This window comes from Petromyzon marinus, chromosome 7, assembly GCF_048934315.1.
Source record: "Petromyzon marinus isolate PM22_M1 ecotype Great Lakes invasive population chromosome 7, UKy_Petmar_22M1.pri1.0, whole genome shotgun sequence".
Classification (NCBI taxonomy): Eukaryota; Metazoa; Chordata; class Hyperoartia; order Petromyzontiformes; family Petromyzontidae; genus Petromyzon; species Petromyzon marinus.
Genome location: NC_133673.1, coordinates 1619879 through 1764057, shown reverse-complemented (window position 1 = coordinate 1764057; position 144179 = coordinate 1619879). Strand labels below are relative to the sequence as shown.

General features: G+C 46.2%; 2 protein-coding genes and 1 long non-coding RNA gene across 3 annotated transcripts; all 3 read left to right on the top strand.

Moving 5' to 3' along the window:
• Window positions 1-29207: 29207 nt before the first annotated feature.
• Window positions 29208-62237, top strand: GTF2H3 (general transcription factor IIH subunit 3). Its single transcript, XM_076065204.1, has 13 exons — window positions 29208-29320; window positions 37569-37648; window positions 38068-38174; window positions 40206-40354; window positions 40522-40587; window positions 44916-44945; window positions 48638-48669; window positions 49258-49332; window positions 50124-50178; window positions 51110-51177; window positions 51454-51589; window positions 52156-52192; window positions 58590-62237. The coding sequence occupies exons 1-13, from the start codon at window positions 29311-29313 to the stop codon at window positions 58669-58671; spliced, it is 927 nt and encodes a 308-aa protein (XP_075921319.1). The 5' UTR covers window positions 29208-29310; the 3' UTR covers window positions 58672-62237.
• Window positions 62238-76787: 14550 nt separating this feature from the next.
• Window positions 76788-84728, top strand: LOC142924009 (uncharacterized). Its single transcript, XR_012941133.1, has 3 exons — window positions 76788-82665; window positions 83480-83630; window positions 84163-84728. It is a non-coding gene; the product is annotated as an uncharacterized LOC142924009 (long non-coding RNA).
• A 5664-nt stretch (window positions 84729-90392) lies between these two features.
• On the top strand, window positions 90393-137412 carry LOC116939825 (procollagen-lysine,2-oxoglutarate 5-dioxygenase 1-like). The gene is made up of 19 exons (XM_032948677.2): window positions 90393-90618; window positions 98200-98291; window positions 99361-99500; window positions 101017-101180; window positions 101699-101805; window positions 104381-104444; window positions 106723-106820; window positions 108753-108854; window positions 109310-109441; window positions 114797-114918; window positions 116936-117040; window positions 117163-117288; window positions 118606-118747; window positions 119986-120099; window positions 120943-121008; window positions 122112-122216; window positions 127259-127405; window positions 128891-129016; window positions 134743-137412. The coding sequence occupies exons 1-19, from the start codon at window positions 90492-90494 to the stop codon at window positions 134896-134898; spliced, it is 2235 nt and encodes a 744-aa protein (XP_032804568.1). The 5' UTR covers window positions 90393-90491; the 3' UTR covers window positions 134899-137412.
• The last annotated feature ends 6767 nt before the right edge of the window (window positions 137413-144179 follow it).

Genomic DNA, 144179 nt, shown 5'->3' with positions numbered 1-144179 from the left:
GGATTAATCTCTTACTACAGGTCGTATATACAAAACGTTTAAAGTTTTGCCAGTCCACTGTATGACTTGCTTTTAACAACACCTAGGCAATTTCAAAACAACAGAACAGTACAGGTGTAGTGAGTTCAACCGAGTCACAGACGTGGTCTTGGAGGCAACACATTTATTTAACACCAACACACGGGGTAACTGCCCCTTAACAGAATAACAACCTATGGTGGTGACCACCAGGCTCAGCGGAATATGCCGTGGGTGATGCACACAAGGACACACACTGACACACGTACGGAAACACACATACGGACAGATCATGACACAGCAAAATCAAAAGAAGCCCCACCTTGTGGGGGAGCCAAGGGGAGTGATTTTGACATGAAGTGAGACGCTCCAACAAGCGAATTCAGTTCGACCGGTGGGTCGGCTCATCAGAGAGTTCGACCTGCGGGTCAGCTCAGGAGCGAGCTGCGACCGGTGGGTCAGCTCGGCTCTGCTACGACCTCATCATCAGCAAGGGCTAAGAGCAGCTCGGCTCATCAGCCCAGAGGGGCTTCTACCAGCTCGGCATCTGCCAGTAGGGCAGAGCGCGCCGTCAGCCACAGAGCGCCGTCAGCCACAGAGCGCCGTCAACCACAGAGCACCGTCAGCAGCGCCCGCTATGAGCGTGCTGTGAGCGCCATCTACCGACATAAACTCGCAACTACAACAACGTGTCAACTTTTCAACCTGTCAACTTGTCAACTCATCAACCACTGTCAACTCGTCAACCTGTCAACCTGTGTGTGGGCCAAACCGAACCGACTACCTTGAAAGAATCAACATATACATATTACGCACATTGCCCCCCACTACACGACAAGTCAGGTGTCTGCATTGACATAGGAACTAATTCCAAACACTGACGACCCCAAGACAATTCATATCACTTACGCATACACGGGTCCTCGACCAAAAAGACAATATTCAAGTACATAGATCATCAGTTGCCGTGAGGGCACCACAGCGTTGCAGGGGTGAACACTCCATCGTTTATAAGTATATTCATAATTTTCCTCTTTAATATTTTGTTTTGGGCTGTACTTCTAATCGCATAAGTTACCAACCGATCCATCAATACGAATTTATCCTTGGCACCTTCGCCACGGAGCTACGCTCCCGGGGAGGAATCGTGCTAAACCGATTTTCTGATCATACAATCTTGTTCACGAATTAATTAATCTCCCGTGAGATAGCACGTCCCGCCGCACACCCTCACACTAAGCCATTTCGGTAATCCTATAATCTGTCCGGTGGATCTGTTGTTACATTTATGCCTTTGGAAATAATAACTGTTTGATCGTGTTTTATATGAATACCGTTGCATATTAATCAATCACCTGTGATACTGTGCTGACGATTTCAAGCATAATAATCGTTAATATTACAATGTATAAGCTTTTGTTTAGCATAGCATTTGCATGTTTTAACAACTTATAAAGTTAATGTTTAGTTAGAAAATAAAATGGATTAATACAGAAGCGATTGCGTGATTCTTTCTTGAAATCTAGGCATTAGAATTGTTCTGCGTTGAGATATGAACCTGGGGACCTAAAATATAAACACACTAATCCATACTCAATAAATGTTGAAGCGAGAATAATTGTATTATATTGATCGATAATACGAAGTTAGACACTAGCATAACTGCATACGATTGATTGTATTATCCCGATTTATAACCCCACCTCGTCAACGAGGCGGGGCCTGATTATCATAAAGGATATCATTAACATAACCACACCCACTCGTATAAATTAATACGATTTCCTCTCGAATTAGCAAAATTACGCAAATTAACATAATTTTATAATAATTATGCAAATTTCAACTTTCATTTAATTTTCATTATTTTCATCAATTTTCATAACACCCACATATACAACAAATTGGGGGCTCTTGTCCGGGATCTCTCGCAGACAGTTTATGCTTAAATTAAGGAAGGATCCACTGTTGTATTAACCGAGGTATTGTGAACAAACATTGCCCTGTGACTGTAACACGTGTAAAACAAACAAAAACGCACTCTGAAGGAAATACCAGAGTAACAGTGTATAACAAAGACAATTGGAGTAAGATTATTTGCTCGAGTCGAACCAACATATTCTGCGAGACAAATGTTTGATAGGCACTCTGAGGAGTAATAATGTTCGTATTAGGAGGATTTTTTGAGTGGATTGCTGGAAATTTGGAACTTGTATCAAAACGTGCAGGCCGTTCTGCTACAGAGCAAACAAATCAGAGAGACACATGGGAGGGGAGCCGTATTGGTGACATTCAGACACTACGTAAGGACGCGATAAAATGTAACAAAGCCGAACTGAATGTAAATATTGCAGAACTAGCAAGGTCAGACTCATATCTTCTCGCACAGACAGACAGACAGAGATTATGGAATGAGGAAAAATTTGAAAGGGAAAGAAAGGAGAAACTATCCCTAATAGAGGAGGTAGAGCGTCTGCACGCCCTCGTGAGAGAGAAAGAATCGGCGCTAGCTGCACCAGCAAAACCCCCAGACGTTGATACACATAACACATACGGGAGTAACAGTTTTCCACACTCCGAGCCACGCGGACGTAGCCCAGGGCCAGATCCCCCAAAAAGTATGACTACCATGCAAAGCAATTTTGATAAAGAAACCCCCTCGCAATTCGAGGGTAGGGAAGGAGAAATACTGATAAAAACAGGAAAACAGAAGGATGACCACCTCGAGGTTAGAGAGAGACAAAAACCCAAAACAAAATTGCCAGGGGACGCAGTACGAATAGTACCAAAGAGGGCGGAGCTGGGGTGAGACGAGCGACATGACAGAGACAGCTCACCAGAAAGGCACATTCTACGCAAGCACAACCGACGTGGAACCTACAGCAGGGGTCACTCTCCAGAGAGAGGCACATCACGCAAACATGACCAATCAGATACAGATAGCTCAGACAGCTCACCAGAGAGGTGCACGACACGTAGACATCACCAACGCAAAACCACCCGCACCACAGATGACAAACACAGGAATCCCGACAACCATGAAGCACGAGACAAACATAAACACAGCACATCACCTAGCAGGCACCACACACGTGGCAGACGGCGTGAAGGTCAAGGACAAAAACACTCACCACATAGACACAGCTCAAGGAGATCACGCATACCAACCCACAAGCATGGATCACAAGACCCACATAAGAGAAACAAGGGACACAAGCCACGGGACAGATATGAATCCTCGGACAGAGGGAGATCACGACACAGACACGGGAAACATGACAGTAGTGATAGCGAAGGCAGGGACAGCTCGAGTGAGCACTCAGGAACAGACGCCACTGACGACGATCAAAACACTTTCAATAGTAAAACCCTCAAACTAATGGCCAAGGCGCTCGTGAGGATGCCCTATTTAGAGCCACACAACAAAACCAGGGATATATACACCCACATAGCTACAGTAGGACAGGAGGCTAAGATCCGGGGTCTGGGTAAATCAGCAGAAAAGGCGTGTTTATTATCAAGGAGCCTACATGAATCTGCCAGACCATGGGTAACATCCCTGCCAAATAGGGTCAAGAGTGATTTCAAACAATTGAGCCGAGCAGTAGTTAAGAGATTTGGGGAATACTCCACATGATCCAAAGGATTGAATGCGGCAAAATTGATGACTCAGCGTGTAGACGAAGACCCACGAGATTATCTCCTACGCTTCAAGAGAGCATATTACGCAGGTGACGTGAACAACGCCCAGGAAGAAGGGAAAATATTAAAAGTTCTGTTCTTCGAATCACTAATACCTGAAATAATGAGAATAGTAGGAATGATACTGGACCCCGAGACTGCCTCCCTACGCCAGATCGAAAGCAAAGCTCACACGGCCTGGGTGAACGAATGGAGAACCACTAGCATAGCCAAAACACACATCATCACCAAAGATAAAGAACGCCTCGATCTGGAGGGAAGCCAATCACCTAGAAATAATAACACCACATGGGACGGACATGAAACCCCCAGGAGAGGGCGCCAAATCCACTAGAATCAACACCCATCAGAAACACGCTGAATAACGTTCCACGTGGGGAGAGAAGCGAGGCCAGAGGAACCTGGCATCTATGGCCGCCATAACCCTGGAATACAGAAGAGGGCGGATCTTGGAACTATGGAAGAGAGAGAAGCGAGGCCAGAGGAACTTGGCACCCATGGGCGCCACAGCCCTGGAATACAGAAGAGGGCGGATCTTGGAACTATGGAGGAGGGAGAGCGAGTGCCGGGTCATACCTACCCCGCGGTGGCCGACGCCCACCGAACCAATCACCATATTGTCTCCTACTATCGCCTCCACTAGCAATAGGGCATAGACCACAGTCAGCCAACAGGAGTCGATACGCCCACCACATTCGGATGGAAAGAGAACACCAAGAGAGTATGAAGACTCCTATGCAAACAGCAAAGGCAAGAATACCAACAGAACACACACAGGAAGAGGACGCACCCAACGCAAAAATAGCCCAAGTGAACATAAGAAACTCAAGAAACCCCAAAGCAGTCACCGAAGTGGTACCAGAGGGTAAAGGGTACCATCTGGGGTAATTAATTCCCGTAGGACCGGTCGGACGAGTCCACGTGGAAGTAATACTGCAAGACACCCTGACCAGCCAGGGCTTTTGTGATACTGGAGCAGAAATATCCATGATATCCAGAGACATATTTGATGAACTCCAGACTGCCCTCCAGAGGAAGAATGAAACACTACAGATGATGCCAAGTGGGCTTACCTACTCAGGATGCGAAGGGACCCACATGCGACCATTGGGCAAGGTCATGATGAAGCTCACGTTCAACGAAATCAACATGAGCCATCCTCTATATGTCGTACAGAACCCAGGAAAAGAGCTGATCATTGGGATAGTACTACTGAATCGCCTTAAACCCATTATGAACCTTGAATCCCGCCAAATATGGGCACAGTCAATGCCGGAGCAGCATAAGGATCCAGAAGATGAAGAAGTCGGAAAAGACTCTACGGGAATTCAAACGATAACACAAGAACCCAACGACCTGTCACAGACAATCAAGAACAAAACCAAACGTCCAGCAAAAATACAGACCACTCAACTACTGACCAACAGACTGGGAAAGGACCTTGAGGAAAACGACCTACGACCAGTAGTTCTGAAGGACTGTCCCCTCATGGAGTATATACCGCCCACTAGTGGCCACACAGGTGAACAGTGGACTGGTGAAGGAGAACCCAAGGCCAGGAGTATATTCCCCTCGGGTGAAGCAAAGACACATATTTACGAAAATCGCCACGTGTGGCAGCCAGGAGCAGAATCACGCCGATTCCCAATTCCACGGCAAGCACCCACGACCTACCAACATAATTACACCCACAGAGGACAGGGTAACCTTCCCACGAGGCAATGGCCCACAGGCTGGGAGCGATCATACTGTGCAGAGACACATATATATGGAAATCGCGGTATGTGGCGACCGAGAGCAGAGTCATGCCGGTTCACAATTCCACGACACACGGAAGCTCAAACACAATCTGCCCACTTCCGATCGATACCACCACCAGCAGGGAGTAGAGACACAGGAAATAAAGAAACAAAAATGGGCTTGGCTGTGACACAAAATATGACACGGGTACGTGATGAATCGCTCACAGGGGTTGAGAGGAAGCTTTCAGTGAGAGAGGTGTCCACTGAACTGCAAAAAAATCACAGCCCCGTTAAAGAAATTAAGCAGACTGCTGCTGACAAGGAAAATGAGGAGAGTGATGATTGGGAAAAACTAAATGCGTCGACTACCAATTATGATAATGTGGTAGAGAACGCAGGTATCGCTCCCGTAATTGACACACCTATCGAGCAGGAAAACATAACTGCATTAAAGTGTGATCCGAAAGGAGATGATAACCAACCGCAGGGAGGGGAAGTAAAACCTGATTGTCTGGAAAATGTAAAAGCCGCCCATTGTGTCGCGGAATTGCGTGAGTGTACTGTGGAGGAGGCAGAGGAATGCAGACATCAGCCTTTGGATGAGAAATTGTGCTCTGGCACACTAAGGAGGGATGGAGATCAGAGTGTTGAAGTGGAGGAGATGAGTATCCATGATGGATCGGGAATTGTGTTGAAACACAGCACACTCAGAGGCAGAGAATCGAATCCTGGCCCGGAGTCGAATCGTGTCACAAAATCGAATCGAGGCACGGAATCGAATCGTGGCCCAGAGTCGAATAGACTTCCGCAGTCAACAGAGGTGCGCAAAGCTGCGGAGAATGCAAATGACCCCAACAGTCGAGCACGGAAACTCGTGGCGTATGTTAATCCTGGTTACACACAGCATAACTTCACGCCACACAATCTCACATGGAAAGAGAGTGATAAAAAAACAAATTTATTACAGATACGAACCAGAAACCGTGCTCATTTGGCCAAAGCCATCACGACGATGAACCAGGATGATAATGTGATGTTGCATGGAAAGGTCATAGGTAACTCTAAAATACCTGGCTATGAGAAAAATGATTATACACTCTTCACCAAAGGTGGCAGTAAGGTTGCAAATAACTTGGTAAACATGAAACAAAGAGGTAATACAAGGAAAGCAGAGGTAGAAATAGTAAACACCTTCCGAAGCCACAAGTTTGAAATAAGCAACACTCTAATCTATTGAACAGTAAATAATTTCATTTGGTGAAATTAGCCATCAGCGAGTCGGAGATTAACGTAACAGATCTCACTTGGGCGGCTGAAGAGGCCGGATATCAGCGGAATCAACAGGTGGGACTGGAAATCACAGGGGCAATAGGAATGATCATACTAGCCATGGCTATCCTAACCCTAGCATACCATATGGCCAAAATGAATGCCAAACTTAAAAAAAACTAATCGCAGGCACAAGCCACGTACCATTCGAGCCCAGGAACAGAGGTAGAGTCAAGGCCTGACGATTCCACACCAGGATAACCATAAAAAATATATTTTTTATGACATCACCTATAACATGTAGTCAGTAGAACAATTTCTCCTTCCCTTATTGTTTTACCTTCCTTTTAGTATTTATTTTCTTATTTCAAATGTAATCATGCTTAGGTGTGACACGTACGCGCGCTTTGTAAGAAAAAGCAGCCAAAAATGGAGGACAATTGATGATTCATGATGGAAAAGGGCATATATTCTTTATTTTAAAAATAACCCGTGGCCAATTGACCAACGATCATTTTTAAAAGGGCGGATGTTGTATATATGCCCCCTTTTCCATCTTAATATTAACAAGTAATTTTCTGATACATATATACATATTTCTATTGTGTTTAAAAATATATATAATGAATAAAAACAACACCAACCCAGGCCTCAGCATGGCATGTGGAGATCATATTTACCATGACCTACTAACACGATTTTGACAGTTCACAAACTCCCAGGGTTAGAGGGAGCAGACAGAGAGCAGAGCACAGCGAATTGCAAGAGACTGACGTAAACACAAAGCCAGGGTCACTGAGAGTTTGCGCTAGCCGCAGACAGCCAAGCCAAACAGCCAACCATTTATCCTGCATTACTATTAAAGTAACGTAAAGTTCGAAATTCAACAACAGGGTAGGCTAGAGTTATTGATCTTCACACCCACTCCAATTAAACCAGGCCACAAGCTACATCATGTAACCATCACCCATCTATTAATTCAATATGAAATGTTATTTCCATATTTTAATAATTTCTATACAACTTGACCCGAAGCATATGACAATCAGAATTTTCCTAAGTCAAAATGAATTCTCTAACCTACAGCCATAAGCGAATAGTAAGCAGAGTTAATATAAGATTAGTGAGGGAAAAAAACAAGAGCACAGCCAAACTGCAAATGTAAGCAAAGAGCCTGGAAAAACCCAAGGGCGTGGAAAGAGAGGCAAATGAATGCCAGCTTGTGGAGCTGACATCAGGATGCTAGAGATAAGAGTGGAATGAATCAAACAACTCATTATCGCTGCCACCTGCACTCAACAAGGCTGAAAACGGCGATCACTAACACTCCCTCACCTACACGGAGTGACGGAAATTAATGAGGCCTTGAATTGGCGGCGTCAGCAAGACAGTGGCCACAACGGGTGAGTAGAGAGAGTGAGGGCGAAGGGTGGCGGACCCCGCGCGAGCAGGAATAAGGGCGAGCAGAGAAGAGATGCTTGGAATGGCAGCATGTCAGTAAAGAACCAGGCAGAGTTAAGGTAAAAGGAAAATTCACATTACATAATTTCATACATGACATTGGTGTTAACGCTATTCACCGTGAACTATACTACGCTTACACAAACATAAACTGCATGACTTGGGCGATGTTAAACCCAGGGTCAGAGAGAGAAAGAGATCCCGGCCGTCTTTGTCTCCCCACAGCGCGGGGTAGGAGTGTTGTATACGCTCGGGAAAACACCTTCCCTTGACAAGAGTCAAACACTACAATGGAAAGCCGACACAGACCTTGGGTTACATACCGAATCATAATTGTGGAACCGTGGTGAAATGAAAATGTTAACTTAAAACTTTTTAACCATTCCCTTGTGTGTCGGGGACATGACATGCAGGGAGGAAAGCTTGCCCTCCCTCTCACGCCGGCAGACAGAAAGGCAGACAGAGAGATGCCTCCTTCAAGACATTTGTAATGTCTGGTTGTTTTACTTTTTGATGGGTTATGGAAGGAGGAGGACAACGGAATATGCCGTGGGTGATGCAAACAAGGACACACACTGACACACGTATGGACACACACATACGGACAGATCATGACATAGCAAAATCAAAAGAAGCCCCATCTTATGGGGAGAGCCAAGGGGAGAGATTTTGACATAAAGTGAGACACTCCAACAAGCGAATTCAGTTCGACCGGTGGGTCGGCTCATCAGAGAGTTCGACCTGCGGGTCGGCTCAGGAGCGAGCTGCGACCGGCGGGTCAACTCGGCTCTGCTATGACCTCATCATCAGCAAGGGCTAAGAGCAGCTCGGCTCATCAGCCCAGAGGGGCTTCTACCAGCTCGGCATCTGCCAGCAGGGCAGAGCGCGCCGTCAGTCACAGAGCGCCGTCAGCCACAGAGCGCCGTCAACCACAGAGCGCCGTCAGCCACAGAGCGCCGTCAGCCACAGAACGCCATCAGCCACAGAGCGCCATCAGCCGCGCCCGCTAAGAGCGTGCTGTGAGCGCCATCTACTGACATAAACTCGCAACTACAACAACGTGTATCGCCAGCGCTCAGACGCGCCGCTATGAGCGTGCTGTGAGCGCCATCTACCGACATAAACTCGCAACTACAACAACGTGTCAACTTTTCAACCTGTGTCAACTTATATTCTTAGTTTTTTCGGTAAAGTCACGTTGAAGAGAAACAACAAAATAACAAAATATATAAAACAATAAAAAATTCTCACGACGTTTCGACCATTTGACCGTTTGAGTTATGGTCGAAACGTCATGAGAATTTTTTATTGTTTTATATATTTTGTTATTTTGTTGTTTCTCTTCAACGTGACTTTACCGAAAAAACTAAGAATATGAATTACTGCAGTCACGAAAGCTTTAAATCAAAATCTGTGTCAACTTGTCAACTCATCAATCTGTGTCAACTCGTCAACCTGTCAACCTGTGTGTTGGCCAAACCGAACTGACTACCTTGAAAGAATCAACGTATACATACGACGCACATTGCCCCCCACTACACGACAAGTCAGGTGTCTGCATTGACAATGGAATTAATTCCGAACACTGACGCCCCAAGGCAATTCATATCACTTACGCATACACGGGTCCTCGACCAAAAATCCAATAGTCAAGTCCGTAGATCATCAGTTGCCGTGAGGGCACCACAGCAGACAGCGGTGAACACTCCGTCATGTATAAGTATATTCATAATTTTCCTCTTTAATATTTTGTTTTGGGCTGTACTTCTAATCGCATAAGTTACCAACCGATCCATCAATACGAATTAATCCTTGACACCTTCGCCACGGAGCTACGCTCCCCGGGAGGAATCGTGCTAAACCGATTTTCTGATCATACAATCTTGTTCACGAATTAATTAATCTCCCGTGAGATAGCACGTCCCGCCGCATACCCTCACACTAAGCCATTTCGGTAATCCTATAATCTGCCCGGTGGATCTGTTGTTACATTTATGCCTTTGGAAATAATAACTGTTTGATCGTATTTTACATGAATACCGTTGCATGTTAATCAATCGCCTGTGATACTGTGCATAATAATCGTTAATATTACAATGTATAAGCTTTTATTTAGCATAGCATTTGAATGTTTTAACAACTTATAAAGTTATAATCTTAGCTTTTTCGGTAAAGTCACGTTGAAGGGAAACAATAAAATAATAACATATATAAAACAATAAAATTCTCACGACGTTTCGACCATAACACAAACGGTCATCATGAGGTGTGAAAACCAACGGCAAGAAACATTTGAAAGAAGTGGCGGTTTGTATTTATTTATTTTTAAACGATGTTTGCATTTATTTATTTTAAAAAAAAAACGTTGGCACCACGGGCAGCGATTTGGCAGTTTGTTTAGAAGGACGAGTCCATCTATGTTCTGAAAAGAGGAGGGGGGAGATGAAAAAAATTAATGCATGCTGTCTGAAAGCCACCGTAAGCGTGAACAATTAATTAAGACCTGAAATGGTTTATCAAATCCTTCCAATGATTGTTAAGCCAGAATCCATCTTCTCGGTTGAAATTGTCTCTGTGCTTGTATATGTGGATAACCTCATGAACGAATCTCTCATGGTAGCCAGATGGCTTACAAAGAACCTCTGTCTTGGAGAAGTCAATGTTATGTGAGCCTACTGAATTATAACAATGATCTGCCACGACCGAGGTGTTGGTCCTACCGTGTTTAAGGTCTGCTTTGTGTTCACGATTGCGGTCCGAGACATGGCTTTTGGTTTCTCCAATGTAACTACTACCACAGAGGCAACTTAGTTTGAAGACACCAGGGTACTGTTTGTCCGGAATCACATATTTTACAGATGGAACCAGATCACGGATTTTATGTAATGTGTTGAAACGGACCTGGAACTTGTGTTTATTCAAGATTTTGGAGATCTTTTTTTGTTATCCCCGCAATGTAGGGTAAAGTGATGGTTTTGAAAGGCTCCTCAAGAGGGTCCTTCATGGTTTGAGTGATAGCTTTGCGGATTGTATAGTTGGAGTAACCATTAGCCTTAAGAGCTTGGTGTACATGCTTGAGTTCACTGCCTATGTGTTCCTGGTCGGATATGCATTGGGCTCTATGGTACAGAGTCTTGATGAGAGAATTCTTCTGTGATGGATGGTGGTGGGAATCCGGTTTCAGATAAGCATCCGTATGGGTAGCTTTCCTGTAGACAGAGTGGCTCATTGAACCATCAGGTCTCTTTTTTATTAGGACATCCAAAAAAGGTATCTTGCCATCTTTTTCGACTTCCATGGTAAATCTGATGGCTGGGTGTATGGAATTGATGTGGTCGAAAAATTGGTCTAGAACAAGCCGGTCATGTGGCCAGATGACAAAAGTGTCACCCACGTACCTCTTCCATAAGGTTGGGCGCAGAGGGGCAGTCTGGATGGCGTCAGTCTCAAATTTCTCCATGAAAATGTTAGCTATAACCGGAGATAGGGGGGAGTCCATTGGGGTGCCCTCAGTTTGTTTGTAGAAAGTTCCATTCCAAGTGAAGTATGTATTGGTTAAACAATGTCTCACCAGGGGGGATGCCTCAGTGTTTAGTCCTTGATGAACCAAGTCTTCAATAATTGCGATGGTGTCAGGTACAGGAACTTTGGTGAATAAGGAAACTACATCAAAACTGACAAGCAGGTCGTCTGGGGACAGGGAAATACCCTTGATTGTCGATACCAGGTGAGTAGAATTTTGTACCGCAGAGGTGGTTTTTCCAGTGAAAGGACGCAGGATTTCAGACAAAATACGCGCAAGTTTGTAGGTGGGGGAGTTGATAGTAGAGACGATGGGACGAAGGGGTGTATTTACTTTATGTATCTTTGGTAAGCCATATAATCTTGGTGGCCTGGTAGCAGAAGGTTTCAATGAAAACTGTTTAGATTTATCAATTAATGCGGTTGAATCAGAAATGTGTTGGTTTGCGTGACGAGGCTGTTGGTGGGATCTCTTTTTATTTTTGTATAGCTACCATCGGCGAGTAATTCTTTAATTTTGTTGTTATATTCTATTTTATCCATGATGACAGTAGCATTGCCCTTGTCAGCTGAGAGGACTACAATGTCATCCCTCTTTTTTAATTTATATTATTCAAAACGCTCATCTTTGCTGAGGTTGCTAGCTGGCATCTTCGCGTTTTTGAGGGTTGCAGTGATTTCAGATCTTGCTACGTCTGCAGCGATGTGACCCAGGCCCCTGAGAGCAACGTCTACTTGGGCAATGATATAATTAACTGGTATGTGTTTGGGTGTGACTGCAAAGTTTAGACCTTTAGCTTAAACGGATTTCAGACCATAAGAAATAGAACTGTTACTGCGATTTATTACAAGTTTGTTAACGTCTAGCTTTTTGGTGTGTGGGTCCGGTCTTTTGTTGAAGAGGAGGTTAAATTTGGAAATCAGGTTGTCCTTACATTTGGTCGACATAGTAGCAGATGAAGAGGCAGTCATATTGTCTACATGTTCCCAATCCGATGTGGACATTGTTGCCGTCAATGATAAGTGTGATTTGTAGAGTGTCTTGTCTAACTGATCTCGTTCGGTGCATATAAGTCTGATTTTTTCTGAGATAAGAGCTAAGCTAGTTTTGAAAAGAATTCGTTTCGCATTAGAAGAAGTTACAGCAGCAAAGGTCAGTGTAAATGTGATTGGTATTACTCCAGAGTCGTGGTATCTCTTCAGAAAGGTGAGAGACTCAATCAGCTGAGGCTTCTTATCCTGGAGTTTATTGAAGGATCTTAATGTTTAGTTAGAAAATAAAATTGATTAATTCAGAAGCGATTGCATGATTCTTTCTTGAAATCTAGGCATAAGAATTGTTCTGCGTTGAGATATGAACCTGGGAACCTAAAACATAAACACACTAATCCACTCAATAAACGTTAAAGTGAGAATAATTGCATTACACTGATCGATAATACGAGGGGAGACAACGAAGCCGAGTTGATACTAGCATAACTGCATACGATTGATTGCATTATCCCGATTGATAACCCCACCTCGTCAACGAGGCGGGGCCTGATTATCATAAAGGCTATCATTAACATAACCACACCAACTTGTATATATTAATACGATTACTTCTCGAATTAGCATAATTTTACGCATAATTACCAAATTAACATAACTTCAGATAAATTATGCAGATTTCAAATTTAATTTAATTTTCATTATTTTTCATCAAATTTTCACACACCCACATATACAAAAGCCTGCAACAGTGGGACAGCTCAGAAAGATGCTGGGATTCATCTCTTACTACAGGTCGTATATACAAAACTTTTCAAGTTTTGCCAGGCCACTGTAGGTGTTTAACAACACCTAGGCAATTTCAAAACAACAGAACAGTACAGGTGTAGTGAGTTCAACTGAGTGACAGACGTGGTCTTGGAGACAACACATTTATTTAACACCAACACATGGGGTAACTGCCCCTTAACAGAAGAGCAACCTATGGTGGTGACCAGCAGGCTAACTACACTAATTACAACGTAACTAGCTACTACGGACCGGACCACAGCTCGGGTCCAGGAGACTTGGTAGAACGTAGACGAAAGTTTCTTCAGGATGAACAACAACGCCAGTCCCTCTGGGGTACCCGGCTTATATTCTCTGCAGCGTGGCTGGCTCCGCTCTTGTCCACGACCACCTTCCAGAATCCTCAAGCAGGATTTGGACCCCGACCAGGTGATCACCCCTAGCCCCCACTTGGGGCCCCTTTGTTGACTTAACCGGTTACATGTCCTCTCGGGTCAACCAGAGTGCCATGGCCTCTAATAACCTCATTCCTACAGCCGGCACTTTCACACCCTATCCTGTAGGGCTGGCACTGCACGCCGAGCGTGGTGCCATCCAGCGCTATCAATCAGGACCGAGCCCCTCTAGGGCCGGTACTACTCCCACACCATAGTGGTATCCGCGATGTCAATACACCACACGCCGTGCCTCCCTAAGGCCGGCACTACACAGTGGCATCCCGCGATGGCACTACACAGGGAACAAAACCAGGCCAACTGCTTAGCAGAACACCAATAACATGGACAGATTCCCACCAAAAGGGTGCTGATACAGTTGGTTGATCACCTATCCATTCCACCGATATTGGCATACCCAAATTTTAATCAACCATTCGTCTTACATTGCGATGACTTACACGAAGGCCTGGGAGCTCATTATTCCATCTTGCCAGAGGCAAGATGGAATAATGAAAGTCATGGCATATGGGTCCAGAGCTCTCATTCCACCAGAGAAAAATTACCACCTTCACTCAGGCAAGCTGGAATTTCTGGCACTGAAGTGGGAAGTTTGTGAACGTTTCAAAGATTATCTGCATCATGCCCCTTCGTTTGTAGTATAGATCGCAGAAATATATAAATGTGTCATTAAAACCCACCACCACCCGACACAGCCAAGTAGTAAGGGTTGTCACGTAAACAGAACATGCCAATTCATCACGAGTTCAGCACACTGGTGTGTTGGAGAGCCATGCCACACAATTTACAAAATGAGTATGACATTTCACCAGTAATTACAACTTGCATCATCAGGCGACAGCCAGATTTGTGTAGAAGTTAGATCCTTCAACAAACTCCGGGATAAGAAGGCTCAACTAATCGAGTCTCTCACCTTTCTGAAGAGATGCCGCGACTATAAGGTAATACCAACCGCATTTATACTGACCTCTGCTGCTGTAACGTCTTTTAATGCAAAACGAATTCTAGCTAAAACTAGCTTAGCCCTTATCTCAGAAAAAATCAGACTTACGCGCACCGAACTAGATCAGTTAGACATGACACTCTACAAATCACACTTATCATTGACGGCAACAATGTCCACATAAGATTGGAAACAGGTAGATAATATGACTACCTCTTCAGCTACCACTATGTCGACCAAATGTAAGGACAATTTGATTTCCAAATTCAACCGCCCTTCCAACAAGAAATCGGACCCACACACCGAAAAGCTAGACGTCAACAAAGTCGTAATTAATCGCAGTAACAGCTCTATCTCTGATGGTCTGAAATCCGTTTTAGCTAAAGGGCTAAATTTTGCAGTCACACCTAAACACATACCAGTTAATGATATCATTGCCCATGTCGACGTGGTCATATCGCTGCAGACGTAGCAAGATCTGAAATCGCTGCAACCCTCAAAAACGCTAAGATGACACCTAGCAACATCAGCAAAGATGAGCGCTTTGAATGATCTCAATTAAAAAAGAGAGATGACATTGTCATCCTCTCAGCCGACAAGGGCAATGCCACTGTCATCATGGACAAAATAGAATATAACAACAAAATTCAGGAACTAGTCAACGATGGCAGCTATACAAAAATAAAAAGAGACCCCACCAACAGCCTGGTTACTAAAACCAACAAAACCATTTCTGAATCAACAGCATTAATTGATAAAACCAAACAATTCTCGTTGAAACCTTCTGCGGCCAGACCACCAAGATTATATGGCCTTCCAAAGCTACATAAAGAAGATACACGCCTTTGTCCCATCGTCTCCACGACCTTTCACTGGAAAAAACACCTCTGCAGTACTAAACTCTACTCACCTGGTATCGACAATCAAGGGTATTTCCCTGTCCCCAGACGACCTGCTTGTCAGTTTTGATGTGGTTTCCTTATTCACCAAAGTTCCTGTACCTGACACCATCGCAATCATTGAAGACTTGGTTCATCAAGGACTAAACACTGAGGTACCCCCCCCCCCCTGGTGAGACACTGCTTAATCAACACATACTTCACCTGGAATGGAACTTTCTACAAACAAACTGAGGGCACCCCAATGGACTCCCCCCCTATCTCTGGTGGGAGCCAACGTGTTCATGGAGAAATTTGAAAGTGACGCCATCCAGACTGCCACTCTACGCCCGACCTTGTGGAAGAGGTACGTGGATGACACTTTTGTCATCTGGCCATATGGCCAGCCTGCTCTAGACCAATTCCTCGACCACATCAATTCCATACACCCAGCCATCAGATTTACTATGGAAGTCGAAAAAGATGGCAAGCTACCCTTTTTGGATATACTAATTAAAAGGAGACCTGATGGTTCAATGAGCCATTCTGTCTACAGGAAAGCTACCCATACGGATGCTTACTTAAAACCGGATTCCCACCACCATTCATCCCAAAAGAACTCCCTCATCAAGACTCTATACCATAGAGCCCAATGCATTTCCGACCAGGAATACATTGCCAGTGAACTCAAGCACGTACAACCAAGCTCTCAAGGCTAATGGTTACTCCGACTACACAATACGCAAAGCCATCACCCCAGTCATGAAGAAGGATCCTCTTGAGGAGCCATTCAAAACCATCACCTTACCCTACATTGCGGGAGTCACAAAAAAGATCTCCAAAATCCTGAATAAACACAAGATCCAGGTGTGATTCAACACAGTACATAAAATCCGTGATCTGGTTCCGTCTGTAAAAGATGTGGTTCCAGACATACAGTACCCGGGCGTTTACAAACTAAGTTGCCTCTATGGTAGCAGCTACATTGGAGAAACCAAACGACATATCTCGGACCGCATCTGTGAACATAAAACAGACTTGAAACACGGTAGGACTAACTCCTCAGCCGTGGCAGATCACTGTTATAATTCAGTGGGCTCACATGACATTGACTTCTCCAAGACGGAGGTTCTTTGCAAGCCATCCAGTTACCATGAGAGATTCGTTCATGAGGCCATCCACATATACAAACACAGAGACAATTTCAACCGAGAAGATGGATTCTGGCTTAGTAACCATTGGAAAGATGTTATAAACCATTTCGGTTCTTAACTGATTGTATTTTACGGTGACCTTCAGACTGCAGTCCATTCGCTGGCAATGCCTCTTAATACCTTTCACACGTCGGTCAATGGTATGGTTTATAGCATGTGGTATAACATTGTAATGTTTAAAATAATTAATAAGGCAATATTTTGTATCGTAATTGTATAGTGAATATACAGCATTGTGGTATATAGTAGGGTTGATAAAATAAGACAGTGTAATGTTACAAGTCTAATACTTTATAGTCTAAAGTATCGGGTAGTGTATAGTAACGCATTGTATAATTCAAAGGTGGAATTTTGTCTATGGATATGATATTATGCCATGTAGTTTAGATTGGAAGGTATAATATTGTACTGCATAGTAGTCCAGTTTATAACAGAGTTACAACGCAACACAGGACACAGCAGTGCACCTTGGCTGCTCTTTTACCTTCCCTTTCTTTCCGCCCACCCTCCATCCTCCCCCGATCCGGTGGTAGTGCTGGGTAAAATACTAATTCATCTGTTAATTCCTTCCACACAGCTTAAAAAGACGCGATCCATGCTTAGCAATGTTCATTCGAGCGCTGTCTTCTGAACAGTCCTGTTCATTCACCTGAAGAAGGCTACTTGTGTTGTGGCTGAAACGTCGTGAGAATTTTATTTTATTATGTTGTTTTTTTATTATCTTTATTATTATTTTGTTTCCACTCTACGTGACTTTACCGAAAGAACCAAGAAGAGAAGTCTTACTGTTTCGTTCCTTATATAGAGGCGTAGATGTGTTGACCACCCTTCTGCGCTCTTGCACAATGATGGAGGGGGGGGGGGCAGGATTCCTGAGGCAACGTACATTATGCGAGCCCTTTGAACTTGTCCTTCCTGTCTATTGTGTTTATTAAAATATCCCTACCAACGGTAATCCCTATTGAAGCACGCTGCCCTTTGTATGCATGCATTTAAATAATGTATTATTTTATGATTCGCTTCCATGCAGCACTAAGACCGTAGCTATCCGAACGGTTAAAGTTATTTTGCTTTCTTTGAATTTCGATAGATTCTCTAATTAGTCTTGGCTAGCTTTACACAAAACTTCAACATTATAAAAATGTATTGAGTGTCCTTGTTGGCACGCGTGTTTTGCTACTGCTGATAGTTGCATTTGGGAGAATTTAATATTTCTCTGATGTTCTTTTAGTCTCGTTCTGATCATTCGTCCTGTTTGCCCAACATAACATTTACCACACGTGCAGTTAATCCTGTCTACACCTGTTGATAGCTTCAGTAATATATATTTTGTACCAGATATTAAATTCTGTATGTAACGTGCCAAATCTGACTCAGATGTTTTATTTTTCCAAACATCTGGCTAGTTTATCAGTTACTCCCGCAATGTATGGTATTTTGATCGTTTTAATTACTTAGGCAGTTTTAATGCTCTTGTTATTTGATTTGGTTTTGGTATTCAATGTCCTGTTGATTTGTGCATCATTGTCAACGTTCATTTGCAGCACTTCTTTAACATGTTGAATGTCACTCATAATAAAGGTTTTTGGGTTAGATCGCGTTTATTTATAAATGTGTCGTAACCCTCCACCACCCGACACGGCCAATCAGCAAAGAAAAGTGTCACGTTGACAAAAGACAAATAATTCACTACTTCAGCCCACCGGTGTGTTGAAGAGTTAATCCACATTTACAGTTTGAGTACGACGTTTCGCTGGTAAATACTTCCAGCATCATCGGGCAATTCGCCAGAATGGTAAAGCCCTCGCTTGCTCCCGGTTTTATATAGAGCAGAAGAGTGACGTCATCACTTAACTCATCAGGTGCAGTGATTAGAGGCGGAGGGGGGGGGGGGTAATGTAATTATATAATTATTATATAATTACATTACCCCCCCCCCCTCCGCCTCTAATCACTGCACCTGATGAGTTAAGTGATGACGTCACTCTTCTGCTCTATATAAAACCGGGAGCAAGCGAGGGCTTTACCATTCTGGCGAATTGCCCGATGATGCTGGAAGTATTTACCAGCGAAACGTCGTACTCAAACTGTAAATGTGGATTAACTCTTCAACACACCGGTGGGCTGAAGTAGTGAATTATTTGTCTTTTGTCAACGTGACACTTTTCTTTGCTGATTGGCCGTGTCGGGTGGTGGAGGGTTACGACACATTTATAAATAAACGCGATCTAACCCAAAAACCTTTATTATGAATAATATTGGTCGCGAAAGCCTACGTGTTAAAATGTTGAATGTCACTTCTCAGACTGTCACTATCCGACACATTCATATATTTACGCGATATAACCCCAAAAAGCTCTATTATGGATGATATTGGTCGCAAAAGCCTACGTGTTAAATAATACCCTCATCCATGTCCTTACCACTGCCAAACTCAATGCAACTGGACAAAGATGGGTTGCCGAATTGGCCGACTTTGATTTCACAATGAAGTACCGCCCCGGGTAGAACCAATGCAGATGCTGATGGACTGTCAAGGATGCCACTGGACATTGATGGATTTATAGCTCAGTGCACTGAAAAAGTCAGCCCAGAGGTGATTAGTGTAACAATTCATGGAGTCACCATTCAACATGAGGAATCAACAGTCTGGTCCAGATTGATAACACTCCATGTCTTTGAAATACAGGAGGATTGTGACTCACTAGCTTGCTCGGTGCAACCAATCCCAAGGGGTGAACTCAGACAAGTCCAGCAAAGAGACCCAGTAATTGTCAAAGTATTGGAGTACAAAGGCGAAAATCAAAGGCCCACGGTAAAAGCAAGCCAGACAGAAAACCGAGACGTGAGGGCATTATTAAAAGAATGGGCAAAGCTTCACATCAGTAGGAAGGGAATTTTGTACCGGAAAACCAATACCAGGTCTCAGCTGCCTAAACTGTATCACCCATTGGTCTATAAAGAAATGCATCAGGAAATGGGCCATCTTGGCGTGGAAAGGACATTGTTGAATTCCACCCACACAAGACAGAAGGTGAACAACAGTTATTGGCAGCAGCCGAGGAATATTTATCACCAACTGGTACAGAGAGCAGGGAGAGAGATACAGAGAGTGAATATCAGTTAACTGAAGCAACTGAAGGACAGATCTTGCCCAAGGGATCAGCATACAATGAGACCGATTTATCTATAAATAATGAAGGAGAATAGTTGAGTGCAGCAAGTGAATCTGCAAGAGACATGGGACAGAGTAATGAAGAGGATGAGAGTAGCCATCACAACAAGAGACTCCACCCTCAAAGAGAAAGGAGACAACCAAAGACAATCACCTATGACAAGTTGGGTGAACCTACCATTGTGAGAAGGAGCCCGGTAGCACAAGGGATAACTATTGGTTGCTACTGGAGATCATGGTGAAACAAGGGACTGACTACAAAATGGGTGATCAAGACAAACTATAAGCTCCGGTCATATGGTTGTTAAGTTGTTTAAGATGCTTTTTTTTTTAAAGTGTTGTGTTTAATATGTTAAGAAGGGGTTATTGCTTAAGATGAAAAAAAATTGCGAGGAAAAGGTTTCAAGTATGTTGGTAGGCCGATAAGCAAATACCTAAGAGCTAAATTCCACAGGGCCTTAACAAGCTGCAAAGGATTATATCTTGACAGGTACTTGTAAAAGAATCTTAACCATTTTTAGTCAGTAAAATGTGAAGCATGGTTTAATAATACCAGAGTGTCTGGTAATTCCAAAAGCATAATACAATGCTGGCTCCTGTCTCTTCGTGCACAAAGAGTTGAAGCTCACCCAAATAAAGAGCTTATGGAGTGGCTCTATCTTGAAAGGGATTATCCCTAGAGATGTTGGTTTAACGATTTCATAAACTCCTTTCATGACCAGTTTAAGGGAAAAGACTGCAAAAGGTTTGCAAGGGGGAAATTGAGTGTCTGTGGGGGAGAGTGTGGCAGGTTAGGAATGGACCACTCTTTTCATTATTTCCTCGTGCAGCAAGGGAGTAAAGTGTGGTTTTGTGAAAATCCTTATGTGCTGTGCAGTACATCAATGCACGTGTGTACACCAGCATGCGATAACTGAGTTGGGCCTGTGGGTGGCTGGCAGGGTTATTCATTAACCGGACTTGTACACCAGTCACGTGGTTAATGGCGACTCGGTTGAGGATTGCTCTGTGTGTGACACACGTGCTGTTGCATGTTACAGGTAAAGGACCCAACGATTGTTTTTGATCAAAATATAAATATTCTAGACATGTTCTAGACTTCAAGCTTGGTTTTGAAATGTTAGTTTGTGATATATTCAATAGGAGGGGTTTTAGCACTGTGCACTGTAAAGGATGACGTACTGTAGTTAATACTTGTAATTTTCTAACCCTACTCTTTGGTTCTTTCGGTAAAGTCACGTAGATAGAAAAAATAACTAATAAATCAAACAAGCCATCGTCTTCAGGTGAAACAACACAGCAGGCGGATTGCTGAGGAGTAAATGTAGCGAGAGAGCTACTGCAACCAGAGGTTATATACGTTTGTGGTGGGTACAACCCAACGGTAAGTGGGCGGGACTAGGGATGGAATTTGCAAGTAAATGTAATCGCAGAGAGGGTAGGTGTAGGTGACCTCGGCTAATCCGAGGAGGGGGGAGGGGGGGCTGCCGCAACGGGCGAGTGGGTGGGGGTGAAATTTACAGAGGGAAACAGGTGATAGAGAGAAAAAAGAAAAAATATATATCAAACTTCGCAAACTTAGAAATGTAATGCAACTCAGAGAGTCGGTAAACAAAACAGTTAACATTGTACCTGGTTGATCAACGTCCTTCCAAATATTGCTACATTTTGCATCCATCTTCTCAGTTGAAGTCATGTCTTGAGTTGTGTGGAAATCCTCCCCATAGAGGTGGTTCAATCTTGATTTGAAGCTTTCGTGACTACAGGAATTCATACTCTTTGGTTCGTTCGGTAAAGTCACGTTGATAGAAAAAATAACTAATAAATCACGATGTTTCGATATCAACACAAGCCATCATCTTCAGGTGAAATAATACAGCAGGCGGACTGCTGAGGAGGAAATGTAGCGAGAGAGCTACTGCATATTCTTTGATTCTTTCGGTAAAGTCACGTAGGTATAAAATAAAATAAATCACGACGTTTCGATCGCAACACAAGCGGAAAAAATATTATCCAGCAGTGGAACTGCTGAACCAGCGAGAGAGCAGTTACAACAAGGTTATATATATGGCGATGGGCAAGCAAGCGGGGTCTGAGCTGGAAAGTAATTCCATCCACGGACGCATGCACGTCAATTGTGTTAATGGGGGAGATTAGGGAGAGAGGGATTAGGGAGGGAGATTAGCATGAATGAGCTTCCGTCGCCGCATAAGAGTATCATGCCCGCATATGCGCACAACAGCAGTGTTAATGAGAGATTAGCACCATGAGAGTGCAATCCAAAGGACGTGAAAATAAGAGTGCAATCCAAATGGCATTTGAGCCTGAGAGATGCAATCCAAATTACATGTGAGAGATCTAAGAGAGAGGCATAGAGAGAGAGAGACAAAAAGAGTCGGAAATAACAGCTGACATAGGCAGGTAGGATGGAAACATCACAGTCAGTTAAGACGTTACCTGGTTAATAACGTCCTTCCAATGATGGCTCAGTTTGTACCCATCTTCTCGATTGAAGTTGTGTCTGTGTTTATATATCTGGATGGCTTCATTAACAAATCTCTGAAAGTAGCCGGTAGGTTTGCAGAGTACCTCCGTCTACTGCAACCAAAGGTTATATACGTTTGTGGTGGGTACAACCCGAGGGTAAGTGGGCGGGACTAGGGATGGAATTTGCAAGTGAATGTAATCACAGAGAGGGTAGGGGTGGGTGACCTCGGCTAATCCGAGGAGGGGGGAGGGAGGGCTGTCGCAACGGGCGAGAGGGTGGGAGTGAAATTTACAGAGGGGAAAAAGGTGGTAGAGAGAAAAAAGAAGAATGATATCAAACTTAGCAAACTTGGAAATGTAATACAACTCAGAGAGTCGGCCCGTTGTGGCAGCCCCTGCAGGAATTCACATTCTTTGGGTCTTTCGGTAAAGTCACGTAGATAGGTTGAAATAAAATTAAAAAAGCTACGATGTTTCGATCACAACACAAGCTTGTGTTATGATCCGCGGCCGGACATGTCGTCTATCACCTGCTACAATTGCGGCCTACGGAGACACGTGTCATCTGGCTGCCGGGCCCCACGTCGCCGCATCCCCAGACCACGATCCTCGGCTCCACGATGGACTCAGGCAAGTCGTGGCACCTCACACTCTCGGCTCCCACTCACCGCCCGCACATACCATCACTTTCCTCATGATTTTTATGCGTCGGTCGGTGGGGAACAGGGTAATTGTAACACCGATCGGGCACTTGGACCGGGTCAGTGGTCCGAGTTGGCCCACAGAGTTGTTGCCGCAGCTGCAGGTTCTTCCGCAATCGTGGGTTTCATTGAAGGGGTCGAGGTCCGGATGCTGGTCGACACTGGCACATCAGCGACCATCATCTTGAACCTCATTTTTAACATTCTACCCAGAAACTGTCGTTCATTGCGGACAGTTGATGTACTGTGTTTCGCCGCTAACGGGGTTTCTTTGGGCATAATTGGCCGGATCGATGCACAGATACGTATTGGCAACGTCAAATTGAATGGTCCCATTCTGGTTTCTTCAACCCTTGCTGTTCCTTGTCTGCTTGGAACGGACATTTGGGGAAGATACCCATTAAAATTTTAATCAATCAGGGTTGCATCGAGCTCCCCTCCGGCCGACACATGTCCTTCTTGCCCTCACCCTCTCGGTTGCGTACCGTCCAGGCATTGGCGTCGCGCACTATTTGTATTGTGCCCGGGTCTCAAATGTTGGTTCCCCTTCGCCTTCGGAAACCCCTTGACTCGGATGCGATAGCTGCAGGGGTTTTGTTAGGACCCTCGAACACGGCAGTACGTGTGTTGGATCTGGTTGCTGCACAGACGCTCATTCCTGGTGACAAAGATCCGTTGATCCAGGTCCTAAATGCAGGGTTGCTTACCACCGTCATCCCCCAGGGTACTGTGCTCGCTCATGCGACACCAGCACTCCTGGGTGACCCAGTGGTGGGCCACGTAGGGGACACTCCCGCATCCCAACTGCATTCGATCGACTCCGTTTGTTCGGACAGTGCTGACCAGCAGGGAAAACTGCGCGCGTTGCTATGCTAATTTTCAGTTGTCTTTAGTAAAAGCAAATTTGACATTGGTTGTACCGATTTGATAAGTCACCACATCGATACACGTTACGCCGCCCCATTTCGGCAAAACCCATTCTGCCTCAGCCTTGCTGAAAAAGAGCATGTCAGAGTTGCCGTTAATGACATGCTGGCAGCGGATATCATTTCTCCATCGACCAGCCCATGGGGAGCACCAATTGTCCTCGATAAAAAACACGACGGCAGCCTTCGATTTTGCGTGGATTTTCGGCGGCTAAATAAAATCTCCGTGGCCAACGCATATCCGCTCCCCAGGATGGACGAGTCGCTCGATGCCCTGGAACTTTTGTCAGGATTCTGGGAATTGCCTCTTAACAAAGCGTCCAAGCCTGAGACGGCCTTCCTCACACCGCAGGGCCTCTTCAAATTTAACCGGCTTCCTATGGGTCTTCACTCGGCCCCAGCGACGTTCCAGCGCCTGATGGAGCTGGTCCTCGCTGAACTCCAGTGGGATGCTTGCCTGATCTATCTCGACGATATTATTGTCTTTACCCGTACTTTCGACGAGCACCTTGATCGATTAAGGGCCGTTTTTGGTAAAATGCGGGCGGCACGGCTCAAATTCAAGCCGCAGAAGTTCCACCTCCTGCGAAATTCCGTTCGCCATCTCGGACACATTGTTAGCCAGTCGGGTATCGCCACGGACCCCGAGAAGACGAGTTGCGTCCGCTCACGATCGACCCTCACATCCGTCAGTGATGTGCGGAGTTTTATCGGCTTCGCCTCTTATTATCGGCGGTTTGTGGCAGGATTTGCGTTCATTGCAAAGCGCCTTCACGCACTGATGGGTAAGGGTGCTAAATTCCACTGGGGAGAGGTGGAGCAAGCCGCATTTGACGCTATTCGTGATAGACTGGTCAATGCCCCTCCCTTGTGTTACCCAAATTTCTCTGTACCGTTCCACTTGGATACGGATGCCAGCAACACTGGAATAGGGGGAGTATTGTCATAGGTTGTTGACGGTGTGGAATGCGTGGTTGCATATGGCAGTCGGGTGTTGTCCCCTGCGGAGCAACGATATTGTGTTACCCCTCGCAAACTGCTGGCCATCGTCTTCTTTGTTCAGCAGTACAGGTCCTACCTGTATGGTAGACACTTTCCCGTATGTTCCGACTATGCAGCACTCCAATATGCCCTGAGAGTTGACCAACCATCAGGCCAATTATCTTGCTGGCTCGAGGTCCTCCAGGACTATTCTTTCACAGTCATCTATCGTAAGGGTGTCCGAAATAGCAACGCTGACGCATTGTCACGACTGCCTAACTCTGAGAGATGTGCATGCTTCATGGGATCGGGCCGCTGCAAGCAACCCGCTGACAGCATGGCCCCCTCCCTCGCTGCGGCAGCCAATTTTGGGGTGGATTCCCCTAAAGCGTCAGACGCGCCCACCGCACGGGATGCACTGTTGGGCCTCTACCTGGATGATTGGGGACGTCTCCAGGTGTAATACGCTTCCCTACATAAATTGCGCCGTCGCACTGATGAGGCACACGAGGGTAGAAGTCACGGGAGCCCGATTTCCTTTGTCGTGTGGGACGGCCTCCTCATGAAATGGGACAGCTGTGCATTGAGGTACAAGCTGGTGGTACCCACTTCCCTATGGGGGAAGGCTGTGTGGGCTGCTCATGAGCACCTCCTGCATCTGGGGACACAAAAGACCCTTGCCATGCTCCAGCTGGAATCCTTCTGGCCGGGCATGGCAAGGGACGTCGCCGAATTGCTCTAAGGTTGTAACTAGTGAGCTCGATGGAGACCTCTCTCTAAACCGTCGTGTCCGCCCCTACAATCCATTCACGTGTCTCATGTGAATGAACTTGTTGCACTTGACATCTTGGAGCCCTTCCCTGCCACTCCCCGGGGTAATAAGTACCTGTTGGTTGTGGTTGAATACTTCACCAATCGGCAGCAGCCATCATGGGGGCCTTTCTCCAGGGCTATGTCCTGGATAACGGTGCTCCAGAACGCTGCTGACTGATCAAGGGAAACATTTTTTGTCAACTTTGCTACGGGATGTGTGCAACCTGCTCGGCACACATAAAATTCGCACATCTCAATACCACCCACAGACTGACGGGATGGACGAGCGGCTCCACAGAACACTTACCTCAATGCTAAATTATATGCTAATTCCTTTGTCAAGGCGCTTTGTTCCTCTCACACAGCTTAAAGGCCGTGATCTGAACGTGGCTCTTTCACTCCAGCGCTGTCCTACCAGACAGTCTCGCCCCTTCACCTGATGAAGGCCGCTTGTGTTGTGGCCGAAACGTCGTGAGAATATTATTGTGTTATTTTATTTTATCAATTTATTATTTTATTCTCATTCTACGTGACTTTACCGAAAGAACCAAAGAAGAAGACCAGCTAGGTTAGGACCCTGGGAACCCCCAGACCCGCTGTCTTTCTAAGGGCTGGGGCTGTGGTGGGCCAGTGGTCGACCCTGGCAACCCCCGGAACCCGACGTCCTTCTAAGAATCCGAAACCGAGTGGGCCAGTGGTCAGGACCCGAGGACCTTGGCTTGGTCGGGTCAGATAGCCTCCCCCTAGGTCCCCTTAGCCGGAGGAATGTGAGTGTAGTCCCAGTGATTAGGACACGGTAGCCCAGCGGCTATACCTCCTTGGGTATTGGGTAGAGGGGCCGCTCCCCTCTGTGTTAGGGACCCGTGTATCCCGCAGTTATATTGAATAAACGTGTTGCCTCAAGCGCTTTGTCTCCGGTCTCGCTGGAACCCACTACACATATATTTTTAGAGTATGTTTTTGTTTGCATTCTGACCACAAGTATTGTGGTTAATGCAGATTATTATCACACTTCTACGGGGAAATTACCGTTGTAATTATGTGTAAGATGTGCCCTTTTTTAAGCTGCCGTTTTGTATTTACAAGAGGTGGTCCTTTTTTGAGCTGCCGTTTTGTATGTGTAAGATGTGCGTGTTTGAGCTGCCGCTCTCGCTCTGGCCCCTCCCCCCCTCTAACCGTATTTCCAATTTAAGCTTCTGTTCATCGCTCCGCCCCCCCCCCTCTCTCTATCTGCCTCCCTGTCCGTCTTTCCTTCCTCCTTACCTCTTGGTGGACTTGTATATGTATATGTATTTCTACTGACCGTGTACCTCGTATTTTTCATTCTATCTATGCTGGTATGTGCAATACAAAGGTTGATCACGAAATTTAACACTTCTGAAATTCGTGGTCCGCCAGGAAATGTCTAACTGTGTTGTTTGCTGACTGGATGTGCTTCACATAATGTTTTTTCAGGTTTGTTGAATTCTCGTCTCTCATCTTTTTGTTGTATTTACCTCCGTGATTTGTTCTTGACACCTGATGAAGATCGCTTGCGTTGTGATCGAAACGTCGTGATTTGTTCTTGACACCTGATGAAGATCGCTTGCGTTGTGATCGAAACGTCGTGATTGTTTTTTGTTTTCATATAATTTTATTGTATTTCTACATACGTGACTTTACCGAAAAAAACAATGAGTAAATAGACTTATTTTTTAAATAAATGTTTTCTCCTACAACATCAGAGTGCAGCGCCATATTGAATACGCACTACAATGACAATAGTTTAAAGCGATTCGAAGCATGTTTATTTTTCAAAATGGAAATATGGTTTGGGGGGGGGGGAAGCTTTGTCACGTCATATTTGAGGGGGGGTCTAACTTTTTATGACGCCATGTGACGAGGGGGGGGGGGGGTCAAAAATCGTCCAAAATCGCGTGACACAAAAGTATTGGAAATTAAACACATCTATAAGAGGTTTTTTTGGGTTAGATCGCGTAAATATATCAATGTATTGTTAAAACCCGCCACCACTAGACACAGCCAACGAGTGAGAATAGGTTTCCCTTTTTTTCTGGCAACAAACCAGGTGTTGAAGTTTAAACACCAAACTGAAACCATTTACAAGGATTTAAAGTAATAATAGGGTTTTTCCCCTTTTTTCTGGCAACAAAACTGAAACCTTTTTTACAAGGATTCATGTCTGCATTAACCACAATACCTGCAGTCAAAATGCAAACAAAAACATACTATGAGAATATATGCATTGTCCTTGAAACTGATTGGTCCACACCAAGGGACGGCTTTCTTTTGAGCCTCGACCCAATTGGTGCTCGACCACATGACGCCAGAAGGCGTACAGCTCAAAGACAATGCACTATAAAAGTAATGAGGGCTCGGGGGGAGCATCTACATCATTAGACCTCCTTTGCCAGTACCAAAATGTAATAATAGGGTTTTTCCCCTTTTTTCTGGCAACAAAACTGAAACCTTTTTTTACAAGGATTCATGTCTGCATTAACCACAATACCTGCAGTCAAAATGCAAACAAAAAACATACTATGATAATATATGCATTGTCCTTGAAACTGATATATTATCATAGTATGTTTTTGTTTGCATTTTGACTGCAGGTGTTGTGGTTAATGCAGACATGAATCCTCGTAAAAAAAGGTTTCAGTTTTGTTGCCAGAAAAAAGGGGAAAAACCCTATTATTACATTTTGGTACTGGCAAAGGAGGTCTAATGATGAAGGATTTAAAGCTTTCGTGACTGCAGGGATTCATATTCTTGGTTCTTTCGGTAAAGTCACGTAGAAGGGAAGCAATAATTGTATTATTTTATTGTTTCCCTTCTACGTGACTTTACCGAAAGAACCAAGAATATACATTTACAAGGAATCATGTCGACATTAACCACAATGCTCGTGGTCAGAATGCAACCAAAAAACATACTCTGATAATATATGCATTCAATCTTGATTTGAAGCTTTCGTGACTGCAGAAATCCATACTCGTTGGTTCTTTTGAAGTCACAAACGGTGCTCGTCCAGAGGACGCCAAAAGGGTCCTTTAAAGAAACGCATACCTCGCCCAAACATCCCGTAACCACGCCTCCCCTGCGTGACCCTCCCCTGCCTGACCACGCCCCTACTCGTGACCACGCCTACTGCCCCGCCCCCTTTGATTGACCACGCCCTTGTCCCCCGCGTGCATCACGTGGAACCCCCCCCCCCCCCCGGACGTCGCGCGCTGGTGGAGGCGACATGGCCACAGGTACAGTGGTGTGTACAGTGCGGCACTGTGCTGCTGTGCTGCACGCGGGTGAAGTGTGCGGTGTTGGTGCAGCGCTGTGCGGTGTTGGTGCAGCGCTGTGCGGTGTTGGTGCAGCGCTGTGCGGTGTTGGTGCAGCGCTGTGCGGTGTTGGTGCAGCGCTGTGCGGTGTTGGTGCAGCGCTGTGCGGTGTTGGTGCAGCGCTGTGCGGTGTTGGTGCAGCGCTGTGCGGTGTTGGTGCAGCGCTGTGCGGTGTTGGTGCAGCGCTGTGCGGTGTTGGTGCAGCGCTGTGCGGTGTTGGTGCAGCGCTGTGCGGTGTTGGTGCAGCGCTGTGCGGTGTTGGTGCAGCGCTGTGCGGTGTTGGTGCAGCGCTGTGCGGTGTTGGTGCAGCGCTGTGCGGTGTTGGTGCAGCGCTGTGCGGTGTTGGTGCAGCGCTGTGCGGTGTTGGTGCAGCGCTGTGCGGTGTTGGTGCAGCGCTGTGCGGTGTTGGTGCAGCGCTGTGCGGTGTTGGTGCAGCGCTGTGCGGCGCTGTGCAGTGTTGGTGCCGTGTTGGTGCCGTGTTTGTGCAGCACTTTGCAGTGTTGTGCAGTGTGGTGCAGCGCTGTGCAGTGTTGTGCAGCGTTGCAGTGTTTGTGCAGCGTTGCAGTGTTTGTGCAGTGTTGGTGCAGCATTGGTCCAGCGCTGTGCCGTGTTGGTGCAGTGTTAGTCCAGCGCCGTGCAGTGTTGGTGCAGTGTTAGTGCATCGCTGTGCAGTGTTGGTGCAGTGTTAGTCCAGCGTAGTGCAGTGTTGGTGCTGTGTTGTGCAGCACTTTGCCGTGTTGGTGCAGTAGCCGGGGGCACAGTGAGGGGTGCCGCTGGCGAGTGAGGAGTGGCGCGCTCGTGCGGCGAGGCCCATGGTAACACTGAGCTAGTGGTAACAGTGTTAACACTGTGACAGTGGTAACAGTAAGATAGTGTTAACACTGAGCTAGTGGTAACAGTAAGATAGTGTTAACACTGAGCTAGTGGTAACAGATAGTGTTAACACTGAGCTAGTGTTAACAGATAGTGTTAACACTGAGCTAGTGGTAACAGATAGTGTTAACACTGTGACAGTGGTAACAGTAAGATAGTGTTAACACTGAGCTAGTGATAACAGTAAGATAGTGTTAACACTGAGCTAGTGGTAACAGTTAGATAGTGTTAACACTGAGCTAGTGGTAGCAGATAGTGTTAACACTGAGCTAGTGGTAACAGGTAGTGTTAACACTGAGACAGTGGTAACAGTTAGATAGTATTAACACTGGGGCAGTGGTAACAGTTAGATAGTGTTAACACTGTGACAGTGGTAATAGATAGTGTTAACACTGTGACAGTGGTAACAGATAGTGTTAACACTGAGACAGTGGTAATAGTTAGATAGTGTTAACACTGAGCTAGTGGTAACAGTAAGATAGTGTTAACCCTGAGACAGTGGTAACAGTAAGATAGTGTTAACACTGAGACAGTGGTAACAGTAAGATAGTGTTAACACTGAGTCAGTGGTAACAGTTATATAGTGTTAACACTGTGACAGTGGTAACAGATAGTGTTAACACTGAGACAGTGGTAACAGTTAGATAGTGTTAACACTGTGCTAGTGGTAATAGTTAGATAGTGTTAACACTGAGACAGTGGTAAGAGTAAGATAGTGTTAGCACTGAGCTAGTGGTAACATTAGATAGTGTTAACACTGAGCTAGTGGTAACAGATAGTGTTAGCACTGAGCTAGTGGTAAAAGTTAGATAGTGTTAACACTGAGACAGTGGTAACAGTTAGATAGTGTTAACACTGAGCTCGTGGTAAGTTAGATAGTGTTAACACTGAGCTAGTGGTAACATTAGATAGTGTTAACACTGAGACAGTGGTAACAGTTAGATAGTGTTAACACTGTGCTAGTGGTAATAGTTAGATAGTGTTAACACTGAGACAGTGGTAATAGTTAGATAGTGTTAACACTGAGCTAGTGTTAACACTGAGCTAGTGGTAACAGTAAGATAGTGTGTTATGGTCGAAACGTCGTGAGAATTTTTATTGTTTTATATATATTATTATTTTATTGTTTCCCTTCAACGCGACTTTACCGAAAGAGCTAAGAATATGAACTAGTGGTAACAGATAGTGTTAACACTGAGACAGTGGTAACAGATAGTGTTAACACTGAGACAGTGGTAACAGTAAGATAGTGTTAACACTGGGCGAGTGGTAACATTAGATAGTGTTAACACTGAGAAAGTGGTAACAGTTAGATAGTGTTAACACTGGAACAGTGGTAACATTAGATAGTGTCAACACTGGGCTAGTGGTAACAGTTAGATAGTGTTAACACTGGGACAGTGGTAACATTAGATAGTGTTAACACTGGGATAGTGGTAACAGATAGTGTTAACATTGTGACAGTGGTAACAGTTAGATAGTGTTAACACTGAGCTAGTGGTAACATTAGTGTTAACACTGTGACAGTGGTAACAGTTAGATAGTGTTAACACTGGGCGAGTGGTAACATTAGATAGTGTTAACACTGAGACAGTGGTAACAGTTAGATAGTGTTAACACTGGGACAGTGGTAACAGTTAGATAGTGTTAACACTGAGCTAGTGGTAACAGTAAGATAGTGTTAACACTGAGACAGTGGTAACAGTTAGATAGTGTTAACACTGAGACAGTGGTAATAGTTAGATAGTGTTAACACTGAGCTAGTGGTAATAGATAGTGTTAACACTGAGCTAGTGGTAACAGGTAGTGTTAACACTGGGCGAGTGGTAACAGTAAGATAGTGTTAACACTGAGACAGTGGTAACAGTTAGCACTAAGCTAGTGGTAACAGGTAATGTTAACACTGAGACAGTGGTAACAGTAAGATAGTGTTAACACTGAGACAGTGGTAACAGTTAGTGTTAACACGGTGACAGTGGTAACAGTTAGATAGTGTTAACACTGTGACAGTGGTAACAGTTAGATAGTGTTAACACTGAGCTAGTGGTAACAGTTAGTGTTAACACTGGTCTAGTGGTAACAGTTAGATAGTGTTAACACTGAGCTAGTGGTAACAGATAGTGTTAACACTGAGACAGTGGTAACAGTTAGATAGTGTTAACACTGTGACAGTGGTAACAGTTAGATAGTGTTAACACTGAGACAGTGGTAACAGTTAGATAGTGTTAACACTGTGACAGTGGTAACAGTAAGATAGTGTTAACACTGTGACAGTGGTAACAGTAAGATAGTGTTAACACTTGGACAGTGGTAACAGTTAGATAGTGTTAACACTGTGACAGTGGTAACAGTTAGATAGTGTTAACACTGAGACAGTGGTAACAGTTAGATAGTGTTAACACTGAGACAGTGGTAACAGTTAGATAGTGTTAACACTGAGCTAGTGGTAACAAATTTTGATTTAAATGCTAAGATGCCAGCTAGCAGCCTCAGCAAAGATGAGCGTTTTGAATTATATAAATTAAAAAAGAGGGATGATATTGTAGTCCTTTCAGCTGACAAGGGCAATGCTACTGTCATCATGGATAAAATAGAATACAACAACAAAATTAAAGAATTACTCGACGATGGTAGTTATACAAAAATAAAAAGAGATCCCACCAACAGCCTCGTCACACAAACCAACAAAATAATTTCTGATTCAACCGCATTAATTGATCAATCTAAACAGTTTTCGTTGAAACCTTCTGCTACCAGGCCACCAAGATTATACTGCTTACCAAAAATACATAAAGTAGATACACCCCTTCGTCCCATCGTCTCTACTATCAACTCCCCTACCTACAAACTGGCTCGTTTTTTGGCTGAAATCCTGCGTCCTTTCACTGGAAAAACCACCTCTGCGGTGCAAAATTCTACTCACCTGGTATCGACAATCAGGGGTGTTTCCCTGTCCCCAGACGACCTGCTTGTCAGTTTTGATGTAGTTTCCTTATTCACCAAGGTTCCTGTACCTGACACCATCGCAATCATTGAAGACTTGGTTCATCAAGGACTAAACACTGAGGTACCCCCCCTGGTGAGACACTGTTTAATCAATACATACTTCACTTGGAATGGAACTTTCTACAAACAAACTGAGGGAACCCCAATGGGCTCCCCCCTATCTCCGGTTATAGCTAACATTTTCATGGAGAAATTTGAGACTGACGCCATCCAGACTGCCACCCTGCGCCCAACCTTATGGAAGAGGTACGTGGATGACACTTTTGCCATCTGGCCACATGGCCGGCCTGCTCTAGACCAATTCTTCGACCACATCAATTCCATACACACAGCCATCAGATTTACCATGGAAGTCGAAAAAGATGGCAAGCTACCTTTTTTGGATGTCCTAATAAAAAAGAGACCTGATGGTTCAATGAGCCACTCTGTCTACAGGAAAGCTACCCATATGGATGCTTGTCTGAAACCGGATTCCCACCACCATGCATCACAGAAGAATTCTCTCATCAAGACTCTGTATTATAGACCCCAATGCATATCCGACCAGGAACACATAGGCAGTGGACTCAAACACGTACACCAAGCTCTTAAGGCTAATGGTTACTCCGACTATACAATCCGCAAAGCTATCACTCAAACCATGAAGAAGGACCCTCTTGAGGAGCCTTTAAAAAACATCACTTTACCCTACATTGCGGGGATCACAAAAAAAGATCTCCAAAATCTTGAATAAACACAAGATCCAGGTCCGTTTCAACACATTACATAAAATCCGTGATCTGGTTCTGTCTGTAAAAGATGTGATTCCGGACATACAGTACCCTGGTGTCTACAAGCTAAGTTGCCTCTGTGGTAGTAGTTACATTGGAGAAGCCAAACGCCATGTCTCGGACCGCGTTCGTGAACACAAAGCGGACCTTAAACACGGTAGGACCAACACTTCGGCCGTGGCAGATCATTGTTATAATTCAGTAGGCTCACATGACATTGACTTCTCCAAGACAGAGGTTCTTTGCAAGACATCTGGCTACCATGAGAGATTCGTTCATGAGGCTATCCACATATACAAACACAGAGACAATTTCAACCGAGAAGATGGATTCTGGCTTTGCAATCATTGGAAAGATTTTATAAACCATTTCAGGTCTTAATTGATTGTTCACGCTTACAGTGGCTTTCAGACAGCATACATTAATTTTTCGTCTCCCCCCTCCTCTTTTCAGAACATAGATGGACTAGTCCTTCTAAATAAACTGCCAAATCGCTGCGCATGGCGCTGACGTTATTTATAAATAAATAAACACACCGTTTAAAAATAAATAAATTTATGCAAACCGACACACCTGATGACGACCGTTTGTGTTATGGTCGAAACGTTGTGAGAATTTTTATTGTTTTATATATATATTATTATTTTATTGTTTCCCTTCAACGCGACTTCACCGAAAGAGCTAAGAATATGAACTAGTGGTAACAGATAGTGTTAACACTGAGACAGTGGTAACAGTAAGATTGTGTTCACACTTGGACAGTGGTAACAGTTAGATAGTGTTAACACTGGGCTAGTGGTAACAGTGTTAACACTGGGCTAGTGGTAACAGTTAGATAGTATTAACACTGAGACAGTGGTAACAGATAGTATTAACACTGAGACAGTGGTAACAGATAGGGTTTACACTGAGACAGTGGTAACAGTTAGATAGTTAACACTGAGACAGTGGTAACATTAGATAGTGTTAACACTGAGACAGTGGTAACAGTAAGATAGTGTCAACACTGAGATAGTGGTAACAGTTAGATAGTGTTAACACTGGGCTATTGGTAACAGATAGTGTTAACACTGAACTAGTGGTAACAGATAGTGTTAACACTGAGCTAGTGGTAACAGTTAGATAGTGTTAACACTGATCTAGTGGTAACAGTTAGTGTTAACACTGAGACAGTGGTAACAGTTAAATAGTATTAACACTGTGACAGTGGTAACAGTTAGATAGTGTTAACACTGAGCTAGTGGTAACAGTTAGATAGTGTTAACACTGTGACAGTGGTAACAGATAGTGTTAACACTGAGCTAGTGGTAACAGATAGTGTTAACACTGAGACAGTGGTAACAGTTAGATAGTGTTAACACTGAGCTAGTGGTAACAATTAGATAGTGTTAACACTGAGCTAGTGGTAACAGATAGTGTTAACACTGAGCTAGTGCTAACAGTTAGATAGTGTTAACACTGGGCTAGTGGTAACAGTGTTAACACTGGGCTAGTGGTAACAGTTAGATAGTATTAACACTGAGACAGTGGTAACAGATAGGGTTTACACTGAGACAGTGGTAACAGATAGTTAACACTGAGACAGTGGTAACATTAGATAGTGTTAACACTGAGACTGGTAACAGTAAGGTAGTGTCAACACTGAGATAGTGGTAACAGTTAGATAGTGTTAACACTGGGCTATTGGTAACAGATAGTGTTAACACTGAGCTAGTGGTAACAGATAGTGTTAACACTGAGCTAGTGGTAACAGTTAGATAGTGTTAACACTGATCTAGTGGTAACAGATAGTTTTGATTTAAAGCTTTCGTGACTGCAAGGATTCATCTTCTTTGGTTCTTTCGGTAAAGTCGCGTAGAATGAGAATAAAATAATAAATTTATTGCTGATATACTGCGACCTTTCACTGGAAAAACCACCTCTGCGGTACTAAATTCTACTCACCTGGTATCGACAAAGACATTTCCCTGTCCCCAGACGACCTACTTGTCAGTTTTGATGTGTCCTTGTTCACCAAAGTCCCGGTACCTGACACCATCGCTATCATTGAAGACCTGGTTCATCAAGGACTGCATACTGATGTACCCCCCCTGGTGAGACATTGCTTAACCAACACATACTTCTTCACCTGGAATGGAACTTTCTACAAACAAACCGAGGGCACCCCAATGGGCTCCCCTCTATCTCCGGTTGTAGCCAACGTATTCATGGAAAAATTTGAAACTGACGCCATCCAGACTGCCACTCTACGCCTGACCTTATGGAAGACACTTTTGTCATCTTGCCACATGGCCAGCCTGCTCTAGACCAATTCCGCGACCACATCAATTTCATACACCCAGCCATCAGATTTACCATGGAGGTCGAAAAAGATGGCAAACTACCCTTTTTGGATGTCTTAATGAAAAGGAGACATGATGGTTCAATGAGCCACTCTGTCTACAGGAAAGCTACCCATACAGATGCTTACTTGAAACCGGATTCCCACCACCATCCATCCCAGAAGAACTCCCTCATCAAGACTCTATACCATAGAGCCCAATGCATTTCCGACCAGGAACACATTACCAGTGAACTCAAGCACGTACACCAGGCTCTCAGGGCTAATGGTTACTCCGACTACACAATCCGCAAAGCCATCACTCCAGTCATGAAGAAGGATCCTCTTGTAGAGCCACTCTAAACCATCACCTTACCCTACATTGCAGGGGTCACTAAAAATGTCTCCAAAATCCTGAATAAACACAAGATCCAGGTCCGATTCAACACAGTACATAAAATCCGTGATCTGGTTCCATCTACAGTCTCACAGGCTACACGGGGGATCTTTGTCTTTATCCTGTATGTGTGGGAGGGGCAGCAACTGCGTAGCGATTCGCGCGCTGCGCTACGAACCCGGCGACCCGAGTTGCATTCCCGCTCACGGCCACAGTGTTTGAACCGGTCCTGGGCCTCCCCTAGGTCGACTCAGCCTCAAACGAGTAACTGGTGTGGTGTGTGAACATCGCCACTGGGGAGACAAATGCGGCCAGGCGTGGTGAATCCAAGTCCCGGGCGAAGCTCGATAGTAAAGATAGTCTTCTATATATATTAAAGGGAAATTTGTGAATGTGTCTGCTCGAAATGTTAAGCATACTTCCCGACATGCAACAAACTTGAAATTTGGCATGTGTGTAGTTTCCAGACTGTACACTATGAAAAAAGTATAAAAAATTACTTTTGTATATATTTTTTTTGGGGGGGGGGGCGCAATGATTGATATATTTTGCACGGCAAGTGAGCTGTGACGTCACATCTGCGATGTTACCCACACGCGGCAGCGTTACGCAGTGTACTTGCTGACATCACCCCCCCCCCCCAACCCTCCGCGTAGGCCGTGTATTAATTCAAGACAAGAATCCAAGTCTCGGGCGAAGCCGGATAGTAAAGCTAGTCACAAATAGATTAAACGAAAATAACAAATATGAATCAATATTGGCTACACAAACCTACGTTTTAAGTGATTTGACTCTCTTTAACAGAAGAGGACATTAACCTGCTGGTGATCGTGTTGGATGTGAATCCCATATGGTGGGGAACAAGAAAACTCCAAAACCTGGAGGTATCTGATTCAACTTTAAACATGTGTGAGTGTCTATTAGTAACATACATCCTGATAACTAACAGAATTTGCTCTGGTATTTTATAACTCTTAATTATGGAATGTTTACCTCATATTTTTATGGGTAGTCGTGGTTGAGTGATCATTGCACTGCACTAGGTTTTCATTGACCTGTGTTCAATTCCTTTCTATGTTCGCAATCACTGGCAAAATGTGCATTTGGCCGAGCCTTCTCCTAAATGGGCCGGGGAGAAAGACAGCTGGATGTTGTTGACCATATGTGGCATCGTTAATAGTTGCTTTTTGACTGGACAGTTCTGTCATTTTCACTGGCTCTCATCGTGTGGTGCTGGCATGTAATGCCTCTATTTCGAAATAAATGTATATTTTACAATTATAACTCGTTTTTTTTTACCTAGTTTACACTGCCACGTTGTGTGGATGCTGTGATGGTCTTCGCCAACTCCCATCTGGCAATGAGCAGGAACCATCGGCTTGCAGTCATCGCAAGCCACAACCAAGAGAGGTGAGATCATTTGTGCTGGGGATTTTATGAGCGTGCGTGTGTGCGCTTGCCTGTGATTTTCCATGCGAGAAGTTGCATCTCCTGGCGTGAGCAACGCATTTGCCTGTTTTCATGTGGACCTCATCTTATCAGATCTCATCAACATATGCCATGGTTGCACGCTTGCTTCATTGCAGCCACAGCCATGCTGGGATCTGAGCCAAACCAAAACCACAATTATCACGATTGGCTACGTATGGTGCAAAAGAAGTTCAACATACAAAGACATACATACAAGCCAGGCCGAGTCATGATCCCCACGAATAGTGCCGTGGGCTCATCCCATTCCATTTCCCCTCCGTGCCAAACGCTTTTTAATTTCAAACAATTATTACAACTGTACCAAGTGCAAATTTGGCTGAAGTTTGAATGCTATTCTCATATCTGGAGTGGAGCACTCAGGCCTACCTCACAGTACTCAATAGTCTTTGTTTTTTTTTCGGTAAAGTCACGTATAAATAAGAAATAATAAAATAACATAATAGCGTACGTCGTTTCGGTTGCAACACAAGCAGCCATCATCAGGTACAGAAGGGCTAAATTTACGAGAGAGGGGAAACACATAACCTCAGATGTATATGCAGACAACCAAGTAGGGGAAACTAACACAGATACAACAGGGGACACAGAGAGAGAAGCATACCAGACAAACAGGGTTTAGCAAAATTTTGGAAACCATATAAAGCAACACAGACGGTCGGTCAAAACACAAATAACGCATAGTCCGGTTGATCACGTTATTTCAAAGATTGCTAAATTGCAAGTATGAAACTCAAAATACAGACCGCGCACACACACAGACATCCAAGTAGAGCGAACCAGCACAGAGACAAGCACACAGTGAAGTCGCTTTAAATAGGCAGAGAAGGTAAGGCTGAGAGACAATGGGACAATTAGCATGAGGTATGCATGGAGCAAAGTGGGGCGCGGCAGCACACAATGGGACAAATCAGCATTGGGTATGCATGGAGCAAAGTGGGGCGCGGCAGCACCCACTCGTAAGCAACAAGGCCCACACACAGGCAGAGACAGCACAGAGACAAATCCAAGCCAAGACACAAAGGCAGATACACAAGCAGAGACAACACAAAGACACATACCTCATACCTCCCCGAAGAGGTGGTTCAGACTTGATTTGAAGCTTTCATGACTGCAGGAATTACACTTTGGTTTTTTCGGTAAAGTCACATATAAATAAGAAATAATAAAATAACATAATAGCGTACGACGTTTCGGTTGCAACACAAGCAGCCATCATCAGGTACAGAAGAGCTAAATTTACGAGAGAGGGGAAACACATAACCTCAGATGTATATAATTTCACACTTAACTTGCAATTTAGCAATCTTTGATATAGCGTAATCAATCAGACCATGCGTTAATTGTGTTTTGACCGACCGTCTGTGTTGCGTTATATGGTTTCCAAATTTTGCTAAACCTTGTTTGATTTAGTGTGCTCCCCCCGTCTATCTCTCTCTGTATCCCCTGTTGTATCTGTGTCTGTATATATATCTGCGGCTATGTGTCTCTTCTCTCTCATAAATTTAGCTCTTCTGTACCTGATGATGATTGCTTGTGTTGCAATCGAAACGTCGTACGCTATTATGTAATTTTATTATTTCTTATTTCTTCGTGCCTTTACCGAAAAAAACAAAGAATAATTCGTACTGTGTTCAGCTACCACACTGCAGGTCACAACAACACACCCACTCACCCTCCCACCACACTGCGGGTCACAACACACCCACTCACCTACCCACCACACTGCAGGTCACAACAACACACCCACTCACCCACCCTCCACACTGCAGGTCATAACAACACACCCACCCACCTACCACATTGCTGGTCATTTCTTTTCCCAAGCTCTTATGACTGCTCAATTCAAGGTACATGTGAACTCTTTATCTGTTACGACTTTGATGGTGCTGTTTTGTTGCTGGGCCTGTGCTCGTGTGACTGATGCTTCTTTTTCCACCTACGTGTGCACAGTCGGTTCCTGTACCCGGCGAGTGGGACAGCCACGGAACAGCAGGCGAGTGATGCGGGGGATTCGGCTGGCCCACGTGACGGCCGCTGTGAGCTGCTGGCGACCGCCAACCACGCCATCGCCACCCAGATCACGGCATTGCTTGCCAACAGTAGGCTTCTCCCACTTCCCCACTTCACTTTTTACGTTGTAGTGGTGTTACCACTTGTCCGGTGTAAGCTTTGGGAGAGGAATGGAAGGAGGTTCAGGAGTGGGACTACTTAATGATGATGATATTGTTATAAAGCTCTCACAATGCCTTCTGTTTGTTTTTTTCAGCTGAAGTGACAGCAGATATGAGGTCTGATTCACTTTTGGCTGGATCTTTGGCAAAGGCGCTGTGTTGTATCCTTTTGTTCAATTCAGGGTCCGCTATTCTGTCTTATTTGGAATATATGTGCTCTGCATTTTTGCATCAGGTTAAACCACTTTGTGTTGAGGTAAAGCAACTACAGAAGAACTCCTCTCATCTGCAGTGATATGGGGGACCGATATCTCAGATCCTACCATCCGTGGGGTTATATGTGATTTTACTTATCTAAGGGGTACATTTTTTTAAAATAACTAATGGATATAGGATGAATTTGCCACACAATTCCTCTTATGCATAAAAAATATCGGGTATGAGGAAGCCACTTCACTATGCATAATGGGTAAAATCACCCATGATCACTAATAATAGGAAGAAATAGGGTGGCAGATTATATGGATTTTTGTGAACCCTACAGCTGCCATGGATTATTATAGGAGTTGTGATGAATAGGAGTCGTGGGTAATCGGACCACGGAGTAGAGAAGTTCTCCTGTACCCCACGTGTTTTGCAGTGCAAACCTCGGAAACATTCTCAGAATTAAATCCCTCAACCTGAAAATGGTTTCATGTAGGGTAGTTAATCAATCATACATATTTTAGCATTGAATCCAGTTCAGTATTTCGTAACGATTGAACCATTTGGTACGTGCGAATGTTCAAATTACACTGCACATGAAAATGTGATTGGGTAGTGGCATCCATCATAACCACCAGCGGCAAGGTTCACCGGTCACCGTGTGAATCGTTCCAACAAATGCAAGACACACATAGGGCTTTACTGTTATTCTTATTGTTAAACATCACGATATGTGCTGCAAACTGATGGTCTATTTTTGTATTGGTTCTTTTGCATGCGAATCTCGATAATGCAAACAAAAACTAAATTAACCCAAGTTTTATCGGAGACCACTGTTTTTCCAAGGTTACCATTGTGCTAAGAGGAATACAGATATATATACATATTCTGAACCCCACAAGAGCATGTTAATTAATTAGGCATGTATCAAATGAAGCAGATTGTGACCAAATACTTTCAAAACCACCACAAGTGCTTTTCACCTGAACAATCACGCAGGAGATGCCACCTTTAATATGTCCTTTTTTGGGAGCGCAGTGAGCTATGACCCCATTCCAAGATATCTCGGGGTTATCATGGATAGAAGCCTTACCTTCAAGCCCCACATAAAACAGATCTGTGAAAACACCAAATCAAGAATCGCTCTGCTGCAGAAACGTGCAGCAACGTCCTCAGCTGATGTGCTGCAAACTGCTGCCTTCTAGCTGATCCACTCAGTAGAAGATTATTGTGCTCCTGCTTGGTCCAGGAGCTCGTACACAAAACTGCTCGATGCACAGTTAAATAACGTAATGCACATCATAACCAGACCACTGATACCCACACCAATTCCCTGGCACTCTGCCCTAGTGAACATTCTGAAACCAAATATCCACAGAGACACGCAAACTGCAGGGGAGTTTACACGCTTTCTTGCCAGTGACAACTTACCCATCAACGATGACCTCAATAATGTTCTTCTCCACCATCTCAGGTCCCGATCCCCGTTCGGAGAATGCGCTGTCACCATTCTAGAATCTCAGCCAGATCTGGAGGAACGGTGGTGAATGGAGTGGAACAACACAAACGTCCGGAATAAACACGTAATTCAAGTTCCAAATATTTGACGTTCCTCGAATATACTGGTGTACCATCAACCCCATTTTAACATAAACAGGCTGTGGTGCACGTCTCCTTCATTAATGGAAGCATAAAAACAAGCCACAGTGCAACTGTGGCCATGCAACCCAAACTATGGACCATATTTGTAAACCAACATACACTGCGCTCCATCACTGGAGGAGGAATATGAAAAACTACACTCCTGAAGCCCTCTCATGGCTAGAAGACCTCGATATTGTCATATGCAAGAAGTGAATAGCATTGGGGCCGTGACATGGCCAAATGGTAGCACACTCGGCGCTTGCTGCAGAGGTTCACGGTCCATATCTGGCAAACGCCCTGGTTTATCTTCTTCATATGGATTAATAGCAGATTAAAAATGTAATTTTAGATTTGTTATCCATTCAATTGTCTGTCCAGAAGCAGAGTAGATCTCGTCCGTTCCTCCTTTAAAGGAGTGAAGACAGTGTGGGGGCCGGCGTCCACCCCACCGCCCTCGCCGGGTAGGTGGGGCGCGACGACCGCCCCTTCCACTCCCTTCTCCATTCCCTCCACCGCGTCGATCGGCCCCTGCCGGGCCCCCGCCGACCGGGAGATCGGCCCCCCCGCGTTAAACCCCCCTATGAGGGACATAGCTAAGTCGCTGGCTCACCGCCGCGCGGGGTTATTCCACACACGCACACACACCAACGCTAATGCTACAGCGGCGGCGAGCACGCGCGCGCCCCTGCCGGCGATCAGATTCTAAAATGCACATGCCCCACAGTTAACACTACAGCAGCGGCGCAAACACGCGCGCTCCTGCGGGCGGTTTATGTCCTAACCCGCGCACGCACTACGACTAACGCTATAGCGGCCGCGCAAACACACGCGCCCCTGCTGACATATTGTAACACGCGCACACCCCACAGTTAACGCTACAGCAGCTGCGCGAACGCGTGCGCACCTGCAGGCGATTATCTCCATGAGCGCTCGTGCTGCGGCTCTGTCCTCACTCACGCCATACGTCCGCACACGCAGCCGCTCCACACATAAATCACTGACACAACACCGAGGCTCTGTGCTAACGTTTATTCACGGCACGATCCCTGCACTACCTGGAGGGAATATTCTTGCGGGGAGAGCCAAGCCTACGGCTACCCAAGTCCCCAAACACTCACACGCCCTATCACGTACCTCGCAGATGTACTCATGGCGTCGCACGGATGCTGTGAGAGTCGGAGGGATGATGACGGAAAAACCTTGCTTATCACTGCCTCGTAGCAGCACTCGCTGGCATCACACGGATGCTGCGAACGGCTCGAGGAGGCAGGAAGGCAGGGGTGGGCTTGGCGACCAAGTTGTTAAAGATCAGAACTGCCTTAACCGTTTTCGGCTCCCCTTTTTATGCCCTGTGATGTCGAAAATCCAGGGTTACGTTATGTCATCCTGCACAGCCAATTGTGCGCCTACTTTTTGATTTTCAAACATTTCTCTGCCCTTACCTAGAGCATTACGTTACGCTATTTTTCGGCCCATTGTCTCATTAACCCCTGACTCAGCCGGTTTAATCTGGAAGGCCGCCCGGCTGGCGAATACACACCCGCGAGTGTGCCCTAGGATTTCCCCCTCACCTCATCGTCTGCACCGCTTGCTTAATATTTCACCCTGGCCCCTCCCCGGTGTTGTGAGTGACTCATTGCGGCTGGCCCGGTGAACTTTTGTGCACCCATACAATTTTAAGCCAATTTAGGGGGGCCGCAATGTGATTTGTCTTGGTGGGGTTGGCCATTCTCCTGGCACCGAGAAACCCTTCGGATGAAAACCCGTGGTGTCAGGTGATCCCCCGCCAGGATGCTACGTGTGTGTGTGTGCGGCGTGTCTGTGTTCAGGGCAGGGGTAGGGGGGGAATCGCGGCACTTGCGGAGTGGCTTCACGGTCGTGGCACCACAACAGCAGCGGGGAGTTTACGATGCGGTTGATGGTTTGGGATTTGTGGCCGGACTCACAGGCCGCCGTCTTCAATGCGCCATTTGTGCATCGGGTGGTCGCATCGGCCATGCCCGGTCCCCATTCGGTTGATGGTCGACCGTTGGCGGCGTGGAAGGTTGAAACGGGGAGGTTCGACGGTAGGGTCCTGTATGAGATGTTTATTTTTGACGTCGGCCGCAGTCCAGACTTGTTTCCATTTCTCGTCTTCATTTCTATTTGTGGAGTGGAGTGAGGCTGCTGTGATCCAGAAGGTTTATTGTGCAGTTGTATTAATAATGAAATGTGTCGTGTGCTCACGGAAGATGTTGAAGTTACCTGTGATGTCATTCGAAAAAGAGCAGGCTGTTGCGTTCGGCATCATGATCCAAATTTGGAAAAATTACATGGCACATTGCTCAATTGGAAAACATTGCAATTGTTGCCCGTGCTGCAAAAAAACCTATCGGGACCCTCATGAAAACAATATTGAGATTCAAGAAACGTGTGTTTTGGAACAGTGGCTAAGCTGATGCTTACTTATGACAACAAACACGAATATAAAATAATTGACTCGTTTGCACGATTAATATGTATTGTGAGCATAAACGATTTTATTTGATGGATGAATGAATGCAGTTATGTGCCTATATTTAATAGGTATATGTAATATTATCTTCGGCTTACTACGTGTACATGAACAACCATGACCATAACCTTGACTTGACCTCATCAGACATTCACAGAATCACGAAAGAGAATGAAGGTACGTATTTATTGTAAATGTCTGTGTGACATTTTTTCCCTTAGGGGACAAACACCGAATGGGCCATTAGTTGCACAATTTATGGGTCAAAAATAGTAATATCTTCGGTTTACAAAATTTACATTAACAACCTCTTGTGAGCGAGCAGTTAAATTCCTTGCTGCCATGGTTCCATGGTTATTTGTGCAAGTGCCTGCTGCAAGAGTGTAATAATACCTCGGGGAGGGGGGGGGGGTTGCAAGTGCCACTGAGACTGAAAGCCCAACTGTAGAGAACGATGATGTACCTCAATGTGTCTTTCCATTCTGGAGGCATCCATCCCTCCTGAATGGAAAACTGCTCTTGCACGCCCTCATCATAAAGGTGGCGCTGCAGACGACCCAAACAATTACTGCCCCATCTGAATCTTCTCCCTTCTCGTCAAGATCTTTGAGAAGGTCTTAAAATCACAAATTTCATCTCAGAACATTTCTTAGTCCACCCTAAGCAATCTGGCTTTCGAGAAAAATGTAGCACAGCCTCTGTGGTTTTCTATACTCCTGACTCTGTCTTCAACAGTCTTGAGTCTCGTCATCGTGACAACCTATTCCTCGACTTGCCTACACCATTTGACACTGGATCACGTTATAATGTTGCAAAGGCTTAAATCGTGAATTTTTGGATTGTGCAATCCACTGGATTTTTAACTAATTTTTTGACCGATATCAAATTGTCTCCATCAATACATCATTTGAGAGGACCTCCCATTTCTAAGGGAGGTCCTCGAAGCTCTATCCTTGGCCCTATCCTGTTTTCTCTCTACTTCAACAATCTATACTCTGACATTAACCTTTTTGCTTCCATGGCCTTCGGTAATTTCATGGAGGAGTTGCAATGGCATCTTCGAACAGGACTTTGATCATATTCAACTTCTTAATGCCCTAAAACTCGTCCTCAACACTGTTAGAAATGTCAGCTATCATTTGTGGCCAAGTCGCTTCTGAAAAAGAGCTATATAGCTCAGTAGGCCTTACCTGGTAAAATAAAAAATAATAGCGTTTTTGTTTAGATTTGTTGCAATTTTGTATACAGTACGTTCAAAAATCGCCAACATTTAATAAACATTTAATATTACAGCATAAACCTATGCTTGATAATCGACAACAATAGTATTGTTGGTCAGGTTGACAATTTCAAATATCTAGTTATTTTCCTGGACTCAAAATCTTTTTTCAAGTCCCACATTGACCACATGGCCAATAATGTAAACCCCACAATTGGATTCCTATACAGAAACAAACGCTGTATTCCACCTCGACTCCGTCTGAATATAGTTTAAGCTACCACCCTGCCCATATTTGTCAAATGTGACACTGTCTACCACCTAGCTTCTGTATATTCCTTAAAATGTCTCATTCCATGTTCTTTGGATCTTTCGGTAAAGTCACATAGATAGTTTCAAGGAAAATAACAAAAACTACGACGTTTCGATCGCAACACAAGCGGTCGTCATCAGGAAAAGGGGGTTAGCCTCTAAAAGCAAACTTTATAAAGGTTTGAAATGGGCGTAGCCCAAGTGTCAGCGGCATGGGCGGGGCAGCTAATGTTAATGTAAGTGATGGTACTCGTAGAGGGCGATGACGGTGCTGGTGACCAATTGAAGGGCTGCCAAGTAATATTTGCACCTCGCTTTACACACACTTGTCGGTGGAGGTTGCTGCTAGAGGTGATGGTACTCATCTAGGGCCACGACGGCACTTGTGGTCAGCTTCCACTAATAAAGGGCTACTGCTAGTGGTGATGGTAGTAGTGGACAGTGATGGTCCCGGTGGTGGGCTTCCACCAATTAAAGGCCTGCCAGGTCTTAAATGGCAACATTACAGCCAGTTATGACTTAAACTGGTTGATAACGTCCTTCCAGTGATTGCTGCATTTGTACCCATCTTCTCGGTTGAAATTGTGCCTATTTCTGTATATATGGATTGCTTCATGAACAAATCTTTGTTGATAGCCAGTGGGTTTGCAAAGTACCTTTGTCTTAGAGAAATCTATTTTGTGTGAGCTCACCGCATTAAAACAATGATTAGCCACGGCCGAGGTATTGGTCCTACCGTGTTTCAGATCTACCTTATGTTCACGAACACGGTCCGGGACATGTCGCTTAGTTTCCCCAAAGATGTTTTATTCCATTGCACAACTTCACTCTGTTGCCCATGATGCCTCCTCATCAGCACAACCGAAAATTAGCTTTTCCTTGAGTATGTCCCCTCAATTTGATGTTTTATGTCTTGATTTTATAGGTAGGACTACCTTCGTTTAATTTATACTGTAAATTATTGTGATGCCCTGTTTAGTGGGGGTGAGTTTTTACTCAAAAACAATTTTGAATGAATGAATTAACTCAAACCTGTCCCCCCTGGATATCCAGAGAGACCGTCACTGGTCTGTCTTCATCCTAATGTCATCTTAAATCCGCCAATTACTGAAAGGACCACTTGTTCCTCTAACGCCCTCCCCCCTAGCCTCAAAATCGTCCCCTTATTCCTACAAAAAATTATATTCACTAAAACTTTGGTTTAAAAATAATCTCTTTCCACGTTGCTGCTCCACGTTTCTAAAATACCCTTGTCGCTCATCTGCAGCTTGGTTTCCTCGCTTCACTCCCCTTTATTTCTCGATTAAACAACAAAAACACAGAGCTTACTTGCACTTATAGATAACTTTCTCTGGCGCATCTTCATCTCATTATATTTGCACTGTTTTTTTTATTCGTGTGTGTGTCATTGACAACCGTTAAATACCTCGATTGTTCTGCAATATTCCAGAAGGACCATGTAACTCAACCTCTGCGATATTTATGTTTTTGTATTTGTGTTGTTGTTGCTGTGCTCATGCACCACATATCTCCCTTGTAAAATAGCCAGGAAACTGGCTAAACGAGAGCATCTGCATGACAAATAAAATAAACTTAAACTATGTAGTGTGGTAAAGAGACTGGTGGCAGGCCCGACATTGAGATTATTTAGATACATTTGCTGCTATAAATGTACACATGATAAGCCACTTTCTTGAGTACACTTTCTTGAGCTTTCATTTGTGGCCAGGTCACGTCTGAAAAATAAGTTAATACCTCAGTGGGATTTAGCTGGTAAGATATAAAAAATATTTTGATTATATTTGTATATTTGAAGTGATATGTTTACCTTTCCTATACTTCGCACTCCTGTGGTGTTTTTTTGTTGTTGTAACATTCATACCTGCCCATACCGGACATCTGTGAAAAAGAGCTTTATAGCTAATCGGATTTCTCCAGTATAAATACAAATTCTGATTATAATTTAGGATACATGGGCAGAGAGGATACGGCAGATTCGATGCCCTCGGTTGTTTGAGAACAAATGTCTACAGTTAACATTGGTGGCGAGTGATATCTGGACTAATCTTGGGGCCCCGCTTTCACCAACTTGCACCGACTTAGGATGATGATGTATGGTCAAACAGCTCCTCATTATATTGAGAGGCCTTGCAGTTGAGTGCATTGACAAAGGCTTTGCAGTTATTTCTCTCCAGCCATACCACTCTATGCCTCCTTCATCTAGACATCTTAAGAGTAACATTGTAGTGATGCACTTGTTAATGTTACAATCTATGTGCCTTATCCAAGCCCTTATTTGCTTCTCCCTGTGTGCGCGTGTGTTCACCAATGTGTGTAGGGGCAGGACAAGATGTAAAGTCCAGAATTCTGGTCGGTTTATCCATGTACACTGAAATCCCGTCACCTACACATTATACACAGTGTCTCAACTACAGCTTCTACGATACACATTTTTGGCCCCTTGTTAAAATGTATTAGTGTGAGCTGTATGTTTTTCTTGTAACAACAATTAGGCTCGCCTGAATAAACATCTGGTAGTAAGTAGCATGGCATAGACACATCAAGATACAAATTAGCAGAGCCACAATCCTTTTGTTTTGTATTCACCAACATACATCACACACAAGCCTTCCAGGATGTGCAGTCTTGTGGCTCATGTAGAGCTTTGCTCATGCTATCAGCACCAAGGGAGATGGAGAATGCTCGATTAATTGTAAGGGTCACAATCCATTGACATTTAATGAGGCAATTTCAATTTAATTAAAAATTATTTCATTGAAATTTTTTTATTTTTAATTGTGATAAACATCGATTTTTGCCTTTGTCATTTTACATAATTCTGTCTCAGCATCTGTTATCTAGACCAACAACCATGCAGATAATTTTCTTAGCCACCTTAAAAGCTTTGAAAAATTAATTGACCTGCAACCATTGAAACTCCCGTGTTTGTCTTGCCAGGTGATTAAAGCTGCGGACGACAGTGCTTCTCAGTACATGAACTTCATGAATGTCATTTTTGCGGCACAGAAACAGGTTTGTATCAACACTTTGTTTAAAATGTATACAATTGTGTATACATCTCTTCTTACACTCAGCCAAAAAGTACCATTTTTGCATGGCGGCCGGCTGCTCGGATTTCCCTGCTCCATGAGATTATATTCTGTGCCTCTTCTCCAGTAAGGTCCGCTGTCCACGTATCATGTTCCACCACATCCTGCCATTGCCTTCTCAGTATTATACGTCTGTCCTGCACTGGTGGCATCTCCATAGCTCTTATAATCAGTGGGTCTTTGAGTGACTCTATGGGTCTCTTATGTGAGTCTATGGGTCTCTGTGTGAGACTTTTGGGTCTCTGTGTGAGTCTTTGAAACTCTAATCTCCTTCGAAGTCTCACCTCCCTGACCTAGACCATATTTTAGTCACCTGTGAAGAGGCTTTAACTTCTCCAATTCTCCTTTCCCTTTGAAGATAATCTCAAACTCCATCTCGGCATGTTTGTCTTTTCGAGCTTCTTCTTTGTCCCTTGGTGAACACGTCTCTGCACCATATAACAGAACTGAACGTATCACTGTTCTGTAATTGTTCCCTATCAGTTTGCTTGCATCTTTACAACTCTTGAAACCCTTCTCCATTGTTATCATTCCACTTTGCCTCTTTCCCTTCCCTTCAACTCGCACACCCTCTTGCCTCGCTTACCATTGCACCAATTACAACAAATTCCCTGCAAATTCTTAGATACGCTCTTTAAAACCTCCCATTAATTATATCATGTGTATGTACGTTATGATGACAATGCTGTTCTCATATGTTCCTCTTTCCCACAGAATATATTTATTGATGCCTGTGTTTTGGGATCAGACTCAGGTCTTCTGCAACAGGAAAGTAGTTTTCCTCTGTTTTTACTGTGTACAGTAGACTCGATTATCCACGTGCGGTTTATCCGATTTGCGGATTAACCGAGTACCTGACATTTTGGCATAAATTAGTAACTCATGGATTTTCCCTTAAGCCTAAATTTATAATCTAAAAACAGTTATAAATTATTATTATTATAGGAAATATTTATTACAAGTCACCTGCTTAAACCGAACAAATATGTGTTCTGGTTAATCCTAAATCCACGTGATCGCCTCTACAATACAGTGGTTCATATCTTTACAACAGTGGGCGGACTTTGATTGATGTTGATTGGCGTGGCTCTGCTGCTGTCCACTTGGTTGGCCGAGTCTTCTGGACTTTTCTAAGAAAACAAGATCAACACATTCTTTACTACAAATTTTAGTTTTGTTCCTTAACAAATGCAATTTTATTAACCATAACATGTTGACTTAAAGCTTTCGTGACTGCATGAATTCATACTCTTTGAGTCTTTCGGTAAAGTCACGTAGATAGAAAAACAATAAAAAATCACGACGTTTCGATCGCAACACGAGCAATTGTCTTTAGGTGAAAAAATACAGCAGGCGAACTGCTGAGGCAGGATAAATATAGTGAGAGAACTACTGCAGCAAGAGGTTGTAGAGGTTTGAGATGGGTACAACCCAAGGGTAAGTGGGTGAGGCTAGACATGGAATTTACAAGTAATATACCTCGGCCATTGTATTGCTAGAGATTAGCATGTCAATCTGTTAATGTAACCCCACGACTACGGTGCTGAAGAAGCCATTGTATTGCTAGAGATTAGCATCATCGAGAGTCTACTATACTTACACATAAAAAGGTTTTGGCTTTGCTAGCAACTTTGTAAAAGTAAATCATGGAAAGTTGCATCTCCATTAAGAGTATTTCATATTTTGACTATTTTGACAGGCATGTGACATCACAGGTGGCATCTATCTGCAAGTTCCACAGATAGCAGCCTTATTGCAATATTTGCAGGTTTGTAACTATTTTAATTGTAAAATTACACACGTGCATTAATTGTAAACTTTGCAAATTAAAATTTTAACATAGAATTGAGTACTTGTCAAATTTTTCTAACCATTGTTTTTCCCTGATTTGTGTAATTTCCTTTCTATTCTCAATTTCCCTTCTTTACCTTCACTATTCATGCCCCTCCCAATTCCACTTGCATCTGTTCCCCACTGCCACCTTTTGCCTTTCCTCCATCGCACCCTAACGTGCCCCCTCCTGCTCTCCCCCCACTTCACCCAGTGGGTGTTCCTCCCAGACCCTGAGCTGCGTGCCAGCTTGGTCCTCCCACCCCCCGTGCAGGTGGACTACCGCGCTGCCTGCTTCTGCCACCGCAACCTCATCGCCATTGGCTACGTCTGCTCCGTGTGCCTCTCCAGTAAGGCCCTACGCATGTACCCGCATCTGGGTTACCACCCGGCCGGGTTTAAACCGTACAGGAACTGGCATCTGTGTGTTTGTGTTTTGGTAGACCAAAACATTGTAGATAAATACGCATTTGGTCTGTGGAAATTGTGGCAGGACTGGTATCCTGCATGCATCATTCTTGCATCGTAATAAATGTGTCTTTCACACTTGGATGAAAACATACAAGTCAGAGATATCATCTTGACTACATAAAAGTAAGTGGGTTGGGCAAGACATGTAGCTTTTATGGGATGATGGCCCATTGTCAAAACTGCTGACTGAAAAGCAGTCAAAGCAGGGAACATGCCCGAGAGGAAGCCCACCACGGAGTTGGAGCTGTGAGATCAGCTAGTTTCCAGAAGCTAGATGGATTGTGACATAGTGGGATTGCAAGGGATGATGTCATTATGCAGAGGCCTTCATCTAGAAGTGCAGAAGAAATAGCGATGATCTGCCACTAGAGGACGATAAACCATAACACACTTTTGCTTCATGTGTTAAGTCCATTTGTGTTTCCTCCCTCCCTCTGCCCTGCAGTTTTCTGCACCTTTAGCCCAATCTGCACAACTTGCGAGTAAGTGTTCCCAACTGCACATCATGACACAGTTCTAGTGTTTTTTAAACTGTAATATTTCCAAAAGGTACAATATTATTGTTATTTACAATGCATAATTAGTTTTTGTTTCTCTCTTGTGCAAATACTTCATGAACATGCCACGTACTGTACTTTGGCATGTCTCATCTTACCTATAAAAGGCATTCTTTGTCTGTCTGTGCGTGTTCACGCGCTTGCTAGGGATTTGGCTCTCAAACGGTGGGGTTTACGTAAAAAATATTTTTCCAGGTACCACGCCGTAAGCCCCGTGGTTGGCAAGCGCTATTCCTTTTTCACGTCCGTCACCTTTAAATTAGTTAAAATAGCGTTTTGGGGCGATTTCTCTTTATATATTAGGTCAGGCATTATTTATTTATTTCCATTCGCCGCTACTGCAGAGACAACGCAGCAGCGCAGCAGGCTGCACTTGCGCACAACGCCCATTAGTTTAGCCCCTAGCAATCCACACGCGCCATCGCCAGAGGTGTGTGTGGTTCTTTATTCGCCTGCACACTCTGCAAGGTAAGTCGCACACATTAGTATTATACATATTTATAAAATTACACTTTTAACTGCTGACAGGGATTGCCCCTAGCAATGCACACATGATCGGCACATATTTCCATTCGCGATAGAAATGCACCAAATACACACACAACGCTGAGGTTAATTCCTCACGGTGTTATGTCCCCCCCCCACCGACGTGCAGTTACTACTATAAAGTCCCTAGATGTATATGTTATAGCGCTTTTGCAGTATTATTCATGGGGGGGGGGGGTGTGGGGGTCGCGGCACAGCCCCCAGCCTGCCAGGGAGGCACCTCGGCCGGCTGGGCAATCTAGGCGAGTACGCAGGCTCTGCACGGGACTAGGCCTCACCACGGCAATGTTGGTTACAATTTTATTGCTTCTTTCACGAATAATTCACGTAGATCGTTTACTATTATGAAACAATTTAGTTTGCAAATATTACTTTAATAATGTTTGTGTGTAGACAACTTAGATTTCAATATAAAGTAGCTATTTTTTTTAGTTAGGTGTGTTTTCATGAGGCTGAGCCAGTGTACTGGCAGTCTGTCATGTGGCCTGCTTCTTAATTAGCGTCAGTGCACTGGCACTCTATTATCTACACTGTTAATATTTATTTTGGCCATTTAGAGTGTATGCCACTGTATAATCTGTTGCCTGCTTCTTTATCTCACTCAATGTAGTGCCAGCCTTTCATGTAGACTGTATCCGGCTTTTTCAGCTGCTGACCATATTGCCAGCTTATTATGTCAACTCTTGTAATGCCTATTTCATTGAGTCTGCGTACTGGAGGTCTATAATCTAGCCTGTAGCCTGTTTCTTAACTTACCTGCGTGTACTGCTGCTCTATAATGTCGACTTATTCTAGCTTATATCTTCAATTCATTTCCATTGTTTCGATTGCTCACGTCACGCTATTTAGTGATACATAGTACTGTGATGCTGATAGCTGTGCCATCATCGGGGACTGCTGTGCACGTCGATGTGTGTGTGTGAGTCGATGTGTGTGTCTGTCTTTTTCGAACGGACAAAGCTCGATGTGTGTGTGTACGTCAGTCCAAGTGTGCGTGTCAGTCCATGCGTGTGTATCAGTCGCTGTGTCTGTGTTAGCCAATGTGTGTGTTAGTCGATGTGTGTGCATGGCTCCTTGTGAGTGTATAAGTCAATGTGCATTTGTGTGTCTGTTGATGTGTGTGTGTACGTCGATGTGTGTGTGTCATTTCGTGTGTGTTAGTCCACATGTGTGTGTAAGTCCATACATGTGTGCGTGCCACTCGATGTGTGTGTGTAAGTCAATGCTTGTATGTGAGTCGATATGTGTGTGTAACTCCATGTGTGTGTATCTAAAGTAGATGTCTGTGTGTCAGAGTCCATATGTGTATGTGTGTTTAGGTCAATGTGTGTGTGAGTCCACGTATGTCTGTGTGTGAGTCAATGTGTGTGTGTGCGAGTCGCTGTATGTGTGTACGTCGATATGTGTGTGTAACTCCATGTGTCTGTATCTAAAGTGGATGTCTATGTGTGTGTGAGTCCATATGTGTGTGTGTGAGTCGATATGTTTGTGTGTGTCAGTCGATGTGCGTGTGTTAGTCGCTGTGTGTACGTGGCAGGTTTGCAGATTTGCTGAGCATTTCTGTGAAGTCCTGGGAGAGGGGAAATCCCTCGACATGGGAAACATCGTGGGACAAAGTGGGGATGACCCTGCGGAGGCTGCGGTGCCCCAAATATTTGAAGAAGTCACCCCCTGTGAGTGGCTGGCTTGAGGTGCCATCTGTTGAGGAAGTACTAAAGGCGATCCAGAGTCTGAGACTAGGAAAGGCACCGAGCAGAGATGATCTCCCAAGCAAAATGCTGAGGGAGGGTGGCGTTTGTGCACAGACTGCCATACATGACATCATAACAACAGTCTGGACCACTGGACAGGTTCCACATGACTGGAAGGATGCCCTGGTGGTCCCCCTTTTTAAGAAGGGTCCCCCTCTTAAAGAAGGGGGACCACACAGACTGTAACAACTGCAGGGTCATCTCACTCCTCAGTGTGCCGGGAAAGGTCCTGGCAAGGATTATTCAACATCGCCTTGCTAGGTACGCTGAGGAGAGGCTTGCGGAGCCTCAATGTGGTTTCAGGAAAGGGCAGTCCTGCACGGATGCCATATTTTCTGTCTGTTTGCTACAGCAAAGGTGTAGGGAATTACAACAAGACCGACATCTCTGCTTTATTGACCTGGTCAAGGCCTATGATACCATCAGTAGGCCTGGGCTCTGGGTTGTTCTTCGTGCTTTCGGAGTCCCTGACCCTCTGCTCACGATGGTGAGGGAGCCCGGGTAAAACTACGTGGCCGGGAGTCGGAGCCATTCGCTGTACACCTTGGGGTGCGACAGGGATGTCCTCTGGCTCCCACATTATTTAACATCTATTTTGACCACGTAGTTCGTGAGGCCTTCAATAGCTGTACCTGAGGAATTTCCATCTGGGACAGATATAATGAGAGGCTGATCGATGCCCGGGTGCGGTCAAGGGATGGCTCCCTATTGCTCAACCATGTTATGTATGCCGATGATCTGGTAATCGCTGCTCACTCAGAGGAGGAGTTTCAGGCACTGCTGCTAAACCTGGAGCTTGCCACTAAGAGGTGGGGCCTTACCATCAGCCCCACCAAAACTAAGCACCTGCCAGGGTATTTTGTACCATCGGACACTCCACCCCCACAACTCCAAATTGGTGATGGGGCAGTTGTGGAGAGAGTGGAGAGTTTCTTATATCTGGGCAGTGTGGTTATGACTGGCTCCGGTTTAACAGCAGAGGTCTCACTCCGAATCAGTCGAGCGGCATTATCTTTTCATCGGCTACGTAACGCTGTGTGAAAGCTACCTGGTTTGTCGCTCCGCACGAAGCTTCAGGTCTTCTCGGCCACAGTCATTCCCTCCCTTCTCTACGATTGCGAAACGTGGACCCCCCTAATGGAACATCTTCGCCAGTTAGAAACATTTCGGCTGGCCTGCTTACGATCCATCCTGGGTTTAACCAGGCTGGTTTGTGTGAGGCGCTCACAAGTCCTTGAAAGATCTGGGCAAAGTCCCATCGGTGAGCTCCTCCGGCAGGCAAGGCTGCATTGTCTGGGCCATGTAGCCCGCATGCCCAGCCACCGCATGTCGAAACAGCTTTTGTTCGGCCGGATCGAGGGGGCTACACGGGCGCGGCACGGGCTAGAGAAGAGATGGAGTGATGTGGTACAGGAGGATGTGGAGCTTAGTGGACTTGCCGATGATTGGTACCAGCGGTGTCAAGATTGGCCTATGTGGAGGAGGCTCGTGATGGACGCTACTGGGCAATTGGAGGCAGTCGCCCTCCAACAACAACGGAGGGCGGAGGAGCGATGCTCACAACAACGAGCGGATCGCAGGGTGGCTAAAGCTCAGCAAGTTGGCATAGTAGGGGGCATAGGTGGTGCATAAGCCATTCATCTCAGTCAGTCGACCCGTGGCACCTGGGCCTGCCCCGTGACCTCCTGCCAGCGGGCGTTCGACACTTCACGTGGCCTCAAGGTGCACATGGCCTGGCACAAGCGTCGTGGTGACGTCACCGCCACTTAGTGGCGAATGGCGGTTGTGTTGTTTATTGACCTGGTCAAGGCCTATGATACTATCAGTAGGCCTGGGCTCTGGGTTGTTCTTCATGCTTTCGGGGTCCCTCACCCTTTGCTCACAATCCTTAACGACCTTCATGATGGTGAGCGGCCCCGCGTAAAACTACGTGGCCGTGAGTCATAGCCATTCCCTCTACACCTTGGGGTGCGACAGGGATGTCCTCTGGCTCCCACATTATTTACCATATATTTTGACCACGTAGTTCGTGAAGCCTTCAATGACTGTACCAGAGGAATTCCCATCTGGTACAGATACAATGGGAGGCTGATCGATGCCTGGTGCAGTCAAGGGATAGCTTCCTATTGCTCAACCACGTTATGTATGCCAATGATCTGGTAATTGCTGCTCACTCAGAGGAGAGGTTGGAGGCGCTGCTGCTGAACCTGGAGCTTGCCACTAAGAGGTGTGGGGCCTTACCATCAGCCCCACCAGAACTAAGCACCTGCCTGGGTATTTTGTACCATCGGACAATCCACCCCCACAACTCACAATTGGTGATGCGGCAGTTGTGGAGAGAGTGGAGAGTTTTCCGTACCTGGGCAGTATGCTTATGACCGGCTCTGGTTTAACAGCAGAGGTCTCACTCCGAAACAGTCGAGCGGCATTATCTTTTCATCTGTTGCATAACGCTGTGTGGAAGCTACCTGGTCTCTCGCTCGGCACGAAGCTCCAGGTTTTCTCGTCCACGGTCATCCCCTCCCTTCTCTACGCTTGCGAAACGTGGACCCCACTAATAGAACATCTTCACCAGTTAGAAACATTTAGGCTGGCCTGCCTACCATCCATCCTGGGTTTAACCAGGCTGGATTGTGTGAGGAGCTCACAAATCCTTGAAAGATCTGGACAAAGTCCCATCCGTGAGCTCCTACGGCAGGCAAGGCTGCGTTGGGTGGGCCATGTAGCCCACATGCCCAGCCACCGCATGCCTAAACTGCTTTTGTTCGATTTCGATTTAAAGCTTTCGTGACTGCAAGGATTTTGTTCGGTCGGATCGAGAGGGTTAAACGGTCTCGGCACGAGCTAGACAAGATGGAGTGATGTGGTACAGGAGGATGTGGAGCTGAGTGGACTTGCCGATGACTGGTACCAGCGGTGTCAAGACCGGCCTCAGTGGAGGATGCTCGTGAAGGACGCTACTGGGCAGTTGGAGGCAGTCGCCCTTCAACAACAACGGAGGGCGGAGGAGCGACGCTCACAACAACGAGCGAAGCGCCGGGTGGCTAATGCACAGCAAGTTGGCACAGTAGGGGGCACAGCTCGTGCATCAGCCAGTCATCTCAGTCGACCCGTGGCACCTGTGTTTGCCCCGTGGCCTCTTGCCAGCGGGTGTTCGACACTTCACGTGGCCTCAAGGTGCACATAGCCTTCCACAAGCATCGTGATGACGTCAACGCCACTTAGTTGCGAATGGCGGTTGTTGTGTGAGTGTACGTGTGTGTGTGCGTAAGTCCATGTGTGTGTGTCAGTCCATGTGTGTGTGGCTCTATGTGCGTGGGTGAGTCGATGTGTATTTTTTCTGTGAGTCTATGTGTGTCAGTCGATGTGTGTACGGCAATGTGTGTATGTGTGTGTGTAGGTTAATATGTGTGTGCGAGTCGATGTGTGTGTGTAACTTGAGGCCACGTGGCCTCAAGGTGCACATGGCCTGGCACAAGCGTCGTGGTGACGTCACCGCCACTTAGTGGCGAATGGCGGTTGTTGTTGTGTGTAACTCCATGTGTGTGTGTCTAAAGTCGATGTCTGTCTGTGTGAGTCCTTATGTGTGTGTGTAAGTTTCTGCGTGCATGGGTCGATGCCTGTGTGTAAGTCGATGTGTATGCCTGTCTTTTTCGCCCGGGCAACGCCAGATACTTACCACTAGTTCTTCATAAATCTATCAGCTGCACATCGCACATACACAAACACGCTAAATATCTGCATTATACACCACTATCCTGCATGTATCACCATGTTACATACATCCCTATGCTACATATTTCACTGTTACTTCTATCATGTTACATCACTATGCTACATGTATGTTTGTTACATCACTATGCTACATACATGACTATGCTACATACATCACTATGCTACATACATCACTATGTTACATGTATGTTAGCTACCTCACGATGCTACATACATCACTATGCTACATGTATGTTTGCTACATCACGATGCTATATAAATCACTGTGTTACATCACTATGCACATACAGGACGGCATTCCGGCTGGCTTTACCTCTTGGACTCAAAACCAAGAAGAAGAAATCAAAACTTCCATCTGGGCTGACGTCTTAGACATGCCGACAGAATGTGCATGTGCACTGTGTATACGTACACGACGCTACGTTAAGCATTGTGTACATTCTTATTTCAGATTTACACCCCCCCCCTCCCCCGCTGGCAAAGGCACATTTGTTGCATTTGGCATACAAATGCAACAAATGTCCCCCACGTGCTTTGCAAGAACCACCTTGGAGGTGTTGGGGGTTAATGCAGGTTCCACTGACCAACCCTGGACATATTTCTCAAAGTCAGCCTCGGTCTGTCAAGTAACGTGCAGTTGTATTGAGCCATAAAATAAGCCAATTAATGTAACAAAAATTATTTAGTAGTGTGTGAATAACAAAAACATGTATGATCTTGATTTGAAGCTGTCGTGACTGCAGGAATCCATACTCTTTGGTTCTTTCGGTAAAGTCACGTAGATATATATTTTATTTTATACCTACGTGACTTTACCGAAAGAACCTACGTGACTTTACCGAAAGAATCTACGTGACTTTACCGAAAGAACCAAAGAACATATGTATGTTGAACTTCTTTTGCACCGTGCGTAGCCAACCGTGCTAATTGGAGGTACGGGGAAGGACAAACTAAACACAAAAGGCAGTTCTAAAGAAATTAGTTTCAATTTAGATTTAAAAGTTCGTACCTCCAGTGCCTACTAATATGGGAAGGAAGAGCGTTCCAGACAGCCGCAGAAGCGCATCTGAGAGTGGGCGATGCAGTGACCGTTTTTATAAACCTAAAATAAGTCAATAGGTACCGTGACATCGTCGCACTGACTTGGGAGTCATTGCGGTGCTGCGACGGATAAGGGCAGCACTTAGAATAGCATTGAGGTTGCGTCAGCGAGGGGGCCAGCGATAAGTTGGAGAACAGTGGGGTGGCGGGGTTACTGAAGAGAGGGAAGTTAACAGGGTTCGCAGCAAGGTTGACACGATGCAGCGCACCTCGCAGTTGCGATATCTCTCAAATTGGCCACCCAGGGCTACAGAATTTTGAAGTAAATGAGGCAAGGTTTCATGTGGAGGGGCTAGGGGGAGACGGGTGGCCTACATGACGAGCAGTGTTGGGGTGGGAGGGATTAAAAGTAGGAGGAGTGTTGGGAGCCCATGGCCAGGGAGAAGACCCGGGCGGTCTGCTGTCCGGCTGGGGTCGGTAAGAGGCTGGGTTACACACCGGCGATTTAACGGAGAGTAATCGCATTCAAGAGAATTCCTTTAATCTCTGCAAACTGTGTACATATCGTTAATTGTAGTTGACTGATTGCATACTTTTGTGAGTTTGATACATTTTCAAGTTTTTACTGAAGAACGGCTGAGAGTTGACGCAACCGATACACTCCGCTCACCTCCGCGGCAAACGTCTGTGGAGCCATAGACCACCGAGCGGACCATGACCTGTGCTCAAGCCTGCACCGTTTACCTGCTAATGTGGGCAGCAGGGCAGGTGCGCCCCCCAGGAGGCACAGCTCTCACATGATTAACGTCATCATCACACACCCGCATGTGCCAACGGTGCCATGCAAATGCAGATAACGCAGCCATGCAAATGTAGATAAGCACACAAACACACAAAGGAACCTTTGTAAATCCCCCTGTTTGCTTCGTAGGGGCAAGCTCAATGTGAAACACATTGCTTATGGATCTCTCTCTCTGCCACTCAGTTAATGTTAGGACCGTCATTCCCCACACCCAAGACAAAAGTCTTTAAGGAAAGTCACTCACAAGTTGGAGGCCTGACTGTGTTTTTCTAATGTACGAGGCTCAATGTTGATCAGACACGTGGTGTTCCCCAGCAGAATGAAGGAAATGGCCAGGTCCAAAGCCTGTCAGAACGACTGCTTCTCGCTGGGAATAATTCAAAAGCTAATTAGAAGTTAACGGGCGGTGGAGGGGTTTAAGGGAGGAGGGGTGAGTTTGTAATGGGAAAGTCTGGGTGATATGAACGGCGCTGACGAGTCCCACATGACCCCTCCCTGTTCTGTAGCGAATCTGGAAACTCTTGCCCGGGTGGGCGGAAACCTGGAAAGGGAAGGCAGAGGGCGAACTGAAGAGTGTACATGCGGAGAAACGGGGAGGCGTGTCCCGCTAAAACCCACACCTTTTGGGTTCGAATGCCAACGAGCTGGGCAAACCAGGTACGGGCACCAGGTGGAGGAGGGCCGTGCTCGGGGGAAGGACTGTTCTATACAGGGGATGAGGACACTGAGGAAGAGATGGAGACCTGCCGAAGGCGGGCCCATCGAGTCTGCAGCCAGGCCCGGTGGCGTATTAGAGGGCCACGCGACGCGCCCCCGGAGGAGTTGCTAACCGAGACCAGCTGTGATGCGCACGATGGTCTACCAGAGGCGGGAGCTACCCCGGGCCGGCACTCGCCATGCCGGCAAGGCCTCGTGTGGCACCGATCAACCAATTCTGCCACCCAGCATGTGTAGATTTTGCATTGCGTGACATCACATGGCAACCCCGACAGAAAACTGTCATGAAGCTCAAAAGAACACCACCTGATTTGCACCAGGAGCTTGCTATAAAAGGTGGTGATACCTTGCCATCAGCCCCTCCAAAGCGAAACACCTGCTTATGTACTGTCGTCAAACCCCGATAACTTCTTGAGTTACCGTGTATTGGTCTACAGGGTGGAGGAGTCCCAGTCACTGGGCAGTGTATAAGCCAGCCACCACCTAAAGCTCCAAATATTGTTTGGCAGCACTGAACATGTGTGCCAGCTTGAAATGTTCGAGATCGATTTAACCAGGTTGTATTACGGTTGAAGCTCGGAGACTTGATAGTAATGGACGTAGTGAGCTGCCAGCAGGCGAGGCTGATTTGGCTGGGTCATTTAGCCCACATGTCCAGCCACCGGATGCCCAAGCAGCTTCTGTTTAGCTGGCTAGAGAGACGGAGCCTAACACAGGCTAGGGAGATGAGATGTGGTAAAGGAGGACTTATAATTGAGTGAACTCATTGATGAATGGTACCAGCTGTGTTTAGCTCAGACTGTGTGCTGTGCAGAGGTTAGCACATTGCGCTACGAACTCGGCAACCCAAGTTTGATCCCCGCTCACGGCCAACACCAGTTAAGATTATCTGAACCGGTCCTGGGGTCTCCCCTAGGTCAACTCAGCATCAATTAAGTACATGGTGCGGTGTGTAAACATCGTCATTTGGTTGACAAAACGGCGTGGTGCTGAGCCTCCCACCCCCTCGTGCGCCGTGCCACCCTTCATAGGCGCTACTCGCTAACAGTACTTCCCCAACAGTTTGTTTACAGGCTATATGAACCTTATGGCGGTACCCCGGGGTACCATTGTACGCCGGCTCTCGCATGATGTTCGTGATGCAGTCATTTTGAGTCTGTTGATGGTCGGCGATGCGGCAATCGACTCATCTCGACGAGATGTACACGATGCACTATTCAAAGTTGAATTTTTCGAAAGCGGATGTTTTTATGCTAATGTATGGCGTTTCGACATCGCGGAGTAGCACTGATATCTGATTAATTGGTACCCCAGTTGTGGAGTTAAGTACACCCCTGGAAAAAAAGTGTCCCAGAAATAAAATTTAATTTGCCTCGGCCATTTTGTATTATTTGGTACCCTGGAGTACCGCCATAAGAATCATATGCGAGATCTTTGCTGATAAACGATGCAACTTGGCAGTTGGCAGCAGTCAGCTTACAGCAACAATGGGAGTGATGCTCACCACAGGAGCAAAGCACTGGATGGTTATCACAAAAGGGTAGTGGTTACGCACGTGGCCTGTACTTCAACTCCATTGAGGTGACGAGGGCTGGTGGATCACGCACGTAGTCAAACTTCTTTCTCGTGGGTGTCGAAGCTTTCGTGACTGCAGAAATCCATATTCTATGGTTCTTTCGGTGAAGTCACATAGGTAGAAAAATAATAGATCACGACGTGTCGATCGCAACACAAGCAATCGTCATCAGGTGAGGCAACTACGGAAAGAAAAAAATGCTGAAGTAGGCAAGAGAGATGCCGTGGCACGAGGTTATATCGTAGGCCTTGGCGGTAGGGGGGAGAGAGAAGGGGGGCGGGCAGAAAGTGGGATCCCGCAGCTGTACTGGGGGAGAGATCTGCTGAGAGACCATGCAGCAGCACCTGAGTCACTGGGGGAAGGGGGGGAGAGAGGGGGCGGGGCAGAAAGTATAACCCCGCAGCAGCACTAGAGTTACTGGGGGAGAGATCTGAGAGATCGGCTGTAAGGGGGAGACAGAAGGAGGGAGGGGGCGGGGCAGAAATTGGGACCCCGTAGCGGCACCTGAGTCACCAGGAGATAGATCCGAGAGAGGCACAGAGAGACACCAAGGAGTAGGAAGTAACAGCTGACATGGGCAGGTAGGATGGAAACATCACAGTAAGTTAAGACTTTACCTGGTTAATAACGTCCTTCCAATGATTGCTCAGTTTGTACCCATCTCGGTTGAAGTTGTCTGTTTATATATCTGGATGGCTTCATGAACAAATCTCTGATAATAGCCGGTGGGTTTGCAGAGTACCTTCGTCTTGGAAAAGTCCATTTCGTGTGAGCCCACTGCGTTAAATCAATGATCAGCAACGGCAGAGGTATTGGTCCTACTGTGTTTCAGATCTGCCTTGTGTTCGCGAACGCGGTCCGACACGTCGTTTCATTTCCCCAATGTAACTGCTGCCGCAGCCACAACTCAGTTCGTAGACACCCGGGTATTGCATATCAGGAATCACATCCTTTACAGATGGGATCAAATCACGGATTATGTGTATTGTATACTCTTTGGTTCTATTGGGTAAAATCACGTAGGTGAAAATAAAATAAAAAAAATCACGACGTTTCGGCCACAACACAAGCGGCCTTCATCAGGTGAAGGAACGAGACTGTCTGGAGGACAGCGCTTAGATCACGACCTTTAAGCTGTGTGAGAAGAAAAACACCAAGCGCCTTGACAAAGGAATTAGCATATAATTTAGCATTGAAATGGCTCATTGAAATAGCTAAGTTAAAGTATACACATCCGCAGAGGTACCCCATGACAAAGGAATTAGCATAGAATTTAGCATTGAAATAGCTGAGTGATTAGCTTGTAACTGGTCACAGAAATAGCTATGTTAAAGTCAGAGCATATACATTCACCGAGGCACCTAGTACTCATCAAACAGGAGAATTTAGCGAAACACAACCACGCTCAGACAGCGGACCTTTAAACTGTGTGCGAGCAAACAAGGTGTTCTGACAGAGAAATTAGCATAAAAATTAGCATTTGATTGGCGGATTTTAGGAAAGAGGTGGTGTAAGTGCCGTTTGGCTTGGGGGGGGAGGGGGGGAGGGGGAGTTTACCTATTGATGGTGTGAAAAGGGAATTTATAAGAGCTGCGAAAGTTTGGAGTACCACTACTTGAAAAATATACTGTACCATTGAAATTAGTTTAATGTTTAGTTCGATTTAGAACATCTTTCCAATGGTTGCTTAATTTGAAACCATCCTCTCGGTTGAAATTGTGTCTGTGTTTGTAGATCTGAATTGCTGCATGAACAAATCTCTGATAAAAGCCCGTGGGTTTGCAAAGAACCTTGGTATCGGAGAAAATTATATCGTGATCCCCCACAGCATTGTAACAGTGATCAGCCACGGCAGAAGAATTCGTTTTGCCGTGTTTCAAATCTAATTTGTGCTCGCGAATTCGGTCAGAGACATGTCGCTTTGTCTCACCGATATAGCAATCACCGCAGGTACAACTCAATTTGTAAACCCCGGGGTACTGTAAATCAGGAATGACATCCTTCACGGATGGGATCAGATCACGAATTTTGTGTACTGTATTGAACCGGACCTGGATCTTGTGTTTGTTTAGAATTTTGGAAATCTTTTTAGTAACGCCTGCTATATATGGAAGTGTGATGGTTTTGACCGGAGTATCAAGTGGTTGTTTCTGTATGGAGGGAGAGACAGCTTGGCGGATGGTACGGTCAGAGTAACCATTCCTTTTGAGGGCCAGGTGTACATGTTTTAATTCACTGGTCAGGTGGTGTTGGTCCGAAATGCAATGAGCCCTATGGTATAAAGTTTTGATGAGAGAATTATTTTGGGCTGGGTGGTGGAGGGAATCAGGTTTCAAGTAGGAATCTGTGTGGATGGGTTTCCTGTAGACAGAATGCCCCAATGAGCCATCAGGTCTCCTCTCAAACAGAACATCTAAGAATGGTAGCTTGCCATCTTTCTCCACTTCCATGGTGAATTTGATGGCGGGATGTCTGGAATTGATGTGGTGTAGGAAAAGGTTCAGAGCTGGGAGGCCATGTGGCCAAATGACGAAAGTGTCATCCACATATCTCTTCCACAGGGAAGGTCTGAGGGTGGAAGTCTGGATGGCGTCTGATTCAAATTTCTCCATGAAAATATGTGTATTGTGTTGAAACGAACCTGGATCTTGTGTTTGTTTAAGATTTTGGAAATATTTTTGGTAATCCCTGCTATGTTTGTCTCCCCATGGTTGGGGAGACAGCTTTGCAGATTGTACGGTCAGAATATCCGTTCATCCTGAGGGCTTGGTGTACGTGCTCCAGCTCACTGGCTAGGTGATGCTGGTCGGATATGCAACGGGCCCTATGATGTAGTTTTTTTATGAGGGAATTCTTCTGGGCTGTATGGTGGTGGGAGTTAGGTTTTAGATAGGCATCCGTGTGGGTGGCTTTCCTGTAGACAGTGTCCTAGCGATCCATCAGGTCTCTTCTCGATCAAAATATCCAGGAATGGTAGCTTGCCATCCTTTTCCACTTCCATGGTGAATTTGATAGATGGATGTATGGAATTGATGTGGTTTAGAAATTGGTTCAGTGCTGGCAGGCCATGTTGCCAGATGACGAATGTGTCATCTATGTTAGAGGCCGATCGAAACTGACTTTCTGGTTTTGACCGAAACCGAAACCAGACCGAAAGTTAAAAATTGACTTTCGGCCGAAACCGAAGCCGAAACCGAAAGTTTAACTACACAGATTCGTAATTTCGTTATCACTAATTCGCTACGGAACTATTAACTAGCTGAATATCCATATTGTCAGACGTCTAATCTCGGTATCAACACGCGTGTAGACTGAAGCGAATGCAACACATAAGCCAAGGCGGGCAGGCGGCTGGGAACAGACAACAGAGGCACTTTGTTGTCGTCCTGCCAAAGATACTCCACCCACGGATGGAAATGCAGGCTGCCGTTTGTTGACCGGTCGTATATACATTAGCAGACTATGGTTGCCGAAGTAACCTCGCTCCCAAGCTGCTGCTGCTGACGTGTGTGTGTTTGCAGCCTATTGCATAGGATTTCCTAGCGCCGACTGACTGGCCAATAGGCCGAGTGATAGACGTAGCACTAGCGTTATATTCTAAAAATAGATCTTCAGTTGACGACCGAAAGTCAATATCAGTTTCGGCCAAAACCAAAACCAGACCGGAAGTAAAAAAAAATACTTTCGTCCGAAACTGAAAGTAAACCGAAAGTTAAAAATTGACTTTCGGCCGAAACCTAAACCGAATTTCGTTCGACCTCTAATCTACGTATCTCTTCCACAAGGAAGGACGTAGGGTGGATGTCTGGATGGCATCTGTCTCAAATTTCTCCATGAAAACATTCGCTACCACAGGCGATAAGGGAGAACCCACTGGGGTACCCTTATTTTGTTTGTAGAATGTACCATTCCAGGTGAAGTAAGTGTTGGTTAAGCAGTGTCTTACCAAAGTTGGTACATCTGGATTCAGTCCCTGTTAGACCAAGTCTTCAATTATTGCAATGGTATCAGGTCCAGGTACCTTGGTGAACAGGGAGACTACATCGAAACTGAGAAGTAAATCATCTGGAGACAGTGAGATGTCCTTGATTAGAGAAACCAAGTGAGCTAAATTTTGATTTAAAACTTTCGTGACTGCAGGGATTCATATTCTTGGTTCTTTTGGTAAAAAGTCATGTCGAAGGGAAACAATAAAATAAGAAAAATTTAAAACAATTAAATTCTCACGACGTTTCGACTGCAACACAAGGAATCATCATCAGGTGTGAAACCCACAGCAAGAAATTTTGAAAAAAGTGGTGGTGATTTTTAACGTTAGCAACACGGAGAGCGATTTGAAAGTTTGTTCAGATGGACGAGTCCATCTATGTTCGGAAAAGAGGAGGGAGGAGACGAAAATAATGGATGTGGTCTGAAAGCCACCGTAAGCGTGAACAATCAAGACCCGAAATGGTTTATCAAATCCTTCCAATGATTGCTAAGCCAGAATCCATCTTCTCCATTGAAATTGTCTCTGTATATGCATATGTGGATAGCCTCATGAACGAATCTCTCATGGTAGCCAGATGGCTTGCAAAGAACCTCTGTCTTGGAGAAGTCAATGTCATGTGAGCCTACTGAATTACAGTGAGGGAAAAAAGTATTTGATCCCCTGCTGATTTTGAACGTTTCCTCACTGAAAAAGAAATGATCAGTCTATAATTTTATTGGGAGGTTTATTTGAACAGTGAGAGACAGAATACCAACAAAAAAATCCGGAAAAACGCATCTCAAAAATTGTATAACTTGATTTGGATTTTAACGAGGGAAATAAGAATTTGACCCCCTCTCAATCAGAAAGATTTCTGGCTCCCAGGTGTCTTTTATACAGGTAACGAGCTGAGATTAGGAGCACACTTTGAAATGGAGTGCTCCTAATCTCAGCTTATTACCTGTATTAAAGACACCTGTCCACAGAAGCAATCAATCAGATTCCAAACTCTCCACCATGGCCAAGACTAAGAGCTCTCCAAGGATGTCAGGGACAAGATTGTAGACCTACACAAGGCTGGAATGGGCTACAAGGCCATTGCCAAGCAGCTTGGTGAGAAGGTGACAAAAGTTGGTGCGATTATTCGCAAATGGAAGAAACACAAAAGAACTGTCAATCTCCTTCGGCCTGGTGCTCCGTGCAAGATCTCACCTCGTGGAGTTGCAATGATCAAGAGAACGGTGAGGAATTAGCCCAGAACTACACGGGAGGATCTTGTCAATGATCTCAAGGCAGCTGGGACCATAGTCACCAAGAAAACAATTGGTAACACTACGCCGTGAAGGACTGAAATCCTGCAGCGCCAGCAAGGTCCCCCTGCTCAAGAAAGCACATATACATGCCCGTCTGAAGTTTGCCAATGAACATCTGAATGATTCAGAGGACAACTGGGTGAAAGTGTTGTGGTCAGATGAGACCAAAATGGAGCTCTTTGGCATCAACTCAACTCAAATGAAATCGAACATCTCGCCATTGGGGTTTTGGGTAAGTTTATCTCTCTGCTACTGTTGAGTTATTTTTTGTGATAATGCCAAAATAACGTCGTGTGTCCTCTTACCTCTCTTTCTGGTAACAAAATAACGTCGTGTGTTCTGTTACCAATTCCCCATGGGAATTTACGAATAATAGTGAGCATCCGTGAGTCAGCCATCACCCCCTGCCACGACTATTGGGTGTAATGAGAAGTCTCTGAGTTGTGTGTTAAGTCGTTGTTTTGTTTTGAGTCGTTGTTGTGGTTGAGTCGTTGTGGTTTGTGGTTGTTGTTGTTTGAGCGCTTCTTGAGGTGTATGGTTCTGGTTGTTTGAGTTGTTAACATCAACATTATTTCTTACGATATAATAAAATTATAAAATTAACATTGCAATCTACTATATAATCAACTTTGATAATCTGATAACATGGTTAACATTATTTATAATAACGATAAACGATTATAATCTGTACATCGCATTCTACTGTATCAACTGAAAACCTTTCTAACATGCTCAACATTTTTTCTAACGATATTATATAAGCGATCATTTAAAAAAGTAACAACATTGCATTCTACCGTATCAATTTTGGTAAACCTAACAGTTAACGTTATTTATTTATAGCCTTCAAATTCCGAGATTTGGGAGAACATTTTTATTCCCTATTTAGAGGGGGCGGCACAAGAGCCGTGGAAGATGTGGGGTAAACTCATGTACAATCGTAGTTTGATCACAAAAGCAACTGCCATTGAGCCAAAAAAGCCTCAGTGGCACTCATTTAGATGTCTTACCTTCAAGGGTCTTTGTGGCTTTCCAGAAAAAAATTGGGATAATCTTTTTTTTATCCAAGGGTATGAAAAAATACCCCAAGAGGGTATCCTGAAAATGATGGTATTTAGTCTGCCGGAAGACCTTGGTGCAGTGTTGCTTTAAGACTCTACAGTTGGTCAAGTTTGAGTCCAAACCGGGTTTACTTAGTCTTATTTTCCACTCCATCTCGCGGGAACTCCTCTGTGTACTATGAAGAAGCGCTTTAATCCAGGAACATCACAAATTATATATTTCAATTAAAGCCACAATTGTTGATCTGTTGAGTTGTTTTTGGTTGATTATGCTTTGTGAACCGCTGCCAACTCGGGCACCCCCAATTCATTTGTTTTCCAGTGACTGAGCGAGTTACCGAGTGACTTTGCAAAGGTTGAGTGAATTAATTATTAATTTACTGTACACATTGTATTGTTTGGATATGGAATTGGTGCATTCTATAAAAAGCTATCCAGTAGAACTCTTGTTTATCCGTGCTAATGATGGGGATGGCGGCCACGGATAATTAAAATCACTGATAATCCAAAAATATAACCATATTCCACGGATTTCTAGGCCAATAACCACTAATGTAGGTATACATTAAGAAAGAATACTTAAGGTCGACCGATCGATGCGCGTGCTCAGTGATAACACTTTCCTGCTCCTGCGCATAATGACTGCCCACTGAGTGGACAGCAGCAGAGCCACAGCCAATCACCAACAAACTACGCCCACTGTTGTAAAGATATTGCAACTACTGTACTGTAGCGACGATCACGTGGATTTCGGATTAACCGGAGCACATATTTGTTTGGCTTAAGCACGTGACTTGTAATAAACATTTCCAAGAATAATAATGTATAACTGTTTATAGATTATTAATTTGGACTGGGAAAATCCATGAGTTATACTTTTTTTTCTCAATCTGAGGTGCGCGGTTAAATCGGATAAACCGATAATAGAGAGTCTGCTGTAATTTGTACGTTATTTTCAATTTGCAGTGAACAATGTTGGAATGACATTTCATGAATATGGAGGTCACGTCCTTGACACGCCTGCAATCGATAAGGTATGAATGGTGTGCACTGTTGTCACCATTATTTTAGTTTCATATAATCCATGTTGGTAACCATCAAATTTGAGAAATCCTCAACATAAGTGACTCTAGGTATTGTAGCTCAAGATCAGTGGTTATTAAACTTCAATGCAGCCTTGCACCCCTTTGGTTCTCAGAAAGGGCATCTCGCACCCCAAGGGGGTGCGTGCACCCCTGATTAAGAACCACTGCTCTAGATAAATAAACACAAGCCACCACGTTGCGATGTTATTTTTGAGCACATTTGGCTCTTTATTTTTTACATCAAGCAACCAGTAATGGAAGCAGCACTATCAAAGCTGTCGTCGATAATTAATTAGTCAACACCTTTCTCGAATTGAGCAAGGTTAGTATAAGCGTCCATAATAGAGGTTTTTTTAGGTTAGATCAAACAAATATAAATGTGTCGTTAAATCCGCCACCACCCGAAACAGCCAATTAGTAAGGTTTGTCATGTAAAAAAACATGGCAATTCGTTACTAGTTCAGCACACCGGTGTGTTGGAGAGTAAACCAACAACAATTGGATTTACTCTCCAACACACCGGTCTGCTGTACTAGTAACAAATTGGCATTTTCTGTTTATGAGACAAAGCTTACTAATTGGCTGTCTGGTGGTGGCGGGTTTAACGACACATTTATATTTACGCGATCTAACACAAAAGCCTCTTGGATAATATTGGTCACGAAAGCCTACTAAATGTTAAACTTGAGGGAATTATTACAAACTGCGGTGGTTAGACGCGGTGTGGATGATATGGAATGGTGAGTGTCTGGCGGACCGAGTCTGCGGCATGGGTGGCGGAATCGCCAAGTGACGTTTCCTGAGAAGAGTCGCCATGGTAGTAACGATGGAAGTGTGCCTGCAGGTGAGCGAGTTTGCTGGAATGAACTTGTGGGTGCAGAGTCATCAAACGACCTCATTATATGTCTGACGTTTACCTTTTGGAAGGGATAGAGCTTGCAGGAGATGAACAGCTGATGAAGCGGCACGCAGTAAATGTTATACGATCATAATTCAACACACAGACACACGTGTGTGTCAACACTCATGCACACAAATTGTACTCAGAATTATCGCCGTGAATTATGCTCCTAATTTACTTATTTGCTATTTTTCAGAGGATTGTGAAATTGCTCAAGTGGAACATTCTGTCTGTGACAATGGTGAGTGCTCTTTATTGCCATTACGATCAAGTAGTAGCGCTTCAAATTATTTGACCATGCACCGCAATTGCCGTGAGGTATTGTTGTTATTGCCAAAGAGTTCAGTGCCGACATAAATATTCACCGCCCGTTTCTTTGTACTTCTAGATGGCAAGCATCGTGCTTCCGAAAATGGTGGCAAGGTAAATGTGGATTTAAAGCTTTGGTGACTGCAGGGATTCATATTCTTGGTTCTTTCGGTAAAGTCACGTGACTTTACCAAAAGAACCAAGAATAAGGTAAATGTGCCCATTGTTCCTTCGGTCCTCATTGCGGTCTCCAACAGAGGTTCAGTATAGACAATAGCATAGGTTGAGTTTGACTTGTATATTTGGAGTGGTGGAGGGGGGGGTGCAGGGGTTGTCCCTCACATGAGGAATAGCGGGTGCATATAATTAATTTATTTTGTAATATTAATTGTAAACTCCTGAAAATAAATGTATAAAGGTGTCTCAGTTTGGGAGGGATACATTGCCTTGGTGGAAGTTTGTGAGAGAAAGACCACCATAACAATGGCAGCTTAGAATGCTCAACGTCTGTTATAAATGTGTTTTTCTTCTGAAAGTTTGAACCGTCATATTTAAAATTAATAATGTAAAACATTAGTTTGACCGTGATAATATTTTGTTCCAAGGATGCCTTCCTATTCCACACGTGTACGCTTGGCTGGGTCTGCATTGTGCTTCAGATAAATGTCGTTCTCAACCGTCATGCCTTGCATGTCCTGGCTGCTTGCCATTTCCTGTGCTCATGTACTGTACCCATGCACTGTACCCATGTGCTGGGTGACCTCTGCTGGCTGCCAGTAGTGCTTGGCTCCTCTGTGCCAAGGCCTGCACTTGACCTCTTGCGCTCTTCGGTTCGGTGAATTCCTTAACCCCGTCCCCAATTGCCCTCTTGTGTTCTGCCTCACTGATTTGCTGTGTCCTTCTGTAGTGATACGGACACATTCCTAATTCATTAAGAGCTTTTATTGTGAACAACAACACTATTTCTAGGCCCGGGCTTCGGTTCTACTCATCTACCCAAGACTCTACTCAGAGAGTAGAGAACATGCGTGTTATATTGGGTCGTCATAAGTTCTAAGTGAAGCCACTGGACATGTGTTAAAGAGCTTTATAGCTCATCGCATTCCTCAAATATAAATACATTCTGATTCTGATATGCACCTCATGGTTTGCACTTCACCGCATATGCAGTTTGGTGAGCTCTTGTGGTTCCATTCAAGCAGGACAATATCCACACCGTCCACGTGCTGTTTGGAGATGACTGAGAGCGGATAGAGAGAAACCGTGGCTGTTCTTTCGTTGAGATTATTTCGATTATTTTGGTGCTATAAATGCCCAAATGATGGGTCACTTTGTTGAGCTATCATTTGTGGCCAGGTCGCTTCTGAAAAATAAGTTAATACCTCACTGGGCTTTGCCTGGTAAGATGGGGATCGTTTAGTTGTATTTGTATGTGTTTGGGTGATTTTTTTTACCTTTCTTGTACTTTGCACTACTATCATGTTTTTGCACTGTTTGTTGTTGTTACGTTCTTACCCGCCCCTACTGGATATCTCTGAAAAATAGCTTTATAGCTCATCGGATTCCTCCTTTATAAATAAATATTCTGATTCTGAAGGTTGTCTTGATTGGGACTCCGCTGGTGTGCCAAGTGTTACTCCATTGGGTAGTATAGTCGCTTTTTTGTTTGTCCAAAATGGACGTCTCGATTTAAAATGGGAGGGGGGTGGGGGATTTGATGTCGGAATCCAGATTTTATTTCCAAGAGCTTACACTCTCTAATTGTTGCAGCATTCCCAATGGATGTTCAATAACGGGATATTCACGAGTACTGGCAGCCACCGCGGTTGCCTAGTTTTATGAAGCTGCTGTGTTGATGTCTGAAGGGTCTCAGTGTCACATCCCCAGGAAATCTCTGCCAGCTTTTGGATGATGTTGACCTTGGATTTAATGGTCTTGTTGGTAGCTTAGAGTTGACTTAGATCTTGTGTTATTTAGTAAAATGCAGTATTGATAGATCTAGGCTGACTGAGAAATTTGTATGGGTTTGGTCTACAGTAGAAAATGCAATGCGTTCGATTGTCATTGGCACTTGTGTATTCCTCTTGTTAGCCGATTTTAGCGTTTATAGTTCCAAACCTACCCGAGGAAGTCGAGAGCATACACCCCTTTTTGCTTGGCAACAGTTTACTCGATGGAGTCAGTAAAGTAATTCTGTGAAAACATTGCTGACACAACAATAACAATACACTGGTGGGAGAACCTCCAGCAAGTTCTAATAAAACTCTCGAGAATCCTGTGGTCTCTATGTAAATTCCCTGCATCATCACTACAGCTATAGTTACTGCAGCACCTGTCCTGGCGATGTCTTCCCAGCATTGCACGGGTTCCCTCTGAGTGCTCAGTAGTCTCTCCCAGGTTCTCTCTGCGTGCTGTGTAGCCTCTCCCACGTTCCTTCTCAGTGCTCCATAGTCTCTCCCAGGTTCCCTCTGATTGCTCCTTAGTCTCTCCTAGGTTCCCTATGTTTGCTCCATGATCTCTTCCGGGTTCCCTTGGAGTGTTCCATAGTCTCTCACGGATTCATTTCTGAGTGCTCCATAATATCTCGTTGGTTCCCCCTGAGTGTTCCGTAGACCCTCACGTTTTCTCTGAGTGGTCCCTAGTCTCTCCCAGGTTCCCTCTGTGTGCTGTGTAGCCTCTCCCACGTTCCTTCTCAGTGCTCCGTAGTCTCTCTCAGGTTCCCTCTGATTGCCCCTTAGTCTCTCCCAGGTTCCCTCTGATTGCCCCTTAGTCTCTCCCAGGTTCCCTCTGTTTGCTCTGTGATCTCTCCCAGGTTCCCTTTGAGTGTTCCATAGTATCTCACAGATTCATTTTTGAGTGCTCCATAGTATCTCTTAGGTTCCCCCTGAGTGCTCCGTAGACTCTCACACGTTTTCTCTGAGTGATCCGTAGTCTCTCCCAGGTATTCTCTGAGTGGTCTGTTGTCTCTCCCAGGTATTCTCTGAGTGCTCCGTAGTCTCCTCCAGGTACCCTCTGAGTGCTCCGTAGTCTCTTCCAGGTTGCCACGGAGTGCTCCATAGTCTCTCCCAGGTGGCCTCAGAGTGCTCCGTAGTCTCCTCCAGGTACCCTCTGAGTGCTCCGTAGTCTCTTCCAGGTTGCCACGGAGTGCTCCATAGTCTCTCCCAGGTTCCCTCTGAGTGCTCCGTAGTCTCTCCCAGGTTGCCTCGGAGTGCTCCATAGTCTCTCCCAGGTTCCCTCTGAGTGCTCCGTAGTCTCTCCCAGTTTGCCTCGGAGTGCTCCGTAGTCTCTCGCAGGTTCCCCCTGAGTGCTCCGTAGTCTCTTCCAGGTGGCCTCGGAGTGCTCCATAGTCTCCTCCAGGTACCCTCTTAGTGCTCCGTCGTCTCTTGCAGGTTGCCTCGGAGTGCTCCGTAGTCTCTCCCAGGTTCCCCCTGAGTGCTCCGTAGTCTCTCCCAGGTTGCCTCGGAGTGCTCCGTAGTCTTTCCCAGGTTCCCCCTGAGTACTCCGTAGTCTTTCCTAGGTTACCTCGGAGTGCTCCATAGTCTCCTCCAGGTACCCTCTGAGTGCTCCGAAGTCTCTCCCAGGTTCCCTCGCGAGTGCTCAATCATCTCTCCCAATTTCCCTCTGGATGCTGCATAGTGTCTCCCAGGTTCCCACTGTGTACTTCATAGTCCAACCCAGGTTCTTGCTGAGTACTCCGGAATCCCACCCAGGGCTCGGCTGAGTCGTCCGTAACCTTGCCTGCTGCCCACTGGTCTTGAATCCCAATCATCCACTCCCTGCTTTTTCTGATCACCATCAGCCACATTGTCCACATCAGCAACATCACCGTCAGCTACATTGTCAACATCAGCAACATCACCATCAGCTACATTGTCAACATCAGCAACATCACCGTCAGCTACATTGTCAACATCAGCAACATCCCGGCAGCTACATTGTCAACATCAGCAACATCATCATCAGCTACATTGTCAACATCAGCAACATCACCATCAGCTACATTGTCAACATCAGCAACATCACCGTCAGCTACATTGTCAACATCAGCAACATCCCGGCAGCTACATTGTCAACATCAGCAACATCATCATCAGCTACATTGTCAAAATCAGCACCATCAGTCACATTGTCAACATGAGTAACATAATCACCATCAGTCACATTGTCAGCATCAGCAACATCACCGTCAGCTACATTGTCAACATCAGCAACATCATCATTAGCCACATTATCCACATCCGCAACATCATCACCATCAGTCACATTGTCAACATCAGTAACATCATCACCATCAATCAAATTGTCAACATCACCATCAGCTACATTGTCAACATCAGCAACATCACCGTCAGCTGCATTATCCACATCAGCAACATCATCACCATCATCACCATCAGTCACATTGTCAACATCAGCAACATTACTGTCAGCTACATCGTCAACATCAGCAACATCACCATCAGCCACATTGTCAACAACAGCAACATCACCATCAGCTACATTGTCAACATCAGCAACATCACCGTCAGCTGCATTAACCACATCAGCAACATCATCACCATCAGCACCATCAGTCACATTGTCAACATAAGCAACATCACCGTCAGCCACATTGTCAACATCAGCAACATCATCATTAGCCACATTATTTACATCCGCAACATCATCACCATCAGTCACATTGTCAACATCAGCAACATTACTGTCAGCTTGTCAACATCAGCAACATCACCCACAGGCACATTGTCAACATCAGCAACATCATCATCAGCCACATTATCAACATCAGCAACATCATCACCATCAGTCACATTGTCAACATCAGCAACATTACTGTCAGCTACATTGTCAACATCAGCAACATCACCCACAGGCACATTGTCAACATCAGCAACATCATCATCAGCCACATTATCAACATCAGCAACATCATCACCATCAGTCATATTGTGAACATCAGCAACATTACTGTCAGCTACATTGTCAACATCAGCAACATCAATCACAGGCACATTGTCAACATCAGCAACATCATCATCAGCCACATTATCAATATCAGCAACATCATCACCATCAGTCACATTGTCAACATCAGCAACATTACTGTCAGCTACATTGTCAACATCAGCAACATTACTGTCAGCTACATTGTCAACATCAGCAACATCACCGTCAGCCACATTGTCAACATCAGCAACATCATCATCAGCCCACCACCATCCATCACAGAAGAAATCTCTCATCAAGACTCTGCACTATAGAACCCAATGCATATCCGACCAGGAACACATAGGCAGTGAACTCAAGCACATACATCAAGCTCTCAAGGCTAATGGTTACTCCGACTATACAATCCGCAAAGCTATCACTCAAACCATGAAGAAGGACCCTCTTGAGGAGCCTTTCAAAACCATCACTTTACCCTACATTGCGGGGATCACAAAAAAGATATCCAAAATCTTGAATAAACACAAGATCCAGGTCCGTTTCAACACATTACATAAAATCCGTGATCTGGTTCTGTCTGTAAAAGATGTGATTCCGGACATACAGTACCCTGGTGTCTACAAACTATGTTTCCTCTGTGGTAGTAGTTACATTGGAGAAACCAAACGACATGTCTCGGACCGCATTTGTGAACACAAAGCAGACCTTAAACACGGTAGGACCAACACCTCGGCCGTGGCAGATCACTGTTATAATTCAGTAGGCTCACATGACATTGACTTCTCCAAGACAGAGGTTATTTGCAAGACATCTGGCTACCATGAGAGATTCGTTCATGAGGCTATCCACATATACAAACACAGAGACAATTTCAACCGAGAAGATGGATTCTGGCTTAGCAATCATTGGAAGGATTTGATAAACCATTTCAGGTCTTAATTGATTGTTCATGCTTACGGTAGCTTTCAGACAGCATACATTAATTTCTCGTCTCCCCCCTCCTCTTTTCCGAACATAGATGGACTCGTCCATCTAAACAAACTGTCAAATCGCTATCCGTGGTGATAACGTTTAAAAATAAATAAATACAAACCGCCACTTCTTTCAAATGTTCTTGCCGTTGGTTTTCACACCTGATGATGACTGCTTGTGTTGCAGTCGAAACGTCGTGAGAATTTTATTGTTTTATATATTTTTTATTATTTTATTGTTTCCCTTCAACGTGACTTTACCGAAAGAACCAAGAATATGAATCACTGCAGTCACGAAAGCTTTAAATCGAAACATTTTGTTTGTTTCTATCATCATCTTCATTAGACCTCCTTTGCCAGTACCAAAATGTAATAATAGGGTTTTTCCCCTTTTTTCTGGCAACAAAACTGAAACCTTCTTACAAGGATTCGTGTCTGCATTAACCAAAATGCCAACAAAAACATACTATGATAATATATGCATTGTCCTTGAAACTGATTGGTCCACACCAAGGGACGGCTTTCTTTTGAGCCTCGACCCAATTGGTGCTCAACCAGATGACGCCAAAAGACGCCTTTTGCAAATAGTAATATAACATTAACTTTTATATGGTCACGTGAATGATCATTAAACAAAAACATTTCTTTAGTATCGTTGTGACTAAATATTTAGTGTTCATGTCATATCTGTCGACCCATACATTTTACACGTATTCTTGTACAGGGAAATTGAGTTTTCAGGTCCATACGGCGTACAGCTGTTTCAATACGGCAAAAAATAAGTTTTGTTTGTATTTCTCCCTTGTGATGGGACTTTGCAGGATGAACGTTGAGATTCATAAAGGCACGGGGTGACCAATCGGGTCTGAATTGGTCTGTAATAATGTAGACACTGATAAGGGGTTGACAGTTATGCACTGGGGAAGCGCCTGGGTGGGTAGTTGTGCTCTGAGTGACAGCACCGGACCAGCAGTACTCATCCGTGTGCGCCCAATTGAGGTGACTGATTAATCCACTTCTCCTGTGTAATGAGATCAATGGTTTGAGCCCAAATGTCCTTTCCTTTTAATAGTTCCAATATAACAGTATAACCTCGGCTAGCTCTCGTAACATGACAATAGAACCCTGGCTAGCTGGACTATTGTGGGGGAGCCCTATTTTATTGAGCTGAGACGTCCAGCTTTTAACGTGTGAACAATACATCACTGTGTGTGGTGCCAGTCATGTCAGTCAACCCATGGCACCTGGGTCTGTCCAGTGACGGGTGTTCGACACTTCACGTGACTTTAAAGTGGCACAGGCGCCGTGGGGACATCACCGCCACCTCGTGGAGAATGCCAATTGTTTTACTGTACAGATCAAAACGTGCTGTACAGTGCATATTGCGTGTTGTGTACTGAAACTGAGAGCCACTTCTTTCAAACAAACCTTACCGTCCACATTCTGGAGTTCTGTGAAGGGCCTGTCTCCGATGACGTGGGTCAGGAGCAGCTTCAGATGAAACCTCTCAGAATGTCGTGGAGACATAGGCGAACCGATCGGATGGATCGTTTCGAAATGGTCCATCCAGTTGTTTCGCTGGGTTTCAATTGACGCTTCCGCTCTTTTGGTTCTGCAGTGCCATGCGTAACGGTCACGGAGATCTCGGAATAGAGTGGGGGAGCGCACCTTGGGTTTCGCGGCCTTTTGAGGGGGAAGTAAATGGCCGGAGTGCTTTGTGAGTCGTCTTCTCCTTCTCCACGTTGTCCGCTTCTTGACCCTCCACGTAGACAACAGGAGTATCTTACAGGATCTCTTTTTGCCAGTATCAAGGTATGAAAAATAAGAATTGGTCTTTAGCCTTTCTGGCAATTAAACAGGAAGTGTTGAGACGTTCACACACCAAAGATACCTTTTGCAAGGCGTAAAGTCTGCATTAACCACACATACTTGTGACAAAACATGCAAACATGCTCTGATAATATATGCATTGTCTTTGAAGCTGATTGGCCTACACCAGCCTTCTTTATGGCCTTGTCTCACCACCAGTGTTAGACCAGAGGATGCCCAAAGGCGAACAGTACATAGACAATGCAAGTATTTGAGCATTTATATCTCAGGTAGAGCAATTGTATCTATATACTTATTTTTCAGACGACAGGAGGTTTTCCAGGTGTCATCACAATGAGAGACCTTATCGTGGAGAGGCAATTCCAGGATTCGCCAAGCTGCCTCTACGGCACTCATAACCTTGTGTCGATTTTTCTGTTGATCTCATCGAGTCTTGTCCACCTTGACGCCGACCTTTGCCCAGTCATGCCCCCTTGTGGGTGTATTTATGTCCGTGCTGCACTCTGGCCACCAAAGCGCAGTACTCCACATTCACATGGCAATCGTATATCTGCAAGAGTCGGACTGGGGGGGTCAATGAGCCACGACCATCGAATTGTCCACGGGAGTCATTGCCGTTCGGCTGCGTGCACCCGAGCTCCACGTTGTCACAGTGCAAGGGATGCCATGAACAGCATCTCACAAACCCTTTGGGGAACCTCTTTTTACAACCTTCCCCGCCAAGAGGCAGGGAAGTCTGCGAGGTCCATGGAGCAAGCAGTCCACAACAATCGTGTGGTTCTCAGGATCCGAGTCCAAAATGGATAACTCGGCAAGGACTAATCCATCCACTTGCTCTGGGCGACGGAGTTTGACTTATATTTTGGTACTGGCAAAGGAGGTCCCATGATCTAGATATACACCCCGAGCTCTCATTACTCTGATAGTGCATTGTCCTTGAGCTGTACGCCTCGAACACCGTTTGAGACGAAGCTAAAAAGAAAGCTGTCACTGGTGTGGACCAATCAGTTTTAAGGACAATGCATATATTATCAGAGTGTTTTTTGTTTGCATTCTGACCACAAGTATTGTGGTTAATGCAGACATGATTCCTTGTAAAAAAGGTTTCAGTTTTATTGCCAGAAAAAAGGGGACAAACCTATTCTAATTTTTTGGTACTGGAAAAGGAGGTCCCATGATGGTAAAATAAAATAAAAATGTTCGTAGTTTTAAAGTAGTTTGTGCTGCCAAAGTTTCAAGCATTCTTGCTTTCTCATCATGTCGTCTCGCTGTCTTCCTTTCTGCCTCTCGATTTCCTCTGGATGATGTTTCTGTTAACTTACACGTGGTAATAAAACACCATAGTGTCCAGCATCATCTCTAGTCCCACTATACAATAAGTGTATCTTCCTCTCACAGTTTTCAGGACCTATGTCTGTGGGGACTGGCGATGTATTGTTTTAGACACGGGCTCCTATTTTAGCATATTTCTCACTGCCCCAATTTCTATATGCCCACCGTATACACACCAAAAGGGTCCCGTATAATTATCATATTCCTCACGCGTAAAACCAACAATATACTCCTGAATGCTCCCGCAGTTGTTAACAACATGCTCCGCAGCTTCAGCTCTGGGATCATGAAATGTGGCCTCTTATAAGGACCACCAAAGAATTGAAGAGGCAATTGGCTAATTTTGGCATCGGTAGAACGTTGAACGGGTCTCTCTCACACGTTTCTCGGGTTGACAGAATGATTATAAATGTTTACAGCACACAACGTGATAAGATATTATTGGGTCCGTGACGAATAATGAAATACTAAAATCGGCTACATTGTTGAATCGAAAATATTATTAGGAATATAACTTAGCATGGCGTGATCGGATAATAGCAATACTCCTTGTACTGTATATGTAGATTCCATTTAATTGTCAAAATAACTGCCAGTGGCCTCGAAAGGCACGACAACTTATTTTGTCAAGAAGTGTATTATAGGCAACATTTCACATTGCTCGTTAACCACTTTTAAATGCTATTTGTGGACATTTTCAGCCGTACGCTACCCCTGTTTGCTGCTCTTCGTGGTCTTCCTTTTATTAGCATCGATCATTTCAAGGGATGATGGGGGTGATATGAGTGAACGTTTCATCGATTTTGAGAACAAAAACATATCCTCAATACGTTATTGAAAACCGAGGCCGCCGTCTTGAAGGCCGTCGTCTTGAAGGCCGTCTTTGTTTAATGTCTGGTAGCCTAGCAAATCTATAATTGTGTGCATGCCAACCAGCAAAACTTAAAATATATAAATATAGTATGAGGATTTTGTAAAGTGTTCTAGTGCAGTTGTTTACAATACATATTCTAGAGTATTTCTACGTTAATAATATTTATTATTTTATGCAATAATATACATTTTAGATTATATTTTTCTATTTGCTGAACTTTAAGTGCAAATTCCGGAAAGCCTGACTTGTAAGAGGCAGATTTTTTTTATTGCATTATTCAACTAAACGGTCAAATATATTACGTATTCATTTTACTGGTGTTAGTTAATTATGTCTTTGTAGCTACAAAACAATTAAATTTAGTTTTTTTAGCAATGTTTTGTGTGTCAAGATCTGGCGATGAAGCTGCAGCGCCTCTTGCAATGATTCCTCTGTGTCTGTAGAGGGCAGAACAGCCACGTCATCGGTAATGTGGTCGATGGATTTAAACCACGAGTTTCTTACATTTGCGAATGTCCAGGTTAAGAACATGTGCTGAGCCACAATAGTCGACTTTGAATTTAATTAAAAGGGACATTCACGCAAATATATTCGTGAATTAAAAAAAAATTGCCGACACACCACACTTTGGGTGCAAACTTAGACAAACCGAGCTAGCCGAGCAGTTGGGGCATGGTGTAAAAATCATCAAAATCATCAGACGTGATCTGTGCTGCTGCCACGGTGGCGAGGTGTTAACTACCTCACCTGGTATTGAGGTCGTGGACCCTGACGTCTGTATATTTGGAGTTTGCATGTTCTTCCCGTGGTTGCGTGGAATGTTCTCCGGTACCTCCGCTTTTTCCCTGCACATTTAGAAACATGCGTTTAGAGAATTTGGCTGCTAGAAATTTCCACACATGAAGCCACTTGGTTGAGCTATCATTTGTTGGCCGGGTCGCTTCTGAAAAGAGCTATATAGCTCAGTGGGCCCTTAGTGAATAAAATAGATTGCAGTTTATAGAGAGAAAAAAAAACAAAGCAAAGTCTAGCATGGGTAAAAGAGTGCAATAAAAAAAATTGTGAACGCAAGGGGGCACATGACTTAATGACTGACCGGTTGATGCGTTTTTTTATTCCATTCACAACCACTGCCCCACCTCCCAACATGCTCCAGATAATCAGAACGCTAAGACCAACGTGTACTTTTTTTTACTGAAACATCCTGCATACATTAGAGCATGCTTGCATGTCTACCACAAGTACGTGTGGTTAATGCAGACTTGATTCCTTGCAAAAGGTATCTATTTGGTGTTTAAACATCTTGACAGTTGTTTTATTTCCATAAATGGTTAAACCTATTCTTATTTTTCACAACCTACATCTCGACTATCGAGTGCTTCTTGTGCAGATGTGAAGTTTCTCCCATGTTAACGAAACAGTGGTTGAAAATCCAAGGTTGTTTTAGGTTTGTGTTGGCTGGTCGTTTGATTGTCCCGTAAGGTGGTGTTTATTTAAGCATAGAAATGCCAAGCAATACTATTAAAATGCTTACTTGCACTGTCATGTTCACCTGCATTTTCTGCCTTTAGATTTTTACAGATTATTTTTCAAGAGCATTGCATGCCGAATATAAGGACCGTGGGATCATTGTGCAGGTAACTACGGCCATGGCCTGAGGCTTGTGTTGTTCATTCTCAAACACCTCTCCCAGTGAACATAATAGCACAAAGGACGGTTGGTGCAATGAGACATGCAGTGCAAACTCTTTGTAAAGTACTGCCATTGCCTCCAAAAAAACCAAGGTAATTCACATTTAACCCCGAACATTCATGAAAACCAGCCTGGTGGCTCAGCTGTCAAGTGAACGGCTCACAGTGGGAAAATGGTGAGTTCAAGTCCTGGTTGGGGGTTGACTCAGCCCATCATCCTTCAGGCCGCGAAAAATTGGTACCGCTCTGTGGGGGTTGGGAAGAGTCATTAGTGTGTTATGGATAGACTCGCCCCCCCCCCCCCCCACCTATGAATGTGGAATTTACATCACTGGCTGTGGGCTGTAAATGGGAGATGAGCACAAATGCCTCAATGCTTACTCGAGCAGGAAATTACTTCTGATTTAATTAATCAGAGGCTGGATGTTGTAAACAACATATCTGTACGCTAAAAAAGTGTCTATACTTTACTGCAATTCTAAAGAGTGATGGGAATTTTAGACTTTTCAAAGGAGTTGATAGTATTGCGAGTGGAATAAGTGGTTAATAAGGATAAGAAAACACAGCAGATGATTGTGAAACCCACGGCCAATGCACAAGTTATCAGATTGGCTACCATTAGCTGGTGTGTTTATTGAACTATCAAAAAGTTAGACATTCAGGTTTGCAGATTAGATTGGATGCCAAATGATGGTAGCTTTGCCAGTGAGTGTGAAATGTCAGACACAATGTGTTCTCATGGCTCGTTGTTTTCCCACAGAGCGTGATGCCTTTTTTTGGTATCAACAGCAATGACCCAATGGAGGCAGCCTGGCTTTTTCATACGGAAGCCAGACCAGTTTGTTCAGGAAGCACTGAGAACTGTTGGCCTAACCGAGAGGACACATGGCTGTTTGGCACATGGCCTGCAGGTGGGTTTCAATGAATATATATTTGTTATCAATACATAACAATAAATATACACCCACATGAAATTGCAACTGTTGCCACGATTGACACTGGCTTTAAGGACAAAGCAGGTTAGATTGTTCTAGGGGTGTCATTGATGCTACAATAATAATCTGGACACAAATATCACGTGCACGTTCCTCTGCATCATTGCTGGCATTAGCTGGGTTATGCAGTTCTGCGTATCAGCCACGAACAAGCCTGATCATTTTTGTTAGACCAGAGGAGGCGAAGTGGGGACGTGGGGGATGTTTGTGGGGATGAGCTGGTTTGGAATGGGGGGGGGGGGGGTACAGGATGTGGTGCAGGAGAATGTGGAACTGAATAGCCTGAGCTCGTGCCAGTGGCCTGTAATGTCCCCTGTATATGGGGCAAGGGAATAGACCATCACAGGAGGCAGGAGAGAGTGCATCTATTTGTCAGGTTCCCTGCTCAGCTAATTGGCAGTTGTTGCTGTTGCGCATTCTAACATGAAGCTATTTTTTGCCTTTGCAGGGATGGCTGATAAGTTGGATACCTGGTTGGATACTGTCGAGTGGATATGCCCTACGCAAAGCAATGTCCATCATGAGGCTACATAAACACAAATAATGATTTTGGATAAAGTTGTCGATTTACCACGAATAAATATTCATGAGGTGTTGAGTGTATGCTTATAAGTGTAGCTTATTGAATCACATACTGCACAGTATATATAAACTTCGACACATAACACCGTTACAATGTATACAGTCATTGTATGTGTATTGTGCATACGTAATACAAGCTGGATATGTTTAATAGTCTTTGCCCAGGAAAACTTCACTGTGTCCACAGTATATGATAGGCATACTTTATTCCGTTGGTTGTTTTGACTCTTATTTTTCATGGCAGGAAACTGCAGTTGACACATTGACCTCACACATAGCACAATTCACCAATGCTCGGCACACACACACACGTGTGAGGTCTCTGTGGTGTGTACATACATACAGCGTACCCTGCAGTGGCAGAGAACCATTACGTACTCGCTGTGAAATAATAACACTCTTTCATTAAAGATGCAATTAATTGATTTTCAACCGTTTAAGTATGGAGACCCCCCCACCGGTTCCCAGTTCACCCCTCTCTCTCCAAAGTCCACCCATAGTAACTCTACACAGCTATTGGCACGCATTAGTTGCTGGAACACATTGCTCAAACCGTGGTAACATTCTCCTCGGGCGTATTTCCCCTCCTTTGGCCGCCACTCGGTCATTAGCCTCGCCCGCTGGCCATCATCATCACCATCATCCCTTCCAGCCATCACGTGTCCTGCCCAAGCCTCATCTTTCTCTATGGAACACCCCTCAATGTCCACTATTCTAGCTGTAAAGAAAATACCATTCTTGAAATGTAGCTGTGCACTTTTGGAACGAGGCACCTCTGTGCCAGTTATTGCCAGGAGGCAGTTTTGGTCTAATTCCAAATACCATTAGAGATGACAACTTTAAATAGTGACAGATGCTGCGCTATAGCAACAGCAACAACCGCCATTTACCACTAAGTGGCGGTGACGTCACCACAACGCTTGTGCCAGGCTATGTGCACCCTGAGGCCACGTGAAGTGTCGAACGCCCGCTGGCAGGAGGTCACGGGGCAGACCCAGGTGCCACGGGTCGACTGACAGATGACTGGCTGATGCACCACCTGTGCCCCCTACTGTGCCAACCTGCTGTGCTTTAGCCACCCGGTGCTCCGCTCGTTGTTGTGAGCGTCGCTCCTCCGCCCTCCGTTGTTGTTGGAGGGCGACTACCTCCAACTACCCAGTAGCGTCCTTCACGAGCCTCCTCCACAGAGGCCGATCTTGACACCGCTGGTACCAGTCATCGGCAAGTCCACTCAGCTCCACGTCCTCCTGTACCACATCACTCCATCTCTTCTCTAGCCCGTGCCGCGCCCGTTTAGCCCCCTCAATCCGGCCAAACAAAAGCTGTTTCGGCATGCGGTGGCTGGGCATGCGGGCTACATGACCCAGCCATCGCAGCCTTGCCCGCCGGAGGAGCTCACCGATGGGACCTTGCCCAGATCTTTCAAGGATTTGTGAGCTCCTCATACAATCCAGTCTGGTTAAACCCAGCATCGTAGGCAGGCCAGCCTAATGTTTCTAACCGGTGAAGATGTTCCATTAGGGGGGTCCACGTTTCGCAAGCGTAGAGAAGGGAGGGAATGACTGTGGCCGAGAAGACCTGAAGCTTAGTGCGGAGCGACAGACCAGGTAGCTTCCACACAGCGTTACGCAACCGATGAAAATATATTACCGCTCGACTGATTCGGAGTGAGACCTCTGCTGTTAAACTGGAGCCGGTCATAAGCACACAGCCCAGGTATGGGAAACTCTCCACTCGCTCCACAACTACCCCATCACCGATTGGGAGTTGTGGGGGTGGAGTGTCCGATGGTACAAAATACCCAGGCAGGTGCTTAGTTTTGGTGGGCCTGATGGTAAGGCCCCACCTCTTAGTGGCACGCTCCAGTCTCAGCAGCAGTGTCTCCAACACCTCCTCTGAATGAGCAGCTATTACCAAATCATCAGCATACATAACGTGGTTGAGCAATAGGGAGCCATCCCTTGACCGCACCCAGGCATTGATCAGCCTCCCATTATATCTGTACCATATGGAGATTCCCCCGGTACAACTATTGAAGGCTTCACGAACTACGTGGTCAAAATAGATGTTGAATAATGTGGGAGCCAGAGGACATCCCTGTCGCACCCCAAGGTGTACAGGGAATGGCTCTGACTCCCGGCCACGTAGTTTTACCCGGGCCCGCTCACCATCATGAAGGTCCTTAATGATCGTGAGCAGAGGGTCAGGTACTCCAAAAGCACGAAGAACAACCCAGAGCCCAGGCCTACTGATGGTATCATAGGCCTTGACCAGGTCAATAAAGCAGAGATGTCGGTCTTGTTGTAATTCCCTACACCTTTGCTGTAGCAAACGGACAGAAAATATGGCATCCGTGCAGGACCGCCCTTTCCTGAAACCACATTGAGGCTCCGCAAGCCTCTCCTCAGCGTGCCTAGCAAGGCGATGTTGAATAATCCTTGCCAGGACCTTTCCCGGCACACTGAGGAGTGAGATGCCCCTGTAGTTGTTACAGTCTGTGCGGTCCCCCTTCTTAAAAAGGGGGACCACCAGGGCATCCTTCCAAATCCTGCGGAACCCGTCCAGTGGTCCAGACTGTTGTTATGATGTCATATAGGGCAGTCTGTGCACAAACGCCATCCTCCCTCAGCATTTTGCTTGGGAGATCATCTCTGCCCGCTGCCTTTCCTTATCTCAGACTCTGGATCGCCTTCAGTACTTCCTCAACTATAGCGACACTGGCTGCACACACAAACTACTCGTGATAAACTCCCCGTGCGACTCGTATTCGTCATTTCTCCTGCACGGTATCCAAGTCGCAGTCTGCACATTGATTGACTTTGCAACCTGTGGGTGGCGGTTCCAGGGTGCTGTGAAGAGGGACATCTCGTCAGAAATCCGGGTGACAGCAGATTGCTCACGGCAGCCTGCGCGTCCCTTAAGTAATCATTGGAGGGGGGGGGGGGGACGTCGCTTGTTGCTGAGGTTCACGGTTTGGGTCCGGCAGGCCGCCCTGGTTAATGCTACGGTGTGTTAACCCCATGACACTACGCACCATCTTTACAGTGGACGTTAAAGATCCCGTGACGTCATTCGCAATGAGTAGGTCATTGTGTCGCTGTGCGTCATGGTCCACATTTGCTAAATTCGAAACGTTACCAGCGAACTACGCGGGGATTACACAGAGCAGCACTTATCGCTTCCTACTGGCAGAATGCTCACTTGCAGGCCGTTCAGTCATCTTGTGCCGCACATGGGCAGCTGCCACTGACAGGGGGGGCGCTTTGAATGTTTGAGGCAGAGATACATGAATAGAAAAAAAACACATTTACAATTTAAAATAGCTTAATGGAGTATTTTTTTCTGCTTTGATTATTTTCAATTACATTTCTTATGTATAAAGATGTATTTAGTCAATGAGGGCCCTCTGATTATTGTTTTACATTGAGCCGTCTCGACATTTCTAATAGCGGGCCACTTAAGCCATTTCACATCGAGGTCAAGGGGTCTGCATGGCCACATTAACATGCAGGGTTTTCGCAGCCAATATTGTGCTCCGATTCATAATCGATTTGTTTGGGTTGTAAGCCTCGTAGTGATCGTGGTGTTTATCTTTACTTCCTGGATCTTGTCCTGAAGATGACTGGCGCAGTCGCAAAGTGAAAGTGCCCAATTATGTTGTGAGAATTGCTCAACTGAAACATGAAACGCTCGTGCACGCGATTTTTTTATTTGTTTGGCCGTGTAAGGTGGTGGAGGGTCCCGCGACAAACCTGTCGGGATCATTCGGTGGCCTGACCCACATCTCAGTCGTGAAGCACAGCTGATACCCGTGCCACTATTTTCCCCGTTGACAGTGAACGCGACTCAGGAGGGATAATGACCGACAGTATCCCTCTCCCGCCATGCGTGACGTTGCACTGCTGCAGGAGGAACAGCAGACATCGTTTTTGTGGTGGTAGTGGAGGGGGAGTGGTGATGGGTCAGGGGAATGAGGGTTGGCTCAATTAATTGTGTGAAGAGCTCACGACTGGGCAGATCTTTGAAAGAGTCTAGAGCAGGGGTCGGCAACCTTTCAAAGAAGTTACTTTTTACACGCTTTCATTTAACTCACTCTGTATGTTATTGTTGTATCCTCTGCCATTACTAGTACATTCCATAAAAGCGTGTTTAAAAAAAACTTTTTTTAAATATTACTTATTTTGTCTTTGACTAAAATAGTCCGCATCACACGCTGAGCTACTTGTACAAATTCACATAGTAGGTATATACAGTAGATGCCAAACTCTGACTTAAACAAAATATGATGGAATAAAGTAATTCTTTAACAATAGTTTCAAATCAAGATTTAACAATAGTTTGTACATTTTGTTGTCACCAAGACATTCCATAGTGACCCATTCCCTGCCATATTTAATTATTTATCTTTACATAAAATTGTTTTAAGATGTATTATTCTTTTTCTTCCAAAAACGACTGCCCTAATGGGGGGGGGGGGGGGGGGGGGGCAGCCAAATGCGGCTCCGGAGCCGCAGGTTGCCGACCCATGGTCGAGACAGCAGTCGACAGTCCCATGCGTCACTGATTATAATCACTGATTATAATCAGTAACTTTCTCCGGCAGAAGCTACGTTGGCTGGGTCTTGTCGAGTCGAGAGCACTTGGTGGTGCATCTGCCAATCATCTCAGTGAACCAATGGCATATGGGCCTGTCCCGTGACCTGTCAGCAGGGAGCCTTCCACGCTTGAACTGTGGCCTTAAGGTGCACCTAGCCTGGCACAAGCTGCATGGGGACGTTACCACCTCGTAGGCAGCTGTTGGTGCTAGAGGAGTGAAAGTGTGGAGCTGGAGAGCAGCGGTCAGCGCGCTGTGCACCGAACCGGGGCGATCCGAGTTCGACGATTATCAGAACCAGTTCTCGGCCATCCCTAGGTCGACTCAGCCTCAACCCACCAGTACCTGCGTTGTGTCAACCATGCCACGAGGGAGACCCAGGCAGCCAGGCGTGGTGCTGTCCACCCACCCCCTTGTGTGCTGTGCCGGCCTTCATCGGCTTTATTTTGGTGATTTCGAAAACGTTTTTTGGTTTGGCCATGTTTGTTTGTTGTAGTACGGAGTTAAATTGATGGCTTTAATCTAAGTTGTCTTGTGGTTGTTGTTGTTTGACTTGCATCCCACTGGGATTTTTGCACACAGCGTTGGTGTACGGTACTTTTTCTGGAAGTTTTAGCTGTTTTTTCCTGGATTTTTCTGTTTGCGCAGTCACACAGTCACTTTAAGATGTTTTCTTGTTCATGTTTTTGTTTTTTGTTTGTTGCAGTTGCACCCGATTCAAGAGCCGAATGGCTCACAGGGCTATACCAAATAAATGAAACTGAAATAAATCGATGTTACTCGCTAATAGCACCTTCCCCAACAGTCTGTTGTCACAGGCTATACGGGGGATTTTTGTCTTTGGAGAGGCGTTGTGAAAGTGTGGCGTGTGGGCGGGATGGAGGGTGCTGGAAGAGGGGCGTGGAGCTGGAGTCGGAGGGGAGTGTGACGGGCTAGCGGAGGGGAGTGCGGGGCTGGAGGAGGAGTGGTGGTGGTAGAGCAGGGGCGGGGTGGAGGGGTGAAAGGGGCGGGGTATGATGCTGGTGCTGGGGGCGGGGTGTTGTTGTAGTGGCGGTGCTAGAGTTAGAGGCGTGGCTTGGTGGTGATAGAGTAGGGGCGTGGTGTTGTGGTAGAGTAGAGGCGTGGTGTGGTGGTAGTGGTGGTGCTAGAGTTAGGGGCGTGGTGTAGTGGTGGCGGTAGAGTAGGGGCGGGGTGTTGTAGTGGTGGTGGTAGAGTAGGGGCGGGGTGTTGTAGTGGTGGTGGTGCTAGAGTTAGGGGCGTGGTGTAGTGGTGGTGGTAGAGTAGGGGCGTGGTGTGGTGGTAGTGGCGGTAGAGTAGGGGCGGGGTGTTGCTAGAGTTAGGGGCGTGGTGTAGTGGTGGTGGTAGAGTAGGGGCGTGGTGTTGTAGTGGTGGTGCTAGAGTTAGGGGCGTGGTGTAGTGGTGGTGGTAGAGTAGGGGCGTGGTGTTGTAGTGGTGGTGGTGGTGCTAGAGTTAGGGGCGTGGTGTAGTGGTGGTGGTAGAGTAGGGGCGTGGTGTTGTAGTGGTGGTGCTAGAGTTAGGGGCGTGTGGGTGCCCGCGCGTCGCACGGGGCTCGGGTTTTTTTCGCCGCTGCTGCTTTGGTGATGATGATGGAGGCCGCCGCTCCGCGCCGCGCCTGGGCCTCGCTGCTCACCGCAAGCCTCCCCCTGCTCCTCACCCTCCTCCTGTTCGTGCAGCGCGGGGACACGGGGACACAGAGGCTGTGGACAGGTGACGGGGGTGGGGGAGAGACGCGGAGGCGTGAGGGGAGACACGGCGACACGGGTCGCTTGGATCTGGCTTCTAGGGTCGGACGGAGCCTGGGCAGAGTCGTTACGTGTGAGTGGTGAGGGTGAGCGAGTTGTGTGTACAGTGAGTGGTGGGTGAGTGGTGAGGGTGAGCGAGTTGTGTGTGTGTACAGTGAGTAGTGGGTGAGTGGTGAGCGAGTTGTGTGTACAGTGAGTGGTGGGTGAGTGGTGAGGGTGAGCGAGTTGTGTGTGTGTACAGTGAGTAGTGGGTGAGTGGTGAGGGTGAGCGAGTTGTGTGTACAGTGAGTAGTGGGTGAGTGGTGAGGGTGAGCGAGTTGTGTGTGTGTACAGTGAGTAGTGGGTGAGTGGTGAGGGTGAGCGAGTTGCGTGTGTGTACAGTGAGTAGTGGGTGAGTGATGAGGGTGAGCGAGGTGTGTGTGTACAGTGAGTAGTGGGTGAGTGATGAGGGTGAGCGAGTTGTGTGTGTACAGTGAGTAGTGGGTGAGTGGTGAGGGTGTGCGAGGTGTGTGTGTACAGTGAGTAGTGGGTGAGTGGTGAGGGTGAGCGAGTTGTGTGTGTGTACAGTGAGTAGTGGGTGAGTGGTGAGGGTGAGCGAGTTGTGTGTGTGTACAGTGAGTAGTGGGTGAGTGGTGAGGGTAAGCGAGTTGTGTGTGTACAGTGAGTAGTGGGTGAGTGATGAGGGTGAGCGAGTTGTGTGTGTACAGTGAGTAGTGGGTGAGTGGTGAGGGTGAGCGAGGTGTGTGTGTACAGTGAATAGTGGTGAGGGTGAGCGAGTTGTGTGTGTGTACAGTGAGTAGTGGGTGAGTGGTGAGGGTGAGCGAGTTGCGTGTGTGTACAGTGAGTAGTGGGTGAGTGATGAGGGTGAGCGAGGTGTGTGTGTACAGTGAGTAGTGGGTGAGTGATGAGGGTGAGCGAGTTGTGTGTGTACAGTGAGTAGTGGGTGAGTGGTGAGGGTGTGCGAGGTGTGTGTGTACAGTGAGTAGTGGGTGAGTGGTGAGGGTGAGCGAGTTGTGTGTGTGTACAGTGAGTAGTGGGTGAGTGGTGAGGGTGAGCGAGTTGTGTGTGTGTACAGTGAGTAGTGGGTGAGTGGTGAGGGTAAGCGAGTTGTGTGTGTACAGTGAGTAGTGGGTGAGTGATGAGGGTGAGCGAGTTGTGTGTGTACAGTGAGTAGTGGGTGAGTGGTGAGGGTGAGCGAGGTGTGTGTGTACAGTGAGTAGTGGTGAGGGTGAGCGAGTTGTGTGTGTACAGTGAGTAGTGGGTGAGTGGTGAGGGTGAGCGAGTTGTGTGTGTACAGTGAGTAGTGGGTGAGTGGTGAGGGTGAGCGAGTTGTGTGTGTGTGTACAGTGAGTAGTGGGTGAGTGGTGAGGGTGAGCGAGTTGTGTGTACAGTGAGTAGTGGGTGAGTGGTAAGGGTGAGCGAGTTGTGTGTGTAGAGTGAGTAGTGGGTGAGTGGTGAGGGTGAGCGAGTTGTGTGTGTGTACAGTGAGTAGTGGGTGAGTGGTGAGGGTGAGCGAGTTGTGTGTGTGTACAGTGAGTAGTGGGTGAGTGGTGAGGGTGAGCGAGTTGTGTGTTTAGTGAGTAGTGGGTGAGTGGAGGGTGAGCGAGTTGTGTGTGTACAGTGAGTAATGGGTGAGTGGTGAGGGTGAGCGAGTTGTGTGTGTGTGTACAGTGAGTAGTGGGTGAGTGGTGAGGGTGAGCGAGTTGTGTGTGTGTACAGTGAGTGAGTGGTGAGGGTGAGCGAGTTGTGTGTACAGTGAGTAGTGGGTGAGTGGTGAGGGTGAGCGAGGTGTGTGTGTACAGTGAGTAGTGGGTGAGTGGTGAGGGTGAGCGAGTTGTGTGTACAGTGAGTATTGGGTGAGTGGCGAGGGTGAGCGAGTTGTGTGTGGACAGTGAGTAGTGGGTGAGTGGTGAGGGTGAGCGAGTTGTGTGTACAGTGAGTAGTGGGGGAGTGGTGAGGGTGAGCGAGGTGTGTGTACAGTGAGTAGTGGGTGAGTGGTGAGGGTGAGCGAGTTGTGTGTGTGGACAGTGAGTGGTGGGTGAGTGGCGAGGGTGAGCGAGGTGTGTGTGTGTACAGTGAGTAGTGGGTGAGTGGTGAGGGTGAGCGAGTTGTGTGTGTGGACAGTGAGTGGTGGGTGAGTGCTGAGGGTGAGCGAGTTGTGTGTACAGTGAGTAGTGGGTGAGTGGTGAGGGTGAGCGAGTTGTGTGTGTGGACAGTGAGTGGTGGGTGAGTGGTGAGGGTGAGCGAGGTGTGTGTGTGTGTGTACAGTGAGTAGTGGGTGAATGGTGAGGGTGAGCGAATTGTGTGTGTACAGTGAGTAGTGGGTGAGTGGTGAGGGTGAGCGAGTTGTGTGTGGACAGTGAGTAGTGTAATTAGGGAGTAGCGGGTGAGTGGTGAGTGATGTGAGTGGTGAGTAATGTGAGTGGTGCTGCGACTCGCTAACAGCACTTGCCCCCTCCAGTCTGTTAAGGCTACACGGGGGACCTTTGTCTTTGTGTGTGAGTGAGATTGTGAGGGTGTTGGTGTAAGCCAAGTTGGACGGTGAGATGGCGAGTGAAAGGGAGATAGTGAGAGTGGTTATGGAGAGTGTGAGGAGAGCGATTGGTGAGTTGAGTGAGATGTCAGAGTGTGAGAATGAGTCGAGAGTGTGAACAAAGTGTGAGTGGATGTGTGAGAGTGGAGAAGAGGCGTGGATGGGTCGGCCTCTCCCCGGGCAGGCAGCGCTCTCTCCGTGCTGTGCGTGTGACGTGGCAAGTGCTGGGTGCAGGGCACGGCATCCCCACGGTTACTGCTGCTGCTGCTGTTGCACCTATCCATCCGTTCATCCGAGTCTATTGACATCGATGCCAGCCGAGCAGAGATTACTAGTTTAAAACCCAAGCCCACCTTTCTTGCTTGAATAAAAAAATATATCACGGATATTATTGCCTCCTTACCTGCCGTTCTATCGCCACTTTCATACCGTTTCTTTGAACTTCACTCATTGATTCCTCCGCCCCCATTGAAGACTGTCTTCAGGACACTGTTTCGTCTCCTCCATTGTGTTGACCACACTGCAGGTCACAGCAACTCACCCACTCACCACACTGCAGGTCACAGCAACTCACCCATTCACCACACTGCAGGTCACAGCAACTCACCCACTCACCACACTGTAGCTCACAGCAACTCACTTACCACACTGCAGGTCACAGCAACTCACCCACTCACCACACTGCAGGTCACAGCAACTCACCCACTCACCACACTGCAGGTCACAGCAACTCACCCACTCACCACACTGCAGCTCACAGCAACTCACTCACCACACTGCAGGTCACAGCAACTCACTCACCACACTGCAGGTCACAGCAACTCACTCACCACACTGCAGGTCACAACAACTCACCCACTCACCACACTGCAGGTTACAGCAACTCGCCCACTCACCACACTGCAGGTCACAGCAACTCACTGAACACACTGCAGGTCGCAATAATTCACCCACTCACCACACTGTAGGTCACAACAACTCAGCAACTCACCACACTGAAGATCACCTCATTTATCTAAATCTTCCCACACTGTTCCACTCTGACATGTTCTTCCATCATCGTCTCTTTCCCCAAGCGTTGTATAACATTGCTCAATTTCATAAACGTGTTAACACTTGTCCAGCAGAACGTTGATAGTGCTGTTTGTTGCTGACTGCTTGAATGTTGGTGCCTTTTAGCCTGTGCTCAACAACTGTTAAAATAAATATTTCCTAACGACGGCCCTACATACTGTAATAAGCCTACCCATAAACCCCCACTTGCTAGCCCCAACTGGTAACCGCTAATTCTAACCACATAGCCGCACCCGTTTAGCCCAGAGATTTGATAGCAGCAGGAAGGAATGTGCGCAGCATTCCCGCTGTGGCCTGAATGACACGACCTGCCAGCTAGGATGTGCCTGCAGGGCCCGTGGCAACGCGCAGGTCCCAACACACCCGGTCTGTGAGCTCTACCTGGTTCCCCCAGTCGTGCCTGCCACTCGGCGGCTCTCCTGGAATCGCGTGCCGTTAATCATTCGAAAGTAATTTTGCACACACATGAGATACTGAGGCATTGGTGCTCATCGCCAGTTGACAGTCGTGCAGAGCCGGCAGTGGATTTCCGCATTGCTATGACAGGGGCGAGACTATCTATAGGACTTGCCCACAAAGCGTGCCTATTTTCGTGACCCTGTAGGGATGATGGGCTGAGTCAACCCCCAAACCAGGATTTGAACTCACAACCTGGTGGGTCAGTAACTCCACCACTGGGCCAACAGGTCGGATTATAGTACAACTTGCCCACAATCTGTTTGCGTGTTTAATTCCAAGCAAAGAGCTGTGTTGAGTTGTAGAGGCTCTTGTTGTTGCCACTTTGGTTTTACATATTTCATAAAGATAATTAGTAACAATGTTAACACTTAGGGGACACATTTATCACTGTAATTTCATGATGCTGCAATAATATATGTTTAAAGTAGGAATGAGGGAAATCCATCTAAGCCAAGTCGAATTCAGCTTCCGTTCAGTTTCCAAATTCGATATTGAATCTGACCCAAGTATAAAGCACCAAAAGAAAACAAGTGTGTCGTCCTTTATCTATGTGCTAAGAATACCGCCCTAGAATTGGCTCAAAGGTAGTGTTCCATGTATGTTCACGGATAGCAATGTAACCCAGGATGCTGAAATCCTAATGTTGCATGAACCACTCTCACACCAGGGTAACTTTTTATCGCTCGCACCGTAGAAACAATTTTTAACTCAATTTATAATCTATCCACTGCTGGAAAAAGACCTCCCTAAGCTGTCTAAATCAAAGTATCTAGACAACCCCTTTGAGCAGCTGCACACGAGCTGATCTTATCGCTCCTTCATGGCGTCTCCCCCCCCCCCTTTAGCTGCTACTATCCTGGCCAAGGCCACTGAATTTTCATAACATTCAATGTGGCTCATCTGATTTGCATATACAGCAGAATGCTAATTATTTTGCAGTGATAAGGGGACACCATGGCATGGATCCCATAATCTGTGGCACACTGTGTTTAGAGTATTCGGCTGCTATACATTTCCACATGATAAGCTACTTAGTTGAGCTATCATTTGTGGCCCGGGCGCTTCTGAAAAATAACTATAGAGCTCAGTGGGCCTTACCTGGTAAAATTAAAATAGTACAGCAGACTCTTGATTAACCGCGCTACTGGTGGGTCGGTCCGAGACATGTCGTTTCGTTTCCCCAATGTAACTGCTGCTGCAGATACAGCTTAGTTTGTAGATGCCGGGATATTGCATGTCAGGAATCTTGTCCTTCACAGATGGGATCAGATCACAAATTTTACGTACTTATGTTTTATGTTTTCTCTTGTCAGTGTCCGTTGTTTGCGATCCAAGAGAAACTCGGCAGAGTTGCTTTTGATATTTAAGTGCAGTTTTCCGAAAGCACTGCAACCTGCTCTCCACCTGGGGTGAATTCCCGAGTCCTCTCTTCGCACAGGGTTTTGATCCACAGCCCATATATATCCCATAGGGATGACACAATTTGGCCCAGCGGTGCTGCCACGTGGCACCCACGTGTGCGCCGCTCCGCCAGCAGGTACACGCCCGTGCAAAACGTGGCCTCTGATTTAGTGTACAGATGCAGAGGTCGGCAAAAGCCGAATCTGAATTTAAATCTGGATGCCAATTCATCACATTCCTCGCTTAAAATGTGGTTTATCGTCACGTTCCGACAGTCGATATATAGCCACACCTATACTAAAGCGTAATGTAAACCCACAAACCTGACACTTTTCTTGAATGTTCCCTCTCTTCCTCTATATATAGTGCCAAAGTACTGTTGAGGTTTCTGCTGTTAATATATTGCTTAGTTTGCCCATTGTAGTACACTGATGAGGTACAAAAAAATCTAAGGGCATAAGTGCTGTCTCAAGTCTCATTAGTATCTGTTTAACCAGAATTTGTAAAAAGTTTTTTTTACACTGTCTTGACCCAAATATTTCAGCAATGCCTGCATGAAGATCTCACTCAAGGCATCCAGCCCAAAATCTGAGGGCATTCTTTGTTCTTTAAAAGCAATCCTTGATTCACAGACACAATATAAGAGTGTGGACAGAGTGGTCAACCAAACCGAGTGCTTACGTGACAGATTACACGTGCACTCACATATGGAAACAAAAAAAGTTGGCCTAATGAGATGAAGCACGCCAGGCTTCTTCCCCCCCCCCCCCCCCAGGTCGTGGCATGCATTACCGTTAACGTAGATGCGGTCAGGGTGGCCCACACGAATGGCCGCACGGTTTTGAGTTCCTGACACGGCAACGGCCTCCGTGACGGAGGCTGCGGAGTAAAGAGCTTCACGGAGCTCGTTTTTACCAGGGGCTTAAACGGCACAACGCGCGGCCGACTTACGATGGAGCGTGCACAGCTCACCGGCCCTGGCCACGTGGCTCGTATGTGTGTCCAGTAGTGTATGTTGAACTTCTTGTTGCGCCAAACGTAGCCGACCCCGCTAATCGGATAGTGATAGAACACAAGCGCTCGTCAGGCACAAACCTGCTGAGCGCTCTAAGATCGGATGAGATCGGGTGCTTTCCGTGTGATTTGATCTTTGGCATAAGTCGTTAAAAACAAAGATGGTGCCAAAAGGGGCAGCCCTGCATTTGCTTGCTCGTGCTAGTGCTTGTGGAAGACTTCACTAGAGGTAGCCCAAATAAGTTATTGGTTAGTTTAACACGTAGGCTGTCACGACCAATATCATCCATATATAAATGTGTCGTTAAAACCCGCCACAACACCTGACAGCCAACTAGTAAGGGTTGTCACGTAAACAGGACATGTCAATTCGTCACTAGTTCAGCACACCGGTGTGTTGGAGAGCCAAGCCACAACAAGTACAACAAGTACATGTACTGAGATTGTAAATGTTGTGGCTTGGCTCACCAACACACCGGTGTGCTGTACTAGTGACGAATCGACATGTTCTGTTTACGTGACAACCCTTACTAGCTGGCTGTGTCGGGTGGTAGCGGGTTTTAACAACACATTTATATATTTATGCCATCTCACCCAAAAAAACCTTCTATTATGGAAGTTATTGGTTTATTCCAGAGGTTGGCAAACCACAGCTCCAGAACTGCAATACATCTCTTTAAGGACTATATTTATTAAGGACCACCCTCTCGTATTCGCATTACATTGCGGCTCTTGAAATAGTTTTTTTTACGGAATAAAAAAAATGTCCCTTCTTGTTATTTTGTTTGCTGACCGCCGGTCGATTCCATGCTGACCAGACGTGTTGGAAGAGGTGGTGGCAGTACCCACACTTTACCCCACCACATGCCACCTGCCAATCAGCTAATTGTGGTGTACCCATTTATACTGCTGGTGGACATAGCATCTGGCAATTATTGTTTCATATATTTAAATGATTATTTATAAAAACAAGATGAGAACAAATTTAAAGTAGCACAATTGGTTTTTAAAACTGTCAATGGACCTCATTGATTTTTCCTTTGCTTGTGTTTTTTTTCCCACCAGATAATCTCGTGGTTGTAACTGTGGCCACAAAAGCTACTGATGGATTTAACAGATTTATGCTAAATGCAAACTACTTCAACTACACCGTCAAGGTATGCGTGTCGCTTGCTCTGACGAGAGCGCACTAGGTAATTTTGTAAAAAAGCAAGGAAAATATTTTGCGTGATGGGTGATGCGAGGAAGTATGAGCCTTCCCAACTGGTCCAGACATTAGTTTTTTTTGCGTTTATCAGTAACCGAATGAAAAAAAAGAGAAAATATCCGGTGACCGGTCTGTCCCGCGTAAAGCAATGTCTAGAATAACAAACAACGCTGAGAAACTTAAGGGAGCTGCCGTGGGGTAACGATTAGTAAAATGGGCTTGCAACCCAGCAAACAAGAACTGAGTTAAAGGGAGACAGAGAAAACACGAGCGAAAGACCTACACGGAGCCACACGCAGCTACAGAATACGTGTCCACCCGCTGTGCATACATGCACTGAAAGCCACGTGCTGGAGGTTGTACATTCTTGACAAAGTTTCGAACGTTGAGTACAATCCGGATCATTTTGGACTTTGTGTGGTGACGCATGTATATATATATGCGGCGCGGTTAGCGCGCTACACTAGAAACCCGGCAACCTGAGTTCGATTCCCGCGCATGGACAACACCAGTGACGATTATTTGAACCAGTCCTGGGTCTCCCGTAGGTCAACTCCACCTCAAATTAGTATCTGGTGCGGTGTGTAAGCATCGCTACTGGGGAGACAAAGGCGGTCGGACGTGGTGTTGGCCACCCATCCCCTCATGTGCTGTGCCAGCCTTCATAGGTGCTTGCTAACAGCACTTGCCCCAACAGTCTGTTAAGACTATCCGGGGGATCTTTGTCTTTATTTTTTGACACATATATACATATACATACAAACGTCGTCACTCAGTCCAAAATCATCCGGATTTTACTCGACGTCAAAAAACGCTTAATGGACGGGCTTAAACATTTTAAAGTTCAAACACTTAAACTCAAAACGATCAATGCCAAGAACAGGGCGGTGGGGGGGCGATCCTCCTTGGACGCGAACGGAAGCCTCGGTTGCGGAGAACGTTCCGTTCCGTTTCCCCAACGGACGCCTCTGGAGTGCGAGCTTGGGCTTGGCTTGGCTGTGTGCGTGGGGGGAGGGCAGGTGCTGGGGCTGGGCGAGGATTGGACCGGTGGGGACGTGGCGCGCTCCGTGGGGGGCGGGCAGAAGGTGCGGCTGCTGCGTCGCTACATGGAGAGCCTGGAAGAGCGGCTCGACTCGCTGCTGCTTATGTTCGTGGACAGGTAACGGGTTTTGTAGCGCTTGGCATCACTGGCCACAGCAGCCACCATCAACATCATTGCGTCGCTGGTGGTTTCTCGCCATCACCTACTTTGCGATGCTTACGCCAGATGCAATTTGGATAAAAAAAATGTGTGCCTGAGCTCGCTCGCGTTTTATCGCGGCATGTGTGTATGCGCCCAGGTATTCTTGTATGCGTTTTTTTACAGGCAACAAAATAGATAAGCAGACAAGACACCTCCTCATTAAAATTCCTTTACGTAAAAAATGAAAATATATTTAGTTTACACGGCCCATCAGTCACACGGCGAGTGAAGTTTATCAGCAGGATTAGTTTCATGCAAACAAATCTCTCGACCAATTTTTACATTCACTGTCTCGGCAACATAATCCAGATAGCCGAAAAGTAAATTTCACGATCACGGATGCGTGCAGGGTTTCTGATGTGTCGGCTGTCATGATATCCAAGTGCCGTGATGATGCACCGTCCTGTCGGACTACAAAGCGTTGTGGGAGGGTTGTTGCCGGTTTTCATTGAGAGTCAGGGCGACTGAGCCCAAAGCTCCCTGAGCCCTTCATCTGAGCAGAGCTGAAGGCATCTTCTCATCCCAAACTTTCACCAAATGTTTTAATGCAGACTGGGAGGAATCAAAGCGATGAGTTATAAAGAGGTGGACGACAGCAATGGTGCAGGTGCTTTTCATACCTGGGGAGTAAACAATCGGAAGCAATGCAGTCTACCTATATGCCTGAAGAAAAATGGCTTGAGACTATAAATAAAAAATAAAAATGTAATTGGTATTGGCCAAACATCCCAATGAAGAAAAATTACCTGCATATTATTTATTTGAGATCGCACACAAAGAAAAAGACCCCCGTATAGTCTTAACAGATTGTTGGGGCAAGTGCTGTTAGCGAATATCTATGAAGACCGGAACGGTACATGAGGGGGTTGAAGGCTAACACCACGCCCGACCGCCTTTGTCTCCCCAGTAGCGATGCTTACACACTGCACCAGGTGCTTATTTGAGGCTGAGTCGACCTAGGGGAAGCCCAGGACCGATGTAAATATTTGTCACCGGTGTTGGCCGTGCTTGGGAATCGGACTCGGGTCACCGGGGTTCGTAGTGCAGTGCGCTAACCGCTACGCCACTGCTCACCCATGTAGCAGCAGCAGCATCCACCCCTACTGCGAACACTTGGTTAGACCTTCCTGAAAACGAATCTTGACACTCAGTGAGGGTTTTTCGGTAAGGTGAGAGACTCGGCGAGCCTTTCTGTTGTAAACAAGTGTAATTTAATCATGAATAAAAAAATAAACATTACTCTATGAGGTAGGGTCAGGAATTAGAACTTTAACAATAAAAATAGAACCAATTTGAAATAAATAGAAATGTGGTTGAGGGTTGCCACTGCATTCCAGTATCTCGTGTGTACGCAGATTGCTGCATCCTACAGTCGTGTTGGCTCCCAGGAGATGCGTGTCATGCACCTTGTGTGTTACTGCCTTGCCCCCAGCTACGACGTCATTTTTGCAAGTGGGCCAGAGGAGCTACTCAGGAAGTTCTATCTGTCGGGGAGCCGCGTGGTGTTCGGGGCCGAGGCCTTCCTGTGGCCCGATGAGACCCTTGCTTCGGCCTACCCGGCAGTGAGGGACGGCAAGCCCTACCTCAACTCCGGAGGTATCCGAGCCAGCCGCATCACTATCACTCACCCAAAAAACACACCATCTTACCTTCACACACCATACATACACAATCTCACCATTATTCACCATCACTCACCATCTCATCACCCTACATACACAATCTCACTATTATTCACCCACGTGCACCATCACTCGCCCTCAAACACCACCAATCAAGCTCACACACTAAATTCTTATTAGCCTTTATGTCTGAAAGTGTTCTATGGATTGAATGCGAGCGATGACAGTGTCTGGTTATACTCATACATTTAATAATAATAAAAATTAAGTTTATAGTCCTATAGGAAGAGTGGCACCACAGTGATTCGAATGCCTTGCCAACACTTTGGATATCAAGCTCCGTGCTCTGTATATTCAGATCAGTGGTGCTGCTCACCGCAGATTCTCTTCTGACCTGGCTGGGGTCACTCAGTGTCTCTAGACGTCTTGATGATGGCACAGTTCACAGACAGCAGCTGACAGCAGATGTTTTCCCCCGTCTCGCCCACGAAGGGTTTATTGGCTTTGCTAAGGAGATCCACACGATGGTTAACGAGTGGAAAGGAGGTGACGACGAGGACGACCAGCTCTTCTATACCAATTTATTCCTCAAAAAAAGGGTAAGCTTCACACCTTCCTAATGCCAACATTGTATGATGAATGTTAGAAATACATGCTATGAAGATGCGGGTGCTTACATGGGCCGGGTTTGTCTGCAGCAAATAGTTGAATAAAGTTGCGTGCTGCCCTGGTCTAGTTTCTGAAAAGTGTGGCTGAGCGACGCATGTCATCTAGTCATCGTAATCGAGCGATTAGATAGTGCGCAGATGTCCCGAGTACGCTCATGTCGCCAGTGGACCCCAGTGAACTACTGTCTGGGGGAAACGCATTCAGTCACGCACGGCTGCTTCGGTCTGTTCTGATAATGTGTTGACTGTTGCATCTCGTCTCCAAAAATATTTCAGCTTTGAGCGTCAGGTGTGGTGCAGCGATAACACTTGTACCCTCAGCAATGAGGGCCTGCGTGTTGATTCCCGACTGGGACCCTTTTCTGCATGGGGTTTGTGTGTTCTCCCTGCTGTTCTGCATGGGGTTTTTTTGTCTGGGTTCTCCGGGTTTCATCCCACAACTTCAAATGCATACGGTAGTCTCTTGGTTTATGATGTCATCGACTGAGGATATTTAAATTAACGATCTGCCTCCCATAGGGTCCCATTGTTTCTATTAACGCTACATTTTCAACTAACGATATGTTTACAATATCACGCGGCCACCAATTTCGGCCGATCGGAGTGCTCCTAAATGGACTCGGCAAACCTCAACCAATCAGTGATGCCCTTCTATGAGCGTTTTGAGAGCAACTGGCTGCTAGCTGTTCAATGTTTGATGTTAGTTGCTTTTGGAATCAGTTCTCTGTTTCCAGTGTTTTATTTTAAGTTAAATAAGATCAATAACAGTGGCCCCCAAAATAAATGTGAAGAAAGACAAGAAAGTGAGGAAAACAATTATTGTGCAAATTAAGCAGAAAATGAAGGAAAGGTTTATTTATTTATTTTATGCACCTTTTTAGTCCAAATGTTTTCATTATTTATCCATGTTTCTATTAATATTAATGCTTTAATATGTTCTTATAACGTTTATTTATTAAAATTGCCTGTTTAAATATGAGAAACTATGTTTTATGGTGAAAATGGTCAACTTCCGTCATCTTGGAACAAATTAAGCCTTTAATGCATATTTCCTATATTCGATTAACGAGCATTACAATCAACGATGGTTTTTGTTCATCCAATTAATATTGTTAACTGAGGGACCACCATACAGTGTAACTCTTATTGGCCACACATCTCAACACTGAAAAGTTCAATGCAAAATAACTCAATTGGGATCACGCAGCAGCTAGAACAAACTTCCCCCTCCACATTAAGCGGTCACCTTCGCTCACTAGTTTCCACTCCTCACTCAAAACTCACTTATTGTTCCTGAGCTCACGCCACGACGACCCCTTAATCTCCCCCTCATAACCACCACCACGGTTACTGTTCCCTCTTCATATTCTCATTATATGGCTATCACTCATTCCCCATTCACTCATTCCATTCATTCATAATTTACGGTCATCAATTTCACTGACTTCACGCGTCAAATATTTGCCCCATTGCATTCTCTCATCTATTTCATTCACCTCATTTCCACCATTACCTTCATAGGTTGCACCGTTATTATTTCTTCGTAAAGTGCCTTGCTTAAGGTGCTATATACATTCCTTTAAGATAAGATAATAACATCGCTGCCCAACTGCAAACACTTTGCAGGACCCTCCGGAAAATAAGGTCTTGACATAGTGCAACAATAATAATAAACACCTATTATTTTTCATACTTTGATACTGGCAAAAAAAGGGTATGCCATGATATAGCTGCTCACTCCAAGCTAGAAATGCTCTTAAGTGCATTGTCTTTTTACTGTTCGCCTTTTGGTCTGACACTGGTGAGACTAGGCCATATAGATTGCTGCCTCTGGTGTAGGCCAATCAGTTTCAAAGACAATGCATATATTATCAGAGCATGTTTGTTTGCATGTTCCCCACAAGTATTATGTAGGGAACATTCAAACAAACATGACTCTCACCGATCTTATATTAATATACAAATTTTTACCTGGCAGCCCTTTAATGGGTGGAAACCCACCGCCATTGCGGTCGCTGCCCATCACTTACATTAACAGCTGCCCCACGCATGCTGCTGACATTAGGCTATGCCCATTTTTAAACCTTTATAAACAGTTTGCCTTTAGAAGCTAACCCCCTTTTCCTGATGACGAACGCTTGTGTTGCGATCGAAACGTCGTAGTCTTTGAACCTATCTATGTGACTTTACCGAAAGACGCAAATAATATTTTGTGTGGTTAATGTAGTACTTGAGTCCTTGCAAAAAAATCTATTTGGTGTTTGAACATCTTAACATGATCTTATTGCCAGAAAGGGTGAAAATCCTGTTCTTATTTTTCAACAAAGTGGAAGTGTTTTTTTTCTATATTCAAGTGGCACCCACACGAGCAGCGGGAGCCCCAGGTAATTTCTTGCTTTACAGAAAGCAGACAAGCCTCGGCATACTGTTCTGGTGAATGTGTCGTCTTAAGCAAGGGTAATTTTACCATACTCATGTGTATGTTTTTTTTCTTCTGATTTTTCAGGGCCAGATCAACATCACGCTTGACCATCGGTGTCGGATTTTCCAAAATTTGAATGGCGCCCTCGGTAAGGGATGGTAATAGCAGTGGCCGGATTGTTAAACAGTGCTTGAAATATAAAATGTGTGAACACCGTTTCACACATTTGCTTGATGATCACCGATTTACTGCTTTAAACCCCAGTCCAGGGGGGGTTAACTGTTCTCGAACGGACAACTCGCCAATAACCTGGCTCATTGTGGAGGTCAGAAAATGTGTGCTTGCTTGCCTGAGACTGTTTGACGCTGCTGTTAAAGCAACAAAGAGCCCTTTGAATACCAGTGCTTCGCGAGGAACAGCTGTGCCTGTTATTCCAGAGACTGGTAAAGGCATGCCCATAGTTGAGTAGCATTCATGGGTGCTGCGTGTTGACATGGCATGTGTCGTATACACTGTTGGCCTGTGCGCCAGCAGTAGAGTTGCTGTTTTATACGCGTACTTGCGAGTTATCACATTCCCGTGTCCATTCCGTTCGCACATGGCTTTGTGGATAACACATCGCTCTCATTATATTGACTCCGTTGCCCTACTTTGCTTTTACGTTATTCCTTTTGTAATTTTGGTGAACAAGGTCACTCTTGCACACTAGTCTCATTGCGGTCTCTTGAGTTCGCATCTCGTTACACAAAATCGAATTGAAACCGTAACTCCCTGTACAGACAACAACAACAACGTCAATTTATATGGTAGTAACCAAATGTCTCGAAGCGCCGTAAGTCGGCTACGTACGTTGCCTTGCATTCCACAGCAGCGACAGCGTTCTTAATTAGTTTAGGGTTGCGCTCAGAGGCTGTTTCACTGATCACCGTGTAACAACAAAGTTTCAGAATTGTTGATTGGACAGGAAGTAATTTTATGAATGGCTTATAAAAAGGTGATATTGAATATTTGCCCTGCTGGGAAAGGGTTTTAATTTATAATTTTATGAATTACAATTGGGAACAACTAATTTAATGTGCTTATTAGTAATGTTTTAACGTTTTAATTTATATACAAAGGCAGCAGCATAATACACGCAAATTCCTTCTCAAAACTCCGTAGAATTTGTAACGGGCCAATTTTCGCACGGAGGCGTGGGAAACCACACGCAAGCGGGGGAAGCCAGCCAGAACAGGCACCAGCCACCCAACTATTGCCCAAGCTCTGTGGTCGTATACTGGGCGGTTTTTGTACAACTCCGTGAATGCAAAATCTCACGGTTTGTAATTTATGCGTTAATTTAATTTCATAATTCCACTTTCCTTTACGACAATCTCCAGGCAGTGTTGCAGCGACCGCGGGGTAGTCCCCCTAAACGTACCATGACGCTCCGCTGGGGCTCCGCTTGGGCCGCCAGGTTTGCGCCAGGCGCCGCGAGATCACCACCAGGGAGCCGTTAGGGCACCACTAGGCTACCGCCAGGGCTTCGCCAGGGCTCGGGCAGGGCTCCCCTAGGGCGCCACAGCCGTGCTTGCACAGGGCCTCACCCTCCCCCCCCCCCCCATGCGCCTTCTTCTGCCAGACGTGGCCTCCGCTTGGGGTACTCGGTGATTGCTCTCGTCCTGTTCAGCCCAGGTCATCACATATGTCGGCAAAGATGATGCAGTTGTAGAATGCAACACAGAGCAATCGGGGTGATTGATGCTGCCGTGCTCACTGACTCACTGCTGTCACTCGCTCACCGGTGGTCAGTCGCCTCCTTATAACTCTTCTGTTGCAACTACCATGGCTACTGTTCCCATGAACTTCACTCGCTGAATCCTTTCACCCATGTTGAGGACTCGGCCTACCAGGCACTGACATCCATCTCATCTAAAACTGCGTTCAGCCCACACACTGCAGGGCACAACGCCCCATTCACCTACTCAACTAATCGCTCACTTAACCACTCACCAACTCAATCAACCGATCACTCACCCACTCGCATATTCATATACTCTCCACACCGCAGATCATAATACTTCTTTCTGCTCTTCCCTCACCTTGATCCACAGTGGAATTCCATCTTATCTATTTTCTCAAGTTCTTAAACTAATAACCTTGCTCATTGCCATAAACGGGTTACATTCTTACCTATTGCAACTAAGACACTGCTTGACCTTTTGAGCCTTTGGGCCTCTGCTCAGCAACCACCATGACCATCACTGCCACCACCTCCGCCACCACCACCGGTGCTGCCACCACCATCTGTGAAAAAGAGCCTTATAGCTCATCGGATTCCTTCAGAAAAATAAATATTCGGATTCTTCTGAACTATGTAAACGCACGGGGCGAGGGCGGAATGGCGTGGTTCCTGAGTGTATGTTCTCGCGTGTGCGCACCGATAGACGAGGTGGTGATCAAGTTCGAGAAGGAGCGGGTGCGCGTACGCAACACTGCCTACGACACCCTCCCCGTGGTGCTGCACGGCAACGGCCCCACCAAGGTGACCCACCCCCCCGCAAACCTGGAACCCCCCCCCCGCTGCCTCCCCCCCAGTGCCCCCACCCCCGACCACCTACCTCACCCCCAACGCTCTGCAGTGCTGCATCCGAACAGAGCTATGAGCGCTGCCTCAGCATTCGTGGTAGTGGTGGGTCACAGGCACTTTGGGTAGAGGGTCTAAAGGAGAGAGGCCTAATGGGGAGGGGCTTAAAGAGGAGGGGCTGGGGCCGAAAGAGGGGAGGGTGGAACCTAAAGAGAAGGGGTGGTGCCTAAATATAAGGGGGTGGGGTCTAAAGAGAAGAGGGTGGAGCCTAAGGAGAAGTGGCATGGTCTATATTGAAGGGGGTGGGGCCTACATGGAAGGGGATGGAGCCTATAGAGAAGGGGGTGGGGTGTAAATGGGACAGAGAAGTGCTTCAACCATGATCTTCCCTTTTGATTTCAGGAAATGAAAGCATAGACAAGTAAGTGCAGTAGGCAGCAAAAATGTAATCCACAGATGCGGCCATAGGCCAACGAGTTATTAATAGTCACATTCCTACAGCAAGAGTTTGTGTTTCGGAAATTATGTTGAAATGTAGCAGTCTTATGATGGTGTACATTTATTGTTTGGTTATACGAAGGCCTCCCCACTCCGTTGGTCACGGGGGATGTTTGACCGCACTTCACCACGATCATCATTGCGGGTTGGTAAAACTATATATTAAACATTTTTTTTTACCAGGTAGGGCCCCCTGAGCTATACAGCTCTTTTTCAAAAGCGACCTGCCTATCACAAATGATAGTTCAACGAAGTGGCTTATCACGTGGAAAATTATATCAGCCAAATACTCAACACATATTGAATGTGGAAGGAAAAACCGGAGGACCCGAAGAAAAATTCACATGACCACGGGGAGAGATACAAACTCCAAATATACAGGTGTCAAGGTCGGGATCGAACCCACGACCTGCATACTTGGCGAGGTAGTTAACATCTCGCCACCAAGACCGGTTCAGTCAATACTGAAATTCGCGGCTGTTATCTTTTGGAATTGAACTTTGGTCGCCGGGTTCATAGCACAGTGCGTGATCCACTGCCTATGCGACTCGTTAAGCAATCTGCTTGAGCCTTGGACATTAACGGTCAAAGCTGAAGATCATTGAGGTGCTCACAACTTTGGCACAAGTTGTTGCACCGTTCTCGTTGGGCTCCAGTTTCATCACTGGTGGTGGATGTTATGAAGCAGTCATTCCCCTATAATTGGTGATGTGGTTCATCACAAGTGAACGGATGTTATTTATATCAGCGCTTGGTTTCCTACTAGTTTGTCAGCATCTGAGTAATTTTTTCAATTATAATTTTGAATTTATAATCTAAACATTTTTCATTTGTCCCCTTCGAGAGAGAATAAGCCAAAGCTGCTGGGAACCAAAGACAAAGTGGGAAGGCAGCCAGAACTCTCGCCAACAATTGCCCAAGCTCTGTGGTTCTTTATAGGAAATATTTGTCAACTTAAATGACGATGGTGATGGCAGTGGTGGTCGAGGTGAATTTGGTGGTGATGGTTATGATGGCAATGATCGTGGTGGGGGTGATGGTGGTTGTGGTGATGTCGGTGATGATTATGGTGATGGTGGTTACAGCGGTGGTCGTCGTGGCAGTGATCGTCATGGTGGCGGTGGTGGGGGTGGTGGTGGCAGTAATGGTCGTGCGCCTGTAGTGGGTGCCGGTGGTGGTGGTGGTTAGTGCCATGTGGGTGTTTATTCAATACCACTATGCATGTGTCTGTGCGCACACATGTCTTGGGAGTGTGTGTGGGCGAGTGCTCTGTGTTCAGCACTTGCCCCAACAGTCTGTTCAGGCTATACGGGGGATCTCTTTGTCTTTGTGCTCTGGTCAGACTCTTGTGCAAGTGTAACTGAATCTGGTCAATGCTCATGTTCTGTGCAGCTGCAGCTGAACTACCTGGGTAACTACATCCCCAACAGCTGGACGTACGAGCTGGGGTGTGGAGTGTGCCACCTCAACACCATCGACCTTTCTGCTCGATCAGTATGTCCACCCCACAGATGTATACCGTGCGGCGATTGGTAATAACAAGTTTGCTACAGATTTGACCGTGGACTCCAGTGTTAAGAGTGGAACATTCGCATGAATCTCACGCAAAGTGAGCAGATGAGCCAAGGTTACTTTTTATAGGATTTCGCAGCCATATTTATGAATTGTAAACAAATTGTATTTCCACTTGTAGAAGTGTTTATCGCGAATTACTATTGTTTGAGACCTGAAGAAAATTCCTCGCAACCAAATTGAGAAATTATGACCCGGCGATGCATTGAGTACCAATTTTATGGGCAGTAAACTGATTTTCTATTTTGAGATGCTCGGTGCCCGCAAGAGAGAGCTCAGCATTGCTCAGTTTATCATTGGTTCAGGCCTCCTGCTGGCGCCTCTGAGACCACGGAGCGACGAACTTCATTGGGTTGGCTTGTGGCATTTCCTCCTAGGAGTCAGACTACCCCATGGTGATGATCGGGGCCTTCATCCATCAGCCCACTCCCTTCCTCCCAGAATTCCTTGGTCGAATTGCGAAGCTGGACTACCCAAAGGACAAAGTGTCCCTCTTCATCCACAACAAGGTGTGAGCTGGTTTGTAACCGAGTGCCTACAAGTTGCACCCATTGAGGTGTTAACAGCTTCTTGTTTGCTTGTGTTTAAATGCAATGTGCTTATGCATAACAAATTGCCATTTTTTCAACAAGTAACAGCACACCACACAACAAATGAATAACACTAAGCAGACACTTAAGTGAAGCATTGTTAGGATTAAATATTTTTACTTGACACATATCTGAGCCTAAATTTTGATTTAAAGCTTTCGTGACTGCAGGGATTCATATTCTTGGTTCTTTCGGTAAAGTCACGTAGAGGGGAAACAATAAAATAATAAAAATATAAAACAATAAAATCATCACGACGTTTCGACTGCAACACAAGCAATCATCATCAGGTGTGAAAACCACAGCAAGAAAATTTGAAAAAAGTGGTGTTTTTTTTAACGTTAGCACCACGGAGAGCGATTTGGCAGTTTGTTCAGATGGACGAATCCATCTATGTTTGGAAAAGAGGAGGGGGGAGGCGAAAAATAATGGATGCGGTCTGAAAGCCACCGTAAGCGTGAACAATCAATTAAGACCCGAAATGGTTTATCAAATCCTTCCGATGATTGCTAAGCCAGAATCCATCTTTGCGGTTGAAATTGTCTCTGTGTTTGTATATGTGAATAGCCTCATGAACGAATCTCTCATGGTAGCCAGATGGCTTGCAAAGAACCTCTGTCGTGGAGAAGTCAATGTCATGTGAGCCTACTGAATTATAACAGTGATCTGCCACGGCCGAGGTGTTGGTCCTACCGTGTTTTAGGTCTGCTTTGTGTTCACGAATGCGGTCCGAGACATGTCGTTTGGTTTATCCAATGTAACTACTACCACAGAGGAAACTTAGCTTGTAGACGCCAGGGTACTCTATGTCCAGAATCACATATTTTACAGACGGAACCAGATCACGGATTTTATGTAATGTGTTGAATTGGACCTGGATCTTGTGTTTATTCAAGATTTTGGAGATCTTTTTTGTGATCCCTGCAATGTAGGGTAAAGTGATGGTTTTGAAAGGCTCCTCAAGAGGGTCCTTCTTCATGGTTGGAGTGATAGCTTCGTGGATTGTGTAGTCGGAGTAACCATTAGCCTTAAGAGCTTGGTGTACGTGCTTGAGTTCACTGGCTATGTGTTCCTGGTCGGATATGCTTACCAAAAATACATAAAGTAGATACACCCCTTCGTCCTATCGTCTCTACTATCAACTCCCCCACCTACAAATTGGCTCATTTTGTGTTTGAAATCCTGCGGCCTTTCACTGGAAAAACCACCTCTGCGGTACACAATTCTACTCACCTGGTATCGACAATCACGGGTATTGCCCTGTCCCCAGACGACCTGCTTTTCAGTTTTGATCTAGTTTCCTTATTCACCAAAGTTCCTGTACCTGACACCATCGCAATCATTGAAGACTTGGTTCATCAAGGACTAAACACTGAGGTACCCCCCCCCTGGTGAGACACTGCTTAACCAATACATACTTAACTTGGAATGGAACTTTCTACAAACAAACTGAGGGCACCCCAATGGGCTCCCCCTATCTCCGGTTGTAGCCAACATTTTCATGGAGAAATTTGAGACTGACGCCATCCAGACTGCCACTCTGCGCCCAACATTATGGAAGAGGTACGTGGATGACACTTTTGTCATCTGGCCACATGGCCGTCCTGCTCTAGACCAATTCCTCGACCACATCAATTCCATACACCCAGCCATCAGATTTACCATGTCGAAAAAGATGGCAAGCTACCTTTTTTGGATGTCCTAATAAAAAAGAGACCTGATGGTTCAATGAGCCACTCTGTCTACAGGAAAGCTACCCATACGGCTGCTTACCTGAAACCGGATTCCCACCACCATCCATCCCAGAAGAATTCCCTCATCAAGACTCTGCACCATAGAGCCCAATGCATATCCGACCAGGAACACATAGCCAGTGAACTAAAGCACATACACCAAGCTCTTAAGGCTAATGGTTTCTCCGACTACACAATCCGCAAAGCTATCACTCCAACCATGAAGAAGGACCCTCTTGAGGAGCCTTTCAAAACCATCACTTTACCCTACATTGCGGGGATCACAAGATCCAGGTCCGATTCAACACATTACATAAAATCCGTGATCTGGTTCCATCTGTAAAAGATGTGATTCCGCACATACAGTACCCTGGCGTCTACAAACTAAGTTGCCTCTGTGGTAGTAGTTACATTGGAGAAACCAATCGACATGCCTCGGACCGCATTCGTGATCACAAAGCAGACCTAAAACACGGTAAGACCAACACCTCGACCATGGCACATCACTGTTATAATTCAGTAGGCTCACATGACGTTGACTTCTCCAAGACAGAGGTTCTTTGCAAGCCATCTGGCTACCATGAGAGATTCGTTCATGAGGCTATCCACATATACAAACACAGAGACAATTTCAACCGAGAAGATGGATTCTGGCCTAGCACTCATTGGAAGGATTTGATAAACAATTTCGGGTCTTAATTGATTGTTCACGCTTACGGTGGCTTTCAGACCGCATCCATTATTTTCGTCTCCCCCCTCTTTTCCGAACATAGATGGACTCGTCCATCTGAATAACTGCCAAATCGCTCTCCGTGGTGCTAACGTTAAAAAAACGGCCACTTTTTTCAAATTTTCTTGCTGTGGTTTTCACACCTGATGATGATTGCTTGTGTTGCAGTCGAAACGTCGTGATAATTTTATTGTTTTATATTTTTATTATTTTATTGTTTCCCTTCTACGTGACTTTACCGAAAGAACCAAGAATATATCTGAGCCTGTTTACATACGAGTGAAATAATCACCATGAGTCCATTTTGATGATTCCATAACTTAACTTTGCGGTGAACGGTTTGTAAAAGTATTATTTTTCGGAGCCAACTTTTTGCTACGGGGCATGTATTCTATTTCACGTTGGCTTTTGAGTGCGCACTGTGTCTGGGTCTATAACGGGGTAGATTTTTTTTACCTCTCTGAGGCCAATTGTCTGCTGATCTATTTTGTTATTTACAGTGAGGGATAAAAGTATTTGATCCCCTGCTGATTTTGTACGTTTGCCCACTGACAAAGAAATGATCAGTCTATTATTTTAATGGTAGATTTATTTGAACAGTGAGAGATAGAATAACAACAACAAAATCCAGAAAACGCATGTCAAAAATGTTATAAATTGATTTGCATTTTAATGAGGGAAATAAGTATTTGACCCCTCTGCAAAACATGACTTAGTACTTGGTGGCAAAACCCTTGTTGGCAATCACAGAGGTCAGACGTTTCTTGTAGTTGGCCGCCAGGTTTGCACACATCTCAGGAGGGATTTTGTCCCACTCCTCTTTGCAGATCTTCTCCAAGTCATGAAGGTTTCGAGGCTGATGTTTGGCAACTCAAACCTTCAGCTCCCTCCACAGATTTTCTATGGGATTAAGGTCTGGAGACTGGCTAGGCCACTCCAGGACCTTAATGTGCTTCTTCTTGAGCCACTCCTTTGTTGTCTTGGCCATGTGTTTTGGGTAATTGTCATGCTGGAATACCCATCCACGACCCATTTTCAATGCCCTGGCTGAGGGAAGGAGGTTCTCACCTAAGATTTGACGGTACATGGCCCCGTCCATCGTCCCTTTGATGCGGTGAAGTTGTCCTGTCCCCTTAACAGAAAAACACCCCCAAAGCATAATGTTTCCACCTCCATGTTTGACGGTGGGGATGGTGTTCTTGGGGTCATAGGCAGCATTCCTCCTTCTCCAAACAAGGCGAGTTGAGTTAATGCCAAAGAGCTCCATTTTTTTCTCATCTGACCACAACACTTTCACCCAGTTGTCCTCTGAATCATTCAGATGTTCATTGGCAAACTTCAGACGGGGATATATATATGTGCTTTCTTGAGCAGGGGGACCTTGCAGGCGCTGCAGGATTTCAGTCCTTCACGGCGTAGTATGTTACCAATTGTTTTCTTGGTGACTATGGTCCCAGCTGCCTTGAGATCATTGACAAGATCCTCCCGTGTAGTTCTGGGCTGATTCCTCACCGTTCTCATGATCATTGCAACTCCACGAGGTGAAATCTTTCATGGAACCCCAAGCGAGGGAGATTGACAGTTCTTTTGTGTTTCTTCCATTTGCGAATAATCGCACCAACTGTTGTCACCTTCTCATCAAGCTGCTTGGCAATGGTCTTGTAGCCCATTCCAGCCTTGTGTAGGTCTACAATCTTGTCCCTGACATCCTTGGAGAGCTCTTTGGTCTTGGCCATGGTGGATTGTTTGGAATATGATTGATTGATTGCTTCTGTGGACAGGTGTCTTTTATACAGGTAACAAGCTGAGATTAGGAGCACTCCCTTTAAGATTGTGCTCCTAATCTCAGCTCGTTACCTGTATAAAAGACACCTGGGAGCCAGAAATCTTTCTGATTAAGAGGGGGTTAAATACTTATTTCCCTCATTAAAATGCAAATCAACTTATAACATTTTTGACATGCGTTCTTCTGGATTTTTGTTGTTGTTATTATGTCTCTCACTGTTCAAATAAACCTACCATTAAAATTATAGACTGATCATTTCTTTGTCAGTGGGCAAACGTACAAAATCAGCAGGGGATCAAATACTTTTTGCACTCACTGTATATTCTCCACAACGATGCTGGTGATTATTTTGTACTTGCATACAACTTAACTTTATAGTGAATAGTTTTTAAAGTAAATTATATCCAAGCCAATTTTTTTCCAGGATTTTGCTCTGATTTCTACATGATGGTTTTTGCTCTGATTCGTTTTTTATCTTGCAAATGAGTCTCATCCTGGTATCTTGAGTTCTCATCACATGAACTTGAAAGTTTACAACAGGGTCGTGTTGAATAGCTGTGACATGATGTGCGATGCGTTGCGATCCTTTGACATGTGGTGCAATGCTGTGCAATACTGTGACATGCTGTGACATGCTCTGGAATGCTGTGACATGCTGTGACATGCTGTGCGATACTGTGACATGCTATGCGATACTGTGACATGTTGCAACATGCTCTGAGATGTTCTGAGAAGCTGTGCGATGCTGTGACATGCTGTAACATGCTCTGAGAAGCTGTGACATGCTGTGCGATACTGTGACATGCTGTGACATGTTCTGAGATGCTGTGACATGCTGTGCACTACTGTGACATGTTGTGACATGTTCTGAGATGCTGTGACATTCTGTGCGATACTGTGACATGCTGTGCAATACTGTGACATGCTCTGCGATATTGTGACATGCTGTGACATGTTCTGAGATGCTGTGACATACTCTGAGATACCCAGCGCACTGCTTTCCATGACGCTGGCCTGCCTTGCAGGAGGTGCTGCACGAGCGCCAGATTGAGAAGTTCTTCCGGACAAATGGAGCTGTGTTTGCAAAGCTGCAAGTCGTGGGACCTGAGGAGAACCTGAGCCCCGGGGAGGCTCGCAACATGGCCATGTAAGCAAGACCGCGTGTCGGTCATTTACCACCACAGCGAGCGGATACTCCTGTCAGCCACTCGGAATAAAAATAGTTATAATGATTTTATTAATAATGATGATTATTTTATTATTTTTCTATCTACGTGACTTTACCGAAAGACCCAAAGAGTGTGATAATGATGCAATTTGTCACGCAGACAATGATTCACATACTCTTGAGGCACTGAGCCAAGCTCAGTACTGACAGCCAGATAGAAGAGGTGAGGCCTCTAATTGACTCTTAAAAGTCGGTGTTGAGTGAATACTGCTGCTGCTGATCCTACAAATGTGCAGCAGTGGGACGATGATGATGGCCATGTTCCAGACGGCAGGGGCTGCCACGGAGAAATATCACCTGGCAGTGAAAAGTTCTTCTCCTTGGTGTAGAGAGGAGCAGGAGGAGGTTGTGAGTCGAGTTGTCACTGCTGCTGCGGAGAGTTATACTGTGAGCTGTTGTGCAGGATTACAGGAGCGTCAAAAGTATGTTTGGCCTCTTGCAAATTGTATAAAATAACCAAAGCATATTTCATTATTCAGGTAATGATAATTTAAATCCCGTTTTCAATCCCCATTAGCTGCCGATTGTTCAAGATGCGTTGCCCAAGAACATAAGCGACATAGCGAGATGCTTCTATTTTCCTGTTCAAATTCTACATTGTCACGGTTGGGGTGAGCCTATCCATTCCACAACCACTGTTCAGAATCATAATATTTATTTATACTGGAGGAATCTGATGAGCTATAAATCTATTTTTAACAGATGTGCAGTAGGGTGGGGTAAGAACGCTACAGCAACAAACATTACTAAAGCACGACAGTAGTGCAGAGTACAAGAAAGGAAAACAAATCTCCCAAACACTTCGAAATGAAACTAAACCATCCTCATTCTACCAACCAAAGCCCACTGATGTATTCACTTCTTTTTCAGACCTAGCCACAAACAGTGTCTCAACAAAGGCTTATCATGTGGACATTTATAGCACCAAAATAATCTAAATGATCAAAATGCATTGTTTATAAATGTGGAGGGAAAAACCAGAGGACCAGGAGAAAAAATCCACGCGACCACGAGGAGAACATGCAAACTCCAAATATACAGGCGTCAGGGTCTGGATTGAACCCCCAACCTCCTGTTGACTCTTGCACAGTGGTCTTAATTGTACCAACCCAGGGGGATGATGGGCCGAGTCAATCCCCAATCAGGATTTTAATTCGCAATCTTTGCGATTGCGAGCCACTCGCTGTTCCGCTAAGTCACCTTTGCCGGTCGTTTTCCGCTGGCCAAAAGTTACTGACACATGGTGAGTAAAGCAGGAGCCCGTGGCTGCGTTGAGTGGGGACTTGGTGACCACTCTGTTCTGCTGCTGGCGCTACCCCCTAGCTGCTGCTGCATGAAGCCCCCGTCCCACATGTTCTCTAACTGAGAGCCATCGAGCCAGAGCAACGAAGCCCAACGAGCTCCACTCAGGTGGAGCGCTGCCTGTGGGTGCCGCAGCCCGCCAGAAGCGTCGACCTCCGACGCCCGTCACGCGTTGTGACTGAAAGACTCGCAGTTGTCTTATCTCATTGTATCGAAACTTTGTATTTGGCACCTTTCCCGAAGGCACTTTACAGCGATAATAAAATTGGATGTAAGATGATAATGGTTTGAGAGTGTTAAGGAGGGGTTGGGGTAGGCCTGGCCTTACTCTTTGGTTTTTTCGGTAAAGTCACGTAGAAATAATAAAAAATAATAAAAATAAAATTTTAGGCCTGGCCTGTTAGCTGGGATTCGACAGTTCCCAATCCCTCCGGACTCGCCGCCAAAGTCAAGCTCAGACATTGCGGACCGCCATGCAGTAAAAAAAAGACAATGGAAGTTTTGTTAAGAATTGCGGATCACTTCCCACGGCCATAGGAACCTCCCAGTGCTCTGTGGATCACAAGTTGGGAATGACTGTTACAGAGCAGTGTCTTTCAGCGTGGTCCGTGCCTCCGTGTGTTGTCTTTTGTAGGGACCTGTGCCGCCAAGATAAAGCCTGCGACTTTTACATGAGCATTGACTCGGACGTTGCCCTGACAAACCAACAAACCCTCAAAATACTTATTCAGCAAAACAGGTACGAGACACGCTGTTGTGCAATGCCTGTATGTTGTCTGTAGAAGAAATTGAATGAAAAAAGCGCTGAATTCCTCCCCCTCTCGGTAACGCTGCCCTCGTTTCTGTTCCCATGCTCTTCAGGGGAGTCATTGCGCCAATGGTGTCACGGCATGGGAAGCTGTGGTCGAACTTCTGGGGAGCACTGAGCTTGGACGGGTTCTACGCTCGCTCGGAGGACTACATCGACATCGTGGAGGGGAAGAGACTGTACGCACACCGATCACTCCGCACCGATCACTCCGCACCGATCACTCCCCACCGATCACTCTACACTGATCACTCCCCACCGATCACTCCACACCGGTCACTTCCCACCGATGACTCCACACCCATCACTCCCCACTGATCACTCCCCACTGATCACTCCGCACCCATCACTCCACACCAATTACTCCACATTTGTGCCTCCTAGGAAGAAGGGACTGGGTTCGATTTTCGGCTTCGATTTTCGGCTCTGCCGTTTGCTGTGTGGAGCTTATATGTTCTCACTTTGTTCTCCTTCCGTTCTGCAGTGTGTGAGTGGAGTTACTTTGCTCTCTCCCTCTTCTGCATGAGTTTGCTCAGAGTTCTCCAGTTTTCTGCCATAGCTAAAGAACACATAACATCCCCATGCTGAAACATTACACTATAACTTACCCTTTTGGGATTGTACACAGAAGCAACACCCCTCTACTGCTAAAACCTGGCAGGAGCGTATTGAAAAATAAATGGTCTTTACTTTTTTGTATAATGGGCCTTGCCTGGTTGTACAAGTGAGATGACGCTCGAGACTAATTCCCCCGACAGGTGCGTCACTATTTACACGTGTTAGACTTTGTAAAGAGGATGTTCATGATAAAGGAGGTTCTGGAACGATGTTGAGAAAGAGGTCAAGAGTCAGAAGCATGAAAACTCTGCTTGATGACTTGAAAGTAGGTATGTAAGAAGGGGCAGCCATTTAGTGAAATGACAAGGAAAGCTGAAGGTCAGTCGGACAGGATGGAGAGAGCTTAAGTCGTGCCGTCGAGCAGATGACTAAAAAAGATTCTTAATTAAAATGTTAACCGTGGTGCGTTTCCCACCCATGTGGCCTCTGCCTTCCTGCTCCTCATTCTCCATTCCTGTCCCGGGCCACCATCTCCACATCCACTCCATATTCCTTTACATCCTGGGTTCACCGCCTCCAACTGCCTCTATCTAGGCCCTGCCTCTCCATCCCACCCCCACCCCCCGGCACTTTCATGGTCAGCTACATTCCTTGTTCCCGTGTGGGTGTCATCTTCTTGCAATGCGCCATAGCTGTCTTGAGCCGGCTTTTCTCCGGCTTGTCTGAGATTGAAACCACCCACTCTTGCCTTCTTCCTCATCCCGTGATCCCTGAGATCAGTGTCGCCGCCATCCTCAGCACAGCGTGTGCGTATGTACGTTGAACTGCTTTCACACCATACGTAGCCAACCATGCTAATCGGAGGTGCCGGGAAGAAGGAAAGGAAAAGGACAGTGCTGGGAATGAGCATCGTTTTGTGCATGTGTTTTGTTTTCCAGAGGGGTTTGGAATGTCCCCTACATGTCGAGTGTGTACATGGTGAACGGCTCACTGCTCCGGGCTGAACTCAAGATGAAGAACATATTTGTGCTGAACAAACAGGACTCCGACATGACCTTCTGCGTGAATGTCCGGGCCCTGGTAGGTCTGCACAGACACCGGGGGAGCTCTTCCGTTGCCATCACACGTGCACGCACATTCCCATCTGCGCAGTTTCACAACGTGCTCAGAGATATATCCCCTCCCTAGAACCCAAAAAAGGCTGTTGGGGCAAGTGCTAGTTAGCGAGCAGCTATTAAGGCCAGCACGGCACACAAAGGGGTGGGTGGTCAGCACTATGCCGGGCCGCCTTTATCTCCCCAGTGGTGATGTTTATACACCAGAGCAGGTACTAATTCGAGACTGAGTCGACCTAGGGGAGTCTCGGGGTCGTTTCAGATATTCGTCACTGATATTGGGGAATTGAACGTGGGTCGCTGGGTTTGTCGCGTAGTTCACTACCAAACGTGCCCACAGCAGAATGTACAGCACTGCATGCGCGTGGCCCCATCTCGCACCCATTACATGAGAGCGCACGCTGCTTCTACCACACGCCCATCATGTTTAAAAGCCCGTGCTGGCATTGAGCAGTGGCTCCCAGTGTGAACACATCCTATATCACAATTAACAAATTAATTCGACACACTTGTCAACAACAGTGCCTTAACAAAGAAAAATATAAAATGGGCCCACGTTTTAAGCAATGGTCCTTCTTCATAGCATGTTTGTATGAATGTTTAACTTCTTTTGCACCGTATGTAGCGAACCATGCTAATCGGAGGCGTGGAGGAAAGACCACAAACTAAACACAAAAAGCAATTCTAAAGAAATGAGTTTTCAATATAGATTTAAAGGGCATAGCTTCAGTGGCTTCCTAATATCGGAAGGAAGAGCGTTCCAGACTGCCGCAGAAGCTTCAATCGCGTAGCATTTCCATTATGTGCTATGAAGAAGGGCCAATGCCCAAAACGTTGCCGAAATTAAGGTCTGCGCAAGTAAGTACAAAATAATCACTAGCATTGTTGTACATTTCTTTTTGAGGCAGTTTTGTTGATGAGCGTTTAGAGTTTATTTTTTTTACATTTGAAGGCACAGAGGGCTCGCCGAACAGCACTCACCCGGTGGGCTAGATGGAGGCTGGCTGGATTTTTCCACGCGATTGCGGAGCACAGCGCTCAGAACGTCGAGCGGCCACAGCGCACGCCGATGCCCTCCGTTTAGACCGAGCATTGCAACGACTGAGCCGTGGCTCTCTGTGAAATGGAGGTTTCATTCGTTTATCCTCGCACATTAACATTCACCCCCGTTCCCCCATGTTCCTCTTCATTCACGCGTCGCAGGGTGTGTTCATGTACATCACAAACATGGTGGAGTTTGGCCGTTTGATCACGATGGAAAACTATGACACCTCGCATCTGCACAACGACCTGCGCCAGATCTTCCAGAACCCCTTGGTATGTACACATTGTCGTGTTGCATGTACGTACGTATGGTGAACTTCTTTCGTACCGTACGTAGCCACCCTTGCTAATTGGGTTGTCATCCCAGTACGAGTAAGCACGAGAAGCAGGGCACACAATCGATTTTCACATTAATTTCCTCTTTTTTGAACATCGACAGAACTGCAACTCAACAGCAATGAAGTTAGTTCCCCAGATATAACTAAGCGTGTTCCTTTCGTCTTGGTTCGTAACCAAGGTTGAAGTTCATGTTCTCGAAAAACAACAAGAGGGGTGGTGGAAGTGGTTGGGGGGCGGTGGGCAACATCGGGGTTTGGTCTAAATGTGCGGGAGAGCTTTATGCTGTGAGCGCATCTGTGGGAGCGTGTCTGTGAGTGTCTGTTTGACTCGGCCTCAAATGAGTACCTGGTGTGGTGTGTAAAACATCGCTACTGGGGAGACAAAGGCAGTCGGACACAGTGTTGCCTACCCACCCCCTCGTGTGACGAATCCACTTGGTGCGCCTGTCATCTGTGGCCAATGCAGCCTATGGAGTTGGGACTCTCGCAGGAACATGATGATACAATCTGCGTAATCCGCCAACCCTAGCCCTCTTAAGCATGTGGCACCACTGCTGGCTCGGGTGTCAGAGTGCGTGCTGCTTGCTTTCTATTGCACACACACAATCACTGCATTCAAGTCCTAATTAGTTCTTACATAGCTCCCTGTAGCAGCAGCTGGCATGGTGTGTGCAATTATTTCGTTGTACGTATGTTGAACGTCTTGCGCGCCGTACATAGCCAATATTCCTAATCAGAGGTGTCCATATTAAGTTGTATCTTTTGATATTTTTTATAGGATTGGAAAGACAAATACATTCACGAGAATTACTCTAAGGTTTTAACCAAAGGCTACGTGAAGGAGGTAAGTTCTTGAAAAAGGTACCCCCCCCCCCCCCTTCGTGAATTGCAAAACCGGTTTTGGAAATGTCCTCGTTTCAGATTCGAGTGCCATCAGTGGCTGTGAGCATCGCCCCTTTCGTGGCACAGCTCTGGAGCCTCAGCCCAACACCGAGGGCTCCAATAACAATATCAATAAAATCATAAACCCAATTGGCGGCGGTAACGTGCCCCATGGGTAGCATGGTAGCCACTTGCTGCAGAGGTTTGTGGTTCATTGTGGGCACCGCAGTGGCCAGATGTTAACTACCTCGCCTGGTATACAGGAGGTCATGGGTTTTATTCCGACCCTGATGCCTGTATATTTGGAGTTTTGCCTGTCTCTCCCCATAGTCGCGTGGATTTTTCTCCGGGTCCTCTGGTTTTTCCCTCCACATTTATAATCAACATCACGCGTTAAGAGTATTTGGCTGCTGTAAATGTCCACTGATAAGCCACTTCGTTGAGCTATCAATTGTGGCCAGGTCACTTCTGAAAAAAATCTATATAGCAGCTCAGTGGGTCTTACCTGTTAAAATAAAACAGAGTTTAGTTTAAATATCCTGCAGGCTGCCCTGCATAGTCCTGCGGGTGTATTAACCATAACACACGTCGTCTGCTTCCTCGTGGACGTAAAAGATTAAAGGGACTGATTTATGGTCGCCACCTGAGCTGGTTCTACCCACACAGTACGGGAATATGCATCTCCGTTCGGGTGCCAGGAATTTATTTGTCCCGAGATCTGGTGCCGGAATCGTGTTTCGCTTCATTGCAGGATGCTGCACACGTTCCGATAAGCCTCGGCTGACTGAGAAAAATGTCTAGGTTTGCTCTACAGTAGATAATAAGGTGGAAGCACTGGACTGGTTTCCACAAAAGCATGAATTTATATATAAAAATCGTGATGTTATGAAAAGTTAAGTTCTGTTCCACATTTCAGTGCGTGCATGATTTTAACATTTCATTCAGCCCGCTTTTTGAGTGTCGTTTCGTTTTTATTGGATAATTGCCATGTGAATAACTAAAATAATTTACCATTATTATTGTCACACTATTTTCTATCCCCAATGCTGTTTGTTTGTTTTGCAGCCGTGCCCAGATGTTTATTGGTTCCCGATTTTTTCGGAAGCTGCCTGTGAAGAACTTATTGAAGAAATGGAGCATTTTGGGAAATGGTCAAGTGGTGCCCACAATGTGAGTTATAATCTTATACCCTTGGCGGTGCGATAATCCTCGCAGCAGCTTTTGAATAGCCATCCAATAAAGATGGTCACCGCAACATGCACTTTCAGATGCACTTCTGCAGCCGTCTGGAACGCTCTTCCATCCGATATTAGGAAGCCACTGGAGCTATGTACTTTTAAATCTAGATTGAAAACTAATTTCTTCAAAACTGCTTTTTGTGTTTAGTTTGTTGGCCTTCCCCCGCACCTCTTATTAGGATGGTCTGGCAAGGTACAGTGCTAAAGAAGTTCAACATACATACAATAAGATAACTGCATAAACCACGAACATGTGGCCGATGGGCAGTGACGTGGCCTAGCGGGAGCGCGTGCACCGCTTGTTGCAGAGGTTCGCGGTTCGAATCCAACGGCGCCCTGGTTAATCCGACAGTCATGTGCGTTAGAATATAGACGCCATTTGCTCGCAGTGGACCTTACAGGTCCCATGACATCTCTCGCAAGAGTAGATGATTGTGTGTCAGCGTCACTGTCCAAATTTGCCAAATTTTATCAATTATACCACAATTCTTAGCTCTTTCGGTAAAGTCACGTTGAAGGGAAACAATAAAATAATAAAATATATATAAAACAAAAAAAATTCTCACGACGTTTCGACCATAACACAAACGGTCGTCATCAGGTGTGTCGGTTTGCATAAATTTGCATAAATAAATTATGCAAACCGACACACCTGATGTCGACCGTTTGTGTTATGGTCGAAACGTCGTGATAATTTTTATTGTTTTATATATATTTTATTATTTTATTGTTTCCCTTCAACGTGACTTTACCGAAAGAGCTAAGAATATGAATTACTGCAGTCACGAAAGCTTTAAATCAAAATTATACCACAAATTACTTCATTGAGATTCTACACAGAAGTCATTGATCGCTCCTTACTGTTGATTGATAGAACATGGGCCACTGTTGGTGTCGGTTTATTCGCTGCCTTCCAGCTTGCCTGTGGATTCCTGCCCCAATGGGCTGATGGACCGAATTGCCCCGTCTCGTTAGTAATCGGTCAAATGTTCCGATGATGTCACTGTGAGGCACGGCCCACACAGGGCACATACAGGGCACACACACGGCACACACACAGGGCACACACACAGGGCACACACACAACACACAGGGCACACATAACACACAGGGCACACACACAACACACAGGGAACACACACAACACACAGGGAACACACACAACACACACAGGGCGCACACAGGGCGCACACAGGGCGCACACAGGGCGCACACACGGCACACACAGGTCACACACACAACACACAGGGAACACACAACACATACAGGACACACACACAGGGCACACACAGGGCACAAACACAACACACACACGGCACACACAGGACACAAACACAACACACACACGGCACACACACAACACACACATGGCACATATGGCACACAGGGCACACACAACACGGCACACACACAGGGCACACAGAGCACACACAACACAAGGCACACACACGGCACACAGGGCACACACACAACGCACACACGGCACACAGGGCACACACACAACACACACAACACACACACGGCCCACACACACGGCACACACACACGGCACACAGGGCACACACAGCAGGGCATACACACACAGGGCACACTGTGCGGACACTGGGAATGTGAGTGTCCAGAGCACCACACACACCAGGGATGCTGCGTGGTATAACGGTCAGCATACTGGACTTCATATCCAGAGGTCAAAGGATGGACCAGCCAATTCTAACTTATTATTATAGTTGTTGTTTATCAGTGTGAGTGGATGTTCAGCATTTCCTATCTTTCAGAACGAGTTGTCAATCTGTGAGGCTTTGAAGTCGTCCGTGCTGCAAGCGTCATTCACAATTAACTGTTAGTTCCAGAAAACAGTAAAGTGAAGTGAATTAAACCTTCACTGCCATTCACAAATTCTCTTTCTGGCCATAATAGAGCTTTTTTGGGTTAGAGTGCGTAAATATAAATCGTTAAACCCGCCACCACCCGACACAACAAATTAGTAAGGTTTGTCATGTAAACAGAACATGCCAATTCGTTACTAGTGTAGTGAGACAGTAAAACTTGGAGGCACTTCTTTATTTAGCAAGCACCATCGGGATAACACACTATTTATTAAGACCGTCTATTGTTGGCGGCACTACATAGTTAGAACAGTTGATAGGCTGTCTGACTAGCGGTGCCCCGGGACGGCGAAGACGGAGACGAGAAGAATGGTGATGACGAGAAGAATGGTGACGATAAACTTGAGCAGCACGACGGGGATCATCGCATTTCCAGCAACAGCCACGAGGTCCCAAACAGGGGCCCCTTTTATACTCTCAGCATGGCCTCGCTCCGCCCCAACCACGCCCCCTTTCTGGAACCTACTAGCGGGTTCCCGAGGCTTCCCGATGGGCTCCTTTTGTGACCTTTCCCCGAGATCCCCCTCTCGTGTATATCATGGCCTGCTGACGTCAGTACTGCCATACACCGCAGATCCCCTTTTTCGCCAGTAGCCAGCGCTATGCCACCACACTAGTAAAGCACATTTACAATCTGAGTATGATGTTTTGCCAGTAATTACAACTAGCATCATCAGGTGACAGCTAGATTTGTGGAGAAATCCTTTTTTATTCTATATTTACGTGATCTAACCCAAAAAAATCCGTATTATGGATAATATCGTCGCGGAAGCCTACGTGTTAAACTGACTCTATCTGTCCTTTCAGTGTCGCATCGCCTTAATTGTCAGAAGCAAAACATCATTTTCAGACATGGCCTCGGGTCAGAGAAGCAAGAGTTCAATGGTTTTTGGGGCACCCTTTGAAAAGTGACCGAGAAAGATGCAATTGGAAGAGCCGTGGAGATTAGAGAGCCACCGACTAGCATCGAGACTCGCATAGAGATTCGCAGAATCATATATAGAGACTCACAGTCTAACACAGAGACCCATTGATTACTCAGAGACCCATAGATTATAAGGGCTATGCAGATGTCACCTGCACAGGCCAGAAGGAAGGAGAGACCGAGGCTGAGATAGGAGGATGTAGTGGAACGAGATACGAAGACGGTGGACGTGACTAGAGAGGAGAATAGAAGTCTGAGCAGCCGAACCGAACCGAACGGAGTTAATGGGACTTTTGGTTTAGAATGAGAAGGATCTCCATTGCACGGCACTGTCCCACGGCGCATGGTACTCTCTCTGCCATCACCTTGGAAATACCCAGCCTGCTGTGACGTCAGCTCGAACAGGGACTGCCAGGTGTGTCCACTCGGAAAACCCTCAACAATCCGGTCATTTTGCCATTATCGAAAACAAAAAGAGCCACTCTCTTTACTTAGCGAGGTACAAATTTCGATTTAAAGCTTTCGTGACCGCAGGGATTCATATTATTGGTTCTTTCGGTAAAGTCACTTAGAAGGAAAATAATAAATAATAAAAATAAAGCAATAAACGTTTATACACTGATATTATTAGGAGGGTGGCCCTGGCCCTTGTTGATTTGATATTCATTCTTGATTTGAAGCTTTCGTGACTGCAGAAATTACTCTTTGGTTCTTTCGTTAAAGTCACGTAGAAAGAAACAATAAAATAAATAATACAACACAACGTTTAGATTGCAACACAAGCAACCGTCATCAGGTGAGAACTGTATGTAAATGCAAGCTCGGAGAGAGACACATACACAGAGAGAGAGACAAACATAGACACGGAGAGAGACACATGCACAGCGAGAGAGACAAACACAAAGAGAGAGACAAACAGACAACCAGAGAGAGAGACACACAGGAGAGACACATAGAGAGACACACGCAGAGAGAGACACACAGAGACACAGAAACAACGCCTCTGTGACGAGGTATTATATAGAGAGGGGGGGGGGAGTGGGGCAGAGAAATTAGCATGTCAATGAGAGACAAGGGGGGATGGGGAAGAGCCAAAGAGTAATTCCTGCAGTCACGAAAGCTTCAAATCAAGATTGAACCACCTCTACGAGGAGGATTACCCCACAACTCATACTTAACTTCAAATTTAGCAATCTGTGGAAGAACGTAATCAACCAGGTAAAGTGTTAACTGTTGTGTTAGCCGACTCTCTGTGTTGCATTGCATTACATTTCTAAGTTTACTAGGTTTGATTTCTCAAGCTTCCAATGTATCTCCCCCTGCTGCAGATCCCATCCCCCCCTTGTCTCTCATTGACATGCTAATTTATCTGCCCCACCCCCCCCCTCTATAATTTCTCGTCACAGAGGCGTTGTTTCTCTTTGTGTCTCTGTCTGTGTCTGTTTCTCTCTGCGTGTCTCTTCTGTGTGTGTCTCTCTGCGTGTGTTTCTCTGTGTGTTTGTCTCTCTCTCTCTCTGTGTGTCTCTCTGTGTATGTGTCTCTCTCCGTGTCTGTGTTTGTCTCTCTGTATGTGTCTCCGAACTTTCATTTACATACAGTTCTCACCTGATGACAGTTGCTTGTGTTACAATCGAAACATCGTGTTTGATATTCATTCTTGATTTGTGATTGGCGGCAGGGTGGCAAAGTGCCCCCACTTGTGCCTCATGGCAATAAGAGCCTGGGTTCGATTCCCAACTCGGGTGCCTTTCCGTATGGAGTCTGTATGTTCTGCCTCTGTTCTGCGTGGGTTTTCTCCAGGTTCTCTCTGGTTTCTCCCTCTAGCCAAAACATCCCAATGCTGCAAAATGACCTGAAAATTACTCATTCGGGATCACACACAGCAGCAGCAACATCGCCCCCTTCTCCAGACAACTTGGCAGGACCCTCCTGAAAAAGAATCCCGAGACTCGGTTTTAGTTTTTTCCTGTAGGGTGAACCAGCGTAGCAGGAACAACGATAATGAAGTGAACGCAGGTGGCGTTCGCCCAGTGCGGGTTGTTGCGTGGGTTGCGCAAGTTGCATGGGTTGCGCAAGTTGCATGCGTGTTGAGAGGGGAGCGAGAGGAGGCTGTGCCCACCCCCGCTCGGTTTTCTGAGCCGTCTGCTGTGTTGCTCACGGCAGGACGAGCGCCTGGACGGGGGCTACGAGAACGTGCCCACCATCGACATCCACATGAAGCAGGTCGCCATGGAGCAGGAGTGGCTCAAGTTCCTGCTCGATTACGTGGGCCCCGTCACGGAGAAGATGTACCCCGGGTACTTCACCAAGGTGCGGCCGCCACCACCGCACGCCCGCTGGGCTTCACCGTGCCTGTTCACATTGGCAGAAACACACGCTAGGGCTGCCACCCTATCCACAGAAAAAACCCGGATATGTTTCTCAATTGCGCCTATGTCTATTATCAAAACTGCATGCTGTATCCTGCATTGAAGTTCAACATAATACCGGTACCAGATCTCACTCCCTACTCGCACTGACTACTTACCACTCACATTTACTCTTTTAACAAAAACAAAAATCCCCCGTGTAGCCTTAACAGACCATTGGGGCATGTGCTGTTATCGAGCACCTATGAAGGTGGGCACAGCTCACTCGGGGGTGGGTGGCGAGCACCACACCCGGCTGCCTTTGTCTCCTTCGTGGTGATGTTTACACATCACACCGGGTACTCATTTTGAGGGTGAGTCGACCTAGGGGAGGCCCATGACTGGTTCAGTTAATCGTCACCGGTGTTGGCTGTGAGTGGGAATCGAACTCGGGTCACTGGGTTCGTAGTGCAGCACGCTAACTGCTATACCTCCACACCCCCCAACACAAGACTCACTCACCACTCACTAAATTCACACTCTTATCACTCGCTATTTCCCCACTCACTACTCGCCAATAACACTCATTACTACTTGCGACTAACAATCATTAATCCACACTCACCACTTTCCGTTCACACTCAAATTCTCACACTCACTTCCAGACATATAAACAATATATTTTAGCTTAGGCCGAAAGCCTCCTTCGTATAGCAGGATCATTGATTATTGTTCGGAGTTAAGAACGAGGACTTTGCTACCGAACACGAAGCCAAACTTCTGCGCTGTCTCCAGATTCGTGACGCAGCCGTTCCACGGCTCTCAGATGAGATGGTCGTGCCAAGCAGATGAATGGTTTCACTATGGATAAGAAAATAATTGCTAAATACGATGGGACGGCGTGGTGAAACTACCAGTGCTAGGCGATATTATCGGTGACTGGCCGCTCCGTGGCTGACCGTGACAGGCTGTTTCTCCCATGCTTGGGTGTGCTGCCGACTGAGCATACTGAACAGCCGCTAGGCCAGGTAGCACACGTCTCAAGCAGTGGCAGAACTCCACACCTTGCTGCACAATGCACTCCCTCCTGCACACTACACATCCTACTGCACTGCTCGCCCTGCTGCACACCTTGCTGCATTTTGCACACCCTGCTACCAATTGTGCTGTGCTCCCTGCTTCACATTGCATGCTACGCCGCCGCTGCACACTGCACACCCTGCTGCACATTGCACGCTACTCCCACTGCTTACAGCTGAACCCTACATACTGTGCTGCGCTCCGCACACCCTGCTGCACAACTCTGCTTTTTAGCCTGCGCTTTTGTCCTGAAGTTTAGCGCTGCATATCTGTGCGCAAGTAGAATTATAGGAAGTGAGATGTCCAAGGTCATGAGATGGCCTGCAGCGTCCTCACTTCCACTGTGTGTCCTCTGTGGTTCCCCCAGTGCCAGTCCAACATGATGTTCGTGGTCCGCTACCGGCCGGATGAGCAGCCCTCCCTGCGCCCCCATCACGACGCCTCCACCTTCACGGTCAACATTGCGCTCAACAGCGTGGGGGTGGACTTCCAGGTACCCTCTCCCCTTCCCTCTCGTGTTCCTTTCGTACGTATGTTTGGTGAACTTCTTTCGCACCGTACGTAGCTAATTGGAGTTTGCGGATGGAAGGACAACAAACGAAACACAAAGTAGTTCTAAAGAAATTAGTTTTCAATCTTCTCCACTTCCCTCTCCTCTTGCTCAACCTTCTTATGCCTGTCCACAGTGCCTCCTCTCCCTTTGTCAGTATACGTAAAGTGTGTGTGTTTGTGTACGTGTCATTACGTGTTCGGTATGTATATGGGTGGGTGGCAGGGTGGCTCAGTGGTAACCACTCGTGCCACACAGCAAGAAGGTCCTGGGTTTGATTCCAGACTCCAGTGCCTTTCTGTGTGGAGTGCATGTTTCCCCCGGTTCTGCATGGGTTTACACTCTAGGTTCTCTGGTTCCCCTCACTTACCCATCTAACCTATAAAAGGCATTTTTTGTCTGTCTGTCTGTCCGTCTGTCCGTCTGTGTATGTTCACTTGCGGGGGATTTGGCTCTCGGACCGCGGGGTTCGCATGGAAATTTTTTTGCCGGGCGGCACGCCCCGGGCCCCCTGCTTGGCATAGGCTATTCCGTTTTGCCGTCCGCCGCCTTTAAAGTGGTTTAATTAACGGTTTAGTGCGATCCCTCTTTATTTATTTATTTACTTTCACCGACCGGCTCGCTGCTGCGCATGCGCGAAACTCTGACACAAGTTGTTGCCCCTGGCAACGCACAGACGCCATCGCTGCAGGGGGGACGCCATTTCTCATTCAAAATGCAACAAATTTACACGCAACGCTGCGGTAAATTCATCAGTGTTATGTCCTCTTCTCTCCCCCTCCACCCCAATGTGTGCACTTACTATTATAGGGTCGTAGATACTATATTATAGCGATTAAATAGGATTATTGTAGCGCGGGGGGGGCGGGGTAGCGGCCCAGCCCACAGCCTCGGCCGGCCGGGCAATCTAGGTGAGGCCGCAGGCTCTGCATGGGACTAGGCCTCGTCACGGCAATCTGTCAGGTGAGTACTTTGTGCTATAGAGTCGATATATACTGCTACTAGCGGGAACATATATATTTTAAAATGTCTGAAATCTTGAAAACATAACATACAAATGAAAAGATAACTCATTAATTTAAATTAAAATAAACCCGATCGCGCCAAGAATTGATTCTTTAAATCGCGCAAAGGAATCGAAGGTTGTAGATTACTTTAGAATCGGCCTATTCCTGTTTAATATACAGTAAGTTTTGATTTAAAGCTTTCGTGACTTCAGAGATTCATATTCTTGGTTCTTTCGGTAAAGTCAGCACGTAGAATAAAATAATAAAACTATAAAGCAATATATTTATATTATTTTATTGTTTCCCTTCTACGTGACTTTACCGAAAGAACCAAGAATATACAGTAAGTATGCTAAACATTTCGAACATACACACACATTTCCCTTTCATATGTAAGATAGATAGTCGGCATGTACTACTGTAGTGAAAGCTGTGATCATAGCAGGATACCACCACAGTCAGCATACAAAGCTGTAGTCATAGCAGAGATACCACCATGGTCAGCATGCAATGCTGTAGTGAAAGCAAGATACCACCACAGTCAGCATGCAATGCTGTAGTCACAGCAGGATACCACCATGGTCAGCATGCAATGCAGTAGCCATAGCAGGATACCACCACAGTCAGCATGCAATGCTGTAGTCATGGCAGGATACCACCACAGTCAGCATGCAATGCTGTAGTCATAGCAGGATACCACCACAGTCAGCATGCAATGCTGTAGTGAAAGCAGGTACCACCACAGTCAGCATGCACTGCTGTAGTCATAGCAGGATACCACCATAGTCAGCATGCAATGCTATAGTCATAGCAGGATACCACCACGGTCAGCATGCAATGCTGTAGTCATAGCAGGATACCACCACAGTCAGCATGCAATGCTGTAATGAAAGCAGGTACCACCACAGTCAGCATGCACTGCTGTAGTCATAGCAGGATACCACCATAGTCAGCATGCAATGCTGTAATCATAGCAGGTCCCACCACAGTCCTTATGCACTGCTGTTATCATAGCAGGTTCCACCACAGTCATTATGCGCTGCTGTAATCATAGCAGTTACCACCACAGTCAGTATGCACTGCTGTTATCATAGCAGGTACCACCACAGTATACACTGCTGTAATCATAGCAGGTACCACCACAGCAGTATGCACTGTTGTAATCATAGCAGGAACCACCACAGTCAGTATGCGCTGCTGTAATCATAGCAGGTACCACCACAGTATACACTGCTGTAATCATAGCAGGTACCACCACAGCAGTATGCACTGTTGTAATCATAGCAGGAACCACCACAGTCAGTATGCACTGCTGTAATCATAGCAGGTACCACCACAGTATACACTGCTGTAATCATAGCAGTTACCACCACAGTCAGTATGCACTGCTGTAATCATAGCAGGTACCACCACAGTCAGTATGCACTGCTGTAGTGATAGCAGGTACCACCACAGTCGGTATACACTGCTGTAGTGATAGCAGGTACCACCACAGTCGGTATACACTGCTGTCGTGATAGCAGGTACCACCACAGTCGGTATACACTGCTGTAGTCATAGCAGGTACCACCACAGTATGCACTGCTGTAATCATAGCAGGTCCCACCCCAGTCAGTATGCGTTGCTGTAATCATAGCAGTTACCCCCACAGTCAGTATGCACTGCTATTATCATAGCAGGTTCCACCACAGTCATTATGCGCTGCTGTAATCATAGCAGTTACCACCACAGTCAGTATGCACTGCTGTTATCATAGCAGGTACCACCACAGTATACACTGCTGTAATCATAGCAGGTACCACCACAGCAGTATGCACTGTTGTAATCATAGCAGGAACCACCACAGTCAGTATGCGCTGCTGTAATCATAGCAGGTACCACCACAGTATACACTGCTGTAATCATAGCAGGTACCACCACAGCAGTATGCACTGTTGTAATCATAGCAGGAACCACCACAGTCAGTATGCACTGCTGTAATCATAGCAGGTACCACCACAGTATACACTGCTGTAATCATAGCAGTTACCACCACAGTCAGTATGCACTGCTGTAATCATAGCAGGTACCACCACAGTCAGTATGCACTGCTGTAGTGATAGCAGGTACCACCACAGTCGGTATACACTGCTGTAGTGATAGCAGGTACCACCACAGTCGGTATACACTGCTGTCGTGATAGCAGGTACCACCACAGTCGGTATACACTGCTGTAGTCATAGCAGGTACCACCACAGTATGCACTGCTGTAATCATAGCAGGTCCCACCCCAGTCAGTATGTGTTGCTGTAATCATAGCAGTTACCCCCACAGTCAGTATGCACTGCTATTATCATAGCAGGTACCACCACAGCAGTATGCACTGCTGTTATCATAGCAGGTACCACCACAGCAGTATGCACTGCTGTAATCATAGCAGGTACCACCACAGCAGTATTCACTGCTGTAATCATAGCAGGTACCACCACAGCAGTATGCACTGTTGTAATCATAGCAGGAACCACCACAGTCAGTATGCACTGCTGTAATCATAGCAGGTACCACCACAGTATACACTGCTGTAATCATAGCAGGAACCACCACAGTCAGTATGCACTGCTGTAATCATAGCAGGTACCACCACAGTATACACTGCTGTAATCATAGCAGGTACCACCACAGTCAGTATGCACTGCTGTAATCATAGCAGGTACCACCACAGTCAGTATGCACTGCTGTAGTGATAGCAGGTACCACCACAGTCGGTATACACTGCTGTAGTGATAGCAGGTACCACCACAGTCGGTATACACTGCTGTCGTGATAGCAGGTACCACCACAATCGGTATACACTGCTGTAGTGATAGCAGGTACCACCACAGTATGCACTGCTGTAATCATAGCAGGTCCCACCACAGTCCTTATGCACTGCTGTTATCATAGCAGGTACCACCACAGTCAGTATGCGCTGCTGTAATCATAGCAGTTACCACCAGTCAGTATACACTGCTGTTATAATAGCAGGTACCACCACAGCAGTATGCACTGCTGTAATCATAGCAGGAACCACCACAGTCAGTATGCACTGCTGTATTCATAGCAGGTCCCACCATTGTCATTATACACTGCTGTAATCATAGCAGGTACCACCACAGTCAGTATGCACTGCTGTAATCATAGCAGGTACCACCACAGTCAGTATGCACTGCTGTAGTGATAGCAGGTACCACCACAGTCGGTATACACTGCTGTAGTGATAGCAGGTACCACCACAGTCGGTATACACTGCTGTAGGGATAGGTGCCACCACAGCATGCACTGCTGTAATCATAGCATTTCCCACCACAGTCCTTATGCACTGCTGTTATCATAGCAGGTACCACCACAGTCAGTATGCACTGCTGTTATCATAGCAGGTTCCACCACAATATGCACTGCTATAATCATAGCAGGTACCACCACAGTCAGTATGCACTGCTGTTATCATAGCAGGTTCCACCACAATATGCACTGCTATAATCAAAGCAGGTACCACCACAGTCAGTATGCACTGCTGTAATCATAGCACGTATCACACAGTATGCACTGCTGTAATCATAGCAGGTACCTTCACAGCAGTATGCACTGCTGTAATAGCAGGTACCACCACAATATGCACTGCTGTTATCATAGCAGGTTCCACCACAGTATGCACTGATGTAATCATAGCAGGTAGCACCACTGTCAGTATGCACTGCTGCAGTGATAGCAGGTACCACCTCAGTCGGTATGTACTGCTGTAGTGATAGTAGATACTGCTATCGAGTTGATAGATACTACTATATAGAGTTAGAAGATACTAAAACAGTATATACCACTACAGTCAGTCAATACTGCTACAGTCAGTACATACTACTACGGTGAGTAACTACTGGAGTCAGTAGATACTACTATAGAGTGAGTAGATACTGCTATAGAGTTAGTAGTTACTACTATAGTCAGTGGATACTACTATAGAGTCAGCAGATACTACTATACAGTTAGTCTTTACTACTATAGAGTCGGTAGATACTACTGTAGGCCCAGTAAATACTACTACGGTCAGTAGTTACTGCTACAATCAGCAAATACTACTAAACAGTCAGTAGCTACTCCTGGCTCAGTAGATCCTACTGTACAGTCAGTAGATACAACTACAGAGTCAAGAGATACTACTTACTCTGTTGTATGTAGGGTGTGTAGGTATAGATACCTACGGGGGGTAAATATATTTTTTGAGGGGGGGGTGGGGGGGGGAGTGTCCACAATTTTCAGAAACCTTTTAGATCAACTATTTACCCCACACTTTCTATTACCTTTTGAACTTTTGCAAGCCTCTTATAATTTTGTTGGTGGTGAAATGGACAAATGGCCCACCGGGCTTTCACGATATCTTAGTATCTGTGTATGTATATGTAAGGTTTTTACAAGTAGTTCTAAAATATTTTTTTTACCCGGGCAGCGCCGGGTACTTACCGCTAGTAGCTAATAAAACCACTTGATGTAACTGGTATTTTGCAAACATTCCAATTCTGAAATATTTTGGATGCGCACGATGTGGTGCATCCCAACGCCGTCGCCAAACGCCCCCGCGCCGCGATTAATGCCGCGGGCATTTTGCTGGCTGGCTGACGCTGCGTCCCCACCCTTGTGGCGTCTCCACAGGGCGGGGGCTGCAACTTCTTGAGGTACAACTGCAGCGTGACGGCCCCACGCAAGGGCTGGGCCTTCCTGCACCCCGGCCGCCTGACGCACTACCACGAGGGGCTGCCCGTGCTCAACGGCACGCGCTACATCGTCGTCTCCTTTGTGGACCCCTAAGCTGGGTCCCCACGGCGAAGCCACACTCCACTTCTCCCTGTACCTCCACCCACCTGCCGCCCTCCGCCGGTGCCTGTGAGCCACGCAGCGCAGCAGAACAACCTTGAAAATCCCAGCGGTGGTTTCTGTGGCATTACTGTGGATACTGGTGGCGCCATCAATTGCCGACTTTGTTTATTTAAAACGTAAAAAAAAGCTGCACACACCAAATAACGTGCTAAGCGAATTGAAGCCAGTTTTTAATGGTTCGTGAATGCCGTTCGGAACGAGCGCGTGCAGTTTTTTTCACAAGCTGGTCTCAGACATCACAAATCAAATCTGCCAAAAGGGATTTTGCTCTGCGGCCTAGCTCCCCAAGCTCGACCTGTGCACATGCACTGATTTTTTATGCAAAAACACTCATTTGGCCGTAGAAGGCCCCGGGAAGTCCCTGGGAAGGTCCCGTGTCCCTTAGTATGAAGTGCATCCTTACAACTTCAACAGTGTGGGCAGCATAACCAGATTTGACTCTGTAACCTTCTTGAAACTCTTCGATATTTTTACATCCACAATACTGTTAACAGTGAACAGTATTTCCCTGCTGGGTGCCACTGTAAAGTTTATATTTGAAAGGATTTTTCCTCATGAGAATTTCAACCGTAGTTTTGTTATACACCACGAGTAAATGCTGATGGCAGGTCCCACTCACCTGCAGAGCGCTTGCATGTTCACGGCCAAGCAGACTTCAATGCCTTGTGAGCCGTGACCTCGATTTCCGTGCACAATTTCACGACATCGGTGTAAAAGATGTGACACGACGTAGGCCTTCGCTGATTCCGTAGTTTATCCTGAAGGGAATTGCCTTGTGTAGCAGCAGCAGCAGCCGCCGATCAGCCTCGTCATTTCTCCCCATCAGATCCAGAGCGATCTCCAGGTATCCTGGCTCCCTCTGCGTGGGACGGGCTCATTGACCACAGATTACTGCTGAACGGAATGCTCACGCTTCTGCCTCAACCGGGCAACGCAGCTGGGCTGTGTGCCGCACGCAGGGTCGGTGGGCCGCACGCGGTGCCGCTCCACATTGGCCGAAACAACGTCGAACCATATTAGCAAGTGCCCGTCGCTAGCGGCTCTGCTCTTGCAGTCTCTTATCTCGTTGCTCTCAAGAATAGTTCCTATTACCTCTTGAGTGTCTCAGCTGGAGCTGCATGGGCAGCGGCTGACTGGCCGCGAGTGCTGGTTGAGGGGAGGCGGGTGGACACCATAAAAAACGCGGGGCCACGTAGCAGCAGTGCGCGTCTCTCGCAGGAGCGTCTCGCCTCCGTTACGTGCCAGTCGGTGCCGCACTAACTGACCCGTAATCCCTAACGCCGGGCAGGTTGCAGAATGTGCGCGTGCGCGCGTCGGTGCAGTGCGGCACGCGGCTCGCCACGCAGTGCCTGCATGGTGCGACAGGGCGCGGGACGCCTCGCTGCACCGCCGGTGGAGGTGGGGGGGGGTGGCGCTTCCTCCTCGTGCCACTGGGGGGTTGCCATCCTGCCCTGGTTTGACCTGGACAGGCCGGCAATAGGCGTCAGCGTTAGGCAGGCAGCTCTCGCGTGTCCAGGTTGACGGTGGACTGCTCGGCGTTGATGGACCTCGCCTCGCCGAAGAGCGTGTCCGGGTTTGGTCAGTGTACAAGGTTCGGCGGCCTTAGCACGGAGTGCACACACTGCAATGCGACCTCCAGCCTCAGAACAGTTTTATATTGGTCACCCACTTTTTATGCATATAAATTGAGGTAATGTATTAAAATCCCATTTCAATATTAATGTTCCTGACGTGTATAACACTGAGTGTCACTTTTGGCAAATCGATTTTAAGACTATAGACACCTTAACATCTGCTAAGTGCCCATCATAATATTGCATCGCTTCTTTCATCGCTTCCCATATATACACTGTATGAAGTCATTTTGAATTGCCGTTTTGATTGGAGTTAACACTGAACTTTACGGAATCATTTTCATTTGAGTCAGGTTATATCTTTTTAACTCCACGTGGGCTATTCAATGCATATATTTTACGCCTCTTCAATCCATCTCTATCCTCGGCGATGGCAGCCGCAGTTCCGCACTTCCGCATGTCACGCACTTGGCATAACGCTCCCAGGGGGCAATCCCACTTTGGCTGGAGCACAAGTTTCTTGCACCGCTCTCTCTCTTCCCCTGTCCGTGACAATTCACCGATCTAAATCGCATTGTAAGCTACGTTCTTGTGACGCAAGTACCTCCGCACCTTCGATTCGCACGGTTGGCTGCATACACGGTGTGAAATAAGTTCAGTGTACACACAAAGAAGTATTTTTTTTCAAAAAGAGATTTTTTTAAAATTGCAGTGCATAACTCGCTGATGCCGCATTGTCAAACGGTTCCCTATTTTGAGTGAATTACAGTCCAGTGTTTTGTTACCCTGCCATGTCTAATCATGCTTTTAACTTTTTTATGTTTTCAAATGGTGCTTTGGATGAATTTACAATAAAAACATATTTTATTCACTTTGTCGTATGAGGACTTCATTACAGTATTGTTATGCCCATTTTCAGGAAGGTCCTGCCATGTATTCACAATGTCGCTGCAGTGTAATATCAGCAGAGTACATTGGAGGGTAATTTCCAGCATTGGGATGTTTGGCCAATACCAGTTACGTTGTTTTGTTTTAGCTCTGGGAGGAAATTGGAGAAGGCGAAGAAAACCCATGCAGGACAGTGGGAGAACATACTCCTGTGGTGGAAATGGGCTGGGACGCCGTGGTGGGGAGGTGAACATTTTAACCTGATTGCATTCCAGAAGGAATCCTCTTTTCTTTAAAAAAATACTTACAGATAGACCCCTCGACTATATAAGAGATACCCACAGACACGTACAGAAACCCAGACGCTTAGAGACCCACAGACACGCAGAGACCCACATGGAGCAAAGCTCCGCCCCTTCTCAGATCTAGGGGGAATAATTAATTTACAGAAAGGCGTCCTAATGAGGGATCTAATCTAGCCCCTTCTTGCTGCGAGGCACAAGTGTCACCACTGCTCCACCTGCGACCAATGGCCTGTTTGAAGCATTGACCCCCTCCCCCCCCTGTGGGTGGGTGGCAGGCCGGACAGTGTCTCTTCCTCACTGGTGCGGACATACTACGGAGGGTTTGGGAAGCCGCGACACCCTGGGCGGTGTCGATGTTCCGCGCTGTGGCGCGAACCGTCTCCAAGCCTTGAGAAGCTCCACTCGACAGCGGCGGCTCCTCTCGTAGAGCAGAAGGTGGCGTGGGGTGGCGGGGCAGAGAAGCCGTTGAGTGTGGGAGGGGGCACAGTAGCAGTGACTCACCGCTAAGGAGGATAGTGAAATTGGGTGGCCAAAGGGACATTTGGTGGTGTCAGATGACCCCCCCACGCTCCCCCCGACTCCTGCCCCCATTCACAGAATCCGGTGTCTTGTGCTCGCATTTTGGGAAGTCATCGCTGAGTGACGCTGCAAAGGATCTCTCCCACAGGAGGCGTCCGTTAGATGGGGACCCCGGGGGACCCCCCTCCCCGCCCTGCAGAAGGACAAGGCGACCTCGCTGCAGCCCTCACGTGTCCATCAACGCTACGAGCGATGGATACTTCACCTCCCCATTGGGCGTGTGGTCAGAGGCGCAGCAACTATGGGTAGGGGTGGCAGCGTGATGCAACGCATAGGGGCTCCGAATCAACAGATAAACAAGTAACAACATGTTAAGATGTTTTAGTTTAATGTATTAATTAGAAATAATCTGCGGTCTACCATGGATCAAGCCCCGTTATCGTGTCAATATAGCAGCACAGAATCCTAGAGCGATGGGGGAAACGGCATGAAAGCAACACGCACGATTACTTGTGAGTAGCATTGTTACCTTTAAATATATTTGTATTAATACCGTCACCGTGAGACTGTCTTCCTCCAAACGGTGCGACTAAATTAATATATAGTTACAATCTTGATTTAAAGCTTTCGTGACTGCAGGAATCCATACTCTTTGGTTCTTTCGGTAAAGTCACGTAGGTAGAAAATAAATCACGACGTTTCGGGTGCAACACAAGCGTCCATCAGGTGGGAAAGCATGGTCTGCTGCTGAGGCAGACTGTTTTGAAAGGTTTGAAATGGGTGTAGCCCAAAGGTCATAAAGAAGTGGCCGGGACTATTGATGTTATTGTGAGAAATTAGCATGTAACTGTAAGATAGGAAAGCGGCCTGCTTGACGAGGGCACGGAAGTGGCTATGTTAATGTGAGAGATTAGCATGATGTTAATGTGAAAACGAAGAGTGGTGCAATCCAAAGGCATGAGAGTGCAATCCAAAGGACATGTGAGCATGAGAGTACAATCACAAGGACGTGAGCATGAGAGTGCAATCCAAAGGACATGTGAGCATGAGAGTGCAATCCAAAGGACATGTGAGCATGAGAGTGCAATCTCAAGGACATGTGAGCATGAGAGTGCAATCCAAAGGACATGTGAGCATGATAATGCAATCCAAAGGACATGTGAGCATGAGAGTGCAATCCAAAGGACATGTGAGCATGAAAGTGCAATCCAAAGGACATGTGAGCATGAGAGATCTAAGAGAGAGGCATCGAGAGAGAGAGACAGAAAGTCGGAAATAACAGCTGACATGGGCAGGTAGGATGGAAACATCGCAATCAGTTAAGACTTTACCTGGTTAATAACGTCCTTCCAATGATTGCTCAATTTGTACCCATCTTCTTGAAGTTGTGTCTGTGTTTATATATCTGGATGGCTTCATGAATAAATCTCTGAAGGTAGCCAGTAGGTTTGCAGAATACCTCCGTCTTGGAAAAATCTATTTCGTGAGCCCACAGCGTTAAAATAATGATCAGCCTCTCTCTTAGATCTCTCATGCTCACATGTTCTTTGGATTGCACTCTCATGCTCACATGTTCTTTGGATTGCACTCTCATGCTCACATGTTCTTTGGATTGCACTCTCATGCTCACATGTTCTTTGGATTACACTCTCATGCTCACATGTCCTTTGGATTGCACTTTCATGCTCACATGTCCTCTCTCATGCCTTTGGATTGCACCACTCTTTGTTCTCACATTAACATAATGCTAATTTCTCGCATTACCATGATGTTATTCTCTCACATTAACATAATGCTAATTTCTCACATTTGCATGCTAATCTCTCACATCAACATAGCTACTTCCGTGCCCTCGTCGAGGAGGGTGCTCTTTTATCTTACAGTGACACGCTAATTTCTCACATTAGCATCACTAGCCCCGGCCACTTCTTTATGACACGGGCTACACCCATTTCAAACCTTTTAAAAGTCTGCCTCAGCAGCAGACCATGCTTTCCCACCTGATGACGGACGCTTGTATTGCGCCCGAAACGTCGTGATCTATTTTATTTTATACCTACGTGACTTTCCCGAAAGAACCAAAGAGTATATTTAGTTATAGCCTAACATTATTGCATGCGGGGTTAAACACGTCAGTAGTAGCTATTTCAGTGAAAATTGAGAGCTGGGTAAAGGAGGGGGGTGCACAGTAGAATCTTGCACAGCGCCCCCCCCCCCTTCTCCCCCCAGTCGACGTCGCGTTCAGCTGCGCCCTTGCGTGTGGGACACGGATCAAGTCAGTCTACGATTCTCTCGTATAACGCCTGGATGTGTTGAACTTCCTTCGCACCATACGTAGCCAACCGTGCTCATCGGGGGGTGCGGGGGAAGGACAACACTCAACACAACGAAGTTCGGAAGAAATGAGTTTCATCAGTCTAGACGATGTAAAGTGCAAAGCTTATAGTGGCTTCCTAATATCAAAATAACGTTACTAGATTGAAGCGTTTTTACACATCCCATCAGCCACGCGGCTTTCGGGGAGGGCTTAATTTAAGCAGGATTGGTTCAACAAAGACAAATGTCTTCCGTGCAGCCTTAATAGACTGTTGGGGCAAGTGCTGTTAGCGAGTAGCAGCAGAGATTCGCGGATGGAGAAAGCCCCACGTGAGACCATCCCCCCGTGCTGATTGGCTTCCCTCCGCATCAACATAATCCATCATTCGTTCTGTCGCCGATTCATTCCATCCCCGTTGCAGCGCGCTCAACCAATCACCTTCCACCAACGCTCTCCCTCCCACCCTGGCTCACTTGAGCCGCGTAGAGTGGCTCGTGTGGTCGCGAGGGGTGCAGTACTGCACGCGGTCCGTCGGGTGGCGCTCAGCCCACTCAGATGTCCCGAGCTGTAAACTATTGAACCAGGTGAGGCCTTTTTCAGAACACGACCTGGTCACAAATGACAGCTCAACGGAGCCTGGCCACTTTATCGTGCGGAAATGTATCACAGCTAAATACTCGAAACGTGGAAGGGGAAAAATAAAAATCGGAGGTCCCGGAGAAGAATTCACGCAACCACGGGGAAAACTTGCAAACTCCAAATATATAGAGGCGTCAGGATCGAACCCACGCCCTCCTGTATACCAGGCAAGGGAGTTAACATCTAGCCAGCGTGGCGCTGAACACAGAGCATCTATCGGTCGTGTGCCAGAACGGAGAATTGTTGAGCAGCGTCACAAAAATAAAAGCAGGCAAATCCGCCTTCTGCACGCAATCTGTCCCGTAAAGTACTAGCCTACATGTTAAATATAAAAGTGTTATACACGTACGATTAGCATGGTCGGCTACGTACGGTGCGAAAGAAGTTCAACATACATTTATAGTTCGACGTCAAATGAATACCAAGCAGCGGTTCCATTAAACTTTTAAAGGGTCCCAAACAAAAGTCGCTACTGACCGTGATGGGGATGCCTCTTCGAGGCCATACATGCGTCATATATTTGCTAACCACAATCAGCGATACCCCTAAGTGATTTAAGGCTAAGTCGCCCTAGGTGCGCACGCCCACTGGGAGAATAGCACGGCGCGTGGTGACACGGACTCAACACTACGATCCACAAACACGAAGGAGAAATCACAGCGATGACACACTACTCCACTGCTCCTGACTCGGTGAGCTGGGCTTGACCGACCTGAATGTGAGATTGTAGTTGTTGCTCTGCATCTACATCAGCAGCCTTATGACAACAACAAGAAGAAGAAGACTGCGGGTTCCGTGCATGGCACTGGCACGAGGTGAAACGCAACGAGACGCAGCCAGACCACGTGATGCAAACCTGTGGTGAAAGCGTCGGAGCCCCAACACCCATAACACACGTGTGGTGCCTCTATCCACGAGGCACCGAGTGTCCAAAGCAGTCCAGAGTGTTAGCTTGTGTTGAACCAATGCAGCTGAATTCAAGCATACACAACAACCACAACTCAACACATCCCGTCAACAACACCGTGGCCTTAATAGGAAACAAAGCAGCTCTACTGGTCCCCCACCCCCCACTATTTACTCCGTGTCGGCTGATGGGATGTGTTAAACATACTGGTATATTTTGTGTGGGGGGACCACTGCTGTGTGGAGGAGTCGAATGGTCTGCTTGTATATGTTTTTACTTATTTATTCTGTATAACGACGCGAATCATTCGCTCGTTACGTATTCATTCGTCGCATTTATCGTGCAAGATAAACAAGGACGAACAGTCATGCACTTGCATGGTCTCTGTAACGATGCTGTTTGTGCTCGGGGGCGTTTTAGAAGCGTCTAATGCAGTGGTTCTAGTTCAGTGATTCTTCTTAACCTGGGGTGCGCGATGCCCTTTCTGGGGGTGTGAGAGATGCCAGATTTTTTTAGAAGGTAAATAATCGAAAACACAAAGTAAGCACGGGCACGTAAGTACAACGACTTTGTTTCATCAAACCTATGTAGTTATTAACATTATAAATGTTTTCACGATCGATAACCAAAGGGGTGCAGGCTGCAGTAATGGTTAAGAACCACTGGTACTCGAATGAATGCGCCATTACCTGCTGTGCTCTGACACGGGGCGTGTGCACGTGTCGCAGGAACAGCCACGTGGTTTCAGAATACCGCGGTTGCGTCCCAGACAAACTGGGGCACGATCGCCGCGCTAGTTGCACAAACACCCACGCGCGAGTGTCTGTGACTTCAGACGAAGCTCTGCAAATCGGAGTGACCCTTCCGTCGCTCCACACATACGACAGATCGGGTGCGTTGCATTGCTCTACGCTTCGTAAGTAACCGTCAAACATAGTCCCACAACACATAGAACACATCGTTTTTTGGGGTTTTCCCCGAAGAGCCACATTGAGCCCAAAAACTTTGTTTTTCAGGAGGACCTTGCGACATGGTGTCTGTTGAGCGTTTACGGCATTGTCTGTGCACGTGCTTCGCCATAGGAACGGGCGCCGGAGCCGGAGGGAACCCATGCAGAAGAGGAAGAGAGCGAACACTCACCCTCGCCACGGACACTCTATCACGCAAGAGCCGCCGTTCGCTACTAAGTGGCGGTAACGTCCCCACAGCGCTTGTGCCAGGCTAGGTGCACATTGAGACCGTCGCGTGAAGTGTCGAAGGCTCGCTGAGAGGAGGTCACGGGGCAGATCCAGGCGTTATGAGTCAACGGACTGAGATGACTGGCCAGATCCACCACCTCTTATGACACTGTCACACACGCTACACCCTGCAGAACCGGGGGACAAAGCAACAAACTCGATGCAGAAATGCACTCGAGTCAGGAGCCGAACCCAGATGCTTCTCGCTGTGAGCCACAAAGCGCTTACCACTGCGCCACCGGGCCCGCCCACGCGTTCGCGCGAATCTCCGCTGGTACCCCCACGTCCAGTCGAGCGTGATCACGTGAATAGAGAGCGACAAGAGGGCGACTCGCTGTCTACCAGTGCCGGTGACCGTGCGCCCGGCCGTGGTTGACCTCTTCAGCAGAGTTAGCAAGTCCCGGGGAGCGGCTTCCCAAGCAAATGGCATTCGATGGACGAGGAGCGAGCCTGGCGATTTGTACCTCGCTCGTGACAGCCGCATGGCGACGAAGGAAAACGACACCCACAGTGGCGGACGGGACGTGATCACGAGTCCGCACGTGGAGTCCCCCAACTACAGCGCCGCGGTGCCAAGAGAGAGAGACAGAGACCAGGAGGAGGAGTAGGAGATGGGAGCCCTGCTCGAATCGGCATCACGATGTATTCATTCGTTAAATACATTTAAGATTTCACCGACAAAACCCCTGGAGACGTAACAGCTCGTTTGCAAGGGCGTGAGACGTATACACACCCACACCCTTTCACATTCATGCAAAGACAAAGATCCCCCGGAAGAGCTGTAAGCAAGCACCTATGAAGGCCGACACGGTGGTGCACGAGGGG

Bases quoted from the DNA above. Each gene is read 5' to 3' on its own strand.
- GTF2H3 (XM_076065204.1), top strand. The intron at 48,670-49,257 runs GTCGGTTTATCC...TTGTCTTGCCAG, and splicing joins ATGTAAAGTCCAGAATTCTG to GTGATTAAAGCTGCGGACGA. The intron at 50,179-51,109 runs AAAGTAGTTTTC...TATTTTGACAGG, and splicing joins CTCAGGTCTTCTGCAACAGG to CATGTGACATCACAGGTGGC.
- LOC116939825 (XM_032948677.2), top strand. From the start codon at position 90,492: ATGATGATGGAGGCCGCCGCTCCGCGCCGCGCCTGGGCCTCGCTGCTC. The intron at 114,919-116,935 runs GTAAGCAAGACC...TGTCTTTTGTAG, and splicing joins GAGGCTCGCAACATGGCCAT to GGACCTGTGCCGCCAAGATA. The intron at 127,406-128,890 runs GTGCGGCCGCCA...TGGTTCCCCCAG, and splicing joins ACCCCGGGTACTTCACCAAG to TGCCAGTCCAACATGATGTT.